Source organism: Heptranchias perlo, chromosome 43, assembly GCF_035084215.1.
Source record: "Heptranchias perlo isolate sHepPer1 chromosome 43, sHepPer1.hap1, whole genome shotgun sequence".
NCBI classification, from domain to species: domain Eukaryota; kingdom Metazoa; phylum Chordata; class Chondrichthyes; order Hexanchiformes; family Hexanchidae; genus Heptranchias; species Heptranchias perlo.
Genome location: NC_090367.1, coordinates 10,591,343 through 10,701,561, shown reverse-complemented (window position 1 = coordinate 10,701,561; position 110,219 = coordinate 10,591,343). Strand labels below are relative to the sequence as shown.

General features: G+C 51.6%; 1 protein-coding gene across 1 annotated transcript; it reads right to left on the bottom strand.

The window, feature by feature from the left end:
• Positions 1-2,703: 2,703 nt before the first annotated feature.
• LOC137306528 (uncharacterized) lies at positions 2,704-67,807 on the bottom strand. The gene is made up of 5 exons (XM_067975795.1): positions 67,499-67,807; positions 52,924-53,096; positions 18,112-18,225; positions 4,875-5,011; positions 2,704-3,028 (listed from the first exon to the last, which is right to left on the bottom strand). Exons 1-5 carry the CDS (start codon positions 67,630-67,632, stop codon positions 2,918-2,920), a joined length of 669 nt encoding a protein of 222 aa, XP_067831896.1. The 5' UTR covers positions 67,633-67,807; the 3' UTR covers positions 2,704-2,917.
• Between the last annotated feature and the right edge of the window lie 42,412 nt (positions 67,808-110,219).

Here is a 110,219-nt window from a genome sequence, read left to right as displayed (position 1 = left end):
CACACCTTCACCCCCTCCTCATCACCATCTCACTCCCCCTCCTCGTCACCATCTCTCGCCCCCTCCTCGTCACCATCTCTCGCCCCCTCCTCGTCACCATCTCTCGCCCCCTCCTCGTCACCATCTCTCGCCCCCTCCTCGTCACCATCTCTCGCCCCCTCCTCGTCACCATCTCTCGCCCCCTCCTCGTCACCATCTCTCGCCCCCTCCTCGTCACCATCTCTCGCCCCCTCCTCGTCACCATCTCTCGCCCCCTCCTCGTCACCATCTCTCGCCCCCTCCTCGTCACCATCTCTCGCCCCCTCCTCGTCACCATCTCTCGCCCCCTCCTCGTCACCATCTCTCGCCCCCTCCTCGTCACCATCTCTCGCCCCCTCCTCGTCACCATCTCTCGCCCCCTCCTCGTCACCATCTCTCGCCCCCTCCTCGTCACCATCTCTCGCCCCCTCCTCGTCACCATCTCTCGCCCCCTCCTCGTCACCATCTCTCGCCCCCCTCCTCGTCACCATCTCACTCCCCTCCTCGTCACCATCTCTCGCCCCCTCCTCGTCACCATCTCTCGCCCCCTCCTCGTCACCATCTCTCGCCCCCTCCTCGTCACCATCTCTCGCCCCCTCCTCGTCACCATCTCTCGCCCCCTCCTCGTCACCATCTCTCGCCCCCCTCCTCGTCACCATCTCACTCCCCTCCTCGTCACCATCTCACTCCCCTCCTCGTCACCATCTCTCGCCCCCTCCTCGTCACCATCTCTCGCCCCCTCCTCGTCACCATCTCTCGCCCCCTCCTCGTCACCATCTCTCGCCCCCCTCCTCGTCACCATCTCACTCCCCTCCTCGTCACCATCTCACTCCCCTCCTCGTCACCATCTCTCGCCCCCTCCTCGTCACCATCTCTCGCCCCCTCCTCGTCACCATCTCACTCCCCTCCTCGTCACCATCTCACTCCCCTCCTCGTCACCATCTCACTCCCCTCCTCGTCACCATCTCTCGCCCCCTCCTCGTCACCATCTCTCGCCCCCTCCTCGTCACCATCTCACTCCCCTCCTCGTCACCATCTCTCGCCCCCTCCTCGTCACCATCTCTCGCCCCCTCCTCGTCACCATCTCTCGCCCCCTCCTCGTCACCATCTCTCGCCCCCTCCTCGTCACCATCTCTCGCCCCCTCCTCGTCACCATCTCTCGCCCCCTCCTCGTCACCATCTCTCGCCCCCTCCTCGTCACCATCTCTCGCCCCCTCCTCGTCACCATCTCTCGCCCCCTCCTCGTCACCATCTCTCGCCCCCTCCTCGTCACCATCTCTCGCCCCCTCCTCGTCACCATCTCTCGCCCCCTCCTCGTCACCATCTCTCGCCCCCTCCTCGTCACCATCTCTCGCCCCCTCCTCGTCACCATCTCTCGCCCCCTCCTCGTCACCATCTCTCGCCCCCTCCTCGTCACCATCTCTCGCCCCCTCCTCGTCACCATCTCTCGTCCCCTCCTCGTCACCATCTCTCGCCCCCTCCTCGTCACCATCTCTCGCCCCCTCCTCGTCACCAGCTCTCGCCCCCCGCCCTCCTCGTCACCAACTCTCGCCCCCCCCGCCCTCCTCGTCACCAGCTCTCGCCCCCCCCCCGCCCTCCTCGTCACCAGCTCTCGCCCCCCGCCCTCCTCGTCACCAGCTCTCGCCCCCCGCCCTCCTCGTCACCAGCTCTCGCCCCCCCCGCCCTCCTCTTCACCAACTCTCGCCCCCCCCGCCCCTCCTCGTCACCAGCTCTCGCCCCCCCCGCCCTCCTCGTCACCAGCTCTCGCCCTCCCCCGCCCTCCTCGTCACCAGCTCTCGCCCCCCCCGCCCTCCTCGTCACCAGCTCTCGCCCCCCCCGCCCTCCTCGTCACCAGCTCTCGCCCCCCCCGCCCTCCTCGTCACCAGCTCTCGCCCTCCCCGCCCTCCTCGTCACCATCTCTCGCCCCCTCCTCGTCACCATCTCTCGCCCCCTCCTCGTCACCATCTCTCGTCCCCTCCTCGTCACCATCTCTCGCCCCCTCCTCGTCACCAGCTCTCGCCCCCCCCGCCCTCCTCTTCACCAACTCTCGCCCCCCCCGCCCTCCTCGTCACCAGCTCTCGCCCCCCCGCCCTCCTCTTCACCAACTCTCGCCCCCCCCCGCCCTCCTCGTCACCAGCTCTCGCCCCCCCCCCCCGCCCTCCTCTTCACCAGCTCTCGCCCCCCCCCGCCCTCCTCGTCACCAGCTCTCGCCCCCCCCCCGCCCTCCTCGTCACCAGCTCTCGCCCCCCCCGCCCTCCTCGTCACCAGCTCTCCCTCCCCGCCCTCCTCGTCACCAGCTCTCGCCCCCCCCCGCCCTCCTCGTCACCAGCTCTCGCCCCCCCCGCCCTCCTCGTCACCAGCTCTCGCCCCCCCCCCGCCCTCCTCGTCACCAGCTCTCGCCCCCCCCCCGCCCTCCTCTTCACCAGCTCTCGCCACCCCCGCCCTCCTCGTCACCAGCTCTCGCCCCCCGCCCTCCTCGTCACCAGCTCTCGCCCCCCCCCGCCCTCCTCGTCACCAGCTCTCGCCCCCCGCCCTCCTCGTCACCAGCTCTCGCCCCCCCGCCCTCCTCGTCACCAGCTCTCGCCCCCCCGCCCTCCTCGTCACCAGCTCTCGCCCCCCCCCCCCCCCCGCCCTCCTCGTCACCAGCTCTCGCCCCCCCCCCCACCCCCCCTCCTCGTCACCAGCTCTCACTCCCACTTCCCCAGAATTTGCACATTCTTGTTTCAATTGGACACTTTCCTCCAGGAAATCTCCTGGAAGATGCTGCAGGATTGTATCCCTCACTGTCCCGGTGTGGTCCTGTCAATCAGAAAGCAGATACTTGGAATTGTTTTTGTTGCTCTTCGATGTAAAGAGGAGAGGCGATCTCCGCTCTCCGTCTCGCTGCTTCTTCCCACACCTACCAGCCACATTCTTCAGTCAGGGGAATATTGCTTGTTACCAACGACAAATCTTCATCCACATATACAATCGGAATCCAAACCGTCTTCACTGCTTTACAGCAGCTCATCTGTGAGGTCCCAAAGGGAATATCATTCAGAACCTCATTTTCTTGCCACAGAAACTCAGTTCACACTTCTGTTTTCATTTAACTGCGGTCAGTTCTGGGCACTGCACCGTCCCCTCAGGAAGGATATATCTGCCTTGGAGGGGGTGCAGCACAGATTCACCAGAATGATACCGGGGATAAAAGTCACACATCTGGGAGCATTAGTGCACTGACATAATCGTACACATCTGTGAGCAGTATTGCAGAAAGAGTTATGTACATTCAGGAGCACTAGTGCACAGACAGAATCACACACATCTGGGAGCATTAGAGCCCAGCCACAATCGCACAGATGGGAGCGTTAGTGCACAGACAGAACCTTGCACATTTTTGACAGACCGAATTACTAATCTGGGAGCAGTAGTGGACGGACAGAATTACACATCTGCGAGCAATAGCGCACAGAGAAGATTCACACATCTGGGTACATCACTGAACAGACATCGTCGCACATCTGGGAGCATTAGTGCACCGACGTGAATACTCACATCTGTGAGCAAAAGCGGAAAGAATAACACCTTTGGGAGCATTAGTGTACAGACAAAATCTGGATGCATTAGAGCACAGACAGAATCATACATGTGGGAGCATTAGTGCATAGACAGAGAAACACATCTGGGAGCATAATGTACAGACAGAATCATGCGACGGAGAGCATCAGTGTGCAGACAGTCACACATTTGGGAGCATAAATGAACAGACTTAGCCGCACATCTGGGAGCATTAGTGCACAGACAGAATCATACACCTCTGGGTGCATTAGAGCACAGGCAGAATCATACATGTGGGAGCATTAGTGCATAGACAGAGGAAAAACATCTGGATACATTAGTGCAGTGACAGAATAACTCATGTGGGAGCATTGTGCGCAGGCAGAGTCACATATCTGGGAGCATGAGGGCACTGAAAGGATAACTCACATCTGGATGTATCTCCACACAGGGTCACACATCTGGGTGCATCGGTGAACAGAAATAGTCACACATCTGGGAGGAATAGTGCACCAACAAAATAACTCACACCTGGATGCATCTCAACACAGATAGAGTCACACATCTGGGTGCATAAGTCCATAAGACCAAAAAAGTATAAGACCACAAGAGATAGGAGCAGGAGTAGGCCATTTGACCCCTCGAGGCTGCTCCTACATTTAATGAGATCATGGCTAATCTGATTTCTACCTCAACTCCACTTTCCCTATATCCTTTGAGTCTACAGACAGAATCACGCACATCTGGGAGTATTAGAGCACAGACAGAATCACAAACATCTGGGTGCATCTTTACACAGACAGCGGTCACACATCTGGGTGCATTAATGTACTGGCAGAATCACACATCTGGGAGCATTAGTGCACAAACAGAATCGCACATCTGGGAACAGTGCACACAAATAGTCTCACGCTCCTGGAAACGGTGCACAGACAGAGACCGCACACATCTGGAGGTGTTCCTATACAGGCACAACAGTGCTGAAATTGTCGTCTGTATAGGAACATCTCCAGATGTGTGTGATATCCCCCCCCCCTCCCCCCCACACACAACTTCCTGCCATAATTGTCACTTGTCACTCGTCACTCACCTTCTGTGACTGGGGAGACTGATAGTCCTGGTTACGGGAGTGAGGGCTGGTGTTTGGGCAGACGCCATGAGGCGTGCTTGTGATTCAAAGTATCTGCTCCAATTCCCCCTTCCTCTCCCTCTCCCTATGTGCCGGCCCAATGTCTGATTTAGATGCTCTCAGCACTTTCCAATCTGCTGTCCCCAGGCTCCAATACAGGCCGCTCATGCCAAAGGCCAATACCTACCCTGTGGGCTTTTGGTGTTGAGGAGGGTCGGTCCTGGTGACAGCGGAGAGACATCACATCCCGTGGGGGCCTGCAACTCGCACAGGCCACGTACGTAATTTGCTCCGGGTACAGAATCCAGTGTTCCCAGCCCAGATCTAAGGGAAGTCACAAGATGAGCACAGTGTGAAATATTACCATCCGCAATCCGGCAAAAAAATTCCGGAGATCGTAGCTTCACAGAAAATTCATGGCACAGAATGAGGCCACTCGGCCCATCGTGTCCGCGCCGGCCGAAAATGAGCCACCCAGCCTAATCCTACTTTCCAGCACCTGGTCCGTAGCCCTGTAGGTTACAGCACTTCAAGTGCACCTCCAGGTACTTTTGAAATGAGTTGAGGGTTTCTGCCTCTCCCACCCTTTCAGGCAGTGAGTTCCAGGCCCCCACCACCCTCTGAGCATCATTTTCCAATCCTCACTGGATACAGGCGTGGTGCCGGAGGATTGGAGGACTGCTAACGTTGTACCATTGTTCAAAAAGGGAGAAAGAGATAGACCGAGTAATTATAGGCCAGTCAGCCTAACCTCAATAGCGGGCAAATTGTTGGAAACAATTCTGAGGGACAGTATTAATCATCCATTAGAAAGGCACGGGTTAATCAGGGGCAGTCAGCATGGATTTGTTAAGGGAAGGTCGTGTCTGGCTAACTTGATTGAATTTTTTGAGGAGGTAACAAGGAGGGTCGATGAGGGTAGCGCGTTTGATGTAGTCTACACGGATTTTAGCAAGGCTTTTGACAAGGTCCCACATGGCAGACTGGTCAGAAAAGTAAAAGCCCATGGGATCCAAGGGAAAGTGGCTAGTTGGATCCAAAATTGGCTCAGTGGCAGGAAGCAAAGGGTAATGGTCGACGGGTGTTTTTGCGACTGGAAGGCTGTTTCCAGTGGGGTTCCGCAGGGCTCAGTACCAGGTCCCTTGCTTTTTGTGGTATATATTAATGATTCGGACTTGAATGTGGGGGGCATGATTAAGAAGTTTGCAGATGGTACAAAAATTGGCCGTGTGGTTGATAGTGAGGAGGAAAGCTGTAGACTGCAGGAAGATACCAATGGACTGGTCAGGTGGGCAGAAAAGTGGCAAATGGAATTCAATCCAGAGAAGTGTGAGGTAATGCATTGGGGGAAGGCAAATAAGGCAAGGGTGTACACAGTAAATGGGAGGATATTGAGAGGTGTAGAGGAACAGAGGGACCTCGGAGTGCATGTCCACAGATCCCTGAATCACCCAGAGGGCGGTGAGGGTCTGGAACTCACTGCCTGAAAGGGCGGGAGAGGCAGAAACCCTCAACTCATTTAAAAAGCATTGGATGTGCACTTGAAGTGCCGTAACCCACAGGGCTACAGACCAAGAGCTGGAAAGTGGGATTAAGCAGCATAGCTTTCTCGGCCGGGGTGGACACGATGGGCCGAATGGCCTCCTTCTGTGCCGTAACATTCTCTGATTCGATGATTCTCCTTGAACCGCTGCAGTCCGTGTGCTGACGGTTCTCCCACAGTGCTGTTAGGAAGGGAGTTCCAGGATTTTGACCCAGCGACGATGAAGGAACGGCGATATATTTCCAAGTCGGGATGGTGTGTGACTTGGAGGGGAACGTGCAGGTGGTGTTGTTCCCATGTGCCTGCTGCTTTTGTCCTTCTAGGCGGGAGAGATCGCGGGTTTGGGAGGTGCTGTCGAAGAAGCCTTGGCGAGTTGCTGCAGTGCATCCTGTGGATGGTACACACTGCAGCCACGGTGCGCCGGTGGTGAAGGGAGTGAATGTTTAGGGTGGTGGATGGGGTGCCAATCAAGCGGACTGCTTTATCCTCGATACATTTATTCAAGAGAGATAAAGCCTTCGGAGAATGTCCGACCTGAGGCTTGTTAGAAAAATTCAGACAAGTGGGACAAACAGAAATGTAAGAGCAAAGATTGAACATTTGTTGATGGATGGAAGCAATGAGTCAGGGCAAATGGGTGTTCCTCAGACTGGACAAGGGATGGACTTGTCTACCACAGGAGTCTAGACCTGTATAACGCAGGGGTCTAGAGCCGTCTACCCGAGGCATCAGTGGTAACAGAAGAGTGTACTCCAGGGGATAGTTGTGTTGGAAGTCTGCCCATAGCCCTGTATCAAACCCAATGGTGGAGCGATGGAAATCGGGGATGCGCAAGAGACCAGAATTGGAGGAGTGCAGAGTCCTCGGAGGGTTGTAGGCCTGGAGGAGGTTACAGAGATAGGGAGGGGGCGAGGTCATGGAGGGATTTCAACACGAGGACGATAATTTTCAAATTGAGGCTGGGAGCCAATGTAGGTCAGCGACCACAGGGGTGATGGGTGAACGGGACTTGGTGCGAGTTGGGATACGGGGGCAGCAGAGATTGCGATGAGCTCAAGTTTATGGAGGGCGGAAGATGGGATGCCGGGCCAGGAGAGCATTGGAATAGTCCAGTCTAGAGGTAACAAAGGCACAGATGAGGGTTTCAGCAGCAGATGAGCTGAGGCAGGGGCGATGTAACGGAGGTGGAAGTAGGCGGTCTTTGGTGATGGAGCAGATATGTGGTTGGAAGCTGATCTCAGGGTCAAATAGGACGCCAAAACGAATCCCGCTGCCCCATTCTCTCCCCATAGCCCTGCATCAATCCCAAACTAATCCCACTGCCCCACTCTCTCCCCATAGCCCTGTATGAATCCCAAACTAATCCCACTGCCCATTCTCTTCCCATAGACCTGCATCAATCCCAAACTAATCCCACTGTCCCACTCTATCTCCACAGCCCTGTATCAATCCCAAACTAATCCCACTGCCCTGCCCACACCCCATAGCCCTGTATGAATCCCAAACTAATCCCACTGCCCATTCTCTTCCCATAGACCTGCATCAATCCCAAACGAAACCCACTGCCCCACTCTCTCTCCATCGCCCTGTATCAATCCCAAACTAATCCCACTGTCCCGCTCTCTCCACATAGCCCTGTATCAATCCCAAACTAATCCCACTGCCCCACTCTCTCCCCATAGCCCTGTATCAATCCCAAATGAATCCCACTGCCCTGCCCTCTCCCCATAGCCCTGTATGAATCCCAAACCAATCCCACTGCCCATTCTCTTCCCAAACTAATCCCAAACTCATCCCACTGTCCCACTCTCTCTCCATACCTCTGTATCAATCCCAAATTATTCCCACTGCCCCACTCTCTCTCCATAGACCTGTATCAGTCCCAAACTAATCCCACTGCCCCGCCCTCTCCCCATAGCACTGTATCAATCCCAAACTAATCCCCCTGCCCCCTCTCTCCCCATAGCCCTGTATCAATCCCAAACTAATCCCACTGCCCCTCTCTCTCTCCATAGCCCTGTATCAATCCCAAACTAATCCCACTGCCCCTCTCTCTCTCCACAGCCCTGTATCAATCCCAAACTAATCGCACTGCCCCACACTCTCCCCATAGCCCTGTATCAATCCCAAACTAATACCACTGCCCCACTCCCTCTCCATAGCCCTGTATCAATCCCAAACTAATCCCACTGCCCCACACTCTCCCCATAGCCCTGTATCAATCCCAAACTAGTCCCACTGCCCCACTCTCTCCCCAGAGCCCTGTATCAATCCCAAATTAATCCCACTGCCCCACTCTCTCCCCATAGACCTGGATCAATCCCAAACTAATCCCACTGCCCTGCCCTCACCCCATAGCCCTGTATGAATCCCAAAATAATCCCACTGCCCATTCTCTTCCCACAGACATGCATCAATCCCAAACTAATCCCACTATCCCACTCTCTCCCCATAGCCCTGTATCAATCCCAAACTAATCCCACTGCCCCGCTCTCTCCCCATAGCCCTGTATCAATCCCAAACTAATCCCATTGCCCCGCTCTCTCCCCATAGCCCTGTATCAATCCCAAACGAATCCCACTGCCCCACTCTCTCCCCACAGCCCTGTATCAATCCCAAACTAATCCCACTGCCCCACTCTCTCCCCATAGCCCTGTATCAATCCCAAACTAATCCCACTGCCCTGCCCTCACCCCATAGCCCTGTATGAATCCCAAACTAATCCCACTGCCCATTCTCTTCCCATAGACCTGCATCAATCCCAAACTAATACCACTGCCCCACTCCCTCTCCATAGCCCTGTATCAATCCCAAACTAATCCCACTGCCCCACACTCTCCCCATAGCCCTGTATCAATCCCAAACTAGTCCCACTGCCCCACTCTCTCCCCAGAGCCCTGTATCAATCCCAAATTAATCCCACTGCCCCACTCTCTCCCCATAGACCTGGATCAATCCCAAACTAATCCCACTGCCCTGCCCTCACCCCATAGCCCTGTATGAATCCCAAAATAATCCCACTGCCCATTCTCTTCCCACAGACATGCATCAATCCCAAACTAATCCCACTATCCCACTCTCTCCCCATAGCCCTGTATCAATCCCAAACTAATCCCACTGCCCCGCTCTCTCCCCATAGCCCCGTATCAATCCCAAACTAATCCCATTGCCCCGCTCTCTCCCCATAGCCCTGTATCAATCCCAAACGAATCCCACTGCCCCACTCTCTCCCCACAGCCCTGTATCAATCCCAAACTAATCCCACTGCCCCACTCTCTCCCCATAGCCCTGTATCAATCCCAAACTAATCCCACTGCCCTGCCCTCACCCCATAGCCCTGTATGAATCCCAAACTAATCCCACTGCCCATTCTCTTCCCATAGACCTGCATCAATCCCAAACTAATCCCACTGTCCCACTCTCTCCCCATAGCCCTGTATCAATCCCAAACTAATCCCACTACCCCACTCTCTCTCCATAGCCCTGTATCAATCCCAAACTAATCCCACTGCCCCTCTCTCTCTCCACAGCCCTGTATCAATCCCAAACTAATCGCACTGCCCCACACTCTCCCCATAGCCCTGTATCAATCCCAAACTAATACCACTGCCCCACTCCCTCTCCATAGCCCTGTATCAATCCCAAACTAATCCCACTGCCCCACACTCTCCCCATAGCCCTGTATCAATCCCAAACTAGTCCCACTGCCCCACTCTCTCCCCAGAGCCCTGTATCAATCCCAAATTAATCCCACTGCCCCACTCTCTCCCCATAGACCTGGATCAATCCCAAACTAATCCCACTGCCCTGCCCTCACCCCATAGCCCTGTATGAATCCCAAAATAATCCCACTGGCCATTCTCTTCCCACAGACATGCATCAATCCCAAACTAATCCCACTATCCCACTCTCTCCCCATAGCCCTGTATCAATCCCAAACTAATCCCACTGCCCCGCTCTCTCCCCATAGCCCTGTATCAATCCCAAACTAATCCCATTGCCCCGCTCTCTCCCCATAGCCCTGTATCAATCCCAAACGAATCCCACTGCCCCACTCTCTCCCCACAGCCCTGTATCAATCCCAAACTAATCCCACTGCCCCACTCTCTCCCCATAGCCCTGTATCAATCCCAAACTAATCCCACTGCCCTGCCCTCACCCCATAGCCCTGTATGAATCCCAAACTAATCCCACTGCCCATTCTCTTCCCATAGACCTGCATCAATCCCAAACTAATACCACTGCCCCACTCCCTCTCCATAGCCCTGTATCAATCCCAAACTAATCCCACTGCCCCACACTCTCCCCATAGCCCTGTATCAATCCCAAACTAGTCCCACTGCCCCACTCTCTCCCCAGAGCCCTGTATCAATCCCAAATTAATCCCACTGCCCCACTCTCTCCCCATAGACCTGGATCAATCCCAAACTAATCCCACTGCCCTGCCCTCACCCCATAGCCCTGTATCAATCCCAAACTAATCCCACTGCCCCGCTCTCTCCCCATAGCCCTGTATCAATCCCAAACGAATCCCACTGCCCCACTCTCTCCCCACAGCCCTGTATCAATCCCAAACTAATCCCACTGCCCCACTCTCTCCCCATAGCCCTGTATCAATCCCAAACTAATCCCACTGCCCTGCCCTCACCCCATAGCCCTGTATGAATCCCAAACTAATCCCACTGCCCATTCTCTTCCCATAGACCTGCATCAATCCCAAACTAATCCCACTGTCCCACTCTCTCCCCATAGCCCTGTATCAATCCCAAACTAATCCCACTACCCCACTCTCTCCCCATAGCCCTGTATCAATCCCAAACTAATCCCACTGTCCCACTCTCTCCCCATAGCCCTGTATCAGTCCCAAATTAATCCCACTGCCCCGCTCTCTCCCCATAGCCCTGTATCAATCCCAAAGTAATCCCACTGCCCTGCGCTCTCCCCATAGCCCTGTATCAATCCCAAACTAATCCCACTGCCCCCTCTCTCCCCATAGCCCTGTATCAATCCCAAACTAATCCCACTGCCCCCTCTCTCCCCATAGCCCTGTATCAATCCCAAACTAATCCCACTGCCCCCTCTCTCCCCATAGCCCTGTATCAATCCCAAACTAATCCCACTGCCCCGCCCACTCCCCATAGCCCTGTATCAATCCCAAACTAATCCCATTGCCCCGCTCTCTCCCCATAGCCCTGTATCAATCCCAAACGAATCCCACTGCCCCACTCTCTCCCCACAGCCCTGTATCAATCCCAAACTAATCCCACTGCCCCACTCTCTCCCCATAGCCCTGTATCAATCCCAAACTAATCCCACTGCCCTGCCCTCACCCAATAGCCCTGTATGAATCCCAAACTAATCCCACTGCCCATTCTCTTCCCATAGACCTGCATCAATCCCAAACTAATCCCACTGTCCCACTCTCTCCCCATAGCCCTGTATCAATCCCAAACTAATCCCACTACCCCACTCTCTCCCCATAGCCCTGTATCAATCCCAAACTAATCCCACTGTCCCACTCTCTCCCCATAGCCCTGTATCAGTCCCAAATTAATCCCACTGCCCCGCTCTCTCCCCATAGCCCTGTATCAATCCCAAAGTAATCCCACTGCCCTGCGCTCTCCCCATAGCCCTGTATCAATCCCAAACTAATCCCACTGCCCCCTCTCTCCCCATAGCCCTGTATCAATCCCAAACTAATCCCACTGCCCCCTCTCTCCCCATAGCCCTGTATCAATCCCAAACTAATCCCACTGCCCCCTCTCTCCCCATAGCCCTGTATCAATCCCAAACTAATCCCACTGCCCCGCCCACTCCCCATAGCCCTGTATCAATCCCAAACGAATCCCACTGCCCCACTCTCTCCCCACAGCCCTGTATCAATCCCAAACTAATCCCACTGCCCCTCTCTCTCTCCATCGCCCTGCATCAATCCCAAACGAATCCCACTGCCACACACTCTCTCCATAGCCCTGTATCAATCCCAAACTAATCCCACTGCCACACACTCTCTCCATAGCCCTGTATCAATCCCAAACTAATCCCACTGCCCCACTCTCTCCCCATAGCCCTGTATCAATCCCAAACTAATCCCATTGCCCCACTCTCTCCCCATAGCCCTGTATCAATCCCAAATTAATCCCACTGCCCCACTCTCTCCCCATAGACCTGGATCAATCCCAAACTAATGCCACTGCCCTGCCCTCACCCCATAGACCTTCATCAATCCCAAACTAATCCCACTGTCCCACTCTCTCCCCATAGCCCTGTATCAGTCCCAAACTAATCCCACTGCCCCGTGCTCTCCCCATAGCCCTGTATCAATCCCAAACTAATCCCACTGTCCCACTCTATCTCCATAGCCCTGTATCAATCCCAAACTAATCCCACTGCCCTGCCCTCACCCCATAGCCCTGTATGAATCCCAAACTAATCCCACTGCCCATTCTCTTCCCATAGACCTGCATCAATCCCAAACTAATCCCACTGCCCCACTCTCTCCCCATAGCCCTGTATCAATCCCAAATGATTCCCACTGCCCTGCCCTCTCCCCATAGCCCTGTATGAATCCCAAACCAATCCCACTGCCCATTCTCTTCCCAAACTAATCCCAAACTCATCCCACTGTCCCACTCTCTCTCCATACCTCTACATCATCCCAAATTATTCCCACTGTCCCACTCTCTCCCCATCGCCCTGTATCAATCCCAAACTAATCCCACTGCCCGGTGCTCTCCCCATAGCCCTGTATCAATCCCAAACTAATCCCACTGTCCCACTCTCTCCCCATAGCCCTGTATCAATCCCAAACTAATCCCACTACCACACTCTCACCCCATAGCCCTGTATCAATCCCAAACTAATCCCACTGTCCCACTCTCTCCCCATAGCCCTGTATCAATCCCAAACTAATCCCACTACCACACTCTCACCCCATAGCCCTGTATCAATCCCAAACTAATCCCACTGTCCCACTCTCTCCCCATAGCCCTGTATCAATCCCAAACTAATCCCACTGCCCCGCTCTCTCCCCATAGCCCTGTATCAATCCCAAAGTAATCCCACTGCCCCGCGCTCTCCCCATAGCCCTGTATCAATCCCAAACTAATCCCACTGCCCCCTCTCTCCCCAGAGCCCTGTATCAATCCCAAACTAATCCCACTGCCCCGCCCTCTCCCCATAGCCCTGTATCAATCCCTAACTAATCCCACTGTCCCACTCTCTCCCCATAGCCCTGTATCAGTCCCAAACTAATCCCACTGCCCCGCTCTCTCCCCATAGCCCTGTATCAATCCCAAACTAATCCCACTGTCCCACTCTCTCCCCATAGCCCTGTATCAATCCCAAACTAATCCCACTGCCCCGCTCTCTCCCCATAGCCCTGTATCAATCCCAAAGTAATCCCACTGCCCCGCCCTCTCCCCATAGTCCTGTATCAATCCCAAATTAATCCCACTGCCCCTCTCTCTCCATAGCCCTGTATCAATCCCAAACTAATCCCACTGCCCCACACTCTCCCCATAGCCCTGTATCAATCCCAAACTAATCCCACTGCCCCACTCTCTCCCCATAGCCCTGTATCAATCCCAAATTAATCCCACTGCCCCACTCTCTCCCCATGGACCTGGATCAATCCCAAACTAATCCCATTGCCCTGCCCTCACCCCATAGCCCTGTATGAATCCCAAAATAATCCCACTGCCCATTCTCTTCCCATCGACATGCATCAATCCCAAACTAATCCCACTGTCCCACTCTCTCCCCATCGCCGTGTATCAGTCCCAAACGAATCCCACTGCCCCGTGCTCTCCCCATAGCCCTGTATCAATCCCAAACTAATCCCACGATCACACTCTCTCCCCATAGCCCTGTATCAATCCCAAACTAATCCCACTGCCCCGCTCTCTCCCCATAGCCCTGTATCAATCCCAAACTAATCCCACTGCCCCGCGCTCTCCATAGCCCTGTTTCAATCCCAAACTAATCCCACTGCCCCCTCTCTCTCCATAGCCCTGTATCAATCCCAAACTAATCCCATTGCCCCGCTCTCTCCCCATAGCCCTGTATCAATCCCAAACTAATCCCACTGCCTCACTCTCTCCCCACAGCCCTGTATCAATCCCAAACTAATCCCACTGCCCCACTCTCTCCCCATAGCCCTGTATCAATCCCAAACTAATCCCACTGCCCTGCCCTCACCCCATAGCCCTGTATGAATCCCAAACTAATCCCACTGCCCATTCTCTTCCCATAGGCCTGCATCAATCCCAAACTAATCCCACTGCCCCACACTCTCCCCAAAGCCCTGTATCAATCCCAAACTGATCCCACTGCCCCACTCCCTCTCCATGGCCCTGTATCAATCCCAAACTAATCCCACTGCCCCACACTCTCCCCATAGCCCTGTATCAATCCCAAACTAGTCCCACTGCCCCACTCTCTCCCCATAGACCTGGATCAATCCCAAACTAATCCCACTGCCCTGCCCTCACCCCATAGCCCTGTATGAATCCCAAAATAATCCCACTGCCCATTCTCTTCCCAGAGACCTGCATCAATCCCAAACTAATCCCAATGTCCCACTCTCTCCCCATAGCCCTGTATCAGTCCCAAACTAATCCCACTGCCCCGTGCTCTCCCCATAGCCCTGTATCAATCCCAAAGTAATCCCACTGCCCCGCGCTCTCCCCATAGCCCTGCATCAATCCCAAACTAATACCACTGCCCCACTCCCTCTCCATAGCCCTGTATCAATCCCAAACTAATCCCACTGCCCCACTCTCTCCCCATAGCCCTGTATCAATCCCAAACTAATCCCACTGCCCCACTCTCTCCCCATAGCCCTGTATCAATCCCAAATTAATCCCACTGCCCCACTCTCTCCCCATAGACCTGGATCAATCCCAAACTAATCCCACTGCCCTGCCCTCACCCCATAGCCCTGTATGAATCCCAAAATAATCCCACTGCCCATTCTCTTCCCATAGACATGCATCAATCCTAAACTAATCCCACTGTCCCACTCTCTCCCCAGAGCCCTGTATCAGTCCCAAACTAATCCCACTGCCCCGTGCTCTCCCCATCGCCCTGTATCAATCCCAAACTAATCCCACTATCCCACTCTCTCCCCATAGCCCTGTATCAATCCCAAACTAATCCCACAGCCCCGCGCTCTCCCCATAGCCCTGTTTCAATCCCAAACTAATCCCACTGCCCCCTCTCTCTCCATAGCCCTGTATCAATCCCAAACTAATCCCATTGCCCCGCTCTCTCCCCATAGCCCTGTATCAATCCCAAACTAATCCCACTGCCCCACTCTCTCCCCACAGCCCTGTATCAATCCCAAACTAATCCCACTGCCCCACTCTCTCCCCATAGCCCTGTATCAATCCCAAACTAATCCCACTGCCCTGCCCTCACCCCATTGCCCTGTATGAATCCCAAACTAATCCCACTGCCCATTCTCTTCCCATAGACCTGCATCAATCCCAAACTAATCCCACTGTCCCACTCTCTCCCCATAGCCCTGTATCAATCCCAAACTAATCCCACTGCCCCACTCTCTCCCCATCGCCCTGTATCAATCCCAAACTAATCCCACTGTCCCACTCTCTCCCCATAGCCCTGTATCAGTCCCAAACTAATCCCACTGCCCCGCTCTCTCCCCATAGCCCTGTATCAATCCCAAACTAATCCCACTACCCCACTCCCTCTCCATAGCCCTGTATCAATCCCAAACTAATCCCACTGCCCCTCTCTCTCTCCATAGCCCTGTATCAATCCCAAACTAATCCCACTACCCCACTCCCTCTCCATAGCCCTGTATCAATCCCAAACTAATCCCACTGCCCCACTCTCTCCCCATAGACCTGGATCAATCCCAAACTAATCCCACTGCCCTGCCCTCACCCCATAGCCCTGTATGAATCCCAAAATAATCCCACTGCCCATTCTCTTCCCATAGACATGCATCAATCCCAAACTAATCCCACTGTCCCACTCTCTCCCCATAGCCCTGTATCAGTCCCAAACTAATCCCACTGTCCCACTCTCTCCCCATAGCCCTGTATCAGTCCCAAAGTAATCCCACTACCCTGCGCTCTCCCCATAGCCCTGTATCAATCCCAAACTAATCCCACTGCCCCCTCTCTCCCCATAGCCCTGCATCAATCCCAAACTAATCCCACTGCCCCACCCTCTCCCCATAGCCCTGTTTCAATCCGAAACTAATCCCCCTGCCCCTCTCTCTCTCCATAGCCCTTTATCAATCCCAAACTAATCCCACTGCCCCTCTCTCTCTCCATAGCCCTGTATCAATCCCAAACTAATCCCACTGCCCCACACTGTCCCCAGAGCCCTGTATCAATCCCAAACTATTCCCACTGCCCCACTCTCTCCCCACAGCCCTGTATCAATCCCAAACTAATCCCACTGCCCCACTCTCTCCCCATAGCCCTGTATCAATCCCAAACTAATCCCACTGCCCTGCCCTCACCCCATAGCCCTGTATCAATCCCAAACTAATCCCACTGCCCATTCTCTTCCCATAGACCTGCATCAATCTCAAACTAATCCCACTGCCCCCCTCTCTCCCCATAGACCTGTATCAATCCCAAACTAATCCCACTGCCCCATGCTCTCCCCATAGCCCTGTATCAATCCCAAACCAATCCCACTACCCCACTCTCTCCCTACAGCCCTGTATCAATCCCAAACTAATCCCAATGCCCCACTGTCTCCCGATAGCCCTGTATCAATCCCAAACTAATCCCACTGCCCCATTCTCTCCTCATAGCCCTCAATCAATCCCAAACTTATCCCACTGCCCATTCTCTTCCCATAGACCTGCATCAATCCCAAACTAATCCCACTGTCCCACTCTCTCTCCATTGGCCTGTATCAATCCCAAACTAATCCCACTGCCCCGCTCTCTCCCCATAGCCCTGTATCAGTCCCAAACTAATCCCACTGCACCGTGCTCTCCCCATAGCCCTGTATCAATCCCAAACTAATCCCACTACCCCACTCTCTCCCCATAGCCCTGCATCAATCCCAAACTAATCCCACTGCCCCACTCTCTCCCCATAACCCTGTATCAATCCCAAACTAATCCCACTGCCCTGCCCTCTCCCCATAGCCCTGTATGAATCCCAAACTAATCCCACTGCCCATTCTCTTCCCAAACTAATCCCAATCTAATCCCACTGTCCCACTCTCTCCCCACAGCCCTGTATCAATCCCAAACTAATCCCACTGCCCCGCTCTCTCCCCATAGCCCTGTATCAGTCCCAAACTAATCCCACTGCACCGTGCTCTCCCCATAGCCCTGTATCAATCCCAAACTAATCCCACTACCCCACTCTCTCCCCATAGCCCTGCATCAATCCCAAACTAATCCCACTGCCCCACTCTCTCCCCATAGCCCTGTATCAATCCCAAACTAATCCCACTGCCCCACTCTCTCCCCATAGCCCTGTATCAATCCCAAACTAATCCCACTGCCCTGCCCTCTCCCCATAGCCCTGTATGAATCCCAAACTAATCCCACTGCCCATTCTCTTCCCAAACTAATCCCAATCTAATCCCACTGTCCCACTCTCTCCCCACAGCCCTGTATCAATCCCAAACTAATCCCACTGCCCCACTCTCTCCCCATAGCCCTGTATCAATCCCAAACTGATCCCACTGCCCCACTCTCTCCCCATAGCCCTGTATCAATCCCAAACTAATCCCACTGCCCCACTCTCTTCCCATCGCCCTGTTTCAATCCCAAACTAATCCCACTGCCCCGCTCTCTCCCCATAGCCCTGTATTAATTTGTTTTCTTAATCCTGGTGTGAACCCAGATCCCACTGTTCAATCCATTCCCCCAGTGTGTTACCTGTGAGGGAGATTTGGGCGGCGGTAAGGCAGCATTTTTTCACTGAGCTTGGTGTTGTTGATTTATTCCGTGCCGTGACCAGCACTCCGCTCTGGGACCGTGTCTCACTCCCAGCTGAAAGATATTAATGTCAGAGAATTATATTAAAAATCAGCAGATCTTCGCGACATTTCCGTGGAGAATTTCTGTGCGCGTTCCTCCGATGTCCTGTCAGAACTTGGATGGAAGATCAGGGAATGACCCAGGGAATCAGTGAAAGAACTTACAGAACTGGAGACCCTGCACAAATAAATCCACTCACTTCATAAAGCATTGTTTTACTGCAGTAAAGGCACTTTATCAATGTAAGTTACAGTGTGTGAGGTGTTACAGTGTGAGGTGTTACAGTGTGTGGTGTCACAGTGTGTGGTGTCACGGTGTCATAGTGTGTGGTGTCACAGGGTGAAGTGTCACAGTGAGAGGTGTCACAGTGTGAGGTGTGATAGTGTGAGGTGTCACAGTGTGAGGTGTTACAGTGTGAGGTGTGATAGTGTGAGGTGTCACAGTGTGTGAGGTGTCACAGTGTGTGAGGTGTTACAATGTGAGGTGTTACAGTGTGTGGTGTGATAGTGTGTCAGGTGTTTCAGTGTGTGAGGTGTCACAGTGTGTGAGGTGTCACAGTGTGAGGTGTTACAGTGTGAGCTGTTACAGTGTGTGGTGTCACAGTGTGTGAGGTGTCACAGTGTGTGAGGTGTTACAGTGTGAGGTGTCACAGTGTGTGAGGTGTCACAGTGTGTGAGGTGTGATAGTGTGAGGTGTCACAGTGTGTGAGGTGTCACAGTGTGTGAGGTGTTACAGTGTGAGGTGTCACAGTGTGTGAGGTGTCACAGTTTGTGAGGTGTCACAGTGTGAGGTGTCACAGTGTGTGAGGTGTCACAGTGTGTGAGGTGTTACAGTGTGTGAGGTGTCACAGTGTGTGAGGTGTCACAGTGTGAGGTGTTACAGTGTGAGGTGTCACAGTGTGAGGTGTTACAGTGTGTGAGGTGTTACAGTGTGAGGTGTCACAGTGTGTGAGGTGTCACAGTGTGAGGTGTTACAGTGTGTGAGGTGTTACAGTGTGAGGTGTCACAGTGTGTGAGGTGTCACAGTGTGAGGTGTTACAGTGTGTGAGGTGTTACAGTGTGAGGTGTTACAGTGTGAGGTGTCACAGGGTGTGAGGTGTCACAGTGTGAGGTGTTACAGTGTGTGAGGTGTTACAGTGTGAGGTGTCACAGTGTGAGGTGTCACAGTGTGAGGTGTTACAGTGTGTGAGGTGTTACAGTGTGAGGTGTTACAGTGTGAGGTGTCACAGGGTGTGAGGTGTCACAGTGTGAGGTGTCACAGTGTGAGGTGTCACAGTGTGTGAGGTGTCACAGTGTGAGGTGTTACAGTGTGTGAGGTGTCACAGTGTGTGAGGTGTCACAGTGTGAGGTGTCACAGTGTGTGAGGTGTTACAGTGTGTGAGGTGTCACAGTGTGTGAGGTGTTACAGTGTGTGAGGTGTCAGTGTGTGAGGTGTCACAGTGTGAGGTGTTACAGTGTGTGAGGTGTCACAGTGTGTGAGGTGTTACAGTGTGTGAGGTGTCACAGTGTGTGAGGTGTCACAGTGTGTGAGGTGTTACAGTGTGTGAGGTGTCACAGTGAGTGAGGTGGCACAGTGTGAGGTGTTACAGTGTGTGAGGTGTTACAGTGTGTGAGGTGTTACAGTGTGTGGTGTCACAGTGTGAGGTGTTACAGTGTGTGGTGTCACAGTGTGAGGTGTCACAGTGTGTGGTGTCACAGTGTGAGGTGTCACAGTGTGTGAGGTGTCACAGTGTGAGGTGTCACAGTGTGTGAGGTGTCACAGTGTGTGAGGTGTCACAGTGTGTGAGGTGTTAGTGTGTGGTGTCACAGTGTGAGGTGTTACAGTGTGTGGTGTCACAGTGTGAGGTGTCACAGTGTGTGGTGTCACAGTGTGAGGTGTCACAGTGTGAGGTGTCACAGTGTGTGAGGTGTCACAGTGTGAGGTGTCACAGTGTGTGAGGTGTCACAGTGTGAGGTGTCACAGTGTGTGAGGTGTTAGTGTGTGAGGTGTTACAGTGTGTGGTGTCACAGTGTGTGAGGTGTCACAGTGTGAGGTTTCACAGTGTGTGGTGTCACAGTGTGTGAGGTGTTAGTGTGTGAGGTGTCACAGTGTGTGGTGTCACAGTGTGTGAGGTGTCACAGTGTGAGGTGTCACAGTGTGTGGTGTCACAGTGTGTGAGGTGTCACAGTGTGTGAGGTGTCACAGTGTGAGGTGTCACAGTGTGTGGTGTCACAGTGTGTGAGGTGTCACAGTGTGAGGTGTCACGGTGTGAGGTGTTACAGTGTGAGGTGTCACAGTGTGAGGTGTCGCAGTGTGAGGTGTCACAGTGTGAGGTGTCGCAGTGTGTGGTGTCGCAGTGTGAGGTGTGATATTGTGAGGTGTCACAGTGTGAGGTGTCACAGTGTGTGTGTGTGAGGTGTAACACTGTGTGGTGTTACAGTGTGTGGTGTCACAGTGTGAGGTGTCACAGTGTGTGAGGTGTTAGTGTGTGAGGTGTCACAGTGTGTGAGGTGTCACAGTGTGAGGTGTCACAGGGTGTGAGGTGTCACAGTGTGTGTGTGTGAGGTGTAACACTGTGTGGTGTTACAGTGTGTGGTGTCACAGTGTGAGGTGTCACAGTGTGTGAGGTGTTAGTGTGTGAGGTGTCACAGTTTGTGAGGTGTCACAGTGTGAGGTGTCACAGTGTGAGGTGTCACAGTGTGTGAGGTGTCACAGTGTGTGAGGTGTCACAGTGTGTGAGGTGTTACAGTGTGTGAGGTGTCAGTGTGTGAGGTGTCACAGTGTGAGGTGTTACAGTGTGTGAGGTGTCACAGTGTGTGAGGTGTTACAGTGTGTGAGGTGTCACAGTGTGTGAGGTGTCACAGTGTGTGAGGTGTTACAGTGTGTGAGGTGTCACAGTGAGTGAGGTGGCACAGTGTGAGGTGTTACAGTGTGTGAGGTGTTACAGTGTGTGAGGTGTTACAGTGTGTGGTGTCACAGTGTGAGGTGTTACAGTGTGTGGTGTCACAGTGTGAGGTGTCACAGTGTGTGGTGTCACAGTGTGAGGTGTCACAGTGTGTGAGGTGTCACAGTGTGAGGTGTCACAGTGTGTGAGGTGTTACAGTGTGTGAGGTGGTACAGTGTGTGGTGTCACAGTGTGAGGTGTTACAGTGTGTGAGGTGTCACAGTGTGAGGTGTCACAGTGTGTGAGGTGTCACAGTGTGAGGTGTCACAGTGTGTGAGGTGTCACAGTGTGAGGTGTCACAGTGTGTGAGGTGTTAGTGTGTGAGGTGTTACAGTGTGTGGTGTCACAGTGTGTGAGGTGTCACAGTGTGAGGTTTCACAGTGTGTGGTGTCACAGTGTGTGAGGTGTTAGTGTGTGAGGTGTCACAGTGTGTGGTGTCACAGTGTGTGAGGTGTCACAGTGTGAGGTGTCACAGTGTGTGGTGTCACAGTGTGTGAGGTGTCACAGTGTGAGGTGTCACAGTGTGTGGTGTCACAGTGTGTGAGGTGTCACAGTGTGAGGTGTCACGGTGTGAGGTGTCACAGTGTGAGGTGTCGCAGTGTGAGGTGTCACAGTGTGAGGTGTCGCAGTGTGTGGTGTCGCAGTGTGAGGTGTGATATTGTGAGGTGTCACAGTGTGAGGTGTCACAGTGTGTGTGTGTGAGGTGTAACACTGTGTGGTGTTACAGTGTGTGGTGTCACAGTGTGAGGTGTCACAGTGTGTGAGGTGTTAGTGTGTGAGGTGTCACAGTGTGTGAGGTGTAACAGTGTGAGGTGTCACAGTGTGAGGTGTCACAGTGTGAAGTGTTACAGTGTGTGAGGTGTTACAGTGTGTGAGGTGTCGCAGTGTGTGAGGTGTTACAGTGTGTGAGGTGTCACGGTGTGAGGTGTCACGGTGTGAGGTGTTACAGTGTGAGGTGTTACAGTGTGTGAGGTGTTACAGTGTGTGTGGTGTTACTGTGTGTGTGGTGTCACAGTGTGTGAGGTGTAACAGTGTGAGGTGTTACAGTGTGTGAGGTGTAACAGTGTGAGGTGTTACAGTGTGTGAGGTGTAACAGTGTGAGGTGTTACAGTGTGTGAGGTGTTACAGTGTGTGTGGTGTTACAGTGTGTGAGGTGTAACAGTGTGAGGTGTTACAGTGTGTGAGGTGTAACAGTGTGAGGTGTCACAGTGTGTGAGGTGTCACAGTGTGTGTGGTGTTACAGTGTGTGTGGTGTTACAGTGTGAGGTGTAACAGTGTGAGGTGTTACAGTGTGTGGTGTTACAGTGTGTGAGGTGTAACAGTGTGAGGTGTTACAGTGTGTGAGGTGTAACAGTGTGAGGTGTCACAGTGTGTGAGGTTTCACAGTGTGTGAGGTTTCACAGTGTGTGTGGTGTTACAGTGTGTGTGGTGTTACAGTGTGTGAGGTGTTACAGTGTGAGGTGTTACAGTGTGTGAGGTGTCACAGTGTGTGAGGTGTTACAGTGTGTTAGGTGTTACAGTGTGTGAGGTGTCACAGTGTGAGGTGTTACAGTGTGAGGTGTCACAGTGTGTGAGGTGTGATAGTGTGAGGTGTCACAGTGTGTGAGGTGTCACAGTGTGAGGTGTCACAGTGTGTGAGGTGTCACAGTGTGAGGTGTCACAGTGTGTGAGGTGTTACAGTGTGTGAGGTGTCACAGTGTGAGGTGTCACAGTGTGAGGTGTCACAGTGTGTGAGGTGTTACAGTGTGTGGTGTCACAGTGTGAGGTGTTACAGTGTGTGAGGTGTCACAGTGTGAGGTGTCACAGTGTGTGAGGTGTCACAGTGTGTGAGGTGTCACAGTGTGAGGTGTTACAGTGTGTGAGGTGTCACAGTGTGTGAGGTGTCACAGTGTGAGGTGTTACAGTGTGTGAGGTGTCACAGTGTGAGGTGTCACAGTGTGAGGTGTCAGAGTGTGTGAGGTGTCACAGTGTGAGGTGTTACAGTGTGTGAGGTGTCACGGTGTTACAGTGTGTGAGGTGTTACAGTGTGTGAGGTGTTACAGTGTGTGATGTGTCACAGTGTGTGAGGTGTCACAGTGTGAGGTGTTACAGTGTGCGGTGTCACAGTGTGAAGTGTCAGTGTGAGGTGTCACAGTGTGAGGTGTCACAGTGTGAGGTGTCACAGTGTGAGGTGTCAGTGCGAGGTGTCACAGGGTGTCGCAGTGTGTGAGGTGTTACAGTGTGTGAGGTGTCACGGTGTGAGGTGTTACAGTGTGAGGTGTTACAATGTGTGAGGTGTTACAGTGTGTGAGGTGTCACAGTGTGTGAGGTGTCACAGTGTGAGGTGTTCCAGTGTGTGAGGTGTCAGTGTGAGGTGTTACAGTGTGTGAGGTGTTGCAGTGTGTGAGGTGTCAGTGTGAGGTGTCACAGTGTGTGAGGTGTTACAGTGTGAGGTGTTACAGTGTGTGAGGTGTTACAGTGTGTGAGGTGTCACAGTGTGAGGTGTTCCAGTGTGTGAGGTGTCAGTGTGAGGTGTCACAGTGTGTGAGGTGTTACAGTGTGAGGTGTTCCAGTGTGTGAGGTGTCAGTGTGAGGTGTCACAGTGTGTGAGGTGTCACAGTGTGAGGTGTTACAGTGTGTGAGGTGTTACAGTGTGTGAGGTGTTACAGTGTGTGAGGTGTTACAGTGTGAGGTGTCACATTGTGTGAGGTGTTACAGTGTGAGGTGTTACAGTGTGAGGTGTCACAATGTGTGAGGTGTCACAGTGTGTGAGGTGTTACAGTGTGTGAGGTGTTACAGTGTGTGAGCTGTCACAGTTTGTGAGGTGTTACAGTGTGAGGTGTCACATTGTGTGAGGTGTTACAGTGTGTGAGGTGTTACAGTGTGTGAGGTGTTACAGTGTGTGAGCTGTCACAGTTTGTGAGGTGTTATAGTGTGAGGTGTCACATTGTGTGAGGTGTTACAGTTTGTGAGGTGTTACAGTGTGAGGTGTCACATTGTGTGAGGTGTCACAGTGTGAGGTGTTACAGTGTGTGAGGTGTCACAGTGTGAGGTGTTGCAGTGTGTGAGGTGTTACAGTGTGTGAGGTGTCACAGTGTGTGGTGTTACAGTGTGTGGTGTCACAGTGTGAGGTGTTACAGTGTGTGAGGTGTCACAGTGTGTGAGGTGTCACAGTGTGAGGTGTTAGTGTGTGAGCTGTTGCAGTGTGTGAGGTGTCACAGTGTGTGAGGTGTTACAGTGTGTGGTGTCACAGTGTGAGGTGTTACAGTGTGTGAGGTGTCACAGTGTGAGGTGTTACAGTGTGTGAGCTGTTGCAGTGTGAGGTGTCAGTGTGAGGTGTCACAGTGTGAGGTGTCACAATGTGTGAGGTGTCACAGTGTGTGAGGTGTCACAGTGTGTGAGGTGTCACCGTGTTACAGTGTGAGGTGTCACAGTGTGAGGTGTTACAGTGTGTGAGGTGTCACAGTGTGAGGTGTTACAGTGTGTGAGGTGTTACAGTGTGAGGTGTTACATTGTGTAGTGTGTCACAGTGTGTGGTGTGTCACAGTGTGTGGTGTGTCACAGTGTGTGGTGTGTCACAGTGTGTGGTGTTACAGTGTGTGAGGTGTTACAGTGTGAGGTGTCACAATGTGTGAGGTGTCACAGTGTGAGGTGTCACAGTATGAGGTGTCACAGTGTGTGAGGTGTCACAGTGTGTGAGGTGTCACAGTGTGAGGTGTCACAATGTGTGAGGTGTCACAGTGTGTGAGGTGTCACAATGTGTGAGGTGTCACAGTGTGTGAGGTGTCACAGTGTGAGGTGTCACAATGTGTGAGGTGTCACAGTGTGTGAGGTGTCACAGTGTGAGGTGTCACAGTGTGAGGTGTCACAGTGTGAGGTGTCACAGTGTGTGAGGTGTTACAGTGTGAGGTGTCACAGTGTGAGGTGTCACAGTGTGAGGTGTCAGTGTGAGGTGTCACAGTGTGTGAGGTGTCACAGTGTGTGAGGTGTCACAGTGTGAGGTGTTAGTGTGTGAGGTGTTACAGTGTGTGAGGTGTTACAGTGTGTGAGGTGTTACAGTGTGAGGTGTTCCAGTGTGTGAGGTGTCAGTGTGAGGTGTCACGGTGTGAGGTTTCACAGTGTGTGAGGTGTCACAGTGTGAGGTGTTACAGTTTGTGAGGTGTTACAGTGTGTGGTGTCACAGTGTGAGGTGTCACAGTGTGTGAGGTGTTACAGTGTGTGAGGTGTCACAGTGTGTGAGGTGTTACAGTGTGTGAGGTGTTACAGTGTGTGAGGTGTTACAGTGTGAGGTGTCACAGTGTGTGAGGTGTCACAGTGTGTGAGGTGTTACAGTGTGTGAGGTGTTACAGTGTGAGGTGTCACAGTGTGTGAGGTGTCACAGTGTGTGAGGTGTCACAGTGTGTGAGGTGTCACAGTGTGTGAGGTGTCACAGTGTGTGAGGTGTCACAGTGTGAGGTGTTACAGTGTGAGGTGTTAGTGTGTGAGGTGTCACAGTGTGAGGTGTCACAGTGTGAGGTGTCACAGTGTGTGAGGTGTTACAGTGTGTGAGGTGCAACAGTGTGTGAGGTGGTAGTGTGTGAGGTGTCACAGTGTGAGGTGTCACAGTGTGTGAGGTGTCACAGTGTGTGAGGTGTTAGTGTGTGAGGTGTCACAGTGTGTGAGGTGTTACAGTGTGTGAGGTGCAACAGTGTGTGAGGTGTCACCGTGTTACAGTGTGAGGTGTCACAGTGTGAGGTGTCACAGTGTGAGGTGTCAGTGTGAGGTGTTACAGTGTGAGGTGTTACAGTGTGAGGTGTCACAGTGTGTGGTGTGTCACAGTGTGTGGTGTGTCACAGTGTGTGGTGTTACAGTGTGTGTGGTGTCACAGTGTGTGAGGTGTCACAGTGTGTGAGGTGTCACCGTGTTACAGTGTGAGGTGTCACAGTGTGAGGTGTTAAAGTGTGTGAGGTGTTACAGTGTGTGTGGTGTTACAGTGTGTGGTGTCACAGTGTGTGAGGTGTTACAGTGTGAGGTGTCACAGTGTGTGAGGTGTCACAGTGTGTGAGGTGTTACAGTGTGAGGTGTTACAGTGTGTGAGGTGTCACAGTGTGAGGTGTCACAGTGTGTGAGGTGTCACAGTGTGAGGTGTCACAGTGTGTGAGTTGTCACAGTGTGTGAGGTGTTGCAGTGTGAGGTGTTGCAGTGTGAGGTGTCACAGTGTGTGAGGTGTCACAGTGTGTGAGGTGTTGCAGTGTGAGGTGTCACAGTGTGTGAGGTGTCGCAGTGTGTGGTGTCGCAGTGTGAGGTGTCGCAGTGTGAGGTGTCGCAGTGTGTGGTGTCGCAGTGTGAGGTGTCGCAGTGTGAGGTGTAACAGTGTGTGGTGTCGCAGTGTGAGGTGTCGCAGTGTGAGGTGTCACAGTGTGTGAGGTGTTACAGTGTGAGGTGTCACAGTGTGTGGTGTCACAGTGTGTGAGGTGTCACAGTGTGTGAGGTGTGATAGTGTGAGGTGTCACAGTGTGAGGTGTGATAGTGTGAGGTGTCACAGTGTGAGGTGTCACAGTGTGAGGTGTTACAGTGTGAGGTGTCGCAGTGTGTGAGGTGTTAGTGTGTGAGGTGTCACAGTGTGTGTGGTGTTAGTGTGTGAGGTGTCACAGTGTGTGTGGTGTCACAGTGTGAGGTGTCACAGTGTGTGTGGTGTAACAGTGTGAGGTGTCACAGTGTGAGGTGTTACAGTGTGAGGTGTCACAGTGTGTGAGGTGTCACAGTGTGTGAGGTGTTAGTGTGTGAGGTGTCACAGTGTGTGTGGTGTAACAGTGTGAGGTGTCACAGTGTGAGGTGTTACAGTGTGTGAGGTGTTACAATGTGTGAGGTGTCACAGTGTGAGGTGTTACAGTGTGAGGTGTTACAGTGTGTGAGGTGTTAGTGTGTGAGGTGTCACAGTGTGTGAGGTGTAACAGTGTGAGGTGTCACAGTGTGTGAGGTGTTACAATGTGTGAGGTGTCACGGTGTGTGAGGTGTTACAGTGTGTGAGGTGTCACGGTGTGTGAGGTGTCACAGTGTGAGGTGTCACAGTGTGAGGTGTTACAGTGTGTGAGGTGTTACAATGTGTGAGGTGTCACAGTGTGAGGTGTCACAGTGTGAGGTGTCACAGTGTGAGGTGTTACAGTGTGTGAGGTGTCACAGTGTGAGGTGTCACAGTGTGAGGTGTCAGTCTGTGAGGTGTCACAGTGTGAGGTGTCACAATGTGTGAGGTGTCACAGTGTGTGAGGTGTTACAGTGTGTGAGGTGTTACAGTGTGTGAGGTGTTACAGTGTGTGAGGTGTCACGGTGTGAGGTGTTACAGTGTGTGAGGTGTTACATTGTGAGGTGTTACAGTGTGAGGTATTACAGTGTGTGAGGTGTTACAGTGTGTGAGGTGTTCCAGTGTGTGAGGTGTTCCAGTGTGTGAGGTGTCAGTGTGAGGTGTCACAGTGTGAGGTGTCACAGTGTGAGGTGTTACAGTGTGTGAGGTGTTCCAGTGTGTGAGGTGTCAGTGTGAGGTGTTACAGTGTGAGGTGTTACAGTGTGTGAGGTGTTACAATGTGTGAGGTGTTACAGTGTGAGGTGTTACAGTGTGTGAGGTGTCACAGTGTGTGAGGTGTCACAGTGTGAGGTGTTACAGTGTGTGAGGTGTCACAGTGTGAGGTGTTACAGTGTGTGAGGTGTTACAGTGTGTGAGGTGTCACGGTGTGAGGTGTTACAATGTGTGAGGTGTCACAGTGTGAGGTGTTACAGTGTGTGAGGTGTTACAGTGTGTGAGGTGTCACGGTGTGAGGTGTTACAGTGTGTGAGGTGTTACATTGTGAGGTGTTACAGTGTGTGAGGTGTCACAGTGTGAGGTGTTACAATGTGTGAGGTGTCACAGTGTGAGGTGTTACAGTGTGTGAGGTGTTACAGTGTGTGAGGTGTCACGGTGTGAGGTGTTACAGTGTGTGAGGTGTTACATTGTGAGGTGTTACAGTGTGAGGTGTTACAGTGTGTGAGGTGTTACAGTGTGTGAGGTGTTCCAGTGTGTGAGGTGTCAGTGTGAGGTGTCACAGTGTGAGGTGTCACAGTGTGAGGTGTTACAGTGTGTGAGGTGTTACAGTGTGTGAGGTGTTACAATGTGTGAGGTGTTACAATGTGTGAGGTGTCACAGTGTGTGAGGTGTTACAGTGTGTGAGGTGTCACAGTGTGAGGTGTCACAGTGTGTGTGGTGTGATAGTGTGAGGTGTCACAGTGTGAGGTGTTACAGTGTGTGAGGTGTCCCAGTGTGAGGTGTCACAGTGTGAGGTGTTGCAGTGTGAGGTGTCACAGTGTGAGGTGTTACACTGTGTGAGGTGTCACAGTGTGAGGTGTCACAGTGTGTGTGGTGTGATAGTGTGAGGTGTCACAGTGTGAGGTGTTACAGTGTGTGAGGTGTCCCAGTGTGAGGTGTAACAGTGTGAGGTGCAACAGTGTGAGGTGTTAGTGTGTGAGGTGTCACAGTGTGTGTGGTGTTACAGTGTGTGGTGTTACAGTGTGAGGTGTCACAGTGTGTGAGGTGTCACAGTGTGTGAGGTGTCACAGTGTGTGGTGTCACATTGTGAGGTGTTACAGTGTGAGGTGTTAGTGTGTGAGGTGTCACAGTGTGTGTGGTGTTACAGTGTGTGGTGTTACAGTGTGTGAGGTGTCACAGTGTGTGAGGTGTCACAGTGTGTGAGGTGTCACAGTGTGTGAGGTGTTACAGTGTGTGAGGTGTCACAGTGTGAGGTGTCACAGTGTGAGGTGTCACAGTGTGTGAGGTGTCACAGTGTGAGGTGTTACAGTGTGTGAGGTGTCACGGTGTTACAGTGTGTGAGGTGTTACAGTGTGTGAGGTGTCACAGTGTGAGGTGTTACAGTGTGTGAGGTGTCACAGTGTGAGGTGTCACAGTGTGTGAGGTGTTACAGTGTGAGGTGTCACAGTGTGAAGTGTCAGTGTGAGGTGTCACAGTGTGAGGTGTCACAGTGTGAGGTGTCACAGTGTGTGAGGTGTCACAGGGTGTCGCAGTGTGTGAGGTGTTACAGTGTGTGAGGTGTCACGGTGTGAGGTGTTACAGTGTGTGAGGTGTCACAGTGTGTGAGGTGTTACAGTGTGTGAGGTGTTACAGTGTGAGGTGTTACAGTGTGTGAGGTGTTACAGTGTGTGAGGTGTTACAGTGTGAGGTGTCACAGTGTGTGTGGTGTCACAGTGTGTGAGGTGTAACAGTGTGAGGTGTTACAGTGTGTGAGGTGTCACAGTGTGTGAGGTGTCACAGTGTGAGGTGTCACAGTGTGAGGTGTCACAGTGTGTGAGGTGTCACAGTGTGAGGTGTTACAGTGTGTGAGGTGTCACGGTGTTACAGTGTGTGAGGTGTTACAGTGTGTGAGGTGTCACAGTGTGAGGTGTTACAGTGTGTGAGGTGTCACAGTGTGAGGTGTCACAGTGTGTGAGGTGTTACAGTGTGAGGTGTCACAGTGTGAAGTGTCAGTGTGAGGTGTCACAGTGTGAGGTGTCACAGTGTGAGGTGTCACAGTGTGTGAGGTGTCACAGGGTGTCGCAGTGTGTGATGTGTTACAGTGTGTGAGGTGTCACGGTGTGAGGTGTTACAGTGTGTGAGGTGTCACAGTGTGTGAGGTGTTACAGTGTGTGAGGTGTTACAGTGTGTGAGGTGTTACAGTGTGAGGTGTCACAGTGTGTGTGGTGTCACAGTGTGTGAGGTGTCACAGTGTGTGAGGTGCAACAGTGTGAGGTGTTACAGTGTGTGAGGTGTCACAGTGTGAGGTGTTACAGTGTGTGAGGTGTCACAGTGTGAGGTGTTCCAGTGTGAGGTGTTACAGTGTGTAGTGTGTCACAGTGTGTGGTGTGTCACAGTGTGATGTGTTACAGTGTGAGGTGTCACAGTGTGAGGTGTCACAGTGTGAGGTGTCACAATGTGTGAGGTGTCACAGTGTGTGAGGTGTCACAGTGTGTGAGGTGTTACAGTGTGAGGTGTTACAGTGTGAGGTGTCAGTGTGAGGTGTCACAGTGTGAGGTGTCACAGTGTGAGGTGTTACAGTGTGTGAGGTGTTACAGTGTGTGAGGTGTCACAGTGTGAGGTGTCACAGTGTGTGAGGTGTCACAGTGTGAGGTGTCACAGTGTGTGAGGTGTCACAGTGTGAGGTGTCACAGTGTGAGGTGTTACAGTGTGTGAGGTGTTACAGTGTGTGAGGTGTCACAGTGTGAGGTGTTACAGTGTGTGAGGTGTTACAGTGTGTGAGGTGTCACAGTGTGTGAGGTGTCACAGTGTGAGGTGTTACAGTGTGTGAGGTGTTACAGTGTGTGAGGTGTCACAGTGTGTGAGGTGTCACAGTGTGAGGTGTCACAGTGTGTGAGGTGTCACATTGTGAGGTGTTACAGTGTGTGAGGTGTTAGTGTGTGAGGTGTCACAGTGTGTGAGGTGTCACAGTGTGTGAGGTGTCACAGTGTGAGGTGTCACCGTGTTACAGTGTGAGGTGTTACAGTGTGTGAGGTGTCACAGTGTGAGGTGTTACAGTGTGTGAGGTGTTAGTGTGTGAGGTGTCACAGTGTGAGGTGTTCCAGTGTGAGGTGTCACAGTGTGAGGTGTCACAGTGTGTAGTGTGTCACAGTGTGAGGTGTCACAATGTGTGAGGTGTCACAATGTGTGAGGTGTCACAATGTGTGAGGTGTCACAGTGTGTGGTGTGTCACAGTGTGAGGTGTTACAGTGTGTAGTGTGTCACAGTGTGAGGTGTCACAATGTGTGAGGTGTCACAGTGTGTGAGGTGTTACAGTGTGAGGTGTCACAGTGTGTGAGGTGTTACAGTGTGAGGTGTCACAGTGTGTGAGGTGTTACAGTGTGTGAGGTGTCACAGTGTGAGGTGTCACAGTGTGTGAGGTGTTACAGTGTGTGAGCTGTCACAGTGGGGAGGTGTCACAGTGTGTGAGGTGTTACAGTGTGTGAGGTGTTACAGTGTGAGGTGTTAGTGTGTGAGGTGTTACAGTGTGTGAGGTGTTACAGTGTGTGAGGTGTCACAGTGTGAGGTGTTACAGTGTGTGAGGTGTCACAGTGTGAGGTGTCACAGTGTGTGAGGTGTTACAGTGTGTGAGGTGTCACAGTGTGAGGTTTCACAGTGTGTGAGGTGTCACAGTGTGAGGTGTTAGTGTGTGAGGTGTCACAGTGTGTGAGGTGTCACAGTGTGTGAGGTGTTACAGTGTGTGAGGTGTTACAGTGTGAGGTGTGACAGTGTGTGTGGTGTCACAGTGTGAGGTGTTACAGTGTGAGGTGTTACAGTGTGTGAGGTGTTACAGTGTGTGAGGTGTTACAGTGTGTGAGGTGTCACAGTGTGAGGTGTTACAATGTGTGAGGTGTTACAGTGTGTGAGGTGTCACAGTGTGTGAGGTGTTACAGTGTGTGAGGTGTAACAGTGTGTGAGGTGTTACAGTGTGTGAGGTGTCACAGTGTGAGGTGTTACAATGTGTGAGGTGTTACAGTGTGTGAGGTGTTACAGTGTGTGAGGTGTCACAGTGTGAGGTGTTACAATGTGTGAGGTGTTACAGTGTGTGAGGTGTTACAGTGTGTGAGGTGTCACAGTGTGTGGTGTCACAGTGTTTGAGGTGTCACAGTGTGTGAGGTGTTACAGTGTGTGAGGTGTTACAGTGTGTGAGGTGTCACAGTGTGTGAGGTGTCACAGTGTGTGAGGTGTTACAGTGTGTGAGGTGTTACAGTGTGTGAGGTGTCACAGTGTGTGAGGTGTCACAGTGTGAGGTGTTACAGTGTGTGAGCTGTTGCAGTGTGTGGTGTCACAGTGTGTGAGGTGTTACAGTGTGTGAGCTGTTGCAGTGTGTGAGGTGTTACAGTGTGAGGTGTTACAGTGTGAGGTGTTACAGTGTGTGAGGTGTCACAGTGTGTGAGGTGTCACAGTGTGTGAGGTGTCGCAGTGTGAGGTGTTACAGTGTGTGAGCTGTTGCAGTGTGTGAGGTGTTACAGTGTGAGGTGTCACAGTGTGAGGTGTTACAGTGTGTGAGCTGTTGCAGTGTGTGAGGTGTTACAGTGTGAGGTGTCACAGTGTGTGAGCTGTTGCAGTGTGTGAGGTGTTACAGTGTGAGGTGTCAGTGTGAGGTGTCACAGTGTGAGGTGTCACAGTGTGTGAGGTGTTGCAGTGTGTGAGGTGTTACAGTGTGTGAGGTGTCACAGTGTGTGAGGTGTCACAGTGTGAGGTGTCAGTGTGAGGTGTCACAGTGTGAGGTGTCACAGTGTGAGGTGTCACAGTGTGAGGTGTCAGTGTGAGGTGTCACAGTGTGAGGTGTCACAGTGTGAGGTGTCACAGTGTGTGAGGTGTCACAGTGTGAGGTGTTACAGTGTGTGAGGTGTCACAGTGTGAGGTGTCACAGTGTGTGAGGTGTTACAGTGTGAGGTGTCACAGTGTGAAGTGTCAGTGTGAGGTGTCACAGTGTGAGGTGTCACAGTGTGAGGTGTCACAGTGTGAGGTGTCACAGTGTGTGAGGTGTCACAGGGTGTCGCAGTGTGTGAGGTGTTACAGTGTGTGAGGTGTCACGGTGTGAGGTGTTACAGTGTGTGAGGTGTCACAGTGTGTGAGGTGTTACAGTGTGTGAGGTGTTACAGTGTGAGGTGTTACAGTGTGTGAGGTGTTACAGTGTGTGAGGTGTTACAGTGTGAGGTGTCACAGTGTATGGTGTTACAGTGTGTGAGGTGTCACGGTGTGAGGTGTTACAGTGTGTGAGGTGTCACAGTGTGTGAGGTGTTACAGTGTGTGAGGTGTTACAGTGTGAGGTGTTACAGTGTGTGAGGTGTTACAGTGTGTGAGGTGTTACAGTGTGAGGTGTCACAGTGTGTGAGGTGTCACAGTGTGTGAGGTGTAACAGTGTGAGGTGTTACAGTGTGTGAGGTGTCACAGTGTGAGGTGTTACAGTGTGTGAGGTGTCACAGTGTGAGGTGTCACAGTGTGTGAGGTGTCACAGTGTGAGGTGTTCGAGTGTGAGGTGTCACAGTGTGTGAGGTGTTGCAGTGTGTGAGGTGTCACAGTGTGTGAGGTGTCACAGTGTGTGAGGTGTCACAGTGTGAGGTGTCACAGTGTGAGGTGTCACAGTGTGTGAGGTGTCACAGTGTGAGGTGTTACAGTGTGTGAGGTGTCACGGTGTTACAGTGTGTGAGGTGTTACAGTGTGTGAGGTGTCACAGTGTGAGGTGTTACAGTGTGTGAGGTGTTACAGTGTGAGGTGTCACAGTGTGAAGTGTCAGTGTGAGGTGTGTCAGTGTGAGGTGTCACAGTGTGAGGTGTCACAGTGTGTGAGGTGTCACAGGGTGTCGCAGTGTGTGAGGTGTTACAGTGTGTGAGGTGTCACGGTGTGAGGTGTTACAGTGTGTGAGGTGTCACAGTGTGTGAGGTGTTACAGTGTGTGAGGTGTTACAGTGTGTGAGGTGTTACAGTGTGAGTTGTCACAGTGTGTGTGGTGTCACAGTGTGTGAGGTGTCACAGTGTGTGAGGTGTAACAGTGTGAGGTGTTACAGTGTGTGAGGTGTCACAGTGTGAGGTGTTACAGTGTGTGAGGTGTCACAGTGTGAGGTGTTCCAGTGTGAGGTGTTACAGTGTGTAGTGTGTCACAGTGTGTGGTGTGTCACAGTGTGAGGTGTTACAGTGTGTGAGGTGTTACAGTGTGAGGTGTCACAGTGTGAGGTGTCACAATGTGTGAGGTGTCACAGTGTGTGAGGTGTCACAGTGTGAGGTGTTACAGTGTGAGGTGTTACAGTGTGAGGTGTCAGTGTGAGGTGTCACAGTGTGAGGTGTCACAGTGTGAGGTGTTACAGTGTGTGAGGTGTTACAGTGTGTGAGGTGTCACAGTGTGAGGTGTCCCAGTGTGAGGTGTCACAGTGTGAGGTGTCACAGTGTGTGGTGTGTCACAGTGTGAGGTGTTACAGTGTGAGGTGTCACAGTGTGAGGTGTCACAATGTGTGAGGTGTCACAATGTGTGAGGTGTCACAGTGTGTGAGGTGTCACAGTGTGAGGTGTTACAGTGTGTGAGGTGTTACAGTGTGTGAGGTGTCACAGTGTGAGGTGTTAGTGTGTGAGGTGTCACAGTGTGAGGTGTTACAGTGTGAGGTGTCACAGTGTGAGGTTTCACAGTGTGTGAGGTGTCACAGTGTGAGGTGTTAGTGTGTGAGGTGTCACAGTGTGTGAGGTGTTACAGTGTGTGAGCTGTCACAGTGGGGAGGTGTCACAGTGTGAGGTGTTACAGTGTGTGAGGTGTTACAGTGTGTGAGGTGTCACAGTGTGAGGTGTTACAGTGTGTGAGGTGTTACAGTGTGTGTGGTGTCACAGTGTGAGGTGTTAGTGTGTGAGGTGTCACAGTGTGTGAGGTGTCACAGTGTGTGAGGTGTCACAGTGTGTGAGGTGTCACAGTGTGTGGTGTCACAGTGTGTGAGGTGTCACAGTGTGAGGTGTCACAGTGTGTGGTGTCACAGTGTGTGAGGTGTCACAGTGTGAGGTGTCACAGTGTGTGGTGTCACAGTGTGTGAGGTGTCACAGTGTGAGGTTTCACAGTGTGTGAGGTGTCACAGTGTGAGGTGTTAGTGTGTGAGGTGTCACAGTGTGTGAGGTGTTACAGTATAAGGTGTCACAGTGTGAGGTTTCACAGTGTGTGAGGTGTCACAGTGTGAGGTGTTAGTGTGTGAGGTGTCACAGTGTGTGAGGTGTTACAGTGTGTGAGCTGTCACAGTGGGGAGGTGTCACAGTGTGAGGTGTTACAGTGTGTGAGGTGTTACAGTGTGTGTGGTGTCACAGTGTGTGAGGTGTCACAGTGTGTGGTGTCACAGTGTGTGAGGTGTTACAGTGTGTGAGGTGTCACAGTGTGTGAGGTGTCACAGTGTGTGAGGTGTCACAGTGTGTGGTGTCACAGTGTGTGAGGTGTCACAGTGTTAGGTGTCACAGTGTGTGAGGTGTTACAGTGTGAGGTGTTAGTGTGTGAGGTGTTACAGTGTGTGAGGTGTTACAGTGTGTGAGGTGTCACAGTGTGAGGTGTCACAGTGTGAGGTGTTAGTGTGTGAGGTGTCACAGTGTGAGGTGTCACAGTATGAGGTGTTAGTGTGTGAGGTGTCACAGTGTGAGGTGTTACAGTGTGAGGTGTCACAGTGTGAGGTTTCACAGTGTGAGGTGTTACAGTGTGTGAGGTGTCACAGTGTGTAGTGTGTCACAGTGTGAGGTGTTAGTGTGTGAGGTGTCACAGTGTGAGGTGTTACAGTGTGAGGTGTCACAGTGTGAGGTTTCACAGTGTGAGGTGTTACAGTGTGTGAGGTGTCACAGTGTGTAGTGTGTCACAGTGTGAGGTGTTACAGTGTGTGAGGTGTCACAGTGTGTAGTGTGTCACAGTGTGAGGTGTTACAGTGTGTGAGGTGTTACAGTGTGAGGTGTCACAGTGTGAGGTGTCACAATGTGTGAGGTGTCACAGTGTGTGAGGTGTCACAGTGTGAGGTGTTACAGTGTGAGGTGTTACAGTGTGAGGTGTCAGTGTGAGGTGTCACAGTGTGAGGTGTCACAGTGTGAGGTGTTCCAGTGTGAGGTGTTACAGTGTGTAGTGTGTCACAGTGTGTGGTGTGTCACAGTGTGAGGTGTTACAGTGTGAGGTGTTCCAGTGTGAGGTGTTACAGTGTGTAGTGTGTCACAGTGTGTGGTGTGTCACAGTGTGAGGTGTTACAGTGTGTGAGGTGTCACAGTGTGAGGTGTCACAATGTGTGAGGTGTCACAGTGTGTGAGGTGTCACAGTGTGAGGTGTTACAGTGTGAGGTGTTACAGTGTGTAGTGTGTCACAGTGTGTGGTGTGTCACAGTGTGAGGTGTTACAGTGTGTGAGGTGTTACAGTGTGAGGTGTCACAATGTGTGAGGTGTTACAGTGTGAGGTGTTACAGTGTGAGGTGTTACAGTGTGAGGTGTCAGTGTGTGAGGTGTTACAGTGTGTGAGGTGTCACAGTGTGAGGTGTCACAGTGTGTGAGGTGTCACAGTGTGTGAGGTGTCACAGTGTGAGGTGTTACAGTGTGTGAGGTGTTACAGTGTGTGAGGTGTTACAGTGTGTGAGGTGTCACAGTGTGAGGTGTTAGTGTGTGAGGTGTCACAGTGTGAGGTGTTACAGTGTGAGGTGTCACAGTGTGAGGTGTTAGTGTGTGAGGTGTCACAGTGTGTGAGGTGTTACAGTGTGTGAGCTGTCACAGTGGGGAGGTGTCACAGTGTGAGGTGTTACAGTGTGTGAGGTGTTACAGTGTGTGAGGTGTCACAGTGTGAGGTGTCACAGTGTGTGAGGTGTTACAGTGTGTGAGGTGTCACAGTGTGTGAGGTGTTACAGTGTGTGAGGTGTTACAGTGTGTGAGGTGTCACAGTGTGTGAGGTGTTACAGTGTGTGAGGTGTCACAGTGTGTGAGGTGTTACAGTGTGTGTGGTGTTACAGTGTGTGAGGTGTCACAGTGTGTGAGGTGTCACAGTGTGTGAGGTGTTACAGTGTGTGTGGTGTTACAGTGTGTGAGGTGTCACAGTGTGAGGTGTCACAGTGTGTGAGGTGTTACAGTGTGAGGTGTTAGTGTGTGAGGTGTCACAGTGTGTGAGGTGTCACAGTGTGTGAGGTGTCACAGTGTGAGGTGTCACAGTGTGTGAGGTGTCACAGTGTGTGAGGTGTCACAGTGTGAGGTGTCACAGTTTGTGAGGTGTTACAGTGTGAGGTGTTAGTGTGTGAGGTGTTACAGTGTGTGAGGTGTCACAGTGTGAGGTTTCACAGTGTGTGAGGTGTCACAGTGTGAGGTGTTAGTGTGTGAGGTGTTACAGTGTGTGAGGTGTCACAGTGTGTGAGGTGTCACAGTGTGAGGTTTCACAGTGTGTGAGGTGTCACAGTGTGAGGTGTTAGTGTGTGAGGTGTCACAGTGTGTGAGGTGTTACAGTGTGTGAGCTGTCACAGTGGGGAGGTGTCACAGTGTGAGGTGTTACAGTGTGTGAGGTGTTACAGTGTGTGAGGTGTCACAGTGTGAGGTGTTACAGTGTGTGAGGTGTCACAGTGTGTGAGGTGTCACAGTGTGTGGTGTCACAGTGTGTGAGGTGTCACAGTGTGTGAGGTGTTACAGTGTGAGGTGTTAGTGTGTGAGGTGTTAGTGTGTGAGGTGTCACAGTGTGTGAGGTGTTACAGTGTGTGAGGTGTCACAGTGTGAGGTGTCACAGTGTGTGAGGTGTTACAGTGTGAGGTGTTAGTGTGTGAGGTGTTACAGTGTGTGAGGTGTTACAGTGTGTGAGGTGTTACAGTGTGTGAGGTGTCACAGTGTGAGGTGTCACAGTGTGAGGTTTCACAGTGTGTGAGGTGTCACAGTGTGTGAGGTGTCACAGTGTGAGGTGTTAGTGTGTGAGGTGTTACAGTGTGTGAGGTGTTACAGTGTGTGAGGTGTCACAGTGTGAGGTGTTAGTGTGTGAGGTGTTACAGTGTGTGAGGTGTTACAGTGTGTGAGGTGTTAGTGTGTGAGGTGTCACAGTGTGAGGTGTTACAGTGTGAGGTGTCACAGTGTGTGAGGTGTCACAGTGTGAGGTGTTAGTGTGTGAGGTGTTAGTGTGTGAGGTGTCACAGTGTGAGGTGTTACAGTGTGAGGTGTCACAGTGTGAGGTTTCACAGTGTGTGAGGTGTCACAGTGTGAGGTGTTAGTGTGTGAGGTGTCACAGTGTGTGAGGTGTTACAGTGTGTGAGCTGTCACAGTGGGGAGGTGTCACAGTGTGAGGTGTTACAGTGTGTGAGGTGTTACAGTGTGAGGTGTTACAGTGTGTGAGGTGTCACAGTGTGAGGTGTTACAGTGTGTGAGGTGTTACAGTGTGTGAGGTGTCACAGTGTGAGGTGTTGCAGTGTGTGTGGTGTTACAGTGTGTGAGGTGTCACAGTGTGAGGTGTTACAGTGTGTGAGGTGTTACAGTGTGTGAGGTGTTACAGTGTGTGAGGTGTCACAGTGTGTGAGGTGTCACAGTGTGAGGTGCTACAGTGTGTGTGGTGTCACAGTGTGTGAGGTGTCACAGTGTGTGAGGTGTCACAGTGTGTGAGGTGTTACAGTGTGTGAGGTGTTGCAGTGTGTGGTGTCACAGTGTGAGGTGTTACAGTGTGTGAGGTGTCACAGTGTGTGAGGTGTCACAGTGTGTGAGGTGTCGCAGTGTGAGGTGTTACAGTGTGTGAGCTGTTGCAGTGTGTGCGGTGTTACAGTGTGAGGTGTCACAGTGTGTGAGGTGTCACAGTGTGTGAGGTGTTACAGTGTGAGGTGTCACAGTGTGTGAGCTGTTGCAGTGTGTGAGGTGTTACAGTGTGAGGTGTCAGTGTGAGGTGTCACAATGTGTGAGGTGTCACAGTGTGTGAGGTGTTACAGTATGTGAGGTGTCACAGTGTGAGGTGTTACAGTGTGTGAGGTGTTACAGTGTGTGAGGTGTCACAGTGTGTGAGGTGTTACAGTGTGTGGTGTCACAGTGTGAGGTTTCACAGTGTGTGAGGTGTCACAGTGTGAGGTGTTAGTGTGTGAGGTGTTACAGTGTGAGGTGTCACAGTGTGAGGTGTCACATTGTCTGAGGTGTCACAGTGTGTGAGGTGTCACAGTGTGAGGTGTTACAGTGTGTGAGGTGTTACAGTGTGAGGTGTCAGATTGTGTGAGGTGTCACAGTGTGAGGTGTTACAGTGTGTGAGGTGTCACAGTGTGAGGTGTCACAGTGTGTGAGGTGTCACAGTGTGTGAGGTGTCACAGTGTGTGAGGTGTTACAGTGTGTGGGGTGTTACAGTGTGTGGTGTCACAGTGTGAGGTGTCACAGTGTGTGAGGTGTCACAGTGTGAGGTGTCACAGTGTGTGGTGTCACAGTGTGAGGTGTTGCAGTGTGTGAGGTGTCACAGTGTGAGGTGTCACAGTGTGAGGTGTCACAGTGTGAGGTGTCACAGTGTGTGGTGTCACAGTGTGAGGTGTTGCAGTGTGTGAGGTGTTACAGTGTGTGGTGTCACAGTGTGAGGTGTCACAGTGTGTGAGGTGTCACAGTGTGAGGTGTCACAGTGTGAGGTGTTACAGTGTGAGGTGTTACAGTGTGTGGTGTGTCACAGTGTGTGGTATTACAGTGTGTGTGGTGTTACAGTGTGTGGTGTTACAGTGTGTGGTGTCACAGTGTGAGGTGTTACAGTGTGTGAGGTGTCACAGTGTGTGAGGTGTCACAGTGTGAGGTGCTACAGTGTGTGAGGTGTCACAGTGTGAGGTGTCACAGTGTGAGGTGTCAGTGTGTGAGGTGTTAGTGTGTGAGGTGTCGCAGTGTGTGGGGTGTTACAGTGTGTGGTGTCACAGTGTGAGGTGTCACAGTGTGTGAGGTGTCACAGTGTGAGGTGTCACAGTGTGTGGTGTCACAGTGTGAGGTGTTGCAGTGTGTGAGGTGTCACAGTGTGTGAGGTGTTACAGTGTGTGGGGTGTTACAGTGTGTGGTGTCACAGTGTGAGGTGTTACAGTGTGTGAGGTGTCACAGTGTGTGAGGTGTCACAGTGTGTGAGGTGTTACAGTGTGTGGGGTGTTACAGTGTGTGGTGTCACAGTGTGAGGTGTCACAGTGTGAGGTGTCACAGTGTGTGGTGTCACAGTGTGAGGTGTTGCAGTGTGTGAGGTGTCACAGTGTGTGAGGTGTCACAGTGTGAGGTGTCACAGTGTGTGAGGTGTCACAGTGTGAGGTGTTACAGTGTGTTAGGTATCACAGTGTGAGGTGTCCCAGTGTGAGGTGTCCCAGTGTGAGGTGTCAGTGTGAGGTGTCACGGTGTGAGGTGTCACAGTGTGAGGTGTCACAGTGTGAGGTGTTACAGTGTGTGAGGTGTTACAGTGTGTGTGGTGTTACAGTGTGTGAGGTGTCACAGTGTGAGGTGTTACAGTGTGTGCGGTGTTACAGTGTGTGAGGTGTTACAGTGTGTGAGGTGTCACAGTGTGTGAGGTGTTACAGTGTGTGAGGTGTTACAGTGTGTGAGCTGTTGCAGTGTGAGGTGTTACAGTGTGTGAGCTGTTGCAGTGTGTGAGGTGTCACAGTTTGTGAGGTGTCACAGTGTGTGAGGTGTTACAGTGTGAGGTGTTACAGTGTGTGAGGTGTTACAGTGTGTGGTGTCACAGTGTGAGGTTTCACAGTGTGTGAGGTGTCACAGTGTGAGGTGTTACAGTGTGTGAGGTGTTACAGTGTGTGGTGTCACAGTGTGAGGTTTCACAGTGTGTGAGGTGTCACAGTGTGAGGTGTTACAGTGTGTGAGGTGTCGCAGTGTGAGGTGTTACAGTGTGTGAGCTGTTGCAGTGTGTGAGGTGTCACAGTGTGAGGTGTTACAGTGTGTGAGCTGTTGCAGTGTGTGAGGTGTCACAGTGTGTGAGGTGTCACAGTGTGTGAGGTGTTACAGTGTGTGGTGTCACAGTGTGAGGTTTCACAGTGTGTGAGGTGTCACAGTGTGAGGTGTTAGTGTGTGAGGTGTTACAGTGTGAGGTGTCACAGTGTGAGGTGTCACAGTGTCTGAGGTGTCACAGTGTGTGAGGTGTCACAGTGTGAGGTGTTACAGTGTGTGAGGTGTTACAGTGTGAGGTGTCACATTGTGTGAGGTGTCACAGTGTGAGGTGTTACAGTGTGTGAGGTGTCACAGTGTGTGAGGTGTTACAGTGTGTGGGGTGTTACAGTGTGTGGTGTCACAGTGTGAGGTGTCACAGTGTGTGAGGTGTCACAGTGTGAGGTGTCACAGTGTGTGAGGTGTCACAGTGTGTGAGGTGTCACAGTGTGAGGTGTCACAGTGTGAGGTGTTACAGTGTGAGGTGTTACAGTGTGAGGTGTCACAGTGTGTGGTGTCACAGTGTGTGAGGTGTCACAGTGTGAGGTGTCACAGTGTGAGGTGTCACAGTGTGAGGTGTCACAGTGTGTGAGGTGTGATAGTGTGAGGTGTCACAGTGTGAGGTGTCACAGTGTGAGGTGTCACAGTGTGTGAGGTGTCACAGTGTGAGGTGTCACAGTGTGAGGTGTTACAGTGTGTGAGGTATCACAGTGTGAGGTGTCCCAGTGTGAGGTGTCCCAGTGTGAGGTGTCCCAGTGTGAGGTGTCACAGTGTGTGAGCTGTTACAGTGTGTGGTGTTACAGTGTGAGGTGTTAGTGTGTGAGGTGTCACAGTGTGTGAGGTGTCACAGTGTGAGGTGTCACAGTGTGTGAGGTGTCACAGTGTGTGAGGTGTTACAGTCTGTGAGGTGTCACAGTGTGAGGTGTTAGTGTGTGAGGTGTCACAGTGTGTGAGGTGTCACAGTGTGAGGTGTCACAGTGTGTGAGGTGTCACAGTGTGTGAGGTGTCACAGTGTGAGGTGTTACAGTGTGTGAGGTGTCACAGTGTGTGAGGTGTCACAGTGTGTGAGGTGTCGCAGTGTGAGGTGTTACAGTGTGTGAGCTGTTGCAGTGTGTGCGGTGTTACAGTGTGAGGTGTCACAGTGTGAGGTGTTACAGTGTGTGAGCTGTTGCAGTGTGTGAGGTGTTACAGTGTGAGGTGTCACAGTGTGTGAGCTGTTGCAGTGTGTGAGGTGTTACAGTGTGAGGTGTCAGTGTGAGGTGTCACAATGTGTGAGGTGTCACAGTGTGTGAGGTGTTACAGTATGTGAGGTGTCACAGTGTGAGGTGTTACAGTGTGTGAGCTGTTGCAGTGTGTGAGGTGTCACAGTGTGTGAGGTGTCACAGTGTGTGAGGTGTTACAGTGTGTGGTGTCACAGTGTGAGGTTTCACAGTGTGTGAGGTGTCACAGTGTGAGGTGTTAGTGTGTGAGGTGTTACAGTGTGAGGTGTCACAGTGTGAGGTGTCACATTGTCTGAGGTGTCACAGTGTGTGAGGTGTCACAGTGTGAGGTGTTACAGTGTGTGAGGTGTTACAGTGTGAGGTGTCACATTGTGTGAGGTGTCACAGTGTGAGGTGTTACAGTGTGTGAGGTGTCACAGTGTGAGGTGTCACAGTGTGTGAGGTGTCACAGTGTGTGAGGTGTTACAGTGTGTGGGGTGTTACAGTGTGTGGTGTCACAGTGTGAGGTGTCACAGTGTGTGAGGTGTCACAGTGTGAGGTGTCACAGTGTGTGGTGTCACAGTGTGAGGTGTTGCAGTGTGTGAGGTGTCACAGTGTGAGGTGTCACAGTGTGAGGTGTCACAGTGTGTGGTGTCACAGTGTGAGGTGTTGCAGTGTGTGAGGTGTTACAGTGTGTGGTGTCACAGTGTGAGGTGTCACAGTGTGTGAGGTGTCACAGTGTGAGGTGTCACAGTGTGAGGTGTTACAGTGTGAGGTGTTACAGTGTGTGGTGTGTCACAGTGTGTGGTATTACAGTGTGTGTGGTGTTACAGTGTGTGGTGTTACAGTGTGTGGTGTCACAGTGTGAGGTGTTACAGTGTGTGAGGTGTCACAGTGTGTGAGGTGTCACAGTGTGAGGTGCTACAGTGTGTGAGGTGTCACAGTGTGAGGTGTCACAGTGTGAGGTGTCAGTGTGTGAGGTGTTAGTGTGTGAGGTGTCGCAGTGTGTGGGGTGTTACAGTGTGTGGTGTCACAGTGTGAGGTGTCACAGTGTGTGAGGTGTCACAGTGTGAGGTGTCACAGTGTGTGGTGTCACAGTGTGAGGTGTTGCAGTGTGTGAGGTGTCACAGTGTGTGAGGTGTTACAGTGTGTGGGGTGTTACAGTGTGTGGTGTCACAGTGTGAGGTGTTACAGTGTGTGAGGTGTCACAGTGTGTGAGGTGTCACAGTGTGTGAGGTGTTACAGTGTGTGGGGTGTTACAGTGTGTGGTGTCACAGTGTGAGGTGTCACAGTGTGTGAGGTGTTACAGTGTGTGAGGTGTCACAGTGTGTGAGGTGTCACAGTGTGTGAGGTGTTACAGTCTGTGGGGTGTTACAGTGTGTGGTGTCACAGTGTGAGGTGTCACAGTGTGAGGTGTCACAGTGTGTGGTGTCACAGTGTGAGGTGTTGCAGTGTGTGAGGTGTCACAGTGTGTGAGGTGTCACAGTGTGAGGTGTCACAGTGTGTGAGGTGTGATAGTGTGAGGTGTCACAGTGTGAGGTGTCACAGTGTGAGGTGTCACAGTGTGAGGTGTCACAGTGTGTGAGGTGTCACAGTGTGAGGTGTCACAGTGTGAGGTGTTACAGTGTGTTAGGTATCACAGTGTGAGGTGTCCCAGTGTGAGGTGTCCCAGTGTGAGGTGTCAGTGTGAGGTGTCACGGTGTGAGGTGTCACAGTGTGAGGTGTTACAGTGTGTGAGGTGTTACAGTGTGTGTGGTGTTACAGTGTGTGAGGTGTCACAGTGTGAGGTGTTACAGTGTGTGTGGTGTTACAGTGTGTGAGGTGTCACAGTGTGTGAGGTGTTACAGAGTGTGAGGTGTCACAGTGTGTGAGGTGTCACAGTGTGTGAGGTGTTACAGTGTGTGAGGTGTTACAGTGTGTGAGCTGTTGCAGTGTGTGGTGTCACAGTGTGAGGTGTTACAGTGTGTGAGGTGTCACAGTGTGTGAGGTGTCGCAGTGTGAGGTGTTACAGTGTGTGAGCTGTTGCAGTGTGTGAGGTGTTACAGTGTGAGGTGTTACAGTGTGTGAGCTGTTGCAGTGTGTGAGGTGTCACAGTTTGTGAGGTGTCACAGTGTGTGAGGTGTTACAGTGTGAGGTGTTACAGTGTGTGAGGTGTTACAGTGTGTGGTGTCACAGTGTGAGGTTTCACAGTGTGTGAGGTGTCACAGTGTGAGGTGTTACAGTGTGTGAGGTGTTACAGTGTGTGGTGTCACAGTGTGAGGTTTCACAGTGTGTGAGGTGTCACAGTGTGAGGTGTTACAGTGTGTGAGGTGTCGCAGTGTGAGGTGTTACAGTGTGTGAGCTGTTGCAGTGTGTGAGGTGTCACAGTGTGAGGTGTTACAGTGTGTGAGCTGTTGCAGTGTGTGAGGTGTCACAGTGTGTGAGGTGTCACAGTGTGTGAGGTGTTACAGTGTGTGGTGTCACAGTGTGAGGTTTCACAGTGTGTGAGGTGTCACAGTGTGAGGTGTTAGTGTGTGAGGTGTTACAGTGTGAGGTGTCACAGTGTGAGGTGTCACAGTGTCTGAGGTGTCACAGTGTGTGAGGTGTCACAGTGTGAGGTGTCACATTGTGTGAGGTGTCACAGTGTGAGGTGTTACAGTGTGTGAGGTGTCACAGTGTGTGAGGTGTCACAGTGTGTGAGGTGTTACAGTGTGTGGGGTGTTACAGTGTGTGAGGTGTTACAGTGTGTGAGGTATCACAGTGTGAGGTGTCCCAGTGTGAGGTGTCCCAGTGTGAGGTGTCCCAGTGTGAGGTGTCACAGTGTGTGAGCTGTTACAGTGTGTGGTGTTACAGTGTGAGGTGTTAGTGTGTGAGGTGTCACAGTGTGTGAGGTGTCACAGTGTGAGGTGTCACAGTGTGTGAGGTGTCACAGTGTGTGAGGTGTCACAGTGTGTGAGGTGTTACAGTCTGTGAGGTGTCACAGTGTGAGGTGTTAGTGTGTGAGGTGTCACAGTGTGTGAGGTGTCACAGTGTGAGGTGTCACAGTGTGTGAGGTGTCACAGTGTGAGGTGTCACAGTGTGAGGTGTCACAGTGTGTGAGGTGTCACAGTGTGAGGTGTCACAGTGTGAGGTGTTACAGTGTGTGAGGTATCACAGTGTGAGGTGTCCCAGTGTGAGGTGTCCCAGTGTGAGGTGTCCCAGTGTGAGGTGTCACAGTGTGTGAGCTGTTACAGTGTGAGCTGTTACAGTGTGTGGTGTTACAGTGTGTGGTGTTACACTGTGTGAGGTGTCACAGTGTGTGAGGTGTCACAGTGTGAGGTGTCACAGTGTGAGGTGTTACAGTGTGTGAGGTATCACAGTGTGAGGTGTCCCAGTGTGAGGTGTCCCAGTGTGAGGTGTCACAGTGTGTGAGCTGTTACAGTGTGTGGTGTTACAGTGTGAGGTGTTAGTGTGTGAGGTGTCACGGTGTGTGAGGTGTCACAGTGTGAGGTGTCACAGTGTGTGAGGTGTCACAGTGTGTGAGGTGTCACAGTGTGTGAGGTGTCACAGTGTGTGAGGTGTTACAGTCTGTGAGGTGTCACAGTGTGAGGTGTTAGTGTGTGAGGTGTCACAGTGTGTGAGGTGTCACAGTGTGAGGTGTCACAGTGTGAGGTGTCACAGTGTGAGGTGTCAGTGTGAGGTGTCACAGTGTGTGAGGTGTCACAGTGTGAGGTGTTGCAGTGTGTGAGGTGTCACAGTGTGTGAGGTGTCACAGTGTGAGGTGTTGCAGTGTGTGAGGTGTCACAGTGTGAGGTGTCACAGTGTGAGGTGTCAGTGTGAGGTGTCACAGTGTGTGAGGTGTCACAGTGTGAGGTGTTGCAGTGTGTGAGGTGTCACAGTGTGAGGTGTTGCAGTGTGTGAGGTGTCACAGTGTGAGGTGTCACAGTGTGAGGTGTCACAGTGTGTGAGCTGTTACAGTGTGTGAGCTGTTACAGTGTGTGTGGTGTCACAGTGTGTGAGGTGTTACAGTGTGTGAGGTGTAACAGTGTGTGAGCTGTTACAGTGTGTGAGGTGTTACAGTGTGAGGTGTCACAGTGTGTGATGTGTCACAGTGTGTGAGGTGTAACAGTGTGAGGTGTTACAGTGTGTGAGGTGTCACAGTGTGAGGTGTTACAGTGTGTGAGGTGTCACAGTGTGAGGTGTTACAGTGTGTGAGGTGTTACAGTGTGTGAGGTGTTACAGTGTGTGAGGTGTCACAGTGTGAGGTGTCACAGTGTGAGGTGTCACATTGTGAGGTGTTACAGTGTGTGAGATGTTACAGTGTGAGGTGTCACAGTGTGAGGTGTCACAGTGTGAGGTGTCACATTGTGAGGTGTCACAGTGTGTGAGGTGCTACAGTGTGTGGTGTGTCACAGTGTGTGAGGTGTCACAGTGTGAGGTGTTACAGTGTGTGAGGTGTCACAGTGTGTGAGGTGTTACAGTGTGTGAGGTGTTACAGTGTGTGAGGTGTCACAGTGTGAGGTGTCACATTGTGTGAGGTGTCACAGTGTGAGGTGTCACATTGTGAGGTGTTACAGTGTGTGAGGTGTCACAGTGTGAGGTGTTACAGTGTGTGAGGTGTCACAGTGTGAGGTGTCACAGTGTGAGGTGTCACAATGTGAGGTGTCACAGTGTGAGGTGTTACAGTGTGTGAGGTGTTACAGTGTGTGAGGTGTCACAGTGTGAGGTGTCACAGTGTGAGGTGTCACAGTGTGAGGTGTTACAGTGTGTGAGGTGTTACAGTGTGTGAGGTGTCACAGTGTGAGGTGTTACAGTGTGTGAGGTGTCACAGTGTGAGGTGTCACAGTGTGAGGTGTCACAGTGTGAGGTGTCACAGTGTGAGGTGTCACAGTGTGAGGTGTTACAGTGTGTGAGGTGTTACAGTGTGTGAGGTGTCACAGTGTGAGGTGTTACAGTGTGTGAGGTGTTACAGTGTGTGAGGTGTCACAGTGTGAGGTGTTACAGTGTGTGAGGTGTTACAGTGTGTGAGGTGTCACAGTGTGAGGTGTTACAGTGTGTGAGGTGTTACAGTGTGTGAGGTGTCACAGTGTGAGGTGTTACAGTGTGTGAGGTGTCACAGTGTGAGGTGTCACAGTGTGAGGTGTCACAATGTGAGGTGTCACAGTGTGAGGTGTTACAGTGTGTGAGGTGTTACAGTGTGTGAGGTGTCACAGTGTGAGGTGTCACAGTGTGTGAGGTGTCACAGTGTGTGAGGTGTTACAGTGTGTGAGGTGTCACAGTGTGAGGTGTTACAGTGTGAGGTGTCACAGTGTGAGGTGTTACAGTGTGTGAGGTGTTACAGTGTGTGAGGTGTCACAGTGTGAGGTGTCACAGTGTGAGGTGTCACAGTGTGAGGTGTTACAGTGTGTGAGGTGTTACAGTGTGTGAGGTGTCACAGTGTGAGGTGTTGCAGTGTGTGAGGTGTTACAGTGTGTGAGGTGTCACAGTGTGAGGTGTTACAGTGTGTGAGGTGTTAGTGTGTGGTGTGTCACAGTGTGAGTTGTTACAGTGTGTGAGGTGTTACAGTGTGTGTGGTGTTACAGTGTATGTGGTTTCACAGTGTGAGGTTTCACAGTGTGAGGTGTCACAGTGTGTGAGGTGTTACAGTGTGTGGTGTTACAGTGTGTGAGGTGTCACAGTGTGAGGTTTCATAGTGTGAGGTGTTACAGTGTGTGAGCTGTTACAGTGTGTGAGGTGTTACAGTGTGTGAGGTGTCACAGTGTGAGGTGTCACATTTTGTGAGGTGTCACAGTGTGTGAGGTGTTACAGTGTGAGGTGTTACAGTGTGTGAGGTGTCATAGTGTGAGGTGTTACAGTGTGAGGTGTTACAGTGTGTGAGGTGTCATGGTGTGTGGTGTTACAGTATGAGGTGTTTTAGTGTGAGGTGTTTGTTTTTCTGTGTGGTGTTTCACTGTGTGGTGTTTCACTGTGTGGTGTTTTAGTGTGTGGTGTTTTACTGTGTGGTGTTACAGTGTGAGGTGTTACAGTGTGAGGTGTTTGTTTTACTGTGTGGTGTTTCACTGTGTGGTGTTTTAGTGTGTGGTGTTTTACTGTGTGGTGTTACAGTGTGAGGTGTTTTAGTGTGAGGTGTCACAGTGTGAGGTGTTACAGTGTGAGGTGTTTTAGTGTGTGGTGTTACAGTGTGAGGTGTTAACAGTGTGAGGTGTTTTAGTGTGAGGTGTTTTAGTGTGTGGTGTTTCACTGTGTGGTGTTTTAGTGTGAGGTGTCACAGTGTGTGGTGTTTTAGTGTGTGGGTTTTAGTGTGTGGTGTTTCACTGTGTGGTGTTTTAGTGTGTGGTGTTACAGTGTGAGGTGTTTTAGTGTGAGGTGTTTTAGTGTGTGGTGTTTCACTGTGTGGTGTTACAGTGTGAGGTGTTACAGTGTGAGGTGTCACAGTGTGTGGTGTTTCACTGTGTGGTGTTTTAGTGTGTGGTGTCACAGTGTGAGGTGTCACAGTGTGTGGTGTCACAGTGTGAGGTGTTGCAGTGTGTGAGGTGTCACAGTGTGTGAGGTGTCACAGTGTGAGGTGTCACAGTGTGAGAGGTGTGATAGTGTGAGGTGTCACAGTGTGAGGTGTCACAGTGTGAGGTGTCACAGTGTGTGAGGTGTCACAGTGTGAGGTGTCACAGTGTGAGGTGTTACAGTGTGTGAGGTATCACAGTGTGAGGTGTCCCAGTGTGAGGTGTCCCAGTGTGAGGTGTCACAGTGTGTGAGCTGTTACAGTGTGTGGTGTTACAGTGTGTGGTGTTACACTGTGTGAGGTGTCACAGTGTGTGAGGTGTCACAGTGTGAGGTGTCACAGTGTGAGGTGTTACAGTGTGTGAGGTATCACAGTGTGAGGTGTCCCAGTGTGAGGTGTCCCAGTGTGAGGTGTCACAGTGTGTGAGCTGTTACAGTGTGTGGTGTTACAGTGTGAGGTGTTAGTGTGTGAGGTGTCACAGTGTGTGAGGTGTCACAGTGTGAGGTGTCACAGTGTGTGAGGTGTCACAGTGTGTGAGGTGTCACAGTGTGTGAGGTGTTACAGTCTGTGAGGTGTCACAGTGTGAGGTGTTAGTGTGTGAGGTGTCACAGTGTGTGAGGTGTCACAGTGTGAGGTGTCACAGTGTGTGAGGTGTCACAGTGTGAGGTGTCACAGTGTGAGGTGTCACAGTGTGAGGTGTCAGTGTGAGGTGTCACAGTGTGTGAGGTGTCACAGTGTGAGGTGTTGCAGTGTGTGAGGTGTCACAGTGTGTGAGGTGTCACAGTGTGAGGTGTTGCAGTGTGTGAGGTGTCACAGTGTGAGGTGTCACAGTGTGAGGTGTCAGTGTGAGGTGTCACAGTGTGTGAGGTGTCACAGTGTGAGGTGTTGCAGTGTGTGAGGTGTCACAGTGTGAGGTGTTGCAGTGTGTGAGGTGTCACAGTGTGAGGTGTCACAGTGTGTGAGCTGTTACAGTGTGTGAGCTGTTACAGTGTGTGTGGTGTCACAGTGTGTGTGGTGTTACAGTGTGTGAGGTGTAACAGTGTGTGAGCTGTTACAGTGTGTGAGCTGTTACAGTGTGTGAGGTGTTACAGTGTGAGGTGTCACAGTGTGTGATGTGTCACAGTGTGTGAGGTGTAACAGTGTGAGGTGTTACAGTGTGTGAGGTGTCACAGTGTGAGGTGTTACAGTGTGTGAGGTGTCACAGTGTGAGGTGTCACAGTGTGAGGTGTCAGTGTGAGGTGTCACAGTGTGTGAGGTGTCACAGTGTGAGGTGTTGCAGTGTGTGAGGTGTCACAGTGTGTGAGGTGTCACAGTGTGAGGTGTTGCAGTGTGTGAGGTGTCACAGTGTGAGGTGTCACAGTGTGAGGTGTCACAGTGTGAGGTGTCAGTGTGAGGTGTCACAGTGTGTGAGGTGTCACAGTGTGAGGTGTTGCAGTGTGTGAGGTGTCACAGTGTGAGGTGTTGCAGTGTGTGAGGTGTCACAGTGTGAGGTGTCACAGTGTGAGGTGTCACAGTGTGTGAGCTGTTACAGTGTGTGAGCTGTTACAGTGTGTGTGGTGTCACAGTGTGTGAGGTGTTACAGTGTGTGAGGTGTAACAGTGTGTGAGCTGTTACAGTGTGTGAGCTGTTACAGTGTGTGAGGTGTTACAGTGTGAGGTGTCACAGTGTGTGATGTGTCACAGTGTGTGAGGTGTAACAGTGTGAGGTGTTACAGTGTGTGAGGTGTCACAGTGTGAGGTGTTACAGTGTGTGAGGTGTCACAGTGTGAGGTGTTACAGTGTGTGAGGTGTTACAGTGTGTGAGGTGTCACAGTGTGAGGTGTCACAGTGTGAGGTGTCACATTGTGAGGTGTTACAGTGTGTGAGATGTTACAGTGTGAGGTGTCACAGTGTGAGGTGTCACAGTGTGAGGTGTCACATTGTGAGGTGTCACAGTGTGTGAGGTGCTACAGTGTGTGGTGTGTCACAGTGTGTGAGGTGTCACAGTGTGAGGTGTTACAGTGTGTGAGGTGTCACAGTGTGTGAGGTGTTACAGTGTGTGAGGTGTTACAGTGTGTGAGGTGTCACAGTGTGAGGTGTCACATTGTGTGAGGTGTCACAGTGTGAGGTGTCACATTGTGAGGTGTTACAGTGTGTGAGGTGTCACAGTGTGAGGTGTTACAGTGTGTGAGGTGTTACAGTGTGTGAGGTGTCACAGTGTGAGGTGTCACAGTGTGAGGTGTCACAATGTGAGGTGTCACAGTGTGAGGTGTTACAGTGTGTGAGGTGTTACAGTGTGTGAGGTGTCACAGTGTGAGGTGTCACAGTGTGAGGTGTTACAGTGTGTGAGGTGTTACAGTGTGAGGTGTTACAGTGTGTGAGGTGTCACAGTGTGAGGTGTTACAGTGTGTGAGGTGTCACAGTGTGAGGTGTCACAGTGTGAGGTGTCACAGTGTGAGGTGTCACAGTGTGAGGTGTTACAGTGTGTGAGGTGTTACAGTGTGTGAGGTGTCACAGTGTGAGGTGTTACAGTGTGTGAGGTGTTACAGTGTGTGAGGTGTTACAGTGTGTGAGGTGTCACAGTGTGAGGTGTTACAGTGTGTGAGGTGTTACAGTGTGTGAGGTGTCACAGTGTGAGGTGTTACAGTGTGTGAGGTGTTACAGTGTGTGAGGTGTCACAGTGTGAGGTGTTACAGTGTGTGAGGTGTCACAGTGTGAGGTGTCACAGTGTGAGGTGTTACAGTGTGTGATGTGTTACAGTGTGTGAGGTGTCACAGTGTGAGGTGTTGCAGTGTGTGAGGTGTTACAGTGTGTGAGGTGTCACAGTGTGAGGTGTTACAGTGTGTGAGGTGTTAGTGTGTGGTGTGTCACAGTGTGAGTTGTTACAGTGTGTGAGGTGTTACAGTGTGTGTGGTGTTACAGTGTATGTGGTTTCACAGTGTGAGGTTTCACAGTGTGAGGTGTCACAGTGTGTGTGGTGTTACAGTGTGTGAGGTGTCACAGTGTGAGGTTTCATAGTGTGAGGTGTTACAGTGTGTGAGCTGTTACAGTGTGTGAGGTGTTACAGTGTGTGAGGTGTCACAGTGTGAGGTGTCACATTTTGTGAGGTGTCACAGTGTGTGAGGTGTTACAGTGTGAGGTGTTACAGTGTGAGGTGTTACAGTGTGTGAGGTGTCATAGTGTGAGGTGTTACAGTGTGAGGTGTTTTAGTGTGAGGTGTTTGTTTTTCTGTGTGGTGTTTCACTGTGTGGTGTTTCACTGTGTGGTGTTTTAGTGTGTGGTGTTTTACTGTGTGGTGTTACAGTGTGAGGTGTTACAGTGTGAGGTGTTTGTTTTACTGTGTGGTGTTTCACTGTGTGGTGTTTTAGTGTGTGGTGTTTTACTGTGTGGTGTTACAGTGTGAGGTGTTTTAGTGTGAGGTGTCACAGTGTGAGGTGTTACAGTGTGAGGTGTTTTAGTGTGTGGTGTTACAGTGTGAGGTGTTAACAGTGTGAGGTGTTTTAGTGTGAGGTGTTTTAGTGTGTGGTGTTTCACTGTGTGGTGTTTTAGTGTGAGGTGTCACAGTGTGTGGTGTTTTAGTGTGTGGGTTTTAGTGTGTGGTGTTTCACTGTGTGGTGTTTTAGTGTGTGGTGTTACAGTGTGAGGTGTTTTAGTGTGAGGTGTTTTAGTGTGTGGTGTTTCACTGTGTGGTGTTACAGTGTGAGGTGTTACAGTGTGAGGTGTCACAGTGTGTGGTGTTTCACTGTGTGGTGTTTTAGTGTGTGGTGTCACAGTGTGTGGTGTTACAGTGTGAGGTGTTTTAGTGTGTGGTGTTACAGTGTGAGGTGTCACAGTGTGTGGTGTTTCACTGTGTGGTGTTTTAGTGTGTGGTGTCACAGTGTGTGGTGTTACAGTGTGAGGTGTTTTAGTGTGTGGTGTTACAGTGTGAGGTGTTTTAGTGTGAGGTGTTTTAGTGTGTGGTGTTTCACTGTGTGGTGTTACAGTGTGAGGTGTTACAGTGTGAGGTGTCACAGTGTGTGGTGTTTCACTGTGTGGTGTTTTAGTGTGTGGTGTCACAGTGTGTGGTGTTACAGTGTGAGGTGTTTTAGTGTGTGGTGTTACAGTGTGAGGTGTCACAGTGTGTGGTGTTTCACTGTGTGGTGTTTTAGTGTGTGGTGTCACAGTGTGTGGTGTTACAGTGTGAGGTGTTTTAGTGTGTGGTGTTACAGTGTGAGGTGTCACAGTGTGTGGTGTTTCACTGTGTGGTGTTTTAGTGAGGTGTTGCAGTATGAGGTGTCACAGTGTGAGGTGTTTTAGTGTGTGGTGTCACAGTGTGTGGTGTTACAGTGTGAGGTGTTTTAGTGTGTGGTGTTACAGTGTGAGGTTTTGCAGTATGAGGTGTTACAGTATGAGGTGTTTGTTTCACTGTGTGGTGTTTCACTGTGTGGTGTTCGTTTCATGTTACTAATGCTCACAACGTTTAACATTGAAAGCCTCTATTCGAGCCCAGTTACTGATGTATCCCACATTGATGGTAAATCTGGACTCCCACAGTTGAGTTGCATTTGGAGGGTGTGCCCTCGGGCTGCCTGTGGGAGGTAGTGAGAGCTGCCCTCGGAAAGCAGTCCATGATGAAGAGGTCGGCAGGCAACACGTTCCAATCTTGGGACGTCCACGAGGCACATGGTACATTGGTTTAACCTTTTCAGACCCCTTTATGTTTGCTCGCCCCTTGGTAGCTATCGGCAGGTCCTTCAGGCGAGGTACACTGCAGTGTGAGTGAGTCCACCTTAACCCATCGCTCCCCTCAGGACACTGCCAAACCCAGCAGGGATTACGAGCATCCTGAGACGTGGTTGACACACGTACCTTGTTGCTTGTCTCCTCCTGAGTCTCTGGCGATCTGGGACGTGGCCTGGAGCCTCGCTCTCCAGATTAGTCTGAGCTGTTTCACTGTCTCTACATGGACTCTGGGAATGTGTCGCAGGTTTAAAGCTCGAAGCAACATGTCTTTTATCTCCTGTACTGCTCGCTCGTCGCTTCTGAAAAAAAAAATTCAATGAATGAAACGTGGAAGAAAACAAATTTGTCAACGACAAAACCCCCTGTAACAATAAAGTTTTAGTTGCTGGCCACCCCCCCCCTCAGCTGCCTCAGACCCACTGTCGGTGGCCGCTGTGACTCAGTGCGTCTGTCTCTCTGGGTTCGAGCCCCCACTCCAGAGACTCCAGCCCCACAATCCAGGCCGACACTCCCAGCGCCGGTACTGAGGGAGTGCCGCACTGTCGGAGGTGTCGTCTTTCGGATGTGACGTTAAACCGAGGCCCCGTCTGCCCCTCTCGGGTGGACGTAAAAGATCCCACGGCCGCTACTGGAAGAAGAGCAGGGGGGAGGTCTCCCCGGTGTCCTGGGGCCAATATGTATCCCTCAACCAACATTACTAAAGAAACAGGTTCTCTGGATATCTGCTGTTTGTGGGATCTTGCTGTGCGCAAATTGGTTGCCGTATTTCCTACATTACGACAGTGACTACACTTCAAAAGTACTTCATTGGCTGTAAAGTGCTTTGGGAGGTCGTGAAACATTTTCTTTATCAGTAGCTCCATCGTCGACCCCTCCAATATGTGTTCGGTCCTTGTTTCAAAATTTTCTCCCTGACAGACAGAGCGATAGATATAGAGAGAGAAAGAGAGGTACAGAGTGAGATTGAGAGAGGTACAGAGTAAGATTGAGAGAGGTGCAGAGTGAGATTGAGAGAGGTACAGAGTGAGATTGAGAGAGATACAGAGTGAGATTGAGAGAGATGCAGAGTGAGATTGAGAGAGATACAGAGTGAGATTGAGAGAGGTACAGAGTAAGATTGAGAGAGGTGCAGAGTGAGATTGAGAGAGATACAGAGTGAGATTGAGAGAGGTACAGAGTAAGATTGAGAGAGGTGCAGAGTGAGATTGAGAGAGGTGCAGAGTGAGATTGAGAGAGGTGCAGAGTGAGATTGAGAGAGGTACAGAGTGAGATTGAGAGAGGTACAGAGTGAGATTGAGAGAGATTCAGAGTGAGATTGAGAGAGATACCGAGTGAGATTGAGAGAGGTACAGAGTGAGATTGAGAGAGATGCAGAGTGAGATTGAGAGAGATGCAGAGTGAGATTGAGAGAGATACAGAGTGAGATTGAGAGAGATGCAGAGTGAGATTGAGAGAGATACAGAGTGAGATTGGGAGAGATACAGAGTGAGATTGAGAGAGATACAGAGTGAGATTGGGAGAGATACAGAGTGAGATTGAGAGAGATACAGAGTGAGATTGAGAGAGGTACAGAGTGAGATTGAGAGAGATTCAGAGTGAGATTGAGAGAGATACCGAGTGAGATTGAGAGAGGTACAGAGTGAGATTGAGAGAGATGCAGAGTGAGATTGAGAGAGATGCAGAGTGAGATTGAGAGAGATACAGAGTGAGATTGAGAGAGATGCAGAGTGAGATTGAGAGAGATACAGAGTGAGATTGGGAGAGATACAGAGTGAGATTGAGAGAGATACAGAGTGAGATTGAGAGAGATACAGAGTGAGATTGAGAGAGATGCAGAGTGAGATTGAGAGAGATGCAGAGTGAGATTGAGAGAGATACAGAGTGAGATTGAGAGAGGTACAGAGTGAGATTGAGAGAGGTACAGAGTGAGATTGAGAGAGGTACAGAGTGAGATTGAGAGAGATTCAGAGTGAGATTGAGAGAGATTCAGAGTGAGATTGAGAGAGATTCAGAGTGAGATTGAGAGAGATGCAGAGTGAGATTGAGAGAGATGCAGAGTGAGATTGAGAGAGATACAGAGTGAGATTGAGAGAGATACAGAGCGAGATTGAGAGAGATACCGAGCGAGAGTGAGCGTGAGATACCGAGCGAGAGTGAGCGTGAGATACCGAGTGAGAGTGAGAGAGAGATACCGAGCGAGAGTGAGAGAGAGATACCGAGCGAGAGTGAGAGAGAGATACCGAGCGAGAGTGAGAGAGAGATACCGAGCGAGATTGAGAGTGAGATACCGAGCGAGAGTGAGAGAGAGATACCGAGCGAGAGTGAGAGTGAGATACCGAGCGAGAGTGAGAGTGAGATACCGAGCGAGAGTGAGAGAGAGATACCGAGAGAGAGTGAGAGAGAGATACCGAGCGAGAGTGAGAGAGAGATACCGAGCGAGAGTGAGAGAGAGATACCGAGCGAGAGTGAGAGAGAGATACCGAGCGAGAGTGAGAGAGAGATACCGAGCGAGAGTGAGAGAGAGATACCGAGCGAGAGTGAGAGAGAGATACCGAGCGAGAGTGAGAGAGAGATACCGAGCGAGAGTGAGAGAGAGATACCGAGCGAGAGTGAGAGAGAGATACCGAGCGAGAGTGAGAGAGAGATACCGAGCGAGAGTGAGAGAGAGATACCGAGCGAGAGTGAGAGAGAGATACCGAGCGAGAGTGAGAGAGAGATACCGAGCGAGAGTGAGAGAGAGATACCGAGCGAGAGTGAGAGAGATACCGAGCGAGAGTGAGAGAGAGATACCGAGCGAGAGTGAGAGTGAGATACCGAGCGAGAGTGAGAGAGAGATACCGAGCGAGAGTGAGAGAGAGATACCGAGCGAGAGTGAGAGAGAGATACCGAGCGAGAGTGAGAGAGATACCGAGCGAGAGTGAGAGAGAGATACCGAGCGAGAGTGAGAGAGAGATACCGAGCGAGAGTGAGAGAGAGATACCGAGCGAGAGTGAGAGAGAGATACCGAGCGAGATTGAGAGTGAGATACCGAGCGAGAGTGAGAGAGAGATACCGAGCGAGAGTGAGAGAGAGATACCGAGCGAGAGTGAGAGAGAGATACCGAGCGAGAGTGAGAGAGAGATGCCGAGCGAGAGTGAGAGAGAGATACCGAGCGAAGGGGAAAGGGGGTGGGGATGGGGGAATGAGGGATGGTGGGATGGGTGCTTGTGATGGGGAAGGTGTGTTGGGAGAATGGGAATATGGTGGTAATGGGGTGATGGGGGATGCGGGGTGGGGTCGGGGTGATGGAGGATGCGGGGTGGGGTCGGGGTGATGGGGGATGCGGGGTGGGGTTGGGGTGATGGAGGATGCGGGGTGGGGTCGGGGCGACGGGGGATGCGGGGCGGGGTCGGGGCGACGGGGGATGCGGGGTGGGGTCGGGGCGACGGGGGATGGGGGTGGGGTCGGGGCGACGGGGGATGCGGGGCGGGGTCGGGGTGATGGGGGATGCGGGGCGGGGTCGGGGCGACGGGGGATGTGTGGTGGGGTCGGGGCGACGGGGGATGCGGGGCGGGGTCGGGGTGATGGGGGATGCGGGGCGGGGTCGGGGCGACGGGGGATGTGGGGTGGGGTCGGGGCGACGGGGGATGCGGGGCGGGGTCGGGGTGATGGGGGATGCGGGGCGGGGTCGGGGCGACGGGGGATGTGGGGTGGGGTCGGGGCGACGGGGGATGCGGGGCGGGGTCGGGGTGATGGGGGATGCGGGGCGGGGTCGGGATGCGGTGACGGGGGATGCGGGGCGGGGTCGGGATGCGGTGACGGGGGATGCGGGGCGGGGTCGGGATGCGGTGACGGGGGATGCGGGGTCGGGGTGACGGGGGATGCGGGGCGGGGTTGGGATGCGGTGACGGGGGATGCGGGGCGGGGTCGGGGTGATGGGGGATGCGGGGCGGGGTCGGGGTGATGGGGGATGCGGGGCGGGGTCGGGATGCGGTGACGGGGGATGCGGGGCGGGGTCGGGATGCGGTGACGGGGGATGCGGGGCGGGGTCGGGATGCGGTGACGGGGGATGCGGGGTCGGGGTGACGGGGGATGCGGGGCGGGGTTGGGATGCGGTGATGGGGGATGCAGTAATGGTTGATGTGGAGATGGGATAATCGAGAGCCGTATCTCCAGGTGGCACAGTAAATAGTGTAGATGGGAGCGAAAAGTTTCAAAGGGACATTGAGAGATTCAGTGAGTGGGCAAAACTGTGTCAGATGGAGTTCAATGTGGGGAAGTGTGAGGTCATCCAGTTTGGACTTAAGAAAAGTAGATCAGAGCATTTTCTAAATGGCGACCCCACCCCACATCCCCATCACCCCACATCCCCATCTGCGTCCAGTTCTGGGCACCGTCCCCTCAGGAAGGATATATCGGCCTCGGAGGGGGTGCAGTGCAGATTCACCAGAATGATACCGGGGCTAAAAGGGTTAAATTACGAGGACAGGTTGCAGAGACGAGGCTTGTATTCCCTCGAGTGTAGAAGATTAAGGGGTGATCTAATCGAGGGGTTTAAGATGATTAAAGGATTTGATGGGGTCGATAGAGAGAAACTATTTCCTCTGGTGGGGGGAGTCCAGAACAAGGGGGAATAATCTTAAAATTAGAGCTCGGCCGTTCAGGGTGATGTCAGGAAGCATTTCTTCACACAAAGGGGAGTGGGAATCTGGAACTCTCTCCCCCAAAAAGCTGTTGAGGCCGGGGGTCAATTGAAAATTTCAAAACTGAGATTGATCGATTTTTGTTGGGTGAGGGGATTAATGGTTACGGAACCAAGGGGGGAAAATGGAGTTAAGATACAGATCGGCCATGATCCAATTGAATGGAAGAACAGACTCGAGGGGCTGAAGGGCCTCCTCCTGTTCCTCAGTGCAGCCTCAGCTGTTTGAACCAGCTGATCAGGAGATATTTCCGCTCCACACAGTGAAGGCACACCCCCATAGCCCCTCCACACTGTCCCATCAAACACTCCCAGGGCAGGTACAGACCGGGTTAGATACAGAGTAAAGCTCCCTCTACACTGTCCCATCCAACACTCCCAGGGCAGGTACAGGGTTAGATACAGAGTAAAGCTCCCTCGACACTGTCCCATCCAACACTCCCAGGGCAGGTACAGGGTTAGATACAGAGTAAAGCTCCCTCTACACTGTCCCATCAAACACTCCCAGGGCAGGTACAGACCGGGTTAGATACAGAGTAAAGCTCCCTCTACACTGTCCCATCAAACACTCCCAAGGCAGGTACAGCACGGGTTAGATACAGAGTAAAGCTCCCTCTACACTGTCCCATCAAACACCCCCAGGGCAGGTACAGGGTTAGATACAGAGTAAAGCTCCCTCTACACTGTCCCATCCAACACTCCCAGGGCAGGTACAGGGTTAGATACAGAGTAAAGCTCCCTCTACACTGTCCCATCCAACACTCCCAGGGCAGGTACAGGGTTAGATACAGAGTAAAGCTCCCTCCACACTGTCCCATCAAACACTCCCAGGGTAGGTACAGCACGGGTTAGATACAGAGTAAAGCTCCCTCTACACTGTCCATCAAACACTCCCAGGGCAGGTAGCGCACGGGTTAGACACAGAGTAAAGCTCCCCCTACACTGTCCCATCAAACACTCCCAGGGCAGGTACAGCACGGGTTAGATACAGAGTAAAGCTCCCTCTACACTGTCCATCAAACACTCCCAGGGCAGGTACAGCACGGGTTAGATACAGAGTAAAGCTCCCTCTACACTGTCCCATCAAACACTCCCAGGGCAGGTACAGCACGGGTTAGATACAGAGTAAAGCTCCCTCCACTCTGTCCCATCAAACACTCTTAGGGCAGGTACAGGGTGAGATACCAAGTAAAGCTCCCTCTACACTGTCCCATCCAACACTCCCAGGGCAGGTACAGGGTTAGATACAGAGTAAAGCTCCCTCGACACTGTCCCATCAAACACTCCCAGGGCAGATACAGCACAAGGTGAGACACAAAGTAAAGCTCCCACTACACTGTCTCATCAAACACTCCCAGGGCAGGTACCGCACGGGTTAGATACAGAGTAAAGCTCCCTCCACACTGTCCCATCAAACACTCCCAGGGTAGGTACCGCACGGGTTAGAGACAGAGTAAAGCTCCCTCTACACTGTCCCATCAAACACTCCCAGGGCAGGTACCGCACGGGTTAGATACAGAGTAAAGCTCCGTCTACACTGTCCCATCAAACACTCCCAGGGCAGGTACAGCACGGGTTAGATACAGAATAAAGCTCCCTCTACACTGTCCCATCAAACACTCCCAGGGCAGGTACAGGGTTAGATACAGAGTAAAGCTCCCTCTACACTGTCCCATCAAACACTCCCAGGGCAGGTACAGGGTTAGATACAGAGTAAAGCTTCCTCTACTCTGTCCCATCAAACACTCCCAGGGCAGGTACAGGGTTAGATACAGAGTAAAGCTCCCTCTACATTGTCTCATCAGACACTCACAGGGCAGGTACAGCACGGGTTAGATACAGAGTAAAGCTTCCTCTACACTGTCCCATCAAACACTCCCAGGGTAGGTACAGCACGGGTTAGATACAGAGTAAAGCTCCCTCTACACTGTCCATCAAACACTCCCAGGGCAAGTACAGCATGGGTTAGATACAGAGTAAAGCTCCCTCTACACTGTCCCATCAAACACTCCCAGGGCAGGTACCGCACGGGTTAGACACAGAGTAAAGCTCCCTCTACACTGTCCCATCAAACACTCCCAGGGCAGGTACAGCACGGGTTAGATACAGAGTAAAGCTCCCTCTACACTGTCCCATCAAACACTCCCAGGGCAGGTACAGGGTTAGATACTGAGTAAAGCTCCCTCTACACTGTCCATCAAACACTCCCAGGGCAGGTACAGCACGGGTTAGATACAGAGTAAAGCTTCCTCTACACTTCCCCATCAAACACTCCCAGGGCAGGTACAGGGTTAGATACAGAGTAAAGCTCCCTCTGCACTGTCCCATCAAACACTCCCAGGGCAGGTACAGCACGGGTTAGATACAGAATAAAGCTTCCTCTACTCTGTCCCATCAAACACTCCCAGGGCAGGTACAGGGTTAGATACAGAGTAAAGCTCCCTCTACACTGTCCCATCAAACACTCCCAGGGCAGGTACAGCACGGGTTAGATACAGAGTAAAACTCCCTCTACACTGTCCCACCAAACACTCCCAGGGCAGGGACAGGGTTAGATACAGAGTAAAGCTCCCTCTACACTGTCCATCAAACACTCCCAGGGCAAGTAAAGCATGGGTTAGATACACAGTAAAGCTCCCTCTACACTGTCCCATCAAACACTCCCAGGGCAGGTACCGCACGGGTTAGACACAGAATAAAACTCCCTCTACACTGTCCCATCAAACACTCCCAGGGCAGGTACAGCACGGGTTAGATTCAGAGTAAAGCTCCCTCTACACTGTCCCATCAAACACTCCCAGGGCAGGTACAGCACGGGTTAGATACAGAGTAAAGCTCCCTCTACACTGTCCATCAAACACTCCCAGGGCAGGTACAGCACGGGTTAGATACAGAGTAAAGCTTCCTCTACACTGTCCCATCAAACACTCCCAGGGCAGGTACAGGGTTAGATACAGAGTAAAGCTCCCTCTACACTGTCCCATCAAACACTCCCAGGACAGGTACAGCACAGGTTAGATACAGAGTAAAGCTCCCTCTACACTGTCCCATCAAACACTCCCAGGGCAGGTACAGGGTTAGATACAGAGTAAAGCTCCCTCTACACTGTCCCATCAAACACTCCCAGGGCAGGTACAGCACGGGTTAGATACAGAGTAAAGCTCCCTCCACTCTGTCCCATCAAACACTCTTAGGGCAGGTACAGGGTGAGATACCAAGTAAAGCTCCCTCTACACTGTCCCATCCAACACTCCCAGGGCAGGTACAGGGTTAGATACAGAGTAAAGCTTCCTCTACTCTGTCCCATCAAACACTCCCAGGGCAGGTACAGGGTTAGATACAGAGTAAAGCTTCCTCTACACTGTCCCATCAAACACTCCCAGGGTAGGTACAGCACGGGTTAGATACAGAGTAAAGCTCCCTCTACACTGTCCATCAAACACTCCCAGGGCAAGTACAGCATGGGTTAGATACAGAGTAAAGCTCCCTCTACACTGTCCCATCAAACACTCCCAGGGCAGGTACCGCACGGGTTAGACACAGAGTAAAGCTCCCTCTACACTGTCCCATCAAACACTCCCAGGGCAGGTACAGCACGGGTTAGATACAGAGTAAAGCTCCCTCTACACTGTCCCATCAAACACTCCCAGGGCAGGTACAGGGTTAGATACTGAGTAAAGCTCCCTCTACACTGTCCATCAAACACTCCCAGGGCAGGTACAGCACGGGTTAGATACAGAGTAAAGCTTCCTCTACACTTCCCCATCAAACACTCCCAGGGCAGGTACAGGGTTAGATACAGAGTAAAGCTCCCTCTGCACTGTCCCATCAAACACTCCCAGGGCAGGTACAGCACGGGTTAGATACAGAATAAAGCTTCCTCTACTCTGTCCCATCAAACACTCCCAGGGCAGGTACAGGGTTAGATACAGAGTAAAGCTCCCTCTACACTGTCCCATCAAACACTCCCAGGGCAGGTACAGCACGGGTTAGATACAGAGTAAAACTCCCTCTACACTGTCCCACCAAACACTCCCAGGGCAGGGACAGGGTTAGATACAGAGTAAAGCTCCCTCTACACTGTCCATCAAACACTCCCAGGGCAAGTAAAGCATGGGTTAGATACACAGTAAAGCTCCCTCTACACTGTCCCATCAAACACTCCCAGGGCAGGTACCGCACGGGTTAGACACAGAATAAAACTCCCTCTACACTGTCCCATCAAACACTCCCAGGGCAGGTACAGCACGGGTTAGATTCAGAGTAAAGCTCCCTCTACACTGTCCCATCAAACACTCCCAGGGCAGGTACAGCACGGGTTAGATACAGAGTAAAGCTCCCTCTACACTGTCCATCAAACACTCCCAGGGCAGGTACAGCACGGGTTAGATACAGAGTAAAGCTTCCTCTACACTGTCCCATCAAACACTCCCAGGGCAGGTACAGGGTTAGATACAGAGTAAAGCTCCCTCTACACTGTCCCATCAAACACTCCCAGGACAGGTACAGCACAGGTTAGATACAGAGTAAAGCTCCCTCTACACTGTCCCATCAAACACTCCCAGGGCAGGTACAGGGTTAGATACAGAGTAAAGCTCCCTCTACACTGTCCCATCAAACACTCCCAGGGCAGGTACAGCACGGGTTAGATACAGAGTAAAGCTCCCTCCACTCTGTCCCATCAAACACTCTTAGGGCAGGTACAGGGTGAGATACCAAGTAAAGCTCCCTCTACACTGTCCCATCCAACACTCCCAGGGCAGGTACAGGGTTAGATACAGAGTAAAGCTCCCTCGACACTGTCCCATCAAACACTCCCAGGGCAGATACAGCACAAGGTGAGACACAAAGTAAAGCTCCCACTACACTGTCTCATCAAACACTCCCAGGGCAGGTACCGCACGGGTTAGATACAGAGTAAAGCTCCCTCTACACTGTCCCATCAAACACTCCCAGGGTAGGTACAGCATGGGTTAGATACAGAGTAAAGCTCCCTCTACACTGTCCCATCAAACACTCCCAGGGCAGGTACAGCATGGGTTAGATACAGAGTAAAGCTCCCTCCACACTGTCCAATCAAACACTCCCAGGGCAGGTACCGCACGGGTTAGAGACAGAGTAAAGCTCCCTCTACACTGTCCCATCAAACACTCCCAGGGCAGGTACCGCACGGGTTAGATACAGAGTAAAGCTCCGTCTACACTGTCCCATCAAACACTCCCAGGGCAGGTACAGCACGGGTTAGATACAGAATAAAGCTCCCTCTACACTGTCCCATCAAACACTCCCAGGGCAGGTACAGGGTTAAATACAGAGTAAAGCTCCCTCTACACTGTCCCATCAAACACTCCCAGGGCAGGTACAGGGTTAAATACAGAGTAAAGCTCCCTCTACACTGTCCCATCAAACACTCCCAGGGCAGGTACAGGGTTAGATACAGAGTAAAGCTCCCTCTACACTGTCCCATCAAACACTCCCAGGGCAGGTACAGCACGGGTTAGATACAGAGTAAAGCTCCCTCCACTCTGTCCCATCAAACACTCTTAGGGCAGGTACAGGGTGAGATACCAAGTAAAGCTCCCTCTACACTGTCCCATCCAACACTCCCAGGGCAGGTACAGGGTTAGATACAGAGTAAAGCTCCCTCGACACTGTCCCATCAAACACTCCCAGGGCAGATACAGCACAAGGTGAGACACAAAGTAAAGCTCCCACTACACTGTCTCATCAAACACTCCCAGGGCAGGTACCGCACGGGTTAGATACAGAGTAAAGCTCCCTCTACACTGTCCCATCAAACACTCCCAGGGTAGGTACAGCATGGGTTAGATACAGAGTAAAGCTCCCTCTACACTGTCCCATCAAACACTCCCAGGGCAGGTACCGCACGGGTTAGATACAGAGTAAAGCTCCGTCTACACTGTCCCATCAAACACTCCCAGGGCAGGTACAGCACGGGTTAGATACAGAATAAAGCTCCCTCTACACTGTCCCATCAAACACTCCCAGGGCAGGTACAGGGTTAAATACAGAGTAAAGCTCCCTCTGCACTGTCCCATCAAACACTCCCAGGGCAGGTACAGGGTTAGATACAGAGTAAAGCTTCCTCTACTCTGTCCCATCAAACACTCCCAGGGCAGGTACAGGGTTAGATACAGAGTAAAGCTCCCTCTACACTGTCCCATCAAACACTCCCAGGGCAGGTACAGGGTTAGATACAGAGTAAAGCTCCCTCTACACTGTCCCATCAAACACTCCCAGGGTAGGTACAGCACGGGTTAGATACAGAGTAAAGCTCCCTCTACATTGTCTCATCAGACACTCCCAGGGCAGGTACAGCACGGGTTAGATACAGAGTAAAGCTTCCTCTACACTGTCCCATCAAACACTCCCAGGGTAGGTACAGCACGGGTTAGATACAGAGTAAAGCTCCCTCTACACTGTCCATCAAACACTCCCAGGGCAAGTACAGCATGGGTTAGATACAGAGTAAAGCTCCCTCTACACTGTCCCATCAAACACTCCCAGGGCAGGTACCGCACGGGTTAGACACAGAGTAAAGCTCCCTCTACACTGTCCCATCAAACACTCCCAGGGCAGGTACAGCACGGGTTAGATACAGAGTAAAGCTCCCTCTACACTGTCCCATCAAACACTCCCAGGGCAGGTACAGGGTTAGATACTGAGTAAAGCTCCCTCTACACTGTCCCATCAAACACTTCCAGGGCAGGTACAGCACGGGTTAGATACAGAGTAAAGCTTCCTCTACACTTCCCCATCAAACACTCCCAGGGCAGGTACAGGGTTAGATACAGAGTAAAGCTCCCTCTGCACTGTCCCATCAAACACTCCCAGGGCAGGTACAGGGTTAGATACAGAGTAAAGCTCCCTCGACACTGTCCCATCAAACACTCCCAGGACAGGTACAGCACAGGTTAGATACAGAGTAAAGCTCCCTCTACACTGTCCCATCAAACACTCCCAGGGCAGGTACAGGGTTAGATACAGAGTAAAGCTCCCTCTACACTGTCCCATCAAACACTCCCAGGGCAGGTACAGCACGGGTTAGATACAGAGTAAAGCTCCCTCTACACTGTCCCATCAAACACTCCCAGGGCAGGTACAGCACGGCTTAGATACAGAGTAAAGCTCCCTCTGCACTGTCCCATCAAACACTCCCAGGGCAGGTACAGCACGGCTTAGATACAGAGTAAAGCTCACTCTGCACTGTCCCATCAAACACTCCCAGGGCAGGTACATGGTTAGATACAGAATAAAGCTCCCTCCACACTGTCCCATCAAACACTCCCAGGGCAGGTATAACACTAGTTAGATACAGAGTAAAGCTCCCTCTAAACTGTCCCATCAAACACTCCCAGTGCAGGTACAGGGTTAGATACAGAGTAAAGCTCCCTCTACACTGTCCCATCAAACACTCCCAGGGCAGGTACAGACCGGGTTGGATACAGAGTAAAGCTCCCTCTACACTGTCCCATCAAACACTCCCAGGGCAGGTACAGCACGGGTTAGATACAGAGTAAAGCTCCCTCTACACTGTCCCATCAAACATTCCCAGGGCAGGTACAGCACAGGTTAGATACAGAGTAAAGCTCCCTCTACACTGTCCCATCAAACACTCCCAGGGCAGGTACAGCATGGGTTAGATACAGAGTAAAGCTCCCTCTACACTGTCCCATCAAACATTCCCAGGGCAGGTACAGCACAGGTTAGATATAGAGTAAAGCTCCCTCTACACTGTCCCATCAAACACTCCCAGGGCAGGTACAGCACGGGTTAGATACAGAGTAAAGCTCCCTCTACACTGTCCCATCAAACACTCCCAGGGCAGGTACAGACCGGGTTGGATACAGAGTAAAGCTCCCTCTACACTGTCCCATCAAACACTCCCAGGGCAGGTACAGCACGGGTTAGATACAGAGTAAAGCTCCCTCTACACTGTCCCATCAAACATTCCCAGGGCAGGTACAGCACAGGTTAGATACAGAGTAAAGCTCCCTCTACACTGTCCCATCAAACACTCCCAGGGCAGGTACAGCATGGGTTAGATACAGAGTAAAGCTCCCTCTACACTGTCCCATCAAACATTCCCAGGGCAGGTACAGCACAGGTTAGATATAGAGTAAAGCTCCCTCTACACTGTCCCATCAAACACTCCCAGGGCAGGTACAGCACGGGTTAGATACAGAGTAAAGCTCCCTCTGCACTATCCCATCAAACACTCCCAGGGCAGATACAGCACAAGGTGAGGCACAAAGTAAAGCTCCCTCTACACTGTCCCATCAAACATTCCCAGGGCAGGTACAGGGTTAGATACAGAGTAAAGCTCCCTCCACACTGTCCCATCAAACACTCCCAGGGCAGGTACAGGGTTAGATACAGAGTCAAGCTCCCTCCACACTGTCCCATCAAACAATACCAGGGCAGGTACAGGGTTAGATACAGAGTAAAGCTCCCTCCACACTGTCCCATCAAACACCCCCAGGGCAGGTGCAGACCAGGTTCGATACAGAGTAAAGCTCCCTCTACACTGTCCCATCAAACATTCCCAGGGCAGGTACAGCGTGGGGTTAGATACAAACTGAAGCTCTGTCTTTTGGTGTCAGTCATGGCACAGTGGGTAACACTCTTGCCTCTGAATCAGAAGGTCAAAGGTTTGAGCCCATAATCCAGGCTGACATTCCTACTACATTACTGAGGGGGTGGTGTTGTCTTTCAGATGAGACGTTAAACCGAGGCCCCATCTTTCCACTCAGGTGGATGTAAAAGATCCCACGGCCACTATTGGAAGAAGAGCAGGGGGAGTTCTCCCCGGTGTCCTGGGGCCAATATTTATCCCTCAACCAACATCATTAAAGGAACAGATTACCCAGTCATGATCTCATTGCTGTCTGTCGGACCTTGCTGTGTTCCCTCCATTACAAAAGTACTTCATTGGCTTTGTGCTTTTGGACGTCCTGAGGTTGTGCAAGGCGCTATCTAAATGCGAGCCTATCTCGTCCTCGGAACTGGACGACCGATATCGCCCCTGCGAGATTCCTGTTGGAACTCTTCCCTCCACCGATCAGTGAGTGTAAATATGCTCTGAGTCGTGGTTTTGTATTCTGGAGCCCTGAACTGGATTTCACATGTGTCGATGTTCTGAATGAGCCTGCACTGGGTTTGAGGGGGTGAGCTCAGCCCACCCGAGGCTCCGGTCATTAATTTCAGTGAATACGGAACCACGAGGTAAGTTTGCCCTTTCATAAAAACATAGGTCCGCAGCCAGCAGAGAGGGCAAACTTGTCAGTCCATGACTCTGGGCTGATAGAATCATAGAAGTTTACAACATGGAAACAGGCCCTTCGGCCCAACATGTCCATGTCGCCCAGTTTATACCACTAAGCTAGTCCCAATTGCCTGCACTTGGCCCATATCCCTCTATACCCATCTTACCCATGTAACTGTCCAAATGCTTTTTAAAAGACAAAATTGTACCCGCCTCTACTACTGCTCGTTCCAGACACTCACCACCCTTTGAGTGAAAAAATTGCCCCTCTGGACCCTTTTGTATCTCTCCCCTCTCACCTTAAATCTATGCCCCCTCGTTATAGACTCCCCTACCTTTGGGAAAAGATTTTGACTATCTACCTTCTCTATGCCCCTCATTATTTTATAGACTTCTGTAAGATCACCCCTAAACCTCCTACTCTCCAGGGAAAAAAGTCTCAGTCTATCCATATTGTGAAGCCCTGAAGCAGCAATGAGGTCCCCTCGATGCCTTACTGAGAGGCAGAGACTTGCTCTGATCCCACTCTCCCCTCGTTGGATATGAGTCTCTGGAGAAAAAAAAAACACAACTAGACACAACAACGAAAAATGAAGGCTTGCAAGTGAGCCACCTATTTACTGAGAGCAACCGCACATCTGGCTTGGCACGGGAGCGAGTGCGAAGGTCGCGATGCTCTGTTCCTTCTACCTGGGCGGTCAGCAAAGTGGAATTGGAGGAGGGAGTTTGTTTACCTGTTGACTGCGGACACAGCGGAGGAGTTGGAAGCTGCGGAGATTGTGGCGTCTTCAGGAACTGGGAGGAAGTGCAGCATCCTCGAAGGAGGCAGAGTGAGGAAGATGGCCAGAGAGATGGGGAGAGATAGCATGGCGATCGAGAGCCGTCAATTAAAGACGGTCAAACGGTTTCGCAAGGCCAGCCCTTCCCGATCACTCAAGCGGACAGATAAACGTTCAGCAGGGAAAGGGGGGAAAAGAAAACAGAACACTGAAGATTAGGATTCACCACAAATGAGGGGACCCATCTGCCGTTTCCCTCACCGTCCTGTCTGTGTGAGATTGCCTGCCCAGCTTCAGTGGGTGTTGTCGCACTCAGCCTGAGAAAAGCTTCATTATCTCGCACACCAGGGCGACCTTGGGATAACTGACATGTCTTTCTGCAGCCGAGGGAGGGAGCAGAAATCTTTTTTTTTCCCTCTTCTGTTGTTACGCTCTCTCATTAGGCAGAGAGACCCTTTCAGCTTTTGACCAGCCACGGGTGACTCCCCACTCCGCAGGTGTTCAGCAGCCCAGACAAAATAAAGCAATTGCCAGAGCAGAGCCAAAACACAGCATCCCCACTGAGGGAGGGCTCTCCCCCCTCGCTAACCTGCACCTTCCTTATCACTGCGGGCGTGTGACAATCTCAGCGAGAAGCACTAACCTCAGCCAAAACACCCACCGAGCAGCACTGCACAAAGCCACTGATTCAAGGCAGACACCTTAACATCTATCCACCATAGCTTGAGTGCAGACACACCAGGACGATGGCGGAGATGGGAAAGATTAGTCATGAGGAATTTGCTGTGGAATTTGCTGCCCCAGGAAGCTGTGGAAGCTACATCATTAAATAAATTTAAAACAGAAATACAGTTTCCTAGAAGTAAAGGGAATTAGGGGTTACGGGGAGCGGGCAGGAAATTGGACATGAATTCAGATTTGAGGTTAGGATCAGATCAGCCATGATCTTATTGAATGGCGGAGCAGGCTCGAGGGGCCGATTGGCCGACTCCTGCTCCTATTTCTTAAGTTCTTCTGTTCCAGGAGAGACTGGGATTGTTTCCAGGGGAGCAGAGAAGGCTCAGAGGAGATTTAATCGAGATTTTTTTGAATGGCAAAGGGTTTTGATAGTTGATGGACAATTAATATTATCTCAAGTTGCGGGGTCAGCAACGAGAGTTCATCGATATAACATCTTCGCTGACACAGCGAGCAGCAGTCGGGAGAACTATCTTTCCACAGAGGGTTGTTGGGGGTATGGAATGATTTTCACGGAAGGGTTGAGGCAGAGATCTTTGCATCTTTTAAGGGAAAAATGCCTTAAGATTTGAAGCAGAGGAAGATACAGGGTTTATTTGAGAGAGCGGGGCAGTGGGATTAGTTTGGGATTGATACAGGGCTATGGGGAGAGAGCGGGGCGGGGGGATTAGTGTGGGATTGACACAGGGCTATAGGGAGAGAGTGGGGCAGTGGGATTTGTTTGGGAATGAGACAGGGCTATGGGGAGAGAGCGGGGTGGGGGGATTAGTTTGGGATTGATACAGGGCTGTGGGGAGAGAGCGGGGCAGTGGGATTAGTTTGGGATTGATACAGGGCTATGGAGAGAGAGCGGGGCAATGGGATTAGTTTGGGATTGATACAGGGCTATGGGGAGAGAGTGGGGCTGTGGCATTAGTTTGGGATTGATACAGGGCTATGGGGAGAGAGTGGGGCTGTGGCATTAGTTTGGGATTGATACAGGGCTATGGGGAGAGAGCGGGGCAGTGGGATTAGATTAGGATTGATACAGGGCTATGGAGAGGGAGTGGGGCTGTGGCATTAGTTTGGGATTGATACAGGGCTATGGGGAGAGAGTGGGGCTGTGGCATTAGTTTGGGATTGATACAGGGCTATGGGGAGAGAGCGGGGCAGTGGGATTAGATTAGGATTGATACAGGGCTATGGAGAGGGAGCGGGGCAGTGGCATTAGTTTGGGATTGACACAGGGCTGTGGGATTAGTTTGGGATTGATACAGGGCTGTGGGGAGAGAGCGGGGCAGTGGGATTAGTTTGGGATTGATACAGGGCAATGGGGAGAGAGCGGGGCAGTGGGATTAGGTTAGGATTGATACAGGGCTATGGAGAGGGGGCAGGGCAGTGGCATTAGTTTGGGATTGAAACAGGGCTATGGGGAGAGAGCGGGGCAGTGGGATTAGTTTGGGATTGATACAGGGCTATGGGGAGTATGCGGGGCAGTGGGATTAGTTTGGGATTGATACAGGGCTATGGGGAGAGAGCGGGGCTGTGGCATTAGTTTGGGATTGATACAGGGCTATGTGGAGAGAGAGGGGCTGTGGCATTAGTTTGGGATTGATACAGGGCTGTGGGGAGAGACCGAGGCAGTGGGATTAGTTTGGGATTGATACAGGGCTGTGGGGAGAGAGCGGGGCAGTGGGATTCGAGTGGGATTGATACAGGGATATGGAGAGGGAGCAGGGCAGTGGGATTAATTTGGGATTGATACAGGCTTATGTGGAGAGAGCGGGTCAGTGGGATTAGTTTGTAATTGATACAGGGCTATGGGGAGAGAGCGGGGCAGTGGGATTAGTGTGGGATTGATACAGGGCTATGGGGAGAGAGTGGGGCAGTGGGATTAGTTTGGGATTGATACAGGGCTATGGGGCGAGAGTGGGGCCATGGGATTAGTTTGGGATTGATACAGGGCTATGGGGAGAGAGCAGGGCAGTGGGATTAGTTTGGGATTGATACAGGGCTGTGGGGAGAGACCGAGGCAGTGGGATTAGTTTGGGATTGATACAGGGCTATGGGGAGAGAGCAGGGCAGTGGGATTAGTTTGGGATTGATACAGGGCTGTGGGGAGAGACCGAGGCAGTGGGATTAGTTTGGGATTGATACAGGGCTGTGGGGAGAGACCGAGGCAGTGGGATTAGTTTGGGATTGATACAGGGCTGTGGGGAGAGAGCGGGGCAGTGGGATTAGTTTGGGAATGATACAGGGCTAAGGGGAGAGAGTGGGGCAGTGGGATTATTTTTGGATTGATACAGGGCTAAGGGGAGAGAGTGGGGCATTTGAATTAGTTTGGGATTGATACAGGGCTATGTGGAGAGAGCGGGGCAGTGGGATTAGTTTGGGATTGATACGGGGCTCTCGGGAGAGAGCGGGGCAGTGGGATTAGTTTGGGATTGATACGGAGCTATGGGGAGGGAGCGGGACAGTGGGATTAGATTGGGACTGATACAGGGCTATGGGGAGAAAGCGGGGCAGTGGGATTAGTTTGTGATTGATACAGGGCTATGGGGAGAGAGTGGGGCAGTGGGATTAGTTTGGGATTGATACAGGGCTATGGGGAGTGAGCGGGGCAGTGGGATTAGTTTGGGATTGATACAGGGCTATGGGGAGAGAGTGGGGCAGTGGGATTAGTTTGGGATTGATACAGGGCTATGGGGAGAGAGTGGAGCAGTGGGATTAGTTTGGGATTGATACAGGGCTATGGGGAGAGAGTGCGGAAGTGGGATTAGTTTGGGATTGATACAGGGCTATGGGGAGAGAGTGCGGAAGTGGGATTAGTTTGGGATTGATACAGGGCTATGGGGAGAGAGCGGGGCAGTGGGATTAGTTTGGGATTGATACAGGTCTTTGTGGAGAGAGCGGGGCAGTGGGATTAGTTTGGGATTGATATGGAGCTCTCGGGAGAGAGTGGGGAAGTGGGATTAGTTTGGGATTGATACGGGGCTCTCGGGAGAGAGCGGGGCAGTGGGATTAGTTTGGGATTGATACAGGGCTATGGGGAGAGAGTGGGGCAGTTAGATTAGTTTGGGATTGATACAGGGCTATGGGGAGAGAGCGGGACAGTGGGATCAGTTTGGGACTGATCCAGGGCTATGGGGAGAGAGTGGGGCAGTGGGATTAGTTTGGGATTGATACAGGGCTATGGAGAGAGAGCGAGGCAGTGGGATTAGTTTGGGATTGATACAGGGCTGTGGGGAGTGTGCGGGGCAGTGGGATTAGTTTGGGATTGATACTGGGATATAGGGAGAGCGCGGAGCAGTGGGATTGTGTTGAATTATTACAGAGCCTTTGGAGACAACACAATGAGCAGGAACATCAGGGGAAGCAAACAGTGATTTGGAAATGACCTGTTTCCACATTCCTTCGAAGGAACGATGTGGTTTTATTATCTGAAGGGAGTGAGGAATGTTGCCAGTCAATGCAGGGATAGTGTGAGAGGGATAAAGGGATAGAAATGGAGAGACTGCAATCGAGAGACAGAGAGGGGGATAGAGAGAGACAGGGGGATAGAGAGAGACAGGGGGATAGAGAGAGACAGGGGGAGAGAGAGAGACAGGGGGAGAGAGAGAGACAGGGGGAGAGAGAGAGACAGGGGGATAGAGAGAGACAGGGATAGAGAGACAGGGTTGCAGAGACAGGGTTAGAGAGAGAGGGTTCGAGAGGCAGAGATAGATAGACTGGGATAGAGAGACCGGGATCGAGAGAGGGATAAAGAAACAGAGATAGAGAAACAAGAATAGAGAGAAAGAGTAGGAGGGACAGGGATGGAGAGAGAGGGATGGAGAGACAGGGATAGAGAGAGAGGGAGTGAGAGACAGGGACAGAAACACATTGATATGGAGACAGGGACAGAGAGACAGAGATCAAGAGACAGGGATAGAGAAACAATGATAATGAGACAGGGATAGAGGGACAGGAATAGAGAGAGAGGGAGAGAGGGACAGAGATCGAAAGCGAGGGATCGAGAGACTGGGATGGAGGGACAGGGATAGAGGGACATTGATTGAGAGACTGCGATACAGAATCAGAGATAGAGAGATAGTTTTTTTTTATTCGTTCATGGGATGTGGGCGTCATTGGCGAGGCCGGCATTTGTTGCCCATCCCTCATTGCCCTTGAGAAGGTGGTGGTGAGCCGCCTTCTTGAACCGCTGCAGTCCGTGTGGTGAAGGTTCTCCCACAGTGCTGTTAGGAAGGGAGTTCCAGGATTTTGACCCAGCGACAATGAAGGAACGGCCGATATATTTCCAAGTCGGGATGGTGTGTGACTTGGAGGGGAACGTGCAGGTGGTGTTGATCCCATGTGCCTGCTGCTCTTGTCCTTCGAGGTAGAGGTCGCGGGTTTGGGAGGTGCTGTCGAAGAAGCCTTGGTGAGTTGCTGCAGTGCATCCTGTGGATGGTACACAGTGCGCTGGTGGTGCCTTGTAGATGGTGGAAAGGCTTTGGGGAGTCAGGAGGTGAGTCACTCGCCGCAGAATACCCAGCCTCTGACCTGCTCTTGCAGCCACAGTATTTATATGGCTGGTCCAGTGAAATTTCTGATCAATGGTGACCCCCAGGATGTTGATGGTGGGGGATTCGGTGATGGTAATGCCGTTGAATGTCATGGGGAGGTGGTTTGACTCCATAAAATAGGGCCCATTAGGGACAAAAATGGCAATCTGTGTGTGGAGCCGGCAGATGTAGGAGGGGTTCTAAATGAATTTTTTGCATCTGTTTTCACTATGGAGAAGGACGATGTAGACATAGAAATACGGCAGGGGGACTGTGATATACTCGAACATATTAACATCGAGCGGGAGGAGGTATTGGCGATTTTAGCAGGCCTAAAAATGGATAAATCCCCAGGCCCGGACGAAATGTATCCCAGGCTACTGTGTGAGGCAAAGGAGGAGATTGCGGGGGCTCTGACACATATATTCAGAACCTCTCTGGCCACAGGGGATGTGCCAGAGGACTGGAGAACCGCTAATGTAATACCATTATTCAAGAAGGGGAGTAGGGAAAAACCGGAGAACTACAGGCCAGTGAGCCTAACATCAGTGGTAGGAAAATTATTGGAAAAAATTCTGAAGGACAAAATTAGTCTCCACTTGGAGAAGCAAGGATTAATCAGGGATAGTCAACATGGCTTTGTCAAGGGAAGATCATGTCTGACTAATTTGATTGAATTTTTTGAGGGGGTGACTCGGCGTGTGGATGAGGGTAACGCAGTGGATGTGGTATACATGGATTTCAGTAAGGCCTTCGATAAAGTCCCCCACAGGAGACTGGTCAAGAAGGTACGAGCCCATGGAATCCAGGGTGCCTTGGCACTTTGGATACAAAACTGGCTTAGTGGCAGAAGGCAGAGGGTGATGGTCGAAGGTTGTTTTTGTGACTGGAAGCCTGTGGCCAGTGGGGTACCACAGGGATCGGTGCTGGGTCCCTTGCTGTTTGTGGTCTACATTAATGACTTGGATATGAATGTAAAAGGTATGATCAGTAAGTTCGCTGATGATACAAAGATTGGTAGGGTGGTAAATAGCGAGGAGGATAGCCTCAGTCTGCAGGACGATATAGATGGGTTGGTCAGATGGGCGGAACAGTGGCAAATGGAATTTAACCCGGAAAGACAGAGGGTCAGAGGGATCTTGGTGTGCAAGTTCACAGATCCCTGAAGGCGGCGGAACAGGTAGATAAGGCGGTAAAGAAGGCATATGGGATACTTGCCTTTATTAGCCGAGGCATAGAATATAAGAGCAAGGAGGTTATGATGGAGCTGTATAAAACACTGGTTAGGCCACAGCTGGAGTACTGTGTGCAGTTCTGGTCGCAACACTACAGGAAGGATGTGATCGCTTTGGAGAGGGTGCAGAGGAGATTCATCAGGATGTTACCAGGGCTGGAGCGCTTCAGCTATGAAGAGAGACTGGGAAGATTGGGTTTGTTTTCCTTGGAGCAGAGGAGGCTGAGGGGGGACATGATTGAGGTGTACAAAATTATGAGGGGCACAGATAGGATGGATACTAAGGAGCTTTTTCCCTTCGTTGAGGGTTCTATAACAAGGGGACATAGATTCAAGGTAAAAGGCGGGAGGTTTAGAGGGGATTTGAGAAAGAACTTTTTCACCCAGAGGGTGGTTGGAGTCTGGAACTCACTGTCTGAAAGGGTTGTGGAGGCAGGAACCCTCACAACATTCAAGAAGCATTTGGATGAGCACTTGAAATGCCATAGCATACAAGGCTACGGACCAAATGCTGGAATATGGGATTAGAGTAGACAGGGCTGATGGCCGGCGCGGACACGATGGGCCGAAGGGCCTCTATCCGTGCTGTATAACTCTATGACTCTATGACTCTTTCTTGTTGGAGGTGGTCATTGCCTGGCTCTTGTCTGGCGCGAATATTACTTGCCACTTATGAGCCCAAGCCTGGATGTTGTCCAGGTCTTGCTGCATGTGGGCACGGACTGCTTCATTATCTGAGGCATTGCAAATGGAACTGAACACTGTGCAATCATCAGTGAACATCCCCATTTCTGACCTTATGATGGAGAGAAGGTCATTGAGGAAGCAGCTGAAGATGGTTGGGCCTAGGACACTATCCTGAGGAACTCCTGCAGCAATGATCTGGGGCTGAGATGATTGGCCTCCGACAACCACTACCATCTTCCTTTGTGCTAGGTATGATTCCAGCCACTGGAGAGTTTTCCCCCTGATTCCCATTGACTTCAATTTTACTCGGGCTCCTTGGTGCCACACTCGGTCAAAAGCTGCCTTGATGTCAAGGGCAGTCACTCTCACCTCATCTCTGGAATTCAGCTCTTTTGTCCATGTTTGGACCAAGGCTGTAATGAGGTCTGGAGCCGAGTGGCCCTGGCAGATCCCAAACTGAGCATCGGTGAGCAGGTTATTAGTGAGTAAGTGCCGCTTGATAGCACGGTCGACGACACCTTCCATCACTTTGCTGATGATTGAGAGTAGACTGATGGGGCGGTAATTGGCCGGATTGGATTTGTCCTGCTTTTTGTGGACAGGACATACCTGGGCAATTTTCCACATTGTCGGGTAGATGCCAGTGTTGTTGCTGTACTGGAACAGCTTGGCTTGAGGCGCAACTAGTTCTGGAGCACAAGTCTTCAGCACTACAGCCGGGATGTTGTCGGGGCCCATAGCCTTTGCTGTATCCAGTGCACTCAGCCGTTTCTTGATATCACGTGAAGTGAATTGAATTGGCTGAAGACTGGCTTCTGTGATGGTGGGGATATCGGGAGGAGGCCGAGATGGATCATCCACTCGGCACTTCTGGCTGAAGATGGTTGCAAACACTTCAGCCTTGTCTTTTGCACTCACGTGCTTGACTCTGCTGTCATTGAGGATGGGGATGTTTGCAGAGCCTCCTCCTTCCGTGAGTTGTTTAATTGTCCACCACCATTCACGACTGGTTGTGGCAGGACTGCAGAGCTTTGATCTGATCCGTTGGTTGTGAAATCGCTTAGTTCTGTCCATAGCATGTTGCTTCTGCTGTTTAGCGCGCATGTAGTCCTGAGTTGTAGCTTCACCAGGTTGGCACCTCATTTTTAGGTACGCCTGGTGCTGCTCCTGGCATGCTCTTCTACACTCCTCATTGAACCAGGGGTGATCCCCTGGCTTGTTGGTAATGGTGGAGTGAGGAATATGCCGGGCCACGAGGTTACAGATTGTTCTGGATACAATTCTGCTGATGATGATGGCCCACAGCGCCTCATGGATGCCCAGTTTTGAGCTGCTAAATCTGTTCTGAATCTATCCCATTTAGCACGGTGATAGTGCCACACAACACGTTGGATGGTGTCCTCAGTGTGAAGACGGGACTTCGTCTCCACGAGGACTGTGCGGTGGTTACTCCTACCAATACTGTCATGGACAGATGCATTTGCGACAGGTGGATTGCTGAGGACGAGGTCAAATAGGTTTTTCCCTCGTGTTGGTTCACTCATCACCTGCCGTAGGCCCAGTCTGGCAGCTATGTCTTTCAGGACTCGGCCAGCTCGGTCAGTAGTGGTGCTACCGAGCCACTCTTTGGCGATGGACATTGAAGTCCCCTACCCAGAGTACATTCTGTGCCCTTGCTACCCTCAGTGCTTCCTCCAAGTGGTGTTCAACATGGAGGGATAAAGAGACAGGAATAGAGAGAGAGGGATAGAGAGAGAGGGATAGGGCGACAGAGATAGAGACACAGTGATATTGAGTCAGGGATAGACAGACGGAGAAAGAGAGATAGTAATAGAGAGTCATGAATAGAGAGAGACTGGGATAGAGAGAGACTGGGATAGAGAGAGACTGGGATAGAGAGAGACTGGGATAGAGAGAGACTGGGATAGAGAGAGACTGGGATAGAGAGGGAGGGATAGAGAGGGAGGGATAGAGAGGGAGGGATAGAGAGGGAGGGATAGAGAGAGAGGGATAGAGAGAGAGAGAGAGAGAGAGAGGGATGGAGAGAGAGAGAGGGATAGAGAGAGAGAGGGATAGAGAGAGAGAGAGGGATAGAGAGACAGGTGCAGAGAGACAGGGATAGAGAGACAGAGATAGATAGAGGGATAGGTGCATAGAGAGAGGGATAGAGAGAGAGGTATAGAGAGACAGAGCTAGAGAGAGAAGGATAGAGAGAGAGGGAGAGAGAGAGAGGGATAGGGAGAGAGAGAGGGATATATATAGAGAGAGGGATATATATATATATAGAGAGAGAGAGAGGGATAGAGGGATAGAGAGAGAGAGAGAGAGAGGGATAGAAAGAGAGAGAGAGAGAGACTGGGCTGGAGAGACTGGGCTGGAGAGACTGGGCTGGAGAGACTGGGCTGGAGAGAGAGGGATAGGGAGACAGGTGCGGAGAGACAGGTGCGGAGAGAGAGGGATGGAGAGATAGCGATAGGGTGACAGGGATAGAGAGATTCGGATAGAGAGATTCGGATCGAGAGGGAGGGATAGAGAGACAGCGATAGGGCGACAGGGTTAGATAGACAGGGATCGGGTGACTGGAATAGAGAGACAGGGCTAGAGAGACGGGGATAGAGACTGGGACAGAGAGAGACTGGGACAGAGAGAGAGAGGGATAGAGAGACTGGGATAGAGAGAGAGGGATAGAGAGACTGGGATAGAGAGAGAGGGATAGAGAGACTGGGATAGAGAGACTGGGATGGAGAGACAGGGATCGAGAGAGAGGGATAGAGAGAGGTATAAAGAGATAGTGATAAGGCGACAGAGGTAGAGACACAGCGATATTGAGTCAGAGATAGAGAGACGGAAACAGAGAGATAGTGATAGAGAGTCAGGAATAGAGTGAGAGACACGGCTAGAGAGACGAGGAATAGAGAGAGGGAGGGCGAGAGAGGGAGGGCGAGAGAGGGAGGGCGAGAGAGGGAGGGCGAGAGAGACTGGGATAAAGAGAGAGGGATTGACAGACAGTGATAGGGTGTCAGAGATAGAGACAGAGTGCTGGAGAGACAGAGACAGAGATAAAGAGACAGGGATCGAGAGAGAGTGATCGAGAGAGAGTGATCGAGAGAGAGTGATCGAGAGAGAGAGTGATCGAGAGAGAGAGTGATCGAGAGAGAGTGGGATAGAGAGAGCGAGAGGGATAGAGAGCGAGAGGGATAGAGAGGCAGTGATAGGGTGACAGAGATAGAGTGAGAGACGGATAGAGAGAGACGGATAGAGAGAGAGGAATATATAGAGAGAGGGATAGAGAGAGAGGGATAGAGATTCAGTGATAGAAAGAGAGGGATGGAGAGACAGTGCTCGAGAGAGGGGGATAGACAGAGAGAGAGGGATAGAGAGAGAGAGGGATAGAGAGAGAGAGGGATAGAGAGAGAGAGAGAGAGGGATAGAGAGAGAGAGAGAGAGGGATAGAGAGAGAGAGAGAGGGATAGAGAGAGAGGAGGGATAGAGAGAGAGAGAGGGATAGAGAGAGACAGTGCTCGAGAGACAGGGCGAGAGTGACAGAGATAGAGAGAGAGCGAGAGATGGAGAGCGAGGGATGGAGAGATAGTGATAAGGCGACAGAGGTCGAGACACAGTGATATTGAGTGAGGGATAGAGAGACAGAGTCAGAGAGATAGTGATCGAGAGACAGGGCTGGAGAGGGACAAGGATAGAGAGAGGGATAGAGACACAGTGATAGAGAGAGAGAGGGCGAGAGAGAGAGGGCGAGAGAGAGAGGGCTAGAGAGAGAGGGCTCGAGAGAGAGGGCTCGAGAGAGAGGGCTAGAGAGAGAGGGCTAGAGAGAGAGGGCTAGAGAGAGAGGGCTCAAGAGACAGGGCGAGAGTGACAGAGATAGAGAGAGAGCGAGGGATGGAGAGCGAGGGATGGAGAGATAGTGATAAGGCGACAGAGGTCGAGACACAGTGATATTGAGTGAGGGATAGAGAGATAGTGATAGAGAGAGAGAGGGCTAGAGAGAGAGGGCTGGAGAGAGAGGGCTAGAGAGAGAGGGCTCGAGAGACAGTGCTCAAGAGACAGGGCGAGAGTGACAGAGATAGAGAGAGAGCGAGGGATGGAGAGCGAGGGATGGAGAGATAGTGATAAGGCGACAGAGGTCGAGACACAGTGATATTGAGTGAGGGATAGAGAGATAGTGATCGAGAGACAGGGCTGGAGAGAGACAGGGATAGAGAGAGGGATAGAGACACAGTGATAGAGAGAGAGAGAGGGCGAGAGAGAGGGCGAGAGAGAAAGGTGGAGAGAGAGAGAGAGGGACAGGGAGAGAGGGACAGGGAGAGAGGGACAGGGAGAGAGGGACAGTGCTCGAGAGATAGGGATCGAGAGAGGTCTAAAGAGATAGTGATAAGGCGACAGAGGTAGAGACACAGCGATATTGAGTCAGAGATAGAGAGACGGAGACAGTGAGATAGTGATAGAGAGTCAGGAATAGAGAGAGACACGGCTAGAGAGACACGGCTAGGGAGACACGGCTAGGGAGACTGGGATAGAGAGAGAGGAATAGAGAGAGGGAGGGCTGGAGAGGGAGGGCTGGAGAGGGAGGGCTGGAGAGGGAGGGCTGGAGAGGGAGGGCTGGAGAGGGAGGGCTGGAGAGGGAGGGCTGGAGAGGGAGGGCTGGAGAGGGAGCGATGGATAGACAGGCTAGAGACACAGGGATTGAGAGAGAGGGATTGAGAGACAGTGCCGAGAGATGGGGCGAGGGTGACAGAGATTGAGACATAGGGAGAGAGAGGGAGAGGGATAGAGAGAGAGAGAGGGATAGAGAGAGAGAGAGGGATAGAGAGAGAGAGAGGGATAGAGAGAGAGAGAGGGATAGAGAGAGAGAGGGGGGAATAGAGAGAGAGAGAGGGATAGAGAGAGAGAGAGGGATAGAGAGAGAGAGAGGGGAATAGAGAGAGAGAGGGATAGAGAGAGAGAGAGGGATAGAGAGAGAGAGGGATAGAGAGAGAGAGGGATAGAGAGAGAGAGAGGGATAGAGAGAGAGAGAGGGATAGAGAGAGAGAGGGATAGAGAGAGAGAGAGGGATAGAGAGAGAGAGAGGGATAGAGAGAGAGAGAGGGATAGAGAGAGAGAGGGATAGAGAGAGAGGGGGATAGAGAGAGAGGGGGATAGAGAGAGAGAGAGGGGAATAGAGAGAGAGGGGGATAGAGAGAGAGAGAGGGATAGAGAGAGAGAGGGATAGAGAGAGAGAGAGGGATAGAGAGAGAGAGAGGGATAGAGAGAGAGAGAGGGATAGAGAGAGAGAGAGGGATAGAGAGAGAGAGAGGGGAATAGAGAGAGAGAGAGGGATAGAGAGAGAGAGAGGGATAGAGAGAGAGAGAGGGGAATAGAGAGAGAGAGGGATAGAGAGAGAGGGATAGAGAGAGAGGGATAGAGAGAGAGAGAGGGATAGAGAGAGAGAGAGGGATAGAGAGAGAGAGGGATAGAGAGAGAGAGAGGGATAGAGAGAGAGAGAGGGATAGAGAGAGAGAGAGGGATAGAGAGAGAGAGAGGGGAATAGAGAGAGAGAGAGGGATAGAGAGAGAGAGGGGGATAGAGAGAGAGAGGGATAGAGAGAGAGAGAGGGATAGAGAGAGAGAGAGGGATAGAGAGAGAGAGAGAGAGGGATAGAGAGAGAGAGAGGGATAGAGAGAGAGAGAGGGATAGAGAGAGAGAGGGGAATAGAGAGAGAGAGGGGAATAGAGAGAGAGAGGGGAATAGAGAGAGAGAGGGGAATAGAGAGAGAGAGAGGGATAGAGAGAGAGAGAGGGATAGAGAGAGAGAGGGATAGAGAGAGAGAGAGGGATAGAGAGAGAGAGAGGGATAGAGAGAGAGAGAGGGATAGAGAGAGAGAGGGGAATAGAGAGAGAGAGAGAGGGATAGAGGGAGAGAGGGATAGAGAGAGAGAGAGGGATAGAGAGAGAGAGAGGGATAGAGAGAGAGGGAAAGAGAGAGAGAGAGGGAAAGAGAGAGAGAGAGGGAAAGAGAGAGAGAGAGGGATAGAGAGAGAGAGAGGGATAGAGAGAGAGAGAGGGAGAGAGAGAGGGATAGAGAGAGAGAGGGATAGAGAGACAAGGCGAGAGTGACAGAGATCGAGACATCGTGAGAGAGTGAGGGATAGAGAAAGTGAGGGATAGATAGACAGTAATAGAGAGAGAGGGATAGAGAGACAGGCTGGAGACACAGTGATAGAGAGAGAGGGATAGAGAGACAGTGATAGATAGACTGTGATAGAGAGAGAGGGATAGAGAGACTGTGATAGAGAGACAGGCTAGAGAGAGAGGGATAGAGAGAGAGGGATAGAGAGAGAGGGATTGAGAGAGAGGGATTAGGTGTCAGAGATAGAGACAGAGTGATACAGAGACAGAGTGATACAGAGACAAAGTGATACAGAGACAGAGTGATACAGAGACAGAGTGATACAGAGACAGAGATAGAAAGACAGGGATTGGGAGACTGGGAGAGAGTGACAGAGAGAGAGAGTGACAGAGAGAGAGAGTGACAGAAAGAGAGAGCGACAGAGAGAGAGAGAATGATAGATAGACAGGGATAGAGAGAGTGATAGAGAGACAGCCTAGAGACACAGTGATCGAGAGAGAGGGATCGAGAGAGAGGGATCGAGAGAGAGGGATCGAGAGAGAGGGATCGAGAGAGAGGGATCGAGAGAGAGGGATCGAGAGAGAGGGATCGAGAGACAGTGATAGGGTGACAGAGAAAGAGACAGAGTGCTAGAGAGACAGAGATAGAGAGACAGGGATTGGGAGAGTGACAGAGAGAGAGAGTGACAGAGAGAGAGAGTGACAGAGAGAGAGAGTGACAGAGAGAGAGAGTGACAGAGAGAGAGAGTGACAGAGAGAGAGAGTGACAGAGAGAGAGAGTGACAGAGAGAGAGAGTGACAGAGAGAGAGTGACAGAGAGAGAGAGTGGGGTAGAGAGAGTGGGGTAGAGAGAGTGGGGTAGAGAGAGTGGGGTAGAGAGAGTGGGGTAGAGAGAGTGGGGTAGAGAGAGAGGTTTAAAGAAAAGGGATACAGAGATAGGGATAGAGAGAAGGATAGAGAGATAGTGATAAGGCAACAGAGGTTGAGACACAGTGATATTGAGTCAGGGAGAGAGAGACAGAGTCAGAGAGATAGTGATGGAGAGTCAGGAATAGAGAGAGACAGGGCTGGAGAGACAGGGCTGGAGAGACGGGGCTGGAGAGACGGGGATCGGGAGACAGTGATAGAGAGAGAGAGACAGGCTAGAGACACAGTGATAGAGAGAGAGGGATAGAGAGAGAGGGATAGAGAGAGAGGGATAGAGAGAGAGGGATAGAGAGAGAGGGATAGAGAGAGAGGGATAGAGAGAGAGGGATAGAGAGAGAGGGATAGAGAGAGAGGGATAGAGAGAGAGGGATAGAGACAGAGTGATACAGAGACAGAGTGATACAGAGACAGAGTGATACAGAGACAGAGTGATACAGAGACAGAGTGATACAGAGACAGAGTGATACACAGGGAGAGGGATCGAGAGACAGTGATAGGGTGACAGAGATAGAGAGAGAGTGACAGAGAGAGAGTGACAGAGAGAGAGTGACAGAGAGAGTGACAGAGAGAGTGACAGAGAGAGAGTGACAGAGAGAGAGGGACAGAGAGAGGGACAGAGAGAGGGGGACAGAGAGAGAGGGACAGAGAGAGAGGGACAGAGAGAGAGGGACAGAGAGAGAGGGACAGAGAGAGAGGGACAGAGAGAGAGGGACAGGGTTAGAGAGAGAGGATAGAGAGAGAGAGAGAGGGATAGAGGGATAGAGAGAGAGAGGGAGGGATAGAGAGAGGGAGGGATAGAGAGAGGGAGGGATAGAGAGAGAGAGGGATAGAGAGAGAGAGGGATAGAGAGAGGGATAGAGAGAGAGAGGGATAGAGAGAGAGAGAGAGGGAGGGATAGAGAGAGGGAGGGATAGAGAGAGGGAGGGATAGAGAGAGGGAGGGATAGAGAGAGAGAGGGATAGAGAGAGAGGGATAGAGAGAGAGGGATAGAGAGAGAGAGGGATAGAGAGAGAGGGATAGAGAGAGAGGGATAGAGAGAGAGGGATAGAGAGAGAGGGATAGAGAGAGAGGGACAGAGAGAGAGGGACAGAGAGAGAGGGACAGGGTTAGAGAGAGAGAGGGATAGAGAGAGAGAGAGAGGGATAGAGGGATAGAGAGAGAGAGGGAGGGATAGAGAGAGGGAGGGATAGAGAGAGGGAGGGATAGAGAGAGGGAGGGATAGAGAGAGAGAGGGATAGAGAGAGAGAGGGATAGAGAGAGGGATAGAGAGAGAGAGGGATAGAGAGAGAGAGAGAGGGAGGGATAGAGAGAGGGAGGGATAGAGAGAGGGAGGGATAGAGAGAGGGAGGGATAGAGAGAGAGGGATAGAGAGAGAGGGATAGAGAGAGAGGGATCGAGAGAGAGGGATCGAGAGAGAGGGATCGAGAGAGAGGGATCGAGAGAGGGGGATCGAGAGAGGGGGATCGAGAGAGGGGGATCGAGAGAGGGGGATCGAGAGAGGGGGATCGAGAGAGGGGGATCGAGAGAGAGTGGCTGAGAGAGAGTGGCTGAGAGAGAGTGGCTGAGAGAGAGTGGCTGAGAGAGAGTGGCTGATTGATTGATAGAGAGTGGCTGATTGATTGATAGAGAGTGACTGATTGATTGATAGAGAGTGACTGATTGATTGATAGAGAGTGACTGATTGATTGATAGAGAGTGACTGATTGATTGATAGAGAGTGACTGATTGATAGAGAGTGACTGATTGATTGATAGAGAGTGACTGATTGATAGAGAGTGACTGATTGATTGATAGAGAGTGACTGATTGATTGATAGAGAGTGGCTGATTGATTGATAGAGTGACTGATTGATTGATAGAGAGTGACTGATTGATTGATAGAGAGTGACTGATTGATTGATAGAGAGTGACTGATTGATTGATAGAGAGTGACTGATTGATAGAGAGTGACTGATTGATTGATAGAGAGTGACTGATTGATTGATAGAGAGTGGCTGATTGATTGATAGAGAGTGACTGATTGATTGATAGAGAGTGACTGATTGATTGATAGAGAGTGACTGATTGATAGAGAGTGACTGATTGATTGATAGAGAGTGACTGATTGATTGATAGAGAGTGGCTGATTGATTGATAGAGAGTGACTGATTGATTGATAGAGAGTGACTGATTGATTGATAGAGAGTGACTGATTGATTGATAGAGAGTGACTGATTGATTGATAGAGAGTGACTGATTGATAGAGAGAGCGGGTTGGAGAGAAAGGGATAGAGAGACAGGGATTTGGAGACATGAATGGAGAGAGATGGATTGAGAGACAGGTTTAAAGAAAAGGGATAGAGAGATCGGGATAGAGAGAAGGATAGAGAGATAGTGATAAGGCGACAGAGGTCGAGACACAGTGTCATTGGGTCAGGGATAGAGAGACAGAGTCAGAGAGATAGTGATGGAGAGTCAGGAATAGAGAGAGACGGAGCTGGAGAGACAGGGCTGGAGAGACAGAGCTGGAGAGACAGTGATCGGGTAACAGAGATAGAGAGAGAGTGGTACAGAGAGAGAGTGGTACAGAGACAGAGGGATAGAGAGAGAGGGGGATAGAGAGAGAGGGTGATAGAGAGAGAGGGTGATAGAGAGAGAGGGTGATAGAGAGAGAGGGTGATAGAGAGAGAGAGGGTGATAGAGAGAGAGAGGGGGATAGAGAGAGAGGGGGATAGAGAGAGAGGGGGATAGAGAGAGAGGGGGATAGAGAGAGAGGGGGATAGAGAGAGAGGGGGATAGAGAGAGAGGGGGATAGAGAGAGAGGGGGATAGAGAGAGAGGGGGATAGAGAGAGAGGGATAGAGAGAGAGGGATAGAGAGAGAGGGGGATAGAGAGAGGGGGATAGAGAGAGGGGGATAGAGAGAGGGGGATAGAGAGAGGGGGATAGAGAGAGGGGGATAGAGAGAGAGTGGCTGAGAGAGAGTGGCTGAGAGAGAGTGGCTGAGAGAGAGTGGCTGAGAGAGAGTGGCTGATTGATTGATAGAGAGTGACTGATTGATTGATAGAGAGTGACTGATTGATTGATAGAGAGTGACTGATTGATTGATAGAGAGTGACTGATTGATTGATGGAGAGTGACTGATTGATTGATGGAGAGTGACTGATTGATTGATAGAGAGTGACTGATTGATTGATAGAGAGTGACTGAGAGATTGATAGAGAGTGACTGATTGATAGAGAGAGCGGGTTGGAGAGAAAGGGATAGAGAGACAGGGATTTGGAGACATGAAGAGAGAGAGATGGATTGAGAGACAGGTTTAAAGAAAAGGGATAGAGAGATAGGGATAGAGAGAAGGATAGAGAGATAGTGATAAGGCGACAGAGGTCGAGACACAGTGTCATTGGGTCAGGGAGAGAGAGACAGAGTCAGAGAGATAGTGATGGAGAGTCAGGAATAGAGAGAGACGGGGCTGGAGAGACAGGGCTAGGGAGACGGGCTAGGGAGAGGGATTGAGAGACAGTGATAGGGTGACAGAGATAGAGGCGGAGTGATACTGAGACAGAGGGAGAGAGACATTGATAGAGAGAGACAGGCTAGAGACACAGGATAGAGAGGGAGGGATAGGGAGGGAGGGATAGAGAGGGAGGGATAGAGAGGGAGGGATAGAGAGGGAGGGATAGAGAGGGAGGGATAGAGAGGGAGGGATAGAGAGGGAGGGATAGAGAGGGAGGGATAGAGAGGGAGGGATAGGGAGGGGGGGATAGGGAGGGGGGATAATGAGGGAGGGATGGAGAGGGAGGGATAGAGAGGGAGGGATGGAGAGGGAGGGATGGAGAGGGAGGGATGGAGAGGGAGGGATGGAGAGGGAGGGTTGGAGAGGGAGGGATGGAGAGGGAGGGATGGAGAGGGAGGGATGGAGAGGGAGGGATGGAGAGGGAGGGATGGAGAGGGAGGGATGGAGAGGGAGGGATGGAGAGGGAGGGATGGAGAGGGAGGGATGGAGAGGGAGGGATGGAGAGGGAGGGAGGGAGAGGGAGGGATGGAGAGGGAGGGATGGAGAGGGAGGGATGGAGAGGGAGGGATGGAGAGGGAGGGATGGAGAGGGACAGGGCCAGTGAGGGAGGGCCAGTGAGGGAAGGCCAGAGTGACAGAGAGAGAGTGACAGGCCTAGAGTGACAGGCCTAGAGAGACAGGGCTAGAGAGACAGGGCTAGAGAGACAGGGCTAGAGAGGATAGAGGGATATCCCTGTCTCTCTATCCCTGTCTCTCTATCCCTGTCTCTCTATCCCTGTCTCTCTATCCCTGTCTCTCTATCCCTGTCTCTCTATCCCTCTCTCTGTATCCCTCCCTCTCTATCCCTTTCTCTCTATCCCTTTCTCTCTATCGCAGTCTCTCTATCCGTCTCTCTGTCCTGACTCAATATCACTGTGTCTCTACCTCTGTCGCCTTATCACTATCTCTCTATCCCTCTCTATCCCTCTCTCTCTATCCCTCTCTCTCTAGCCCTCTCTCTATCCCTCTCTCTCTATCCCTCCCTCTCTATCCCTCTCTCTACCCCTGTCTCTCTACCCCTGTCTCTCTATCCCTGTCTCTCTACCCCTGTCTCTCCACCCCTGTCTCTCTCCACCCCTCTCTCTCTATCCCTCTCTCTCTATCCCTCTCTCTCTATCCCTCTCTCTCTATCCCTCTCTCTCTATCCTCTCTCTCTATCCCTCTCTCTCTATCACAGTCTCTCTACCCTGTCTCTCCATCCCACTCTCTCACTCCCTATCTCTCTATCACTCTCTCTCCATCACACACTCTATCCCTGTCTCAATACCACTGTCTCTCTAACCCTCTCTCTCTTTCCCTGTCTCTCGATCACTCTCTCTCTCTCTCTATCATTGTCCCTCTATCCCTGTCTCTCTATCCTTGTTTCTCTATTCTGATCTATCTATCCCAGTCTCGATATCCCAGTCCCTCTATCAGTGTCTATTGCTCTTTCTCTATCGCTCTCTCTCTATCGCTCTCTCTCTATCGCTCTCTCTCTATCCGTCTCTCTCTATCCGTCTCTCTATCGCTCTCTCTCTATCGCTCTCTCTCTATCCGTCTCTCTCTATCCGTCTCTCTATCGCTCTCTCTCTATCGCTCTCTCTCTATCGCTCTCTCTCTATCCGTCTCTCTCTATCGCTCTCTCTCTATCGCTCTCTCTCAATCCCTCTCTCTCTATCCCTCTCTCTCTATCGCACTCTCTCTATCGCTCTCTCTCTCTATCGCTCTCTCTCTATCGCTCTCTCTCAATCCCTCTCTCTCTATCGCACTCTCTCTATCGCTCTCTCTCTATCGCTCTCTCTCTCTCTATCGCTCTCTCTCTATCGCTCTCTCTCTCTCTATCGCTCTCTCTCTCTATCGCTCTCTCTCTATCGCTCTCTCTCTATCGTTCTCTCTCTCTATCGCTCTCTCTCTCTCTATCGCTCTCTCTCTCTATCGCTCTCTCTCTATCGCTCTCTCTCTATCGCTCTCTCTCTCTATCGCTCTCTCTCTATCGCTCTCTCTCTATCGCTCTCTCTCTCTATCGCTCTCTCTCTATCGCTCTCTCTCTCTATCGCTCTCTCTCTCTATCGCTCTCTCTCTATCGCTCTCTCTCTATCGCTCTCTCTCTCTCTATCGCTCTCTCTCTCTCTATCGCTCTCTCTCTATCGCTCTCTCTCTCTATCGCTCTCTCTCTCTATCGCTCTCTCTCTATCGCTCTCTCTCTATCCCTCTCTCTCTCTATCGCTCTCTCTATCGCTCTCTCTCTATAGCTCTCTCTCTATCGCTCTCTCTCTATCGCTCTCTCTCTATCGCTCTCTCTCTATCGCACTCTCTCTATCGCTCTCTCTCTCTCTATCGCTCTCTCCCTATCGCTCTCTCTCTATCGCACTCTCTCTATCGCTCTCTCTCTCTCTATCGCTCTCTCTCTATCGCTCTCTCTATCCGTCTCTCTCTATCGCTCTCTCTCTATCGCTCTCTCTCTATCGCACTCTCTCTATCGCTCTCTCTCTCTCTATCGCTCTCTCTCTATCGCTCTCTCTCTATCCCGCTCTCTCTCTATCGCTCTCTCTCTATCGCTCTCTCTCTATCGCACTCTCTCTATCGCTCTCTCTCTCTATCGCTCTCTCTCTATCCCTCTCTCTCTATCGCTCTCTCTCTATCCCTCTCTCTCTATCGCACTCTCTCTATCGCTCTCTCTCTCTATCGCTCTCTCTCTATCGCTCTCTCTCTATCCCTCTCTCTCTATCGCACTCTCTCTATCGCTCTCTCTCTATCGCTCTCTCTCTGTCGCTCTCTCTCTATCGCTCTCTCTCTATCCCTCTCTCTATCCCTCTCTCTCTATCCCTCTCTCTAGCCCTCTCTCTCTAGCCCTCTCTCTCTATCCCTCTCTCTCTATCCCTCTCTCTCTATCCCTCTCTCTATCCCTCTCTCTCTATCCCTCTCTCTCTATCCCTCTCTCTATCGCTCTCTCTCTAGCCCTCACTCTCGAGCCCTCTCTCTATCTGTCGCCCTATCACTGTCTCTCAATCCCTCTCTCTCAATCCCTCTCTCTCGATCCAAGTCTCTCTATTTCTGTCTCTCCATCCCAGTCTCTCCATCCCTGTCTCTCTATCCCATTCTCTCTATCCAGTCTCTACATCCCAGTCTCTAAATCCCTCTCTCTCGATCACTGTCTCTCTATCCCTCTCTCTCGACCCCTGTCTCTCTATCCCTCTCTCTCTATATTCCTGTCTCTCTATCCCCTCTCTGTTTCCATGCCTCGCTAAAACTATCTTTCCAACTCAGTCTCTCTAACCCAGTCTCTGTATCCCAGTCTCTGTATCCCAGTCTCTGTATCCCTGTATCTCTATCCCCTCTCTCTATCCCTGCCTCTCTATCCCTGCCTCTCCATCCATCTCTCTCTATCCCTGTCTCTCTCTCTCTCACTCCCTGTCTGTCTATCCCTGTCTCTCTATCCCTGTCTCTCCATCCCAGTCTCTCTATCCCTCTCTCTCTATGCCTCTCTCTCTATCCTTCTCTCTCGACCCCTGTCTCTCTATCCCTGTCTCTGTATCCCTGTCTCTGTATCCCTGTCTCTGTATGCCTGTCTCTCTATCCCTGTCTCTCTATCCCAATCTTTCTATCACCGTCCCTCTGTCCCCGTCTCTCTGTCTCTGTCTCTCTTTCTCTGACTCTCTTGCACTGTCTCTCTATCCCTCCCTCTCTGCCTCCCACTCCCTATCCCAGTCTCCCGATCCCAGTCTCCCTATCCCAGTCTCCCTATCTATGCCTCTCTCTCTATCCTTCTCTCTCGACCCCTCTCTCTCTATCCCGGTCTCTCTCTACCCCTCTCTCTCTACCCCTCTCTCTCTAACCCTCTCTCTCTACCCCTCTCTCTCTACCCCTGTCTCTCTATCCCTCTCTCACTATCCCTCTCTCTCTACCCCTGTCTCTCTATCTCTCTCTCTCTACCCCGCTCTCTCTATCTCTCTCTCTCTACCCCTGTCTCTCTATTTCTCTCTCTCTATCCCTCTCTCTCTATCCCTCTCTCTCTATCCCTCTCTCTCTATCCCTCTCTCTCTATTTCTCTCTCTCTCGATCCCTCTCTATCTATCCCTCTCTCTCTGTTTCTCTCTCTCTATCCCTCTCTCTCGATGCCTCTCTCTCAATGCCCCTCTCTCTCTATCTCTCTCTATCCCTCTCTCGATGCCTCTCTCTCTATCCCTCTCTCTCTATCTCTCTCTCTCTACCCCTGTCTCTCTATCTCTCTCTATCCCTCTCTCTCGATCCAAGTCTCTCTATTTCTGTCTCTATATCCCTGTCTCTCTATCACTGTCTCACTATCACTGTCTCTCCATCCCAGTCTCTCCATCCCTGTCTCTCTATCCCATTCTCTCTATCCCAGTCTCCACATCCCAGTCTCTAAATCCCTCTCTCTCGATCACTGTCTCTCTATCCCTCTCTCTCTACCCCTGTCTCTCTATCCCTCTCTCTCTATATTCCTGTCTCTCTATCCCCTCTCTGTTTCCATGCCTCGCTAAAACTATCTTTCCAACTCAGTCTCTCTAACCCAGTCTCTGTATCCCAGTCTCTGTATCCCAGTCTCTGTATCCCTGTATCTCTATCCCCTCTCTCTATCCCTGCCTCTCTATCCCTGCCTCTCCATCCATCTCTCTCTATCCCTGTCTCTCTCTCTCTCACTCCCAGTCTCTCTATCCTGCCTCTCTATCCCTGCCTCTCTATCCATCTCTCTCCATCCCTGTCTCTCTCTCTCTCACTCCCAGTCTCTCTATCCCTGTCTCTCTATCCCAGTCTCCCTATCCCAGTCTCCCTATCCCAGTCTCCCTATCCCTCTCTCCCTATCCCAGTCTCTCTATCCCAGTCTGCCTATCCCAGTCTCCCTATCCCAGTCTCCCTATCTATGTCTCTCTCTCTATCCTTCTCTCTCGACCCCTCTCTCTCTATCCCGGTCTCTCTCTACCCCTCTCTCTCTACCCCTCTCTCTCTACCCCTGTCTCTCTATCCCTCTCTCACTATCCCTCTCTCTCTACCCCTGTCTCTCTATCTCTCTCTCTCTACCCCGCTCTCTCTATCTCTCTCTCTCTATCCCTCTCTCTCTATCCCTTCCTCTCTATCCCTTTCTCTCTATCCCTCTCTCTCTATCCCTCTCTCTCTATTTCTCTCTCTCTATCCCTCTCTCTCTATCCCTCTCTCTCTATTTCTCTCTCTCTATCCCTCTCTCTCGATGCCTCTCTCTCTATGCCCCTGTCTCTCTATCTCTCTATATCCCTCTCTCGATGCCTCTCTCTCTATCCCTCTCTCTCTATCTCTCTCTCTCTATCTCTCTCTATCCCTCTCTCTCTATGCCCTGTCTCTCTATCCCTGTCGCCCTATCACTGTCTCTCCATCCCTCTCTCTCTATCCCAGTCTCTCTATCCCAGTCTCCATATTACGGTCTCTCTATCGCTCACTCTCTATCCCAGTCTCCCTATCCCAGTCTCCCTATCCCGGTCTCCCTATCCCTCTCTCCCTATCCCGGTCTCCCTATCCCGGTCTCCCTATCCCTCTCTCCCTATCCCTCTATCCCTATCCCGGTCTCCCTATCCCTCTCTCTCTATCACTGTGTCTCTAGCCCTGTCTCTCTGTCTCTGTCTCTCTATTCCTCTCTCTCTATCCCAGTCTCTCTATTCCTGTTTCTCTATCCCTGTCTCGCTCTATTCCTGACTCTCTATTACCTGTCTCCGTCTCTCTCTATCCCTGACACAATATCACTGTGTCTCAACCTCTGTCGCCTTATCACAATCTCTCTACCCCTCTCTCTATCCCAGTCTCTCGATCCCTCTCTCTCAAACACTGTCTCTCAATCACTCTCTCTCTCTATCACTCTCTTTCTATCCCTCTCTCTCTATCAGTGACTCTCAATCTCTATCAGTGACTCTCAATCACTCTCTCTCTCTATCCCTCTCTCCCTACCCCTCTCTCCCTACCCCTCTCTTCCTACCCCTCTCTCCCTACCCTACCCCTCTCTCCCAACCCCTCTCTCCTACCCCTCTCTCTCTACCCCTCTCTCTCTCTACCCCTCTCTCTCTACCCCTCTCTCTCTCTACCCCTCTCTCTCTCTACCCCTCTCTCTCTACCCCTCTCTCTCGACCCCTCTCTCTCTCTACCCCTCTCTCTCTACCCCTCTCTCTCTCTATCCCTCTCTCTCTACCCCTCTCTCTCTACCCCTCTCTCTCTCTACCCCTCTCTCTCTCTACCCCTCTCTCTCTACCCCTCTCTCTCTACCCCTCTCTCTCTACCCCTCTCTCTCTACCCCTCTCTCTCTACCCCTCTCTCTCTCTATCCCTCTCTCTCTACCCCTCTCTCCCTACCCCTCTCTCTCTACCCCTGTCTCTCTATCCCTCTCTCTCTATCCCTCTCTCTATTCCTCTCTGTATCCCGGTCTCCCTATCCCTGCCTCTCTACCCCTCTCTCTCTATCTCTCTCTCTCTATCCCTCTCTCTATCCCTCTCTCTCTATCCCTCTCTCTATCCCTGCCTCTCTATCCCTCTCTCTCGACCCCTCTGTCTCTATCCCTCTCTCCCTACCCCTCTCTCTCTATCCCTCTCTCCCTACCCCTCTCTCCCTACCCCTCTCTCTCTACCCCTCTCTCTCTATCCCTCTCTCTCTACCCCACTCTCTCTACCCCTCTCTCTCTACCCCTCTCTCTCTACCCCTCTCTCTCTCTACCCCTCTCTCTCTACCCCTCTCTCTCTACCCCTCTCTCCCTACCCTCTCTCCCTACCCCTCTCTCTCTACCCCTCTCTCTCTATCCCTCTCTCTCTACCCCTGTCTCTCTATCCCTCTCTCTCTATCCCTCTCTCTCTATCCCTCTCTCTATCCCTCTCTCTCTATCCCTCTCTCTCTACCCCACTCTCTCTACCCCTCTCTCTCTACCCCTCTCTCTCTACCCCTCTCTCTCTCTACCCCTCTCTCTCTACCCCTCTCTCTCTCTACCCCTCTCTCTCTACCCCTCTCTCTCTACCCCTCTCTCCCTACCCCTCTCTCCCTACCCCTCTCTCTCTACCCCTGTCTCTCTATCCCTCTCTCCCTACCCCTCTCTCCCTACCCCTCTCTCTCTACCCCTCTCTCTCTATCCCTCTCTCTCTACCCCACTCTCTCTACCCCTCTCTCTCTATCCCTCTCTCTCTCTACCCCTCTCTCTCTACCCCTCTCTCTCTACCCCTCTCTCCCTACCCCTCTCTCCCTACCCCTCTCTCTCTACCCCTCTCTCTCTATCCCTCTCTCTCTACCCCTGTCTCTCTATCCCTCTCTCTCTATCCCTCTCTCTCTATCCCTCTCTCTCTATCCCTCTCTCTCTACCCCACTCTCTCTACCCCTCTCTCTCTACCCCTCTCTCTCTACCCCTCTCTCTCTCTACCCCTCTCTCTCTACCCCTCTCTCTCTCTACCCCTCTCTCTCTCTACCCCTCTCTCTCTACCCCTCTCTCTCTACCCCTCTCCTCCCTACCCCTCTCTCCCTACCCCTCTCTCTCTACCCCTGTCTCTCTATCTCTCTCTCTCTACCCCTCTCTCTCTATCGCTCGCTCTCTATCCCAGTCTCCCTATCCCGGTCTCCCTATCCCGGTCTCCCTATCCCTCTCTCCCTATCCCGGTCTCCCAATCCCTCTCTCCCTATCCCAGTCTCCCTATCCCAGTCTCTCAATCCCTCTCTCTCGATCCCGGTCTCCCTATCCCTCTCTCCTATCCGGTCTCCCTATCCCGGTCTCCCTATCCCGGTCTCCCTATCCCTCTCTCTCTATCCCAGTCTCTCTATCCAGTCTCCCTATCCCGGTCTCCCTATCCCGGTCTCCCTATCCCGGTCTCCCTATCCCGGTCTCCCTATCCCTCTCTCCCTATCCCTCTCTCCCTATCCCTCTCTCCCTATCCCTCTCTCTCTATCACTGTGTCTCTAGCCCTGTCTCTCTGTCTCTGTCTCTCTATTCCTCTCTCTCTATCCCAGTCTCTCTATTCCTGTTTCTCTATCCCTGTCTCGCTCTATTTCTGACTCTCCATTACCTGTCTCCGTCTCTCTCCATCCCTGACACAATATCACTGTGTCTCAACCTCTGTCGCCTTATCACAATCTCTCTATCCCTCTCTCTATCCCAGTCTCTCGATCCCTCTCTCTCTATCACTGTCTCTCAATCACTCTCTCTCTCCATCCCTCTCTTTCTATCCCTCTCTCTCTGTCCCTCTCTCTCTATCAGTGACTCTCAATCACTCTCTCTCCCTATCCCTCTCTCTCTACCCCTCTCTCTCTACCCCTCTCTCTCTACCCCTCTCTCTCTCTATCTCTCTCTCTACCCCTCTCTCTCTCTACCCCTCTCTCTCTACCCCTCTCTCTCTACCCCTCTCTCTCTACCCCTCTCTCTCTACCCCTCTCTCTCTACCCCTCTCTCTCTATCTCTCTCTCTACCCCTCTCTCTCTCTACCCCTCTCTCTCTCTACCCCTCTCTCTCTCTACCCCTCTCTCTCTACCCCTCTCTCTCTCTACCCCTCTCTCTCTCTATCCCTCTCTCTCTACCCCTCTCTCTCTACCCCTCTCTCTCTACCCCTCTCTCCTACCCCTATCTCTCTCTACCCTCTCTCATCTACCCCTCTCTCTCTACCCCTCTCTCTCTACCTCTCTCTCTCTCTACCCCTCTCTCTCTACCCCTCTCTCTCTACCTCTCTCTCTCTCTACCCCTCTCTCTCTCTACCCCTCTCTCTCTCTACCCCTCTCTCTCTCTACCCCTCTCTCTCTACCCCTCTCTCTCTCCCCCTCTCTCTCTATCTCTCTCTCTCTACCCCTCTCTCTCTCTACCCCTCTCTCTCTACCCCTCTCTCCCTACCCCTCTCTCTCTCTACCCCTCTCTCTCTACCCCTCTCTCTCTACCTCTCTCTCTCTACCCCTCTCTCTCTACCCCTCTCTCTCTACCTCTCTCTCTCTACCCCTCTCTCTCTCTACCCCTCTCTCTCTCTACCCCTCTCTCTCTCTACCCCTCTCTCTCCCTACCCCTCTCTCTCTATCCCTCTCTCTCTATGCCCCTGTCTCTCTATCCCTGTCGCCCTATCACTGTCTCTCAATCCCTCTCTCTCCATCCATGTCTCTCTATTCCTGTCTCTATATTACGGTCTCTCTATCGCTCGCTCTCTATCCCAGTCTCCCTATCCCGGTCTCCCTATCCCGGTCTCCCTATCCCGGTCTCTCTATCCCGGTCTCCCTATCCCGGTCTCTCTATCCCGGTCTCCCTATCCCGGTCTCTCTATCCCGGTCTCCCTATCCCAGTCTCCCTATCCCAGTCTCTCAATCCCTCTCTCTCTATCCCGGTCTCTCTATCCCGGTCTCCCTATCCCAGTCTCCCTATCCCGGTCTCCCTATCCCTCTCTCCCTATCCCAGTCTCCCTATCCCAGTCTCTCAATCCCTCTCTCTCGATCCCGGTCTCCCTATCCCTCTCTCCCTATCCCGGTCTCCCTATCCCGGTCTCCCTATCCCGGTCTCCCTATCCCTCTCTCCCTATCCCGGTCTCCCTATCCCGGTCTCCCTATCCCTCTCTCCCTATCCCGGTCTCCCTATCCCGGTCTCCCTATCCCTCTCTCCCTATCGCGGTCTCCCTATCGCGGTCTCCCTATCCCGGTCTCCCTATCCCTCTCTCCCTATCCCGGTCTCCCTATCCCTCTCTCCCTATCCCGGTCTCCCTATCGCGGTCTCCCTATCCCGGTCTCCCTATCCCTCTCTCTCTATCACTGTGTCTCTAGCCCTGTCTCTCTATTCCTCTCTCTCTATCCCTCTCTCTCTATCCCAGTCTCTCTATTCCTGTTTCTCTATCCCTGTCTCGCTCTATTCCTGACTCTCTATTACCTGTCTCCGTCTCTCTCTATCCCTGACACAATATCACTGTGTCTCAACCTCTGTCGCCTTATCACAATCTCTCTACCCCTCTCTCTATCCCAGTCTCTCGATCCCTCTCTCTCAAACACTGTCTCTCAATCACTCTCTCTCTATCACTCTCTTTCTATCCCTCTCTCTATCAGTGTCTCTATATCCCTGTCTCTCTATTCCAGTCTCTCTCTCACTGTCTCTCTATCCCTGTCTCTCTACCCCAGTCTCTCTACCCCTGTCTCTCTATCCCTGTCTCTCTATCCCTGTCTCTCTATCCCTGACTCTCTATCCCTGACTCTCTATCCCTGACTCTCTATCCCTGTCTCTCTACCCCTGTCCCTCTCTCCCTATCCCTGTCTCTCTATCCCTCTCTCTCTATCCCTCTCTCCCTATCCCTCTCTCTCTATCCCTCTCTCTCTATCCCTCTCTCTCTATCCCTGTCTCTATATCCCAGTCTCTCTATCCCAGTCTCCTTATCCCAGTCTCTCAATCTCTCTCTCTATCACTGTGTCTCTAGCCCTGTCTCTCTATCCCAGTCTCTCCATTCCTGTCTCTCGTTCTCTGTCTCTCCATCACTGTCTCTTCATTCATGTCTCTCTATCACTGTCTCTCCATCCATGTCTCTCTATTCCTGTCTCTCTATTCCTGTCTCTCTATTACTGTCTCTCTATCCCTCTCTCTGTATCCCAATCTCTCTATCACCGTCTCCCTATCCCAGTCTCTCTATCCCTGCCTCTTTATCTCTGTCTCTCCCTGTCTCTCTCTCTCACTCCCTGTCTCTCACTCCCTGTCTCTCACTCCCTGTCTCTCACTCCCTGTCTCTCACTCCCTGTCTCTCACTCCCTGTCTCTCACTCCCTGTCTCTCTATCCCTGTCCCTCTATTCTCTCGAGGGCAATTAGGGATGGGCAATAAATGCTGGCCTTGCCAGCGACGCCCACATCCCGTGAACGAATAAAAAAATTTTTAAAAAAATGTCTCTCGTTCTCTGTCTCTCCATCACTGTCTCTCCATCACTGTCTCTCCATCACTGTCTCTCTATCACTGTCTCTCCATCACTGTCTCTCCATCACTGTCTCTCCATCACTGTCTCTCCATCACTGTCTCTCCATCACTGTCTCTCTATCACTGTCTCTCTATCACTGTCTCTCCATCACTGTCTCTCCATCACTGTCTCTCTATCACTGTCTCTCCATCACTGTCTCTCCATCACTGTCTCTCCATCACTGTCTCTCCATCACTGTCTCTCCATCACTGTCTCTCTATCACTGTCTCTCTATCCCTGTCTCTCCATCACTGTCTCTCCATCACTGTCTCTCCATCACTGTCTCTCCATCACTGTCTCTCTTTCTCTGTCTCTCTATCACTGTCTCTCTATCCCTGTCTCTCCATCACTCTCTCTCCATCACTGTCTCTCTATCCCTGTCTCTCCATCACTGTCTCTCTATCCCTGTCTCTCTATCCCTGTCTCTCCATCACTGTCTCTCCATCACTGTCTCTCCATCACTGTCTCTCTATCCCTGTCTCTCCATCACTGTCTCTCCATCACTGTCTCTCCATCACTGTCTCTCCATCACTGTCTCTCCATCACTGTCTCTCTTTCTCTGTCTCTCCATCACTGTCTCTCCATCACTGTCTCTCCATCACTGTCTCTCTATCCCTGTCTCTCCATCACTGTCTCTCCATCACTGTCTCTCTTTCTCTGTCTCTCCATCACTGTCTCTCCATCACTGTCTCTCTATCCCTGTCTCTCCATCACTGTCTCTCCATCACTGTCTCTCCATCACTGTCTCTCTATCACTGTATCTCCATCACTGTCTCTCCATCACTGTCTCTCTTTCTCTGTCTCTCCATCACTGTCTCTCCATCACTGTCTCTCTATCCCTGTCTCTCCATCACTGTCTCTCCATCACTGTCTCTCCATCACTGTCTCTCTATCCCTGTCTCTCTATCCCTGTCTCTCCATCACTGTCTCTCCATCACTGTCTCTCTTTCTCTGTCTCTCCATCACTGTCTCTCCATCACTGTCTCTCTATCCCTGTCTCTCCATCACTGTCTCTCCATCACTGTCTCTCCATCACTGTCTCTCTATCACTGTATCTCCATCACTGTCTCTCCATCACTGTCTCTCTTTCTCTGTCTCTCCATCACTGTCTCTCCATCACTGTCTCTCTATCCCTGTCTCTCCATCACTGTCTCTCCATCACTGTCTCTCTATCCCTGTCTCTCCATCACTGTCTCTCCATCACTGTCTCTCTATCCCTGTCTCTCTATCCCTGTCTCTCCATCACTGTCTCTCCATCACTGTCTCTCTTTCTCTGTCTCTCCATCACTGTCTCTCCATTACTGTCTCTCTATCCCTCTCTCTGTATCCCAATCTTTCTATCACCGTCCCTCTGTCCCCGTCTCTCTGTCTCTGTCTCTCTTTCTCTGACTCTCTTGCACTGTCTCTCTATCCCTCTCTCTCTGCCTCCCACTCTCTATCCCGGTCTCCTTATCCCAGTCTCCTTATCCCAGTCTCTCAATCCCTCTCTCTCTATCACTGTGTCTCTAGCCCTGTCTCTCTGTCTCTGTCTCTCTACCCCTCTCTTTCTACCCCTCTCTCTTTCTACCACTCTCTCTCCCTACCCCTCTCTCCCTACCCCTCTCTCCCTACCCCTCTCTCCCTACCCCTCTCTCTCTACCCCTCTGACTCTACCCCTCTCTCTCTCGATGCCTCTCTCTTGATCCCTGTCGCCCTATCCCGGTCTCTCTACCGATGTCTCTCCACCCCTGTCTCTCCACCCCTGTCTCTCCACCCCTGTCTCTCCACCCCTGTCTCTCCATCCCTCTCTCTCTATCTCTCTCTCTCTATCCCTCTCTCTCGATGCCCCTCTCTCTATGCCCCTGTCTCTCTATCCCTGTCGCCCTATCACTGTTTCTCTATCCTTGTCCCTCTATCTCTTTCTCCATGTCTGTCGCCCTATCACTGTCTCTCTATCCCAGTCTCTCTATCTCAGTCTCTCTATCCCAGTCTCTCTATCCCAGTCTCTCTATCCCCGTCTCCCTATCCCCGTCTCCCTATCCCCGTCTCCCTATCCCCGTCTCCCTATCCCCGTCTCTCAACCCCTCTCTCTCCATCACTGCGTCTCTAGCCCTGTCTCCCTGTCTCTGTCTCTCAATTCCTTTCTCTCGATCCCAGACTCTCTATCCCTGTCTCTCTATCCCTGTCTCTCTATCCCTGTCTCTCTATCCCTGTCTCTCTATCCCTGTCTCTCTATCACTGTCTCTCTATCCCTGTCTCTCTGTATGCCTGTCTCTCTATCCCTGTCTCTCCCTGTCTCTCTCTCTCAATCCCTGTCTCTCTATCCCTGTCTCTCTATCCCTGTCTCTCTATCCCAGTCTCTCTATCCCAGTCTCTCTATCCCAGTCTCTCGATCACTGTCTCTCTATCCCTGTCTCTCTGTATGCCTGTCTCTCCATCCCTGCCTCTCTATCCCTGTCTCTCCCTGTCTCTCTCTCTCAATCCCTGTCTCTCTATCCCAATTTCTCTAGCCATGTCTCTCTTTCTCTGTCTCTCTTTCACTGTCTCTCCATCCATGTCTCTCCATCCATGTATCTCTATTCCTGTCTCTCTATTACTGTCTCTCTATCCCAATCTTTCTATCACCGTCCCTCTGTCCCTGTCTCTCTGTCTCTGTCTCTCTTTCTCTGACTCTCTTGCACTGTCTCTCCATCCCTCCCTCTCTGCCTCCCACTCCCTATCCCAGTCTCCCTATCCCAGTCTCCCTATCCCAGTCTCCCTAATCCCAGTCTCCCTATCCCAGTCTCTCTATCCCAGTCTCCCTATCCCAGTCTCTCTATCCCAGTCTCCCTATCCCAGTCTCCCTATCCCAGTCTCCCTATCCCAGTCTCCCTATCCCAGTCTCTCTATCCCAGTCTCCCTATCCCTCTCTCTCTACCCCTCTCTCTCTATCCCTCTCTCTCGACCCCTCTCTCTCTACCCCTCTCTCTCTACCCGTCTCTCTCCACCCCTTTCTCTCCACCCCTCTCTCTCCACCCCTCTCTCTCTCTCACTGTCCTCTCCATCCATGTCTCTCCATCCCTGTCCCTTTATCCTTCTCTCTCTCTATCCCTCTCTCTATCCCTCTCTCTATCCCTCTCTCTATCCCTCTCTCTCTATCCCTCTCTCTCTATCCCTCTCTCTCTACCCCTGTCTTTCTATCCCTCTCTCTACCCCTCTCTCTCTATCCCTCTCTCTCTATCCCTCTCTCTCTATCCCTCTCTCTCTATCCCTCTCTCTCTATCCCTCTCTCTCTATCCCTCTCTCTCTCTATCCCTGTCTCTCTATCCCTGTCTCTCCATCCCTGTCCCATTATCCTTCTCTCTCTCTATCCCTGCCTCTCCCCATGTTTCTCTATCCCTGTCTTTCTATCCCTCTCTCTCTATCCCTCTCTCTCGATCCCTCTCTCTCCATCCCTCTCTCTCTATCCCTCTCTCTCTATCCCTCTCTCTCGATCCCTCTCTCTCTATCACTCTCTCTCCATCCCTGTCTCTTTATCCTTCTCTCTCTCGACCCCTGCCTCTCCATCCTTGTCTCTCTATCCCTCTCTCTCTATCCCAGTCTCTCTATCCCAGTCTCTCTATCCCAGTCTCTCTATCCCTCTCTCTCTATCCCTCTCTCTCTATCCCTCTCTCTCTATCCCTCTCTCTCTATCCCTCTGTCTCTATCCCTCTCTCTCTATCCCTGTCTCTCTATCCCTGTCTCTCTATCCCTGTCTCTCTATCCCTGTCTCTCTATCCCTGTCTCTCTATCCCTGTCTCTCTATCCCTGACTCTCTATCCCTGACTCTCTATCCCTGTCTCTCTATCCCTCTCTCTCTACCCCTCTCTCTCTACCCCTCTCTCTCTACCCCTCTCTCTCTACCCCTCTCTCTCTACCCCTCTCTCTCTACCCCTCTCTCTCTACCCCTCTCTTTCTATCCCTCTCTCTCTATCAGTGTCTCTCGATCCCTCTCTCTGTATCCCTCTCTCTGTATCACTCTATCTCTACCCCTGTCTCTCTCTCACTGTCTCTCTCTCACTGTCTCTCCATCAATGTCTCTCCATCCCTGTCCCTTTATCCTTCTCTCTCTCTATCCCTGTCTCTCTCCCCTTGTCTCTCTATCCCTGTCTTTCTATCCCCCTCTCTCTATCCCTCTCTCTCTACCCCTGTCTCTCCATCTCTCTCTCTCACTGTCTCTCCCTCACTGTCTCTCTATCCCTGTCTTTCCATCCCTGTCCCTTTATCCTTCTCTCTCTCTATCCCTGTCTCTCTCCCCATGTCTCTCTATCCCTGTCTCTCTATCCCTCTCTCTCTATCCCTCTCTCTCTAACCCTCTCTCTCTAACCCTCTCTCTATCCCTCTCTCTCTATCCCTCTCTCTCTATCCCTCTCTCTCTATCCCTCTCTCTCTATCCCTCTCTCTCTATCCCTCTCTCTCTATCCCTCTCTCTCTCTATCCCTCTCTCTCTCTATCCCTAACTCTCCATCCCTCTCTCTTTATCCTTCTCTCTCTCTATCCCTGTCTCTCTATCCCTGTCTCTCCATCCCTGTCCCATTATCCTTCTCTCTCTCTATCCCTGTCTTTCTATCCCTCTCTCTCGATCCCTCTCTCTCGATCCCTCTCTCTCGATCAATCTCTCTCCATCCCTCTCTCTTTAGCCTTCTCTCTCTCGACCCCTGCCTCTCCATCCTTGTCTCTCTATCACTCTCTCTCTATCCCTGTCTTTCTATCCCTCTCTCTCGATCCCTCTCTCTCGATCCCTCTCTCTCGATCCCTCTCTCTCTATCCCTCTCTCTCGATCCCTCTCTCTCGATCCCTCTCTCTCGATCACTCTCTCTCTATCACACTCTCTCCATCCCTGTCTCTTTATCATTCTCTCTCTCGACCCCTGCCTCTCCATCCCTCTCTCTCTATCACTCTCTCTCTATCCCTGTCTTTCTATCCCTGTCTCCCTATCCCTGTCTCTCTATCCCTCTCTCTCTATCCCTGTCTCTCTATCCCTGTCTCTCTATCCCTCTCTCTCTATCCCTCTCTCTCTATCCCTCTCTCTCTATCCCTCTGTCTCTATCCCTGTCTCTCTATCCCTCTCTCTCTATCCCTGTCTCTCTATCCCTCTCTCTCTATCCCTCTCTCTCTATCCCTCACTCTCTTTCCCTGTCTCTCTATCCCTCTCTCTCTATCCCTCTCTCTCTATCCCTCTCTCTCTATCCCTCTCTCTCTATCCCTCTCTCTCTATCCCTCTCTCTCTATCCCTCTCTCTCTATCCCTCTCTCTCTATCCCTGTCTCTCTATCCCTCTCTCTCTATCCCTCTCTCTCTATCCCTGTCTATCTAGCACTGTCTCTCTATCCCTCTCTCTCTATCCCTGTCTCTCTATCCCTGTCTCTCTATCCCTCTCTCTCTATCCCTCTCTCTCTATCCCTCTCTCTCTATCCCTCTCTCTCTATCCCTCTGTCTCTATCCCTGTCTCTCTATCCCTCTCTCTCTATCCCTGTCTCTCTATCCCTCTCTCTCGATCCCTCTCTCTCTATCCCTCACTCTCTTTCCCTGTCTCTCTATCCCTCTCTCTCTATCCCTCTCTCTCTATCCCTCTCTCTCTATCCCTCTCTCTCTATCCCTCTCTCTCTATCCCTGTCTCTCTATCCCTGTCTCTCTATCCCTCTCTCTCTATCCCTCTCTCTCTATCCCTGTCTATCTAGCACTGTCTCTCTATCCCTCTCTCTCTATCCTCTCTCTCTATCCCTCTCTCTCTATCCCTCTCTCTCTATCCCTCTCTCTCTATCCCTGTCTCTCTATCCCTCTCTCTCTATCCCTGTCTCTCTATCCCTGTCTCTCTATCCCTCTCTCTCTATCCCTCTCTCTCTATCCCTCTCTCTCTATCCCTCTCTCTCTATCCCTCTGTCTCTATCCCTGTCTCTCTATCCCTCTCTCTCTATCCCTCTCTCTCTATCCCTCTGTCTCTATCCCTGTCTCTCTATCCCTCTCTCTCTATCCCTCTCTCTCTATCCCTCTCTCTCTATCCCTGTCTATCTAGCACTGTCTCTCTAGCACTGTCTCTCTATCCCTCTCTCTCTATCACTCTCTCTCTATCCCTCTCTCTCTATCCCTCTCTCTCTATCCCTCTCTCTCTATATCCCTCGCTCTCTATCCCTCTCTCTCTATCCCTGTCTCCCTATCCCTCTCTCTCTATTCCTGTCTCTCTATCCCTCTCTCTCTATCCCGGTCTCCCTATCCCCGGTCTCTCTATCCCTCTCTCCCTATCCCTGTCTCTCTATCCCTCTCTCTCTATCCCGGTCTCTCTATCCCGTTCTTTCTATCCCTCTCTCTCTATCCCGGTCTCCCTATCCCGGTCTCTCTATCCCTCTCTCTCTATCCCTCTCTCTCTAACCCTCTCTCTCTAACCCTCTCTCTATCCCTCTCTCTCTATCCCTCTCTCTCTATCCCTCTCTCTCTATCCCTCTCTCTCTATCCCTCTCTCTCTATCCCTCTCTCTCTATCCCTCTCTCTCTCTATCCCTCTCTCTCTCTATCCCTAACTCTCCATCCCTCTCTCTTTATCCTTCTCTCTCTCTATCCCTGTCTCTCTATCCCTGTCTCTCCATCCCTGTCCCATTATCCTTCTCTCTCTCTATCCCTGTCTTTCTATCCCTCTCTCTCGATCCCTCTCTCTCGATCCCTCTCTCTCGATCCCTCTCTCTCGATCAATCTCTCTCCATCCCTCTCTCTTTAGCCTTCTCTCTCTCGACCCCTGCCTCTGCATCCTTGTCTCTCTATCACTCTCTCTCTATCCCTGTCTTTCTATCCCTCTCTCTCTATCCCTCTCTCTCGATCCCTCTCTCTCGATCACTCTCTCTCTATCCCTCTCTCTCGATCCCTCTCTCTCGATCCCTCTCTCTCGATCACTCTCTCTCTATCCCTCTCTCTCTATCCCTCTCTCTCGATCCCTCTCTCTCGATCACTCTCTCTCTATCACACTCTCTCCATCCCTGTCTCTTTATCATTCTCTCTCTCGACCCCTGCCTCTCCATCCCTCTCTCTCTATCACTCTCTCTCTATCCCTGTCTTTCTATCCCTGTCTCCCTATCCCTGTCTCTCTATCCCTCTCTCTCTATCCCTGTCTCTCTATCCCTGTCTCTCTATCCCTCTCTCTCTATCCCTCTCTCTCTATCCCTCTCTCTCTATCCCTCTGTCTCTATCCCTGTCTCTCTATCCCTCTCTCTCTATCCCTGTCTCTCTATCCCTCTCTCTCTATCCCTCTCTCTCTATCCCTCACTCTCTTTCCCTGTCTCTCTATCCCTCTCTCTCTATCCCTCTCTCTCTATCCCTCTCTCTCTATCCCTCTCTCTCTATCCCTCTCTCTCTATCCCTCTCTCTCTATCCCTCTCTCTCTATCCCTGTCTCTCTATCCCTCTCTCTCTATCCCTCTCTCTCTATCCCTGTCTATCTAGCACTGTCTCTCTATCCCTCTCTCTCTATCCCTGTCTCTCTATCCCTGTCTCTCTATCCCTCTCTCTCTATCCCTCTCTCTCTATCCCTCTCTCTCTATCCCTCTCTCTCTATCCCTCTCTCTCTATCCCTGTCTATCTATCCCTCTCTCTCTATCCCTCTCTCTCTATCCCTCTCTCTCTATCCCTCTGTCTCTATCCCTGTCTCTCTATCCCTCTCTCTCTATCCCTGTCTCTCTATCCCTCTCTCTCTATCCCTCTCTCTCTATCCCTCTCTCTCTATCCCTCTCTCTCTATCCCTCTCTCTCTATCCCTCTCTCTCTATCCCTCTCTCTCTATCCCTCTCTCTCTATCCCTCTCTCTCTATCCCTCTCTCTCTATCCCTCTGTCTCTATCCCTGTCTCTCTATCCCTCTCTCTCTATCCCTGTCTCTCTATCCCTCTCTCTCGATCCCTCTCTCTCTATCCCTCACTCTCTTTCCCTGTCTCTCTATCCCTCTCTCTCTATCCCTCTCTCTCTATCCCTCTCTCTCTATCCCTCTCTCTCTATCCCTCTCTCTCTATCCCTCTCTCTCTATCCCTGTCTCTCTATCCCTGTCTCTCTATCCCTCTCTCTCTATCCCTCTCTCTCTATCCCTGTCTATCTAGCACTGTCTCTCTATCCCTCTCTCTCTATCCCTCTCTCTCTATCCCTCTCTCTCTATCCCTCTCTCTCTATCCCTCTCTCTCTATCCCTGTCTCTCTATCCCTCTCTCTCTATCCCTGTCTCTCTATCCCTGTCTCTCTATCCCTCTCTCTCTATCCCTCTCTCTCTATCCCTCTCTCTCTATCCCTCTCTCTCTATCCCTCTGTCTCTATCCCTGTCTCTCTATCCCTCTCTCTCTATCCCTCTCTCTCTATCCCTCTCTCTCTATCCCTGTCTATCTAGCACTGTCTCTCTATCCCTCTCTCTCTATCCCTCTCTCTCTATCCCTCTCTCTCTATCCCTGTCTCTCTAGCACTGTCTCTCTATCCCTCTCTCTCTATCACTCTCTCTCTATCCCTCTCTCTCTATCCCTCTCTCTCTATCCCTCTCTCTCTATATCCCTCTCTCTCTATCCCTCTCTCTCTATCCCTGTCTCCCTATCCCTCTCTCTCTATTCCTGTCTCTCTATCCCTCTCTCTCTATCCCGGTCTCCCTATCCCGGTCTCTCTATCCCTCTCTCCCTATCCCTGTCTCTCTATCCCTCTCTCTCTATCCCGGTCTCTCTATCCCGTTCTTTCTATCCCTCTCTCTCTATCCCGGTCTCCCTATCCCGGTCTCTCTATCACTCTCTCCCTATCCCTGTCTCTCTATCCCTCTCTCTCTATCCCGGTCTCCCTATCCCGGTCTCTCTATCCCTCTCTCCCTATCCCTGTCTCTCTATCCCTGTCTCTCTATCCCTGTCTCTCTATCCCTCTCTCTCTATCCCTCTCTCTCTATCCCTCTCTCTCTATCCCTGTGTCTCTCTATCCCTGTCTCTCTATCCCTGTCTCTCTATCCCTGTCTCTCTATCCCTGTCTCTCTATCCCTGTCTCTCTATCCCTGTCTCTCTATCCCTGTCTCTCTATCCCTGTCTCTCTATCCCTGTCTCTCTATCCCTCTCTCTCTATCCCTCTCTCTCTATCCCTCTCTCTCTATCCCTCTCTCTATCCCTCTCTCTCTATCCCTCTCTCTCTATCCCTGTCTCTCTATCCTGTCTCTCTATCCCTGTCTCTCTATCCCTGTCTCTCTATCCCTCTCTCTCTATCCCTCTCTCTCTATCCCTCTCTCTCTATCCCTCTCTCTCTCTACCCCTCTCTCCCTTTCCCTCTCTCTCTATCCCGGTCTCCCTATCCCGGTCTCCCTGTCCCTCTCTCTCTATCCCTGTCCTTCTCCCTATTCCTCTCTCCCTATCCCTCTCTCTCTATCCCTCTCTCTCTATCCCTGTCCTCTCTATCCCTCTCTCTCGATCCCTCTCTCTCGATCCCTCTCTCTCTATCCCTCTCTCTCTATCCCTCTCTCTCTATCCCTCTCTCTCTATCCCTCTCTCTCTATCCCTGTCTCTCTATCCCTCTCTCCCTATCCCTGTCTCTCTATCCCTCTCTCTATATCCCTCTCTCTCGATTCCTCTCTCTCGATCCCTCTCTCTCGATCCCTCTCTCTCTATCCCTCTCTCTCTATCCCTCTCTCTCTATCCCTGTCTCTCTATCCCCTCTCTCCTATCCCTGCTCTTCTATGCCTCTCTCTCTATCCCTCTCTCTCTATCCCTCTCTCTCTATCCCTGTCCCTCTCTCCCTATCCCTCTCTCCCTATCCCTGTCTCTCTATCCCTCTCTCTCTATCCCTCTCTCTCTATCCCTCTCTCTCTATCCCTGTCCCTCTCTCCCTATCCCTGTCTCTCTATCCCTCTCTCTCTATCCCTCTCTCTCTATCCCTGTCCCCTCTCTCCTATCCCTGTCTCTCTATCCTCTCTCTCTATCCCTGTCTCTCTATCCCTCTCTCTCTATCCCTCTCTCTCTATCCCTCTCTCTCTATCCCTGTCTCTCTATCCCTCTCTCTCTACCCCTGTCCCTCTCTCCCTATCCCTGTCTCTCTATCCCTCTCTCTCTATCCCTCTCTCCCTATCCCTCTCTCTCTATCCCTCTCTCTCTATCCCTCTCTCTCTATCCCTGTCTCTATATCCTCTCTCCCTATCCCTCTCTCTCTATCCCTCTCTCTCTATCCCTCTCTCTCTATCCCTGTCTCTCTATCCTCTCTCCCTATCCCTCTCTCTCTATCCTTCTCTCTCTATCCCTCTCTCCCTATCCCTGTCTCTCTATCCCTCTCTCTCTATCCCTGTCCCTCTCTCCCTATCCCTGTCTCCCTTTCCCTCTCTCTCTATCCCTGTCTCCCTATCCCTGTCTCTCTATCCCTCTCTCTCTATCCCTGTCCCTCTCTCCCTATCCCTGTCTCTCTATCCCTCTCTCTCTATCCCTCTCTCTCTATCCCTCTCTCTCTATCCCTGTCCCTCTCTCCCTATCCCTGTCTCTCTATCCCTCTCTCTCTATCCCTCTCTCTCTATCCCTCTCTCTCTATCCCTGTCCCTCTCTATCCCTCTCTCTCTATCCCTGTCTCTCTATCCCTCTCTCTCTATCCCTCTCTCTCTATCCCTCTCTCCCTATCCCTCTCTCTCTATCCCTCTCTCTCTATCCCTCTCTCTCTATCCCTCTCTCCCTATCCCTGTCTCTCTATCCCTCTCTCTCTCTCTATCCCTCTCTCCCTATCCCTCTCTCTCTATCCCTCTCTCTCTATCCCTCTCTCTCTCTCCTATCCCTCTCTCTCTATCCCTCTCTCTCTATCCCTGTCCCTCTCTCTCTATCCCTGTCTCTCTATCCCTGTCTCTCTATCAGACATAATCTAAGTTAGAGAAGGCAGCAGCCTTGAGACAGTAACGAATTTAGTGCGGCTGTCTCCAGATAATGAACAAAGGGACATCAGTTGCTGCGGCCAGCTGAATTCGAGAAGCTGTGCAAACATCTTACATTGTGACCAGCCCCAAAGAAGGCAGTGCGAGACGGTGGGCACTTGCCCATGTGAGGGGCTGCATGTACACACCGGGAATCCAGGTTTAAAGACAGCCCTGTTCGCGATCAGAAACACAGTCCAGAGAGATCTAAACCACTCAACATTGAGGGACCAATGCTGCCTTGGGGCTATTTTTCTTTTTGCGGGAGGGACGCAGATCCTGGCTGTCCTCTCGATCACTAAAGTCACCAGACGGGCAATATAATGCCTGATTGACTGTTAACTATTGCTTGCGTGATTATAAATATTATCGTGTAGTATGATTATGTGCCATTGGTCTCAGTATCCTGGACTTTACCAATACGGTCTTGGATTGAATTGTTGATTGGCATTGATTGAATCTTGGAGTCCGAGCCGGGTATTTAATTACCAGTGCACACTCACGTCCATCTGAGGGTCTCAGATCTTACAACACAGATGGAGAGAGAGGGTTAAGGAGAGAGGGATAGAGAGAGACAGTGATAGAGAGGGATAGAGAGAGAGGGATAGAGAGAGAGGGATAGAGAGAGAGGGATAGAGAGAGAGGGATAGAGAGAGAGGGGTAGAGAGACAAGGATAGAGAGAGAGGGAGTGAGAGACAGGGTTAGAGCGAGGGATAGAGAGCGAGGGATAGAGAGCGAGGGATAGAGAGAGAGGGATAGAGAGAGAGGGATAGAGAGAGAGGGACAGGGAGAGAGGGACAGGGATAGAGAGAGAGGGATAGGGAGAGAGGGATAGGGAGAGAGGGATAGGGAGAGAGGGATTGAGAGAGAGGGATTGAGAGAGAGGGATAGAGAGAGAGGGATAGAGAGAGAGGGATAGAGAGAAAGGGATAGGGAGAGAGGGATAGAGAGAGAGGGATAGAGAGAGAGGGATAGAGAGAGAGGGACAGGGATAGAGAGAGAGGGATAGAGAGAGAGGGACAGGGATAGAGAGAGAGGGATAGAGAGACAGGGATAGGGAGAGAGGGACAGGGAGAGAGGGATAGGGATAGAGAGAGAGGGATAGAGAGAGAGGGATCGAGAGAGAGGGATAGAGAGAGAGGGATAGAGAGAGAGGGATAGGGAGAGAGGGATAGGGAGAGAGGGATCGAGAGAGAGGGATCGAGAGAGAGGGATCGAGAGAGAGGGATAGAGAGAGAGGGATAGAGAGAGAGGGATAGAGAGAGAGGGATAGAGAGAGAGGGATAGAGAGAGAGGGATAGAGAGAGAGGGATAGAGAGAGAGGGATAGAGAGAGAGGGATAGAGAGAGAGGGATAGAGAGAGAGGGATAGAGAGAGAGGGATAGAGAGACAGGGATAGAGAGAGAGGGATAGAGAGAGAGGGATAGAGAGACAGGGATAGGGAGAGAGGGACAGGGAGAGAGGGATAGGGATAGAGAGAGAGGGATAGAGAGAGAGGGATAGAGAGAGAGAGGGATAGAGAGAGAGGGATAGAGAGAGAGGGATAGAGAGAGAGGGACAGGGATAGAGAGAGAGGGACAGGGATAGAGGGATAGAGAGAGAGGGATCGAGAGAGAGGGATCGAGAGAGAGGGATAGAGAGAGAGGGATCGAGAGAGAGGGATAGAGAGAGAGGGATAGAGAGAGAGGGATAGAGAGAGAGGGATAGAGAGACAGGGATAGAGAGAGAGGGATAGGGAGAGAGGGATAGAGAGAGAGGGATAGAGAGACAGGGATAGAGAGACAGGGATAGAGAGACAGGGATAGAGAGAGAGGGATAGAGAGAGAGGGATAGAGAGACAGGGATAGAGAGAGAGGGATAGAGAGAGAGGGATCGAGAGAGAGGGATAGAGAGAGAGGGACAGGGATAGAGAGAGAGGGATAGAGAGAGAGGGACAGGGGTAGAGAGAGAGGGACAGGGATAGAGAGAGAGGGATAGAGAGACAGGGATAGGGAGACAGGGATAGGGAGAGAGGGACAGGGAGAGAGGGATAGGGAAAGAGAGAGAGGGATAGAGAGAGAGGGATAGAGAGAGAGGGACAGGGATAGAGAGAGAGGGACAGGGATAGAGAGAGAGGGATAGAGAGTGAGGGATAGGGAGAGAGGGATCGAGAGAGAGGGATCGAGAGAGAGGGATCGAGAGAGAGGGATCGAGAGAGAGGGATAGAGAGAGAGGGATAGAGAGAGAGGGATAGAGAGAGAGGGATAGAGAGAGAGGGATTGAGAGACAGGGATAGAGAGAGAGGGATAGAGAGAGAGGGATAGAGAGAGAGGGATAGAGAGAGAGGGAGTGAGAGACAGGGTTAGAGCGAGGGATAGAGAGAGACTGGGATCGAGAGAGAAGGATAGAGAGACAGAGAAGGATAGAGAGACAGAGAAGGATAGAGAGACAGAGAAGGATAGAGAGACAGAGATGGATAGAGACTGGGATAGAGAGACTGGGATAGAGAGACTGGGATAGAGAGACTGGGATAGAGAGACTGGGAGAGAGAGACTGGGATAGAGAGACTGGGAGAGAGAGACTGGGAGAGAGAGACTGGGAGAGAGAGACTGCGAGAGAGAGACTGGGAGAGAGAGACTGGGAGAGAGAGACTGGGATAGAGAGACTGGGATAGAGAGACTTGGATTGAGACACAGTGATAGAGAGAGAGGAATCGAAAATTAGGGGCAGGAGGAGGCCATTCAGCCCCTCGAGCCTGTTCTGCCATTCAGTTCGATCATGGCCGAGCTCTATCCTAACTCCATCCACCTGCCTTGGCTCCATGTCTGTTAATACCCTCGGCTGGCAAAAATCTATGGATCTTAGATTTAAAATTATTTATTGAGCTGGCATCTCGAATGCCACCCTTTACTTGAAGAAGTGATTCCTAACTCCTCTCCTGATTGGCTCTGATATTAAGATTATATCCCCTTATTCCAGGACTCCCCCAGCGTCTGAAAAAGCTTCTCTGTATCTTCGATCAATTCCTCAATCAAATAACCCCTTAACCTTCTATAGTCCAGAGAATACAGGCCTAGTTTGTATCATCTCTCCTCATAATCTAACCCTTGGAGCCCTGGTCACATTCTGGTGAATCAGCGCTGTACTCTTTCCAAGGCCAACCGATCCTTTCTAAGGTGCGGT

Bases quoted from the DNA above. Each gene is read 5' to 3' on its own strand.
- LOC137306528 (XM_067975795.1), bottom strand. From the start codon at position 67,632: ATGCTATCTCTCCCCATCTCTCTGGCCATCTTCCTCACTCTGCCTCCT. The intron at 5,012-18,111 runs GTAACACACTGG...GACTTCCCTTAG, and splicing joins CGCCCAAATCTCCCTCACAG to ATCTGGGCTGGGAACACTGG. The intron at 3,029-4,874 runs GTAGGTATTGGC...GGGACCTCACAG, and splicing joins CAACACCAAAAGCCCACAGG to ATGAGCTGCTGTAAAGCAGT.